Source organism: Terrapene carolina, unplaced genomic scaffold (genome assembly GCF_002925995.2).
Source record: "Terrapene carolina triunguis isolate 2854851 unplaced genomic scaffold, T_m_triunguis-2.0 Scaffold62, whole genome shotgun sequence".
Taxonomy (NCBI): domain Eukaryota; kingdom Metazoa; phylum Chordata; order Testudines; family Emydidae; genus Terrapene; species Terrapene triunguis.
The window spans coordinates 56,231,021-56,375,199 of NW_020664413.1; the positions used below are offsets into that span (position 1 = coordinate 56,231,021).

The 144,179-nt window shown below is 42.1% G+C and overlaps 3 protein-coding genes across 6 annotated transcripts in view; 1 reads left to right on the plus strand and 2 right to left on the minus strand.

Moving 5' to 3' along the window:
- The window catches only part of FLACC1 (flagellum associated containing coiled-coil domains 1), an 8,249-nt gene extending 834 nt beyond the window's left edge, over positions 1 to 7,415 (minus strand). Inside the window, exons 1-6 of the mRNA XM_026647676.1 lie at positions 7,294 to 7,415; positions 6,156 to 6,217; positions 3,712 to 3,809; positions 2,516 to 2,568; positions 1,678 to 1,777; positions 257 to 360 (exon numbers count right to left, since the gene is read on the minus strand). Coding sequence (XP_026503461.1) covers positions 257 to 360; positions 1,678 to 1,777; positions 2,516 to 2,568; positions 3,712 to 3,809; positions 6,156 to 6,217; positions 7,294 to 7,404 — 528 coding nt within the window. The 5' untranslated portion in view covers positions 7,405 to 7,415. The remainder of the gene's footprint in view (positions 1 to 256; positions 361 to 1,677; positions 1,778 to 2,515; positions 2,569 to 3,711; positions 3,810 to 6,155; positions 6,218 to 7,293) is intronic.
- An 11,213-nt stretch (positions 7,416 to 18,628) lies between these two features.
- Positions 18,629 to 85,062, minus strand: TRAK2 (trafficking kinesin protein 2). Of its 2 annotated transcripts, XM_024200387.2 has the most exons (17): positions 84,944 to 85,062; positions 65,007 to 65,322; positions 62,653 to 62,847; positions 42,587 to 42,640; positions 41,613 to 41,689; positions 40,672 to 40,788; positions 38,021 to 38,230; positions 33,516 to 33,594; positions 31,575 to 31,705; positions 31,339 to 31,413; positions 30,738 to 30,875; positions 29,332 to 29,411; positions 28,332 to 28,535; positions 27,286 to 27,584; positions 26,601 to 26,876; positions 25,106 to 25,205; positions 18,629 to 23,207 (listed from the first exon to the last, which is right to left on the minus strand). In XM_024200387.2, exons 2-17 carry the CDS (start codon positions 65,041 to 65,043, stop codon positions 22,529 to 22,531), a joined length of 2,751 nt encoding a protein of 916 aa, XP_024056155.2. In that variant the 5' UTR covers positions 65,044 to 65,322; positions 84,944 to 85,062; the 3' UTR covers positions 18,629 to 22,528. The 2 variants fall into 2 exon arrangements, with proteins under 2 accessions (XP_024056155.2, XP_024056156.2); XM_024200388.2 differs by lacking the exon at positions 42,587 to 42,640.
- A 234-nt stretch (positions 85,063 to 85,296) lies between these two features.
- On the plus strand, positions 85,297 to 120,001 carry STRADB (STE20 related adaptor beta). Of its 3 annotated transcripts, XM_026647675.2 has the most exons (13): positions 85,297 to 85,448; positions 87,707 to 87,712; positions 95,501 to 95,556; positions 96,482 to 96,562; positions 105,385 to 105,484; positions 106,342 to 106,463; positions 106,946 to 107,054; positions 107,550 to 107,673; positions 110,431 to 110,602; positions 111,157 to 111,261; positions 115,963 to 116,192; positions 116,825 to 116,867; positions 117,838 to 120,001. In XM_026647675.2, exons 3-13 carry the CDS (start codon positions 95,545 to 95,547, stop codon positions 118,015 to 118,017), a joined length of 1,278 nt encoding a protein of 425 aa, XP_026503460.1. In that variant the 5' UTR covers positions 85,297 to 85,448; positions 87,707 to 87,712; positions 95,501 to 95,544; the 3' UTR covers positions 118,018 to 120,001. The 3 variants fall into 3 exon arrangements, with proteins under 3 accessions (XP_026503460.1, XP_026503459.1, XP_024056162.2); XM_026647674.2 differs by lacking the exon at positions 87,707 to 87,712 and having other exon boundaries at positions 85,297 to 85,426; XM_024200394.3 differs by lacking the exons at positions 87,707 to 87,712; positions 117,838 to 120,001 and adding an exon at positions 117,379 to 117,643 and having other exon boundaries at positions 85,297 to 85,426.
- The last annotated feature ends 24,178 nt before the right edge of the window (positions 120,002 to 144,179 follow it).

A 144,179-nucleotide genomic window follows, 5' to 3' on the forward strand; every position in this document is an offset into this window, starting at 1 on the left:
TCAGACCAAAGGTCCATCTAACTCAGTATCCTGTCTTGTGACAGTGGCCAATGCCGGGTGTCCCAGAGGGAATGAACAGAACAGGTTATCATCAAGTGATCCATCCCATATTCCCAGCTTCTGGAAAACAGAGGCTAGTGACACCATAGACACATGGATTTTATAACAAACCTGCTACTATTTTACTGGCAATAAGAGTTGATGGGAACTGCAGCACCTCAACATGTAGCTTTATGCTTCCCTCAGGACTAGCTACCTCTCTTTCCTGCCGGGAGTGTTTATTCATCATGGAGTTACCACTCTGAGATGATTTCTTTAGCTGCTCTCTCTCCAGCTCAAATTTCTTCATCAATTCTTGCTCTGTGGAGAGAAAGACAGAGGTCAGAGGGCTTTTCCTAATCATCCATTTTAACTCTGTATAAGAGGCACACAAATGTACGTGGCAACAAGGATACGAGGTGTTTGACTCATTTCAGCTGCATTCAATATTTCTACAGCCCTAGCACTATGGTATCTAAGCACCAGATAACGAATGACAGCACTGGGTGTGCCCCGAAGGAGAACGTTCTATAGTCTCACCCCATACACATGCCCACACACTGGATCACTTTTCCAGTCATCGTCTTGCTCCCTTCTCCTCCTCTTGCAGTCTCTCTTCTTTGCATGGTAACTTTGTAACTGTCACAGGTGTTACTTTGCGAGGCTCTGGGATGTGGCACAATGTACAACATAGCCAGAAATATGTCCTTACCCAGGGGTACACTTCCTACAGAATGGGCTAGCAGGGAACAGATAAGCACATTGCTGAAGTGACAATATGGAGGAAAAAGAACAGGAGTACTTGTGGCACCTTCAAGACTGACAAATTTATTGGAGCATAAGCTTTCTTGGGCTAAAACCCACTTCATCGGATGCATGTAGTGGAAAATACAGTAGAAAGATACACACACACACACACACACACACACACACACACACACACACACACAGAACATGAAAAAATGGGTGTTGCCATACCAACTCTAATGAGACTAATCAATTAAGGTGGGCTATTATCAGCAGGAGAAAAAAAACTTTTGTAGTGATAATCAGGATGGCCCATTTCCAACAGTTGACAAGAAGGTGTGAGTAACAGTAGGTCGCTCTTCTATTCTAAGCCCTTATTTATAGTCACTTATAAAAGGTTCTTTTGTTGCTGTTTGTTTAAAATCCCAGGAAGCGTCATGCTTGGTCTCAGCCCAGAAGTGATTTTTTGTAACCAGGCGTGGGACCAAAGGCCTTGAATATATAAAATCTTCAGGAATACTCATTGCTATCACAGATAAGTTACAATAACCAGAGCAGAAGGTATTCCTGGGTTCTTCTCCATCCACTGAATAATGGAGAGCAAGCGGTTACTCTATTGCAGCCAGACCTAGAAGAATCAGTAAAACTGACTGGGATAATCTGGTATTTACATCCTAGCAGTTAATAAGGCAGATCTCAAACAATTAAATGACTCAGAGGCAAATGTAGTACCTAAAACTATTTCCAACTCATTGACTTTAATTCACTACATTGGAAGCTGATGGTGTCCCTCTGAACAGAACGGATTGCCTAAGCTTGGGGGCAGAGGAGTGGTAATCAGCTGCAGCTCTGCCTCCACAGATGTAAATACAAGTGTCCTTGTTTACTTACTTTGCTGTAACAGTGCCTTCTCCCGCTCAGTCCTCTCACTCTTCTTCCATTCAGCCTGCCTTCTCAGCCACTTCTCCTCCATTTCATCAGAAACACTGTCCTACAGACAATATGCATTTTCAGAAAATCTTCCAAAAACCCTGACGGCTCCTGAATCTCCCACATTGCCTCCAATTATGCTGTAAAAAGATAGTTAGCAACTAAATAGCCATTTCCATCCACAGATCCCAAAGTGCCGTACCATGGAGCTCTCCCCAGGCTAAAGGAGCAGAAGGAGGGAGATCCTTTGGGGGGACAGCCTCTGTGGCCACTGCACACCCCTCTTCCTCCACAGGGATGAGGGAGACACCCCCAGCTGCATCCATCATGCCTGCTCCTGCTAGCAGTCACCGACGTTATGTTCTGTGGTGCACAGGGTATGTGTCCCCACCCCTGGGTTTTGGATATCCTGCCCTCCTTACCCACAGTGGAACTGCAGTGAATCCAGCACATCGGGGACCCTGTGTGCCAATGGGGATGGCGGGGTGTGTGTGTGTGTGAATCTGATGAGTGCACTCACTGCAGTACCTTCCTATGAAACTAAGGGCTAGTCTACACTATAGTGCTACATCGGTGCAGCTGCACTATGCCGACAGGAGAGCATCTCCCACCGACAGAGCACCAGTTTGGTCAGCGCTTAGGTTGATGTAACTTGCGTTGCTTGGGAGGTGGCTTTTTCACAGCCCTGAGTGATGTAAGTTATGTCAACTTAAACGGTAGTTGTAGCCAAGCCCTACGCATTAGACTAACAGGACTTGATCCACTTTTGGAGATCACTGCAGGGTTGCTGAAATCTCACCTGGTACATTCGGAATGCATTCTTCAGATACTTGTATTCCTTCTGCATCCCCTCTGAGCAACAAGAGAAGGACAAGATGTGTAGTTAATACAGCAATTTTAACACGAATGTCTCAGCCATGGGGATTTGCACTAAAACCCTGAATAGGTAACATGAAAGTGGACTAGGCATCTCAGTCCAGACCCCACAAGACACGTCTATGTCACAGATTCCACCACATAGTATGGGACTAAGAATGAAGAAACTAATTCTGTTTTTTAAAGGCGGCTCAGAATTAGAAGGGGACTGAGGCTGGGTTGGGGCAGGTTGCGTGGAATATTTGCTGACCCTACAGCTGGCCTGAAGACACGGTCAGTGACTTTTCTGAGCACCAAAAGGCACCCAAAATAAAATAAATAAATAGCTGGGGAACACTCATTGATTTGAAAGATATTCTTCATTTCTGTTTACAAAAATACCGAGCAAATTGCAGAAGGTCTGGCTGGCCATCCAAGAAGTGTTCTGGGCAGCCTCCCCCTGAAATCAATATCTGTTTGGAAACCTGAGCATTATTCAAAGCAGCAGAAATCTGAGGAGCTCAGGTGATCTCCAATTCCCTCCTGCTATTTTGGACTGAAATCTCTCAAGACTGCATGAGACTTTGGCATAGGCTGACCAGATGAGAGGAAGAAAATATTGGGACACGGGGGGAAGGAGGTCCACCGGCGGAGCAAACAAAACAAAAACTGCCGGCGGAGCGAAATATCGGGACAAAGATCAGTCGGTACGCGGGACAAACACCTAAAAATCAGGACGGTCCCAATTTTATCGGGACGTCTGGTCACCCTACTTTGGCATAACTGAATCTCAACCATAAACCGTGATTCGGCCTCAGAACACAGACCCCAGTCTAAACCTAATCCAGATCTGGACATGACTCCCTACGTCAGTTTATAATTCCAGCACAACGCTAGCATTTAAAGGACTGGCACACTGCCAGCCGCAAGCCACCTTCCTTCACAACTATCCCTCTTCCCCAATCAGTACGGACAATCACGGCTCAGACCCCTCTTTGCTTTCAGTACCAAAACCTGGAGAGGCAAGGGGAGCTTCCAACGGGAGTCTGCTGCTGTGAATATGCTAGAGAGGGAAAGAACCTGACAGGAGTTTCCAGCTCAGAGTAACCATGAAAACAACAGGGATCAGACTGTCCATACCCATTTTCTCTTGTGCAGAGGCCCTCTCAGTCCTCAGTTCTTTCTTGTACTGCACTTGCAAGGCCTGGAGCTCAGCACAGTGAGCTTCTTGGAGTTCCCTGTGTGACCAACGCACAAGCACATCGATGCAGAGATCCACAGAGACACTTTCCTCTCCGCCACCCACTGGATCGTTTATAGTGATGGAATCATTACAGAAGGTGACTGGCCAGGTGACTGTAACTGTGTACGTTATTTTGTTTTCTGCGCACTGCACATTTACATTTCTAGGAATCTGCAGGAGGCAGCTGACAATTTGTGGTCAGTTCAGATGCAAATTACCAGAGGAGAGAGACACTGTGCATATCCCCGGAGACTTTACTTTTGTTCTTTCTTGTTTTTAAATAAAAGTCAACCAGGCTGAAAGTATAGGGTTGCTCTTTGTGTGTGGAGAAAATATAACCTGGGGTGTAATTTGATAAGCAGAGAGGCTTGCAGATGTGTCATGCAGATCTTCCTAAACAAGTAGCCATTAGAAGCTTTATGGCATCTCACACCATCATCTATTTTGTTTGTGCTGGGCATGTCCCAGCTAGTCATTTATCTTATTTTATTTGCTCTTGGTCCTATTTTTCTTCTTTCATTCTGCATTTTCTCTCTTTAAAGTGCATTAGTTTCTAATGAGCAGAATTTAGTGATGCTGTACAAGGATATGAGCAGAATTTAGTGATGCTGTACAAGGGGCCTCTAAAGTCAGTTTATATATTAGTTTCAAAGGTATATTTTCTGGTTTGTGAAGTCAGAGTTTACTGCACATGGGGTGGCTGGAGGAAGTCGGGTGTTGGCAGACTTAGCCCATCACCCCACCTTCTCAATAACCTTTCCCAAGCTGACGAGATCATTGCTGACAATTGATACCTCAGCGAGGAGGAACCTTATAAAAATGTAGATTTATCGTTTCCAACTCAGACTTCATAGCTGGGTATAGTAGGGAGATAGGACTGGGCCAAAAGGCTCCGTTAGCCATCTGAGAGTCCTGATGGGGCGGGAGGCACAATTGTGCCAAGCTGGCTCTATTCTTTCTTCTTCAAGAGCGCGCTGATGGATCCTGGGTGACAGTTAGCCATAGAGAGCAGCACAGCTCAGATTTGTCACCACTCATTCAGCAAGTATGCAAGGCCCCTACGGTAAGGTCCATCATGCTGTGGGCTCAGATGCCAACAATGTGCGGATGGCACCTAGCACCTCATCAGTTGAAGACAGCGTGGTGCCCTAAGTGTCTGGACAAAGTAGGGACATGAAAGAAACATTGATGTCCCCAACACAACGTGAAGTCAAGGGTAGGCTGGTCAGCAAAGGAAAACACTGAGACACTGGCAGACACACTTGCTATGCCCTCCCATTACTCCAAGAAAGCATCCAGCCTAAGATCTCACAAGAACAGCTGTTCACAGGGCCGGTGCAAGGAAGTTTCGTGCCCTAGGCAAAACTTCCACCTTGCGCCCCCCCCACCTAACACCGCCACCTGCCCCCCCGCGGCAGCTAACCACGCCCACCCACCAGAGGAGCCCATCCCGCGGCAGCTAACCCCGCCTGCCATCCCCCCTCCACCCGGGGAGCCCGCCGCCCGGGGAGCCCGCCGCCCGTAGCAACTACCCCCACTCTGCAGCTAACCCCGCCCAGGGAGCCCCCCTCCATGGCAGCTAACCCCGTCCGGGGAGCCCCCCTCCCCCCGCAGAAGCTAACTCTGCCCGGGGATCCCGCCCCAGCTCACCTCCGCTCTGCCTCCTCCACTGAGCACGTCGGCACCGCTCTAATTCTCCTCCCCTCCCAGGCTTGCGGTGCCGATTGGAGGAGACTTAGAGCGCGGGCTGTGTGCTCAGCGGAGGAGGCAGAATGGAGGTGATCTGGGGCGCGGAGCGGTTCCCCTGTGCGCGCCCCCGCCGTTACTGCGGGCGGCCCTCCCCGCGCCAGCTCACCTCCACTTCACCTCCTCGCCTGAACGGGCTTTTAGGTGCACTCAACCACGAGGCACCCTAGGCAGCCGCCTAGTTCGCCTAGTGGTTGCACCGGCCATGGCTGTTCATGTCACATTTTGGCCTATGGATGATGGAAATATCATGAGAGAATAAAATCTCACAATATCTTCACCAGCCACGGTACAAAATCTAAGTACAGATGGCCTCATGATACCGCTGCTCCCATGGTATCCAGGATTGGAAAGTGAGCCTGATTCTGGCCTGGATTCAAAGCCACTGGATCTGGATGCCCCAATAATAATTATGGTATAGAGATCACAGTGCGTCAATCCCAAGCTTGGCTCATTTTATAGAAGACATACTGCCATGTTGTCTCTTAGTCTGAACATCCAAAACCACACAAGATGTAAAATCTTGTAGAGAAAACTGGTATCCAACATTCAGTTCACACATGTGCTTTCTCCTTGCACAGCACAGCAGTTGTACCTGATCTTATTCTCATGCTCCTGTTGCATCTCATTGCATTTTTCTTCCATATCCTTCTCCAACTTGAAAGGAAAGGAGACAAGTCTTTATTAAGGTGTAAACCAGGGGTCGGCAACCTTTGCCACGCGGCTCACCAGCGTAAGCACCTTGGCGGGCCGGGCCGGTTTGTTTACCTGCCACATCCGCAGGTTTGGCCGATCGCGGCTCCCACTGGCCGCGGTTCACCACTCCGGGCCAATGGGGGCTGCGGGAAGAGGCGCGGGCCGAGGGATGTGCTGGCCGCCGTTTCCCGCCACCCCCATTGGCCCCGAGTGGCAAACTGCGGCCAGTGGGAGCCACAATCGGCTGAACCTGCAGATGCGGCAGGTAAACAAACCGGCCCAGCCCACCAAGGTGCTTACCCTGGCGAGCCGCGTGCCAAAGGTTGCCGACCCCTGGTGTAAACATACCTACCCTGCCATTTATTTGAGAGAAAATATCTGCTAATGACATAACTCCAGTTAGGTTACTAAAAATCCTGTCCATAGTGGGCTCAGAATTGTGATAGCTACAATTCCAATCCCAGTACAGAAAAAGCATTATTTTTATTCATTTTCCCCTTGAAAAACTTGCTGTTTAACTGTTTTCCATCCTAGGTTGGTTATGCAGAGATCTCTTCATTACCTAAGCCCCTTGCTCTTTTTTCAGTCACCAGTTGCAATCAGAGCAAATGCTTCTAAATTTCAAACAGCAGGGAAGTTGTTCAAGGTGGGCTTTCCAAAAGCGCTGAACTCACTTGGGAGCACAAGTCCCCATGACTTTCAAGTGACTTAGGTAGTTTTAAAAATGCTGCCCTCCATGAAGCAGCTGTTTGGCTGTAAAGGAATCCACATTTATGGCACATAAATAATTAGTCAAGTTCCCCGCCTGCCAGTTCTCTGCACTAACCGCTAGACAACACTGCCTCCTGCAGGCATGTGGACACCTAGCAATCTGGGTGCACTTTAGCCAGTTACTCACTAATAATGGTACTGAAAGGATCCAGGCAGTGCTGTGTGGTCTAGTCAGTCCTCTCCCTGTAGTCTTCCTCAGACACTGTGACTTCATGGAGCACTTGCTGAAAAGAAGGGATAGATGACAGACAACCAGGTGGACTCACCAGTTTGCGGGAGGCCTGGTGATCTCTGCGCAGTTGCTCCATCATGTCTGTCAGCTCAGCAATCTGTTCCTCTAAGTCAGTAATAACATCCTCCCTACAATGATACACCATCTTTCCGTCATGCACGGGGCCCATTGCTGGGACAATCTTGTTGTTTTAAAAGGAGCAGTGGTGGAAATAGAAATAATATCACTACTAGAATTCAGCATCTGGGGCTGGTGTCAGCTCCCTCACTCGAGGCGGCAGGGTTGCAGAATGGGTGTGTAATCTTCCCCCAGCCTGTCTTACCACCGGGGCTGAGGAAACATTTATCAGTGGTTCACCCACTCATTAGGGACGCCGTCCCCTTCCCTTTGGGCTCTTTTGGCCCAGCAACCTACTTTCCAGTGCAGCTCCTTTTCCTGCTCCCTTCAGCAGCAGCAAGGCCACCAGAGGAAAATAAGGTCACAGAGAAAAGCAAGCTTTGACGTCCTGCCCACATGGAGGCACAATGAGAAGGGAGGGTGTATAGATGCACAGAGGGAAGGAGGAGAGGGTGGGCGGTTGCAAACAGAGACTGACCATCACTGGTCAGAATGTGGGACATCTTTGTGGAGAGCTGGTGCATTTGGGTCTCTGATTTATTCCAGTGCTGTGTTCTGGTGAATTTTACAATCCTAATTCTGACAGTGACCACCCCAGACACTGAAAGGTTGGTAAACAGTGATCAAAGCAGCCTTTGTATATCCCCTGTCTCTAAGGTTGCCAATTCTGGTTGGACATATTCCTGGAGGTTTCATCACATGACAATCTTTCATTAAAGATTAATCTTTAATTCCTGGAGACTCCAGGTCAATCCTGGAGAGTTGGCAACACTACCTGTCTCTAAGGATTACTGCTCTCATCTGCGAAAGAAAGGGCATTTCTCAATATGGAAGCACGAGATTTAAAATTGAATGGATGGTATTCCCTCTCCAAAAGGCAGGTCTTTTAATCTGCTTACTGGTGCTCAGGACTTCTAGATAAGTTTCAGTTTAATTGGGGCAACTTTCTCCATCCACTACTTCCCTGTGACCCTCTTTGGTCATCCCCTCTCTTTTTCAGCATCCTGAAGACTTCATGCTTTGGCTACCACCTTTCTGTCCAAGGTGGAGCAGGCAGGACTCCTCTTGGAGACCATCAATGCTGCCACTTAGTCAGCTGGAAGGACCATTGTTGAGCAACATGTGATGTGCTCCTCTCAAGGGACTAAACAAGCTGCCTCTTAGCTTGTTAGAGCTAAGAGAATGAAAGCTGGGCCCCAGACCACAGAGGGGCTTTTACTGAACACTTCACTTCACTCTAGTATCCTCCCAATGGCAGCTAGATACCAGATTCAAGGTCACAAGAGCACTCCAAAGAGAGGAAGCAAATGGAGGGATGAGAACATTTAAAGGAAAAGACCAAACTTAATGATCAAATTATGTTAAACTTTAAAACAGAATAATTTGAAATGTTAACGGGCTGCAACATTTGCACAAGTATTGGCATCTGATAGGCCCAGAACACAACATTCAAATCCAAATCACACAAAGTTAAGGGGTATTTGGCTCCAGATTTTGGATCATCCCCACCTTCTCAGCAGAGTGTATTTCATGTCACAGTAGTTTACAAACTGAATTCAGTCACTATAAATGGCTTCTGACTGAACAAGATCTGAATATACACACTATTTTCTTACTTTAACATCTGCTTTCCTTACAGGAGATCTACATTTAGACTCAGTTTCCAGCCCTCAACACAAAACAAGCAGTGGGACAAGTGTGTTCCATCTCCAGGGTGGAAGGAGGTGAGGGAGACACTTTGTATATAACAGCACATCTTGCTGTCACTGGTTAACCAAGAAACAGCATTCAGGGTAAGGAATGAAACCAGATTCCCGCAGGTGGTGGTGAGAAGGAGGTTAAAAATGTACATAAAGTTCACAGTTTTTGATTTTGACCCAAAACAAACACAAAACAAGCAATACTCACGTCTCAAGTTTCACTGGGCTTCTGCAAAGAGAGTGAAAGATTAAATGTACATTATCAAACTTCTGAAGGTTGAGTTAGAGCGGATGACATGAGTTTGTTGCAAAGCAAAACCTGACTGCATCTAAGAGGCGGATCATTATTGAGTGTTCTCTGAAGTTTGTTCCATTAGCAACTCCTCTCATAATGCAGGATACTATACAACACCCAAAAACCTATAATGCTTCTACATTGACTTTTCAGCCTCAACACCCATACACACACACACTTCCCTTGGTGGTAGGTGCTAAAAAATAGACAGTGAAGTGGATGGGAGTGCTTGGTGAGAAGGCCAGGTACAGACATTTCAATGCAAGCCAGAAACAAAGCATTTATTTGTCCTATATTTTGCCTGAAAGCAGAGAGCTATGAACACACCCTGGGCAGATGCACCAAAGTTACACTTTCTTCAGCTAGCACTGTGCTCTAGAAATTGTCTCTTCTAAAAGCTGAGATCAGATCTCTTACTGGATCTTCAGTTTGGACCTGAATGATCCTCTCACACCAACCTGGGGCTCTCCCATTTTCTTACCGTTCTGTTTGCCTTAGAAACACTCCATCATTAAGAAAATGTTATTTTTTGTTACAGAAATAAAACTCCCCTCATTAAAATAAATGCTATTTTGGTAGCATCCCTCACTTTGGAAGGCAGAGCCCTATGGCTGAGACTGTACAACTGATTCTAAAATTGCAGCCGCACTATCAAATTACAGTGCACACCTCTCTCTTCTACCCTTGTGACAGCCCTGAGAGTGCCACGTGCAGAACAACAAACAGGACCCAAAACTCTCACAAACCAGAAATCCAGAGAGAAGCTTGATTCTGCTCACTTCTATGAAGTCAATGGAATCGCTCCCGAGTTACTTAAATTAGAGAAGAATCAGACTCTTCATCTCCCTCTTACCACACACGAGGTGTTTACCTTGGGGCAGATTCTGATCTCACATCAGCTTTACACTGGTATAACTCAGTTGGGCTAGACAAAGGCCCCTTGTCTATGCAGCATGTGCTTATGAGGGTCATCTCCCCTCTTGCAAGCTTTCACAGGTTCCTCACACACTGTTATTTTGGTGGGGGACCAGGACCATTTTAAGATTCAACCACTTTTCTTGCCATTTAACTGATTTTCTAAGATTACCTGGGAACAAAGAGCGGGGCCGGTTCTTCAGTAACTTTTTTTCTTTCAAAAAATTCCTCCCCTAGCGTGACGGAGAGATGTTCTTTACTTCGAGTCAAGGTATAACCAGGTGAGATTTCTATGAACTCCCCTGAGGCCTGGGGCCCAAAACAAAGAGAAGATATTTAGCTCAGGAAACCTAGTGTCTGGAACCCTAAACCCATTAAAGGGATCTCTCTCTCTCTCATTCTGAAACTGTCAGGAGTGTTTTCTAAAGTATTCCCTGTACCAGCAGAAGGGAAAAATGGGATTCCCCACCCAAGGACCCTTCCCCAAAACCAAGTAGAATCAGATCTGTGCCATTATATGGCTTTTGTGTTTTATGCTGGCCCATGGGTAAAGAGCAGCCCATACATTTCTGCAACAGGGCCTCCAGCTGCCTTCATAGCACCGGAGCAAGAAAGAACATCACATCCTGGGTCTGGCATTCGCCATGCACGGCATCTCTGAACCCAAGATCCAGGCAGCTACAATTTGCTTAATTTTGCTGCTGACCTGGTGTCCCCAGCAGGGTCCCAGTGTTGAGGGCAGGAAGTGAAGAATACCTTATCCAGATTAACTGCAGGGGGAAGTTGGGCAGAATTCTAATGAGCCAAGTTGAAGTTTGTTCAGGATTAGAGGGGTTGACACCCCGTTCTTGCAAGTACCATGGGATCTTTAAGAATTACAGGCAGGGAAGGTCTTTGTTTTCCCCTGAACATTGGCACAGCATGCCCTAACACCATGCCTGGTGGGGAAATACCTGCCAGATCACAAACATGAATGCAGGAAGTTATCCAAGATGAAATTCTTAGCAAAGAGACCAGGAGGACCCTTCATTCTGTCTGCTAAGGCCATGAATAGTTGGGTTAACCAACAAAACCATTTGGTTTTGGGTAACACACAGGTAAGTAAATTGAATGGTTATTATGAAAATCAGAGATACATTTTAGAGAGAAATCTCAGATGAGGGTGTAAGTACACCTTATCCTTAAGAAAAATTGCATGAGGTGGTTTGGATGTCAGAGCATGCAGTTCAGCCACCCTCCTGCCCACAGCGATAGCTACCAGTAAAGCCACCATTAGGAATAGGTGCAGCAAGAAGTATGTTGCTAGAGGCTCAAACAGTGGGTGGGTCCATGAGTCCATGTTGCTAGAGGCTCAAACAGTGGGTCAACAAAACTAGGTTCAAGTCCCTGGGGGGATAGGTTCCCTTATTTGAAGGGACAACTTTTCCAGGCCCTTCACAAACCTGATTCTCATATCATTAGGAAATATAGCACGGTTACCCATATAGGGATGGAAAATGGATCTTGATACTAGAAATCGCTAACCCTTGCTGTTTTAGGTGCAATAGATGGTCCAGGATATGCAGGATAGACGACTATATTGGCAAGTAGGGTGACCAGATGTCCCGATTTTATAGGGACAGTCCCGATTTTGGAGGCTTTTTCTTATATAGGCATCTATTACCCCCCCACTCCCGTCCCGATTTTTCACACTTGCTGTCTGGTCACCCTATTGGCAAGACCCTGGACTGACGAGCCCAGACAGAAAAACACCTCAATTTTGACAGGTAAGCAGTTCTGGCAGAGGGCTTTCTACTATTTAAGAAGACATGGCAAACTTACTGCAAGCAAGACTCTTTTCTAGCATTTAGCCATGGAGCCTCCTGGCTGTTAAATGAAGGGCCCACAGGCTTGGGTAGAGCAGCTGTCCATGATCTTGGGAGATCAAGTCTGGGTTCAACAGAAGTGAAATTGGAGCTGTCACTGACAGATACACTAGAGTGGAGAACCAGTGCCGTCGAGGCCATGCTGAGGCTATTAATATACCTTGGGTCTGGTCCCACTTATTCTTTAGCATCATTCTGTGTAGGAGTGGGATTGGGGGAAAAGTGTAATAGCCTGTTTGTCCAGGGTAGCATCTGTGATGGAAGCAGGACTGCAGCCTTGTAGGAAGCAAAACTGTTAGCACTTCATGTTCCAAATATGTCTGTTTGTGGTGACTCTTAAATGATCTGCTTAGGTGGGCCACCAGCTTGTTCTGCACCCCTGGAGGGTAAGAGGCTTTCAGTTTGATTGAACTGGCAATGCAAAAGTTCCATAGGTGAATTGTGTCCTGACAAAGCAGCGAAGTGTGAGCGCCCCGACTGTTAAAGTAAAACATCGCTGCACGTTGTCTGTGAAAACAAACAGGCTCTTCCCCTTGACATGAGGTAGAGGAAGGCCTGACAGGTGAGGTGGACAATCCTTGGCTCTCTGGCTTTGATATGAAGAGAGATTCTTTGAGGGCCACAAACTTTGAGTTCCGAGGGGGCCCAGATGAGCTGCCCACCCCAGGGCAGACAGGTCTGTCACCAGCCAGCGAAGGCTGAGGGTGGACAAAGGAAACACCTCCACAAACACTGAGTGGGTCTGTCCACTAATCTAACAAAGTTAGTATCCAGGAGGGCACAGAGTTCAGATCGTGGCGACTTAGTGAACAAACAGAGGCCAGCCAACTTTCAAGAGTCCGAATATGAGCCTTCCCTAAACATTTCAAGAAGCGTGAATTTGGGTTTTTCCTGGGCATTTGCCTAAGGCAAGAGATTCATGGTATGAAGCCCTATGACCAAGGTATCCCTCGGTACCAAGTAATGGAAAAAAACAAAAAACAAACAACTGGGGCCAAAATGAAAACTCACACTAACTCTAGAAAGCGATCTACAAATAATTTATAATGGACACGCCAAGAGTACTTTCAAACACCCGACAAACAATTCCAACGATCCTCACAGGTGCTAAGAAGGAACTGAGGGAGCTCAGGGGCGGCTGGGCCCTTTATATCGGTGCAAGTGGCGCGAGGCAGCAGAGGGTGCTCGAGTTGCCCTGATGGGTAGCACTGAGGGAAAATTTTCCAATGACTGTGTGAGGGGCCCGGGCACACCAAGAGTGGGAGGCACATGTACAATCACTTGAAGAAGAAATTCTTGTTAGCATTTTACTGCAAATGATCCCACCTGTTCTACTCACATCAGGTGGTTCTCTGCTTCGTAGTCGATATCCATATTTTCTGTTGGGCAATATCCCTCTGCAAATGAAAAGCACCTCCTCAGAGAGTTGCAGACAAGTAGAGTTGCTCAAGGACTAAAACTGCTCCACTTCAAAGATCAGAGCCAGGCGCACTCAGTTAAGCCCAGTTTTCGTGGGCGGCCAGGGTGGCGAGAACAAAGATATGCCCCTTTTCGTACTGATGTGTGAGTATAGCTATACTGAGTTTGCCAACCAGTTTCCCTGAGAGCTGCTTGTGATCTCTGTATGTTATTATTTATCTGAGGGACTCAGATTTTTTTTGTCACATACCATATATGAATGTACAATAACACCAGCCACATTCACAGAGGTTTTGGTGCTCTATACTAGGCAGTCACCACCACTCAGCTAGGGTTGCTACCTGTCCGGTTTTCACCCGGACAGCCCGGGTTTCAGCTTGTGTGTCCAGGTGCCATTTGACAAACCCTGATGTCCATTTTTTTTTTTTAAATCTTGTGACAAGCCTAAGCGGAAGGAAGGAGGCAGCGCAGCAAGAGTGCATGCATTCACTGGCGAGACTCCACGTCATTGAGGCTTTAGCGCTTCATGTGTAAATTACCATAACAGCAGTACTATTGGCCTGTTAGTCATGTGAAGTCTTGGGACTGCTAATAAGAGTTATCTGTTTTCTGCTGAACACAGCCGCTCGTTGGGGAGAGTTAGCACCTGTACACACTGGAAAGCCATTTCATGTCACATACCATCTTGAGCCCCCCACTCTTCTTCTTGAAAAAGACAAATACTTACTTGGATGTGCTGGGAGGTTTTAGAGCAAACAGGAAACTATTTTGGTTTTTCAAGATCATGCCTAGTGAGGAGGACCTGATTTAAAAATATAAACAGTATTCAGACATATTTATGGAACAGACACAAACCAGGTTTACATAATCATGGCAACTCAGCCTTCTGAGAGCAGCCAAGCATTATACTTCCCGGAGGCAGCAGTCCTTTAGCCAGCTTCTTTCATAGTGGGCACGGACTGTATCCTTGCCACACCCCAGGCACAATCACAGTAAGATTGCATAGGGTGTAATTTTGGACAGACTTTGGCCCTGAATCTATACTCAGATGTTACAGCAAGTCTCCAGTTACTTGGTTTGGGTTATGGCCTCTTGGAATTCTGCTAAGATAAGCTGTAGTGTATCTAAGCAGTAACCTCTCAGTGGTGCCCTCCCATAGTCCCATCTCTTCCCTCTGGGCTTGCGGGAAGCATGACAGAAATGACATACACAGCACCTGACACCAGCACTAAACTCATTACAATATAACTTGTGTAAAATACACGTGGAAAGGCATACATAACATAAAAGGGTAATACATTACTTGTATAAAAATCAGTATACACACGAGTTACCTGTAACTTTAAACACATTTCTCTATAGGTATATATAACTTGCAACCCCCCCCCCCAACTATTAATGGAGCCCAAATAAAAGATAAACACAAGAAGTGGTGTTAAGCATTAGAAAGAATGGCATTCCCTCTTCCTCCAATGGCTTCTGCTTACCTGGCTTTCTGATTCGGTAAGCCTGGCATGGTCTTTATTAGCCTTTTACCCCTCACATTCCAAGGATCCCAACAGGCACAGTATAAAAAGGGGGAATGAGACATGTTTGCATAGCAGGAACCCTGGCTCGGCAAAAGGCTGGAGATGAAATAAAGATATGAAGATTCAGAAGCATTTACTAGTCTTGGAATTTTTTTGTAAGTCAGATAAAATATCACCTTCTTCTTATGGGAGACGAACACAGCCAAGTATACACAGCAAATTCAGCCCTTGGATGCATACATGCAACTCCCATTGAGTTCTGTAAGAGTTACACACGTGTATCTGAGCACAGAATTCACTCTTAAGGATTCCCAAGTCTGATCTTTATCTTATACTCATATGCAAGCACAGTATCTTTCCATCTTATTTACACCAACTACCTAACTCATACAGTGATCCGCCCCAGACACACAGTGGACAGGGGAGGGATTTTGGAGATTTCACAGCTGGCTACTTTCAAATGGTCATGGAGATTCACTACTTTCATTTACAAGTAGGGCTGGGACAAATCCATCCTTTGGAGATCCAAAGAAAGATCAATGCAATTTTGGCCTGCACGGAGAGCTATAACATCACTGGGAAGGCAGGCAATCATCTTGCTGTATATGCCTGTGGTGCAACCACACCAGGATAACTGATCACTAGTGTAACCACAGGTACAAGGCTCTGGCTTGTCATGGTACCCAACCTAGTCTGACAGTTCCTAGTAGTATGCCAGGTGCATCATGAGTGAGGCTCTAAAGACCGTAACAACTGATGGGTTCCATTTTGCACTCTCCATTTGCCTTCAACTCTGTGCTCTTCCCAGACCCTTGGCATCCTGTTCCTGTGATCCACTCTTCAAAATTGCCATGGAATTCTCTCTTCCTGGCCACCTACCACGTTCCACAGAACATGGGAAAAAACAGTAACAAATTTACCAAATTACCCTCTGCTGACACCATCCCTACTCAGCTGTGGAATCATCACACTAGAAAGAATTTAGAGGCACTTTAGAGAAGAACAATTATCGGGGAATACAGGAAAGATTAAAGTAGCCTAGATTGAGCTAGGAGAGGACTAAGGGAAAGGTGGGGGGTGGATCATGGTAATAGCCTACAAGTATTGGAAGGGATTATTGTGTGTGCTAACAAGGGAGGTAGAACTAAGAGTAATGAGATCACATTTAAAAATGGAAAAAATTAGGCCAAGTATTCAGGCAAAACTTCCTGTTTCCCAGGTACATAAAGCTGAGAGATTGTCCCCCCCACACCCTAATCTGCTGAAAAACGCTTAGAAAACCCATAGATGAACAGAGCCCACAACAAAGATAAATCAATTAGATCTCTTGGGTCCACAGTTCCAGCTGAAAATCAATGGGAGCTTCAGGTACTGGCACCTCTACAAATCAGGCCCGCTCCACTTGTTAAAAAACAAAACAAAACAGCTTGAAATCTATTTGGGGCCTCCAGGGGGCCCAGCCCTCAAGCAGTTTGTCTGAATGCTGTATTGGATTTAACAGCTTTTTAAAAACATTTCTGGGTCTTAGCAGCAGTTTCAAGTTCTTTAGTTTCTAAAACACAAAACCCAAGAGTACTGGACTGTGTCCCCTTTGCCGATCTGAATCGCAAACAAAACAAGGGGGGGAAAACAAAAAACCTTTACATTTTGTGTTACTCTCATACAGCAGCTGGCTTTATCCTTTGGGTCCAGACGTTTCCAGAGACTGGAACCCGGGGAAGTTTATGAAAAAAAGCAGCCCTTGTAGGTCCTGTTTCTTATCAAGATCTTTGCTTCTCCCTAGACAAGGTTAGTTTCCCTTGTCACCATGGAAACAGGAGAGTGCCACTTCATTGGCTACTAATATTCATTCCATCTTAAAGAGAGAGTGCACAAAACTCTTTTGCCCAGAGAGTCGGTCTGAAATGATTTAAGGGTGTACAAGAAACTTGAGAGAGAGAAATAGGTGTACAGAGTGTAAGAAGCCCATTATTCCCAAGGAGGAAATAATGTTTTAAGGTTGTAATTCACACGAGAAGTTCTGGATTGACAACCCAGAGACTCTCGTCCTCTGTTTAGCAAATGAACCAGCAAAGCGCAGGCATCAGCTGTGCAAGTCTCCCCTGGTTGGCCTCCCAACACCTCCCTACCCCGAGCAGACAGGAACACCACAATGGAGGAGGTTACTCATCTTGTTAAAAGTTTCAGTCCTTGGCCTCTTTGTGAGGCTGGCAAAAGGGTGAAAAAATGGTTTGTGGTAGTGTATCTTTGTAATGTGACCACATCTCCTCTAGGAACCAGACAGTAACCACCAACTCATTTTTATTGATCAGTAAACAGCCTTCGGATGGTAATGACTTTTGGACAGCAATCCCAGATTTCTCCCTCCCCATATCTGTGATATATTTGCAATGTTTAGACATCTAGGGTTACGTTGCTTCAGTATCTTGGGACTGACACTACTGTGGTCCTGATCTTGAAAACAGGCAAACGTGTAACTTTTCAGCAGTGAGTAAACACCTGGAACATTCCAGGCACACTCCTGTAAGTAAAACTTCCGTGCATGCTGTATTTGCAGGACTGGAGGCTCAGCAAGGAAAACACAGCATGTCAGGTGGAATGCTGACTAGGTACACAAGTAGTTTGCTTTCATGTGACAATGTGCATGTTCTGATGATTGACTGGTGGATTAATTACGAAGACAGGTACTCAACTGAAGGACAAAGAGGGCCCAACTCAGGAAGCTTTAGAGGGACAGGTGTGCAGAGATGGCTTTAGGCTGACAAGGAAATAGGTTTCTTTTCCCAGCACCCAAGGGTGAAAGGGTAACACTTAAGGAAGGGAGAATTATCCATCATTAATTCAATTTGCTTTAGTCTCTCCTCCCATCCTATGACAGGTTTTGGGACACTTAGCATTATGATGGCAATGACCAGGAAGGAGGTAAAAGAACTGCATGATCATTTCCCTAATTATAAAAGGCCCGTTCAGTCCTCCCTTCCTTCCCTAGAAGCATGAGAGTCACAAGAAGATAGGTCAGTGGTAGTAGTATGGGGGAAGGATTCTTGTTTCCAAACAGGAGACAATAAAAAACTGGAGGGAAGGACTGAGGGATGCTGGTTGATTTTCCATAAATATATGGGAGGTTGCGCCATTCTTTCCCTCTTGGCTTCCTGCTAGAAGTCATCCTAATGCTAAGAGTCCTTAATAGCCATTGTGGGATGAAAGAAAAAGTATGCACAAGAGTTAATTATTGCATGTAATCTGACAAGGAGACATTCACATCTGGATATTCTTTTTTTAAGGCAGATGTGAAATTCTTCATTCTCAACAAAAAGGTTTTTCAAACAGCAAAGAAGATGTACAATAAACATTGTTATCTAGATTTAACCACCATTAAATATAGATCTACTGTATTTTAGCAACATTTCATTTTTTTAAAAGCCAAATCTCCTTTTATAAGAGTACCTACCACCACAATACTCATATTTTTATATCTATCTAAAAATAAAAATAAATACATGCATGGAACAAACCACAGTGCAACCAGTGTAATGTAAAAGGCATGTTTGTACATGTTTATTATCAAATTTACATTCCGCTATGAAAAATTAAGTGCCAAAAGCAGATGAACAAAAAAAGGTTCCCAGTTTCTCAAACAATGTTGTGCAACTATCCTATGCAGTGGCTAAATGGGTCTCAAACCCAAATCTTTGCTGTTTTCTATGCTGTTTGCTCTGATTAAGTAGATTTTCTTCTGCTTAAGTTAAAACATATTCCATCTCACTGCCCATGTGTGCTTTTAGTGCACAGGTTTGTATACATTTCACATCAAAGAAGTTCAGTTAGTGAAACTACAACCCTGTGGTTCTAAAGGCAGAAAATTAAATGTGTACTTTGCTTACTTGCCAAAAATATGCTCAAAACCTGAATAAGACAGACACTGAGGTTGGCAGACTGACATCGCAGGAAGCTCTCTCTGTTTCTAGGTCTTTCCTAAAAGGGATGGCTAAATTCCTTTGTCTTCTCTGGTGTTTGTTCCATGCTGCAGGTTTGTGGACACAGGACCTGTTTCAACTGCAGTTATTTGTTGCTGTTGCCACTAGCTCCACCTAGCTGTCTAAGCAACCTTGAATTATAACAAGAGACCCTTTGTAGAATCTTAGATAGATCATTCATGTAAATGCTTATCTCTACTGGGAGGCAGGAAACGCTAATCAATTCTTCCAACTCCACAGGAACTAAATGTGCTACGAACATCATCATAAAGGCCTATGACAAAATGTTGTCTTCTAGGTTTGGCACAAACCACTGCTACATCCTTCAGGTCTAATTTTCTTTGGCCATGGAATTTAGGCACAAGTATACAAAATACACCTGGCGTATCCATTGATATAAATGCAAGATAAAAAAAATCTTCAGCTTCAACTGAATGGATAAATATACAGCCACGATAGCGCACAAGTTCTGCTTTTATCACCTTCCTGTTTTGGACAGGTAGTTGATGAGACACTGCTCTATGGAAACGTTATTACACATTAGGCTGGGACAACTTGGTATCATTCAAATCAAAACATGTTTTTAAAAGGCTTCATTCCATATTTACATGCATTTAATTATTGTGCTTTTAAATGAACTTAAACAGCAATCTGGTCTGAAAAGAAGTCTGACTCAGTTGTTTTGATTCTTCTGCTGTTAATACACAGCTACAGCAATCATGACAAAGCTAGTTAAAATACATATATATATATATATAAATTCTAAATTATTTAATACATGTAAAAGTCTAGCTGTAGTTTACAAGTATTTATATAATAAATGTACCTAAATTGAACATTAATTTGACACAAATGCTGTTCTCTGTATACATCAGAGTGTCTAATTTTCTATTGCTTTGTCACCTGATGTTTCCCTGGGAACTGCAAAATACACAGATGATATACCAAATGCTCAGTTCACTGGAGAACAAATACTCACCTTGTCAAGCGAGGTAAGACCCTGTGCATGGTTAAGGAAGTACAACCCAAATGTTTTAAAATAAAAATTAGGAACATTTTTTGTTGTTTAAACAGAATTAACCCATATGCATTATTTTAAATTAATGGATTCATCTTTTACAACTATGTGAGCTAACTAAGCAAACTCCCAAAGGCCAACCAATGGAGCTTTGTGAAACCTTGTGAAGCAGTTAGCACTTGGAGTGGTTACTACTTTTCTTTTTTAGAAACAAGCTTTATATCAAAAAGCACCATTAAGACACCTAAAGGAGTGTAATAGTAGGAAATGTCATGTTATAAATGACATTAAAAATCCATTTATAAAGCTATCATATTTTCTATCTCTTCCATTTAAAGTTTTTACAGTGCCTGCAGTGCTGCAGCATCGAGAGCCCAAATGAGGATGGTTGTACCCAGTTATAACCAGTCCTATGACTGCTTCACTCCAGTGGACCCGAAGAGGATGTCACCTCGAGCCCCAACTACACAGGTCTTACAACCAAGTTTAGACATCCGAGTTAAGCATGGCTGTTAAAACATGGTTGTGGCCAAATCTGACCCTATCACTGTGTGACTGGTCAGAATGAATGGGCCCAAAGAGTATTAAAACATCTATAAAAATTGTTCCAGTGCAGGTAAAGACCATTCAGCCAAAACATATATAGTTTTGAACTCTGGTTTGATTTTCCATATGATTTGATCCCTTACACTGCTCATGCTGGCCTGGTCTCAGTAGGTCTACCGCAACTATATTTAACAACTAGGGTAAAGTATAATTGTTAATTCACTTGTAAAGAAATGTAGACTAAAAATCATAACAATGAAAGTTCCTTGTAACTAAAATTAGGTTACAAAAAAACTATTCTATTTCACAGAGGTTAAGGACTTGTTCACAATAGAATCACTTGCAGAGATCTAGCACTGATCAGTTTGGACAGGTTTTTCTTCCCTTGTAGCTACTTTATAAACCATGATATAGATTATTCAAAGGAACAACTTTTTATGCTTAGTTATAGCTAAAATGCTTCTGAATCCACTGGTGATAGGCACCCAAAGACACCAATATATTTTTTTCAAGAGACTTGATTTCTGTCCATTGAGTTTTCCAATGCAGTGAGTCTGCCTCCTAAGATCTTTATTACTTTCACTCAGAACAGTAAGGCTTTGACCTGCTCTCCATCAACAAAGAAGAGGCAGATTATCTTCTGACAATGACAAAACTCATTTCTATTTGATACAGTGGCCACAAAAAACACTCACTGCTGTCTTATTTGTGCTTCAGTGCCAGAGTCTTGAACGTTAGGTTATGTACTAACCACAGTTCCAGGACAACTTTCATGGACTGTTTCCTCAGTGAAATCTGTGTAACAGAATCCTGCCTAGAATCAGAAAGTATCTTAAATATCAAATCCATTATTTTTATATTCCGTTAAAAAGCTCCCTCAAATGTAGAGACTATCTAGCAGCAAAGAGCAGAGTCAGTCACAAAACTTCTAACAGTCTGTTAAGAATATGCTCCCCGTTTAGATCAAATAAAAGCAAACCTAGAAACAAGCATTTATGTTTTACTCCCTTTTATAACATTAAAATGTGCCTGAGATTTTGTGTGTGTGCAAGCAAACCTCCTTTTATTAAAAATATATGCATAGCATGCTTTGGAAAGGTTTCTTAGCTCAAAATAAACAATTTTTCCTAGAATATAAAATCTTCTTCTGCTTAGCTCCTACTGATTGCACTTTCCTCAGTGTGCTTTCAACAGCCTTCAGAAAGTTCAGAGAGAAATTCTGTTAATACTCCACTAGCACCATTGCACTCATCCAAAATACAAATCCTACCCCAACTCCTATTTGTACATGCAATGAGAAGTATAAAGCTTAACATACAAAATATTTTTTAAAAGAAGAGGTTCAGTTTAATTTCTAAATTGGAAATGCAAAAAACCAAAGGAATCCGAGTTGTTCCTGTGCTTGTTTTTCACTACAGAGATAGATTTGGACCAATTATTCTGGTGCAGTAAAGAACAGATTCCTTGTTCCTTTTACTAGTACCTTCAGTTGTATAATCTGACTGCTAACATTTGGCAAAATAATATGATCATGGTGGAAAGGGGGAGACAGAACGTTCTACAAGACATTTATTGCCCTAGACACATACATTTGAAAGCGGAAGATACTGACAAGCATTTGTTATTGTCTTCTTTTATTCAAGCCAGGAAGTCAGATGTCTAAAGGGTCTCAAGATTTAACTTTGGTTTCTTCTTTCCTGTGATCTCTTCCCAACTCTTTCTTCTTCCTTCCTCAACTCCATGCAAACTCTCTCTCTCATCCCATCTCCCTTTCTTTTTCCACTTTAACATGCACATTCCTTCTGCAACTCTCCATTCCACACCTGTATCAGATGTTCAGCCTTAATGTATTATTTGTTCTGCTAGAAGTCTGTTACTTGGAAACCACTTAGTCTTCCTTTAAGATATCCATTTTTGATGAGGATGTACAAAATGGAGCTCCAAGTGCCCCAATCATGACTGGAAGACTCTGATTTCTTCTTAGTCCACCCATCAGGTTGCTACCTGCATGTAAAAACACAGCTGAGTCCTGCCTCTGCAGGCCAATTTCTGGCCCTTGATTTTTTCCCTGGTCCCCTGTCTCAGGGGGTTTGACTGCTCTGGCAATACCCAACCTCTTCAGCCTGTCCACCAGGTTCATCTTCAATTGGTCTAGGTTAGGAGGGTTATGGGATAGTTTCAGGCCACACCTCTCCTGCAAGAATGTTTCAGCTGGTCGTGATGCCAGAAAGTTTTCAGAGAGATGCGCTCGAGTCTCAAAAGGCGGAGGGGAAGAACAAGGTGAGTGTGAGGGAGAATTTGGGGGAGTGGAGGGAATGGGAAGGATTCGTAGGGGCTGTAGTATAGGCAGCTTTTCTGGCATGGGGCTATCACAAACTTTGGCAGAGATGCCTTGTTCATGCAAGAGTTTAGCCAGACTGGTGGTGGTGCTCAAGGTGGTGGAAGAGTCGCTTCTGTTGGTGAGGAATTCTCCAATACTAAGCCTACAGGACATGGCTGGAGAGCTCACCGTTGTATTGTCAGTACTGTTGCCACTACTTCCAAATGATAATGGAGTGTACATGGAGCTGAAAAAAAACAAACACACACACAGGATATCATTATTACTGCACCTTGCTCTCTCTCTGGAAACTTTCATATAACACAGGGCAAGGTAATAACAATCATTTTTAAAATAAGGCTTGTGCTCAAATTAAAAAAAGGAGATTAACAATTCCGTATCTGCATAGAACAAGATTCACTGCAACTTTCACAACCTCAGCCTTTATAATATTCAGAAATACAAAACATTGCTTTGCAAATCCCACACTGTAGGGCACAAAACCATTAGAAAAAAAGTTAGAAGGTGCCATATTGACATATTTTGATAGGAAATGTTTTTTATAGAAAACGCAGCAAATTTTACAGGATCTTACACAACCAAATTACAGGAATAATTACAGTCCAGCACTTTTATGTGCATTAAAATCATCATGGAAGAAGAACCCTACTACTTTACAATTTTAACAAGAGTATATTTCAGTATGGGGTTGATTGCAAAGGTCATGGTATATGTTAAACTCATTTCTTTGTCAAGCCTTAATTTGGAAGAGTCTAACTTTTAAATGCCCTTGGCGCTGAAGCTAGAGATTAACACCGTAAGCTAGAACTTTCCAAAGCCAATTACTATTTAGGAGTACAGACGCTCCCCAGGTTACGCAAGACCCGACTTACGCAAATCCGCACTTACGGAATAAGTTCTATAAGCTAGAAATAGGAGTGTTGGGTTTTTTTTGTTTTTTTTTTGCATAATGGTCGGAGATATGTTTCCGACTTATGCAAAATTCGAGTTACGCAAGGCATTCCAGAATGGAACGCTTGCGTCAGTCGGGGAGTGTCTGTATCTGGATACATTTGACAGAAACTTTATTACAAAAGACAAAATGTTTGCTCTGCTGCAAAACACACACATTGGTGGAAGGAGGCGAAAGGTCTCTGCACTTGCAAACCTGATTCTTCACAGCTGCAAACTGGAGGATCTTGTAGAGCTGCCACTCCAACTGATGATTCATTTCACAAAGCTGAGGATTAACACTGTGCAGTACAAGTTTTTTCCTCTATCCCCCATGTATCCCGTTTTTAATCCTTATCTTCCATCCCCAATGCACAAACATTGTCATCATCACCTCCTACCTGTCTCTGCAACTATAACAACTCGGTGCTTCAGGAAGCAACATCTAGTTTTAATTGGGAAGGTGGGTGCTGGTTTCTGGTGCACCCGTTTATTGGAGGGAATAGGGAGAAAGCTTCAGACCAGACTTCTGGGTAAGAGGTCAATCTCAGAACCCTGAGCTCCTGTAAGATTTTACACCAGATCAGACCACTGATCCATCTAAACTCCTACCCTACCCCTCAGGAGAAAACCACCAACACACACAAGATCCAACACAAAACCAACTAATAATGCTCCTGGCAAATTACGTAAGGTCATACGTGATCCCAAATGCCACAGAGGGTCATCATACACCATCTATCCTGAAGTATAAAGTGTGATCACCTTCACTGTATGAATTTGGATAACTACACAGGCGGTAGGCAGCCGGATAACTACATGAAATTAGTTAGTTCTTTTTAAAAACCCAGTCATAGTATAGATCTAAATATCTCCTGCAAGAGTGAGTCCCATCAGTAGACTATATGCTGCATAAAGTTATATTTCCATTTACTGGTCTAAATTTACTTCCACAATAGGAACCAATGTGTGGTGAAATTAAAGGGGCCAGAGGTATATGTATGCAAGTGAGTGACAGAGAGACACAGATCCATTTTCACAATGTCTTCCATAATTAAAACCACTAGTAAGAACATCAATCCTGAGTGCACCTCTCTGGCCAGATACATCTATCATTCTTTTCTAGACCTGGTCCATACCTCAGGAGCAACTGATTCCATGCAATAACTCTCTGAACGTTAACAACCATCTTACCTGGGGGTAACCTGAGTGACATCAGAGGGGTGAAGGATCCTACAGGTAGTGAAGGTGAATGTGGAGTATGTGGAGGAGAGACACTTTCCTGGATTTGAGGCTGCAATGCAGACAAAACACAGCCAATGAGGACAGAAAGCGAGAGAAAAGGACTAATTAAGGTAAGGTACCATTATTCCAGGATTTTTCGGGGGGGTTTAAATAAAGACTAAAGAAGGGGAATCCCCCAAAGATAAATATGCTCAATTGAAAAAGACAGTTCTATTTTAAGAGACTTTCCATTTCTCACTTTAATTTTTTTCAGTGTAAGATGAAGTGAAATTGAGACTGCTCAATATTAGAGTTTCTGCTTCTTTAGATGTGTATCTTGGACACTAGCAAGAGTGTTATATCTAGTGTTTTCAGTGAAGGACTGATCCTGGAATTCATTCCACACACAGATGCAGACTCCTCCCACGACACATCAAGTCTCTCTGTGTCTTGGTTTTCCCATGAGTAAAATAGGGAAGAGAAATACTTCTATACCTCACAGGTGTGGCGAGGACTAGTTGCTGTTTGTCAAGTGCTCTGAAGATGGAGAGCACAATAAGTGATTATCTGATTTTTGCTGAAGGGTGCTTTAGTTAACATTGTTTGACTACTGTCTTCTGGTACTTGGATGAAAAGACTCCCAACAGGTTACCTCCCCAAACAAGTATAAAATGGAGCTCTGCAAAGAAGTTTGTCTTAAAATTTCCCAGAGACAAATCCAGACTTCTTAATTCAGAAATCTCATATTTCTCAGTCTGCCAGCAGGCTATTGTATAGAAATCACTGACCAAGACATCCTGCTGTAGGCAAGTGTATCTCCTCATACCAACATTGAGGGAGAAATCACAGAGTTGAAATCAGCAATTTTATTCCTTTACCACAACCTTATTTCTCAATGAATCATTATTTTGAAACTTTATTAAATTCAGTGTTCAAAATACAGTACTTTCCCCAACTAATTTTAGTGCAGATTAAATTTCTTCCTGTCTGAATTTCTCTTTCATGCCTTCTAGCAGGAAAATGCGAGTTGCCATGGTAAAATTTTAATTTTTTATCAGTATTTTTGTTATTATAAATAAGAAAATGTCAATTGTTTTTGATACAATATTTGTTAAGAACATAGGGCTTTTCCTTTGACGAATGTACTTGGTTAAGAATTCAGTTTTCGGTCACATCCAAAACCAGGTTTTCCAGCAGCCGTATGCTCCATAACAGCACAGGCTTAGAGGGAGAATGTCACCTTCTAAATTGCCAGTGTTATATCCTGCAAAACCTTGATGTTCCTGGAGATCCCCCATCCAAGAACTGACATGACCTACCTCTACTTAGCTTTAAAATCCGACAGGGGTAACGCACAACCTTATACAGCAATGAAAAAATAAGCATAAGGAAGCATCAAGAATGGAGTATACACCACAGTAAGAGATATATGAAAAGTGAAACCATAAACATCCAGGATTCTTACCAGCGAGTGGCACTGTTGCTGAAGTAATAGGTGGCAGGAAGATCCCTGCCTCCGGCTTTGGCACTGCATGTTTCCCTTCCTCCAGAAAGGATTGTTGCACTTGAAATGTTATACCTCCTTCCCCTTCTTCCTCATCTTCCTCCAAGTCAGAGATGTGATAGACGGCATCCTGAGGTAATGGTGTAAAGCCTTTTGTGACAACACCTGGCCGTGGGTCAAGGATGGTACCTAGGTTGGGTTGAGCAAGCTGCTGCCAGTGGAACAGAGTCTGAGATCCTGATGAAAGCAAAAAAAGGTGCAAGGAGATGTTTCTGTTCCACTCTACTGAATCATAAAGAGTGGCCAGAACAAAATACCAAAACAACCTGACCAACTGGGGCTGTCATCATGGTACATGAGAAGAATGTAGACCAAGAGATTCAGAGAATTAAACAGGAATGCCTAGTACTGAAACAAGTTTGCTCCTACATTTGGGTCTCTTACCCTGAAGTACACTGTGTTACTACCAAGCTAACAGATAATTGGCTTTGAAAAAAAAAAGTCTCTTTCTCCAAGGGCTTCTGATTCTTGAGTACCAACCCATTCCCAGAGCAACACTGATTTAATTACCAAATACACTGATTCCACCATAAGCAAAGCACAACATTTCCTTCTGCTAGAGAGAGAAGGCAGATTATTCTCTTACCTTCGAGAGGTTTAACAATTTGTAATTTCTCTGGCAGGAGTGCGCGGAGGCAGAGAGAGCCCACAGAGAAGTCAGTGAATTCTGACTTAGTACCCATGGACAGACAACTCTCTGTTGGTGTGCAACAGCCCCCAGCCTCTTCTTTCTGGTCAGCCAGCAAATGCATTTTACACTCCCATTCCTCCTCAAAGAACTGCTTTTCACTCAGGTAGTTTTGCTGACGGAGGCAAAGTGTGTGCAGAGCTGTAGCTAAATCATTGTCTCCAGGGGTTCCAGGCTGGCCCAGCTTTTGGTTGTCCCTTGGGGGAACATGAAATCAGAATAGGGAGTTAAGACTAAATGTTTAAAGACTAAACATTACTAAAGTAAACAGGAGCCCAGGTTGGATTTAGTTTTGGGATGAGGAAAAAAAGATGAAGTTGTTTTAAAGACTTCTATTTAATTGGTGTAGTCAGTATCACAATATCTTGCAAAGTCTCAGACTAAAAATCTGCAGGCAAATTTGTGTGGAGGCAGCATCTCACAGCTTCATTATTTAGGAACAAAGACAACCCATGCATAAGATAACCTGTTTGCTTGCTTTTTCTCTGCAGTCACTGAATTTACTACAGAAGGATGTTTATAATTCTTTGTATTGTTTGCTTGCTAACATTATCCTCTTCTGCCTTATATGCGCCATTTAATCTCTCCCCCTTCAACCCTGATGCACAAAGCCACAGACATATATGACTTGCCAGCACAATAGGTGCGGATAGCACTAGCAGGTTTAGTATTAAATCAGGTCATCAGTGGAGGAAGCCTGGGTCCAAAATATCCCATGAGGTGACATTCGGTTGGAACATTTAGCAGTTAAGAGAATAAGGGAAATAGTCTCAATCACACTGCAAAGGTGAAAAAGCTGGTGAGAGAATCTATCTCCTCGAGTTTTGATGAGAGCAACAGGATTATAGTTCAGCACCGAGAATGACAATTCCTATGCATGCATACAGACTGCCTACCATCAATACAAGTAATCTAAAACCACACTAATATGCTGAGTCTCCTACTTTGAGATTTCGTTGGAGCTGCTCCTCTGGTTCAGATGTGCCTTGCTCTCCACTTGTTGTAGGCCAGACTGAAAGGGCTTTGCGGTCATGATAACATTTGAACGATTAGATCCAGGGATTGGTAGTAGGGCAGGAAATGAAGAAGAGCGACCACGTGTAACATTAGCAACCTTGACAGTATCAAACACCCGTTTCTGCTGAACCCTGAGAAAGAGAGAGAGAATAAATATACACAATCCCCTTTTCATCTTTATAGCAAGGAACTGACCAATGACCAATAACGTTCTCAAAAGTGTTTTGGGTAGGATACAGAAAAAAACAGTTTCAGGCAATAACAAGACTTCTACCGGGCTATACAAGTCTAGTAAACAGTAAGGAATCAGAGCCCAGAAAGAGTGCAAATTGTCTGAGTGATGAAGTTGCTGAGGGGCACGCTCTCTCCTGCTGGAATAACCACCCTGTATGGGCTTGAAAGAACAAGAGGAGGTGGCATTAATACCACGCTGGAACTTTCAAGGTCAATAAAATGTTTTAGGGTCAGACCCTGCGGTCCTTACTCCTGAGTAAAGGCTCCAGGAAAAGGCCTTCAAGATACTGGGAACTGATACCATTTCTCTTCAGTTCTAGTTTCCCTTATAGAAAATTGCTAGAGAATTTAATAGGGATGAAACCAATGTGGTAATATAGAAATTAGTTTAAAAACCTACAGAATTTGGGAATAATATCCTTTCAGTAGATTTGTTAACCATCCCAGAGAACTCAATAGGAGGAGTATACATACTGTATTAAATACCGTACTAAATTCCATAAGATTGTTGAAAATAAACTCAACACTAGAAAGGTGATTTTCTATTCAATTATACTGAACCTTTGTATAAGGCACAGAATATCTAGATTCACCCACTTCCAGCAATTACCTGAACCTCATTGACATGGCATTGGCATGTCTAGCAAAATGTTAAAAGAGGATGTGTGTGGGGAAGGTGAAAGCTGAACTTACTTTTGTTTATCGAGAGCAGATTCTTCATCTAGAATCAGCTCCATCCGCACTGTCCCCTCAATCTCTGCTGCAAGGGAATCCTGTGGGGAACAAACCAATCAAATAAAACAAAACTGACATTCAAATGCTTTCCTCCATAAGTTTGGCAATAGACACCCAGTAAAACACATGTTCTGCTCCATTATTATTATTAATTAGTGTTAGTACATAGTGCCCTAAAAGGCACAGATAAAGGTCAGATGCACACTAGAAAATGTTTCCTGGCATAGCTCTACCAGCAAACTCTCCTAGTGTAGATGCTGTTTATACTAGCATAAAAGTGGTTTTGCACGTATAGCTTACATTGGTTCCCCAAGCGAAATAAGCTGCAATGGAAAAAACAGTTTTCGCAGTATAACTGCATCTATACCAGGGCTTTTGCCAATATAAAAATATCACCAGAGAAAAATAAAATCACCTCCCTGATATTACTATATTGACAAAAGTTTCTAATGTAAACCTGGCCAAAGACACAGTTCCCCAAAAAGATTAATCTAAAAGAAACCAAAATTTACAATCAAAAGTTTTCCACTGGTCATTTACAACCATGTCAAGGCTATGCATTTCTATTGGTGTTCAGCACCGCTTTCATAACAAGGAGAGGGCAGAGTAGTATATCATGAAGATAAAATCACAGCAACATAGTGCATTATAAAAGGGTGATTACTTTCAGGAACAGTTTTTTTTAAAAGAGAAGCTGTCAAGCTACTAAGGCCTCACCAGCACTGGGGAAATTTACCAACTGAACCGGGGACACTTATTTCTTGAATTTCCCTCAAGAAAACTTCTGAAATCTGCCATGCCCTGTTTGTAGCAGAACAGCCATTTAAAAGTTCAAACCATAGCATGTTTCTTTGGGGCTTCCACTGATGTAACGTGCTAGCAGTCTAATCTCTAAACTATTTAGGTGTGGAGAGACTGGGTTCATAAGATACTGGTCCAAAAAATTAAAAATCTTGAAAGGCATTTGGATTTTATAGTGCTCAGCATGATATAAAACTGGGATCAACTTCTGAGAAGAAAGAAGGTGATGTAAGTGTTTGTGATAGAAGGTAAGGAAAGGGAAGTGTGGAACACACATGCAGAGTACATTTTTAAAATCTCTTTATAGTGAATAAATGGCCCAAATGTGGAGAGGTTAGAAGATCACGTCTGATCTTAGAAATCAGAAATAGAAAAGATTAGCTCATCTAATCCATCCCTCTGACACCTGCAGGATTGTTTTCTTTGGCATTCTACTCATAAGAACAAGCAACTACAGTTTTGCCCTTGTAATTCCATGTTACTAAAGGCTGTCGATAGCATTACAGCCCTACAATGTAACAGTGTGGATACACCATGCTAAGAGAAAGCTCAAGATTCATTACCAAAGGAAATGCTCCACATGACGGGGGGCGGCAGAGATGTGCAGCAGGGCTGGCTCTGCTGCGCAGCTCCTTCACTTCTTCTTGTAATTCATGCAACAACCCGAGACATTCTGCATTCCGATCCTGTAACTCATGCAGCTGCAACAAGAAACAGTGGTCATTAACGTAGCCAGCAGTCTGCAACAGAAGCAAAGACTGTACTACAATAACCAACAGAATTTACCCCAGGATAAATCTATACAGATGAATATCATTGCAATGCAGTAATTATGTGTACAAAGAACAGAACAAAGAGCATTTCCCTAAAAATTTGCAAGCCGCAAACCAGCCTAGATAACCAGAACTGTGCACTTTCACTTGATATAGTCTTCATAACTGTCTGGAGCAGTAAGATCTCTCTCCATATACACCTTACCTGCTTTGAGACTCATGTGGATTGTAAACAGTCAGGATGAGTTATTAGAGGTACTCGGTTCTTTTCCTTCACCCTCTACCCACCATGAGGTTAAAAAAAAAAAAAAAATCCTTGTTCCCCTTCCCCTCCACCTTGCTTTTCTTTTTCTCACCCTATTTTAAATGGATAAATAGAAGCCCCCAATACCTCTCCTGTCAGCTGTCTCTGGGCATCTTTGGAAGCTTGTAGGTGAAGTTTCAGCTCCTCCTTTTCAATCACATGCTGTAGGTACAAAAAGCAAAGCAAAATAGGGTGTTCAGATTATTTCCTCCTTTTTTACTAAACAGAAAGTTGTTCCTCTCCAGAACATCCTCTGAAATAACCACACTCCTAAAACAGCAGCCTGTCCCTCAGCCTCTCCGTGCCCTACTGCATGCACACACCTCTTTGAGTTTATGCTGAAGATCAACAATCTGAGACAAGAGGGTTGAGATCTCTTCCTGATAGCGAATCAGCTCTTCACTCTTTCCTGATAAGTCTTCTGTCATTCTGGCAATTTGAGCATGTGTTTCCCCTAAAAACAGAGTAAAATATACATTCAGTACACAGCATTCCCTGATACACCCTTGGCAAAAGTGAACACTGTAATCTTCAAAGGACAGTGAAATTCCTAAAGAATCAATTCAGGATGTACAACAGTGGGGGCTTTGGATTGTCAATATGGTGAAAAGCACACAGGGGCCCTGAATGTCTATGGTTAACCTCATGCCATCTGTGGTTGACCTCACCCAGTTTACCTTGCAGTAAAACCAAAGTGCCTTGTCTCCATGATGTTTTTATAGTGGGACAGCTAATGCACGTTAAGTATGCCAAGGTAAAACACACCTTGTTTTTTATCACTGAAGAAATAGTTCATAACTTCTACCAACTCCTTCATTAAAGGGCATAGCTCACACCCTGCAAACACTCAAATGGGTCTTTAAAAAGGTGCAATAACCAATGGATGAGAAACCCAACCCTGCTCAGCCCAGGAGAGCTTGAAATAAAACATGGGGGTGATCTTAAATAACTAGAAACCAGAAAGGGGACAGAGATGCAGTTAGCCTTGTAACAGTGACATGAGGCAAGATACATTTAATTGTATATAACAATTTCTATAACCTTGGTTACATGATTCATCTTTATGGCAAATTACAACAGATAGTGGGATAACAGTAAATCTATGCTGTTAAGAGATAAGTTTATGTCTAAAATTAGGGGTAAAAATAATATACTAGAAAGAGATGAAAAGATGTAAAATAGGAAAAACTTCGTAGTGTGCTTCCCTCCTTCCTTTTCTGTGTGTCATCTACGTAGACTATAAACTCTTCGGGCGCAAGATCAATTTAATGAGTTTCTGAAGTGCCTAGCACACCTTTGGATTCTATAAAGTTAAACAATAGTTGAATCCCTCTTATTGGTGGTACAGTGAAGTGGTATGTAGGACAGAATCTAGCAACCTCCACTCACTGAGGTTACACAGCTTCCAGGAGGATACAATAAAGCAAGTAGACAATCAGATGGGCATTAATCCAGAACACTTGACTGTTATTCAAAATGAGAGCTGGCAACAGTGCAGAGTTCTTTTTAGGGATTACACAAAATAAAACTCTCACAAGATAAGCCTATCTTTCTAGTGAATATGGGAGGAGATCAAATGAATACAGGTAAAAGTTTAAACTACCAGATTACCCAATTACCAAAGAAAGGAAATATCACTCCCAACTGCATCAGAGTGTTTACTTGCATTTGTACAAGGATAGTGAAAGTTACATATCTGCAAGTAAGTGCAAAGGAACGCAAGCATTCGTGTCGAGATTTTACTGCAAATGCAGTTGATTTTAATACTCTATTATGCATTTATATCAGAGGGAGTTTGTGTGTGTTTATGGAGCTATGGGTATCCAGGAGGCTATATATTGATCAGTTTAATACTCCCAAGAACAGGTGTCATCTACTATTGAGAATCACAGATGTGTCCTTTACATTGATATCTGGGGAGACTGAAAATCTGTCGGGCAGCTCTCATGAGCACTTAGTTCTCTTTTTTAAGAGCTCAGGTCTGCAAGAGGCATTCAATTTTTCGCAAATATCTATTTTCTTCTTTTGCACAGCTATACTTTGGTCTCCAAACCAAAGCTCCGTGCCATAGTGACGCTGAAAGAAATAAGTGCTTGTAAACAGAATCGTCATTCTGAACTGGTCAAGTAGGTAGACTCAAAACACTGTTCATGGAGATTTCTGAAACTCATATCTGAACCTGGGGATAGCCAAAATATTCTAAGCACCAGGTGATCAAACACCTTTTCCCTGGTTCTACTATGAGATACAAACTTGATACTCACGGAGCTCTTTGACACAGTCACTGACCAACTCCCTCTCTTTCGCTTCATATGTAATAGTTTCTGTCTTTAGATGACAAGCCTTCAAGAAAATTAAAGAGACATTAACTTAAAAATTACACTTCCATCTGAAAACATTTCATCTGCAGAAATTATAAGTAATATGTAAGATTACTGTCAATGAAAGATTAGAGAACAAAATTTCCCCCGTTTTTTTCAATTTGTTTATGTTGTGCATTTGACTGTACTTTCTGCTAAGTTTATTTCACTACAGCTAGCTTCCCCTATTTGTGTGGGTTTTCAGCAACTTAAACAAAAACAAACAGAAAATGTGGGTGTGAGAACATAAAATTTGGTAGGGGAACTCAGAAGCAGATGCAGTACCTGGAACTAGACAACTTGAATTTACTGCAAATAGGTGTCCTCAAAACAGAGGAATCCTGTAGTCTGAAAACTAAATGATACGTTAGTCACACCCACAAAGGCCACAAAAGCATTGAAAAACTCTCAGAATAGGGACAATACTTTCCTTTCTCCCACCCTTCATCTATCTAGAATTGTAAGCTCTTTGGGCCAAAGACTGTCTTGCTCTGTAAGTATGTACAACAGCAAGCATACAGAGATCTCCATTTTGGTTGGAGTGTCTGGGTGCCACCGGAATAAAAACAAAATCATCAATAATTGCCTCTCTCCATCAGAGAATATTTGTTTGGGACAATTTGCTGATAATTAGTGCTGGCTTATCAGAAACCTCAGTGACTGGGTTTGAAGGTCTATTTCAGATAAAGGAACTGCAGATAAAATCATTTCCACATAACATAATCACAATGAACTATAAATAGATCTTGGCATTTCTCATGAAATCAGGCCAACCAACAAGGAGCTCAATATGCCTGAGGATATTTCCAAAAGACAAAGGAAATTATATAACAGAAAACAATAAAACAATAGAAAAGTTAAAAGGGCCCAGGCAAAATGGCAGGGCAAAAATTGAACCTATCTTTTAAGTGCCATATTTTTATTATAGGCTGGGCTAGTTGCACCACTTATTACTATAGTTGCCTGACACTTCCCCCATTATAAGACCATTTCTAGTTGCTTATAACTTGGCCAAATTTTAACTGTTTGGGCTGAAAATTTCAATGCCAGGTGTCTGCCTCAAGCCCATTTATTTATTTATTTATGTAATAGAAAAATTTAGCCAAAATAGTCCAGCCATTTCCGAGAAGGAGGTTAGGGGAAAATACATTGTTTTGTTCCAGTTAAAAATAGTTCTAGGGATCTTTTCTTTGAGAAGCTTTAGTGCCCCAATGCTTAGGACTAGTGGTTTGAAATGTGGCAGTGGGTGGTGGTCTGTGTGTCAGGGATGTGCCTTTTGCCATCCCTGTGAAAAGCAGCCCATATTTGACCAAGATACAAACCTTTGAAAAAAATCACAGTTCACACATTCTCAGCTGAGATAGAGCATCGCAGCTAGGGTTACCACATTTCAAGTTCCCAAAGAGAGGACACTGCCAGGGATGGGGATGGGGGAACTGGAGAGGGGGGGCATGTACTGAGAGGGAGTATTTGGGGGGTGCTGGAAGGGTGGGTATGTACTGGAATAGGGTACTTGGGGGGTGTTGGAAGGAGTACCTGTGGCCTTGCACTCAAGGTTGGGGACAGTGTTGCACTACCTGTCATGGTGGCAGATGCAGGCCAGGGACGCAGTGTCAGCCAGTGCCTCCCTGCGGGCCTCTGCCCCTCCCCAGGACAGGGAGCTAGGGCCTGGCCTTGTCACCCCTCCCAACGGGGCTCTGAGACCCCAGGGTGGGGCAGACAGAGAGACACTTAGTGGCTCTGCTTACCTGGTGAGCTGGGCTGGGCGGGATCCAGCAGCTGTGGATGAAGGGGAGGGACGCAGGGCGCAGAGACGGTTGTTCCAGACATTTCCTCTTATTTGAAAAATCTGCCCAGATGGAGGGCTTGTCTATACTTCCGCGGTTAGTCGACCTAAGTTACGCTACTCCAGTTACGTGAATACCAGTTACGTGAATAACGTAACTGGAGTTGACGTGGCTTAGGTTGACTTACCACAGTGTCTACACCACACTGCATCGATGGGAGACACTCTCCCGTCGACCTCCCTTACTCTTTTTGGAGTGGTGGATTACCAGAGTTGACCAGAGAGTGCTTTGCAATTGATTTAGCGGGTCGACACCCGCTGCATCAATTGCAGCAGCACTGATCTACTGGTAAGCGTAGACCGGGCCGGAGGATCAAAAAAGAGGTCATGTCCAGGAAAACCTGGATGTATTGTAACTCTAATCGCAACTAAAATCCCAGATGTTTCCGTCTACACTAGGCATGCTTCCACATAGATGAGAGCAGGACTTTTCCTTGCATTGCAGCTTCCCCCAGCCTAAGACTGTGACTCTCATTCATCTGCCCATGTCTGCTAGAATGGAACAGGGCTTGGGAATGCACCAAAACCCTACTCTTAAAAAAGAGAAATGTGGCAGATTCCAACACCCTGTTGGCTCACAGCACTGGCACACCCAGCAGGACCAAGGGGCAGGGTGAGAGGAGAGGACAGCATGACCAACAAGCCTGCAAACTGAACACGGCTTCCGCAGGACGACACCTGAAAGGCCAAACCTGCTGACCCATGAGAAGAAAGCCCCCCACAAGTCAAGCTGGAAAACCCTATGCCCTCAGAGTTGTACCGGTGATGTGGGCACCACTGCCTGGGCTGCTGCAACTCTCTGAGGTGCACACCTCGGGAGCAGCAAGCAGAGTGACAATCAGAAAGAGAATGTCCTAGCAGTGCTGGTAGAATACAAATCGCTCTCTCACAAACAACAAAAGGCTCTTCTTCTACTTCCTCCAATTGTTAGTCAAGCAAAGTAGTTTGGGGAAAGGAAGTGGCAAGAGACAGCGGACAAGGTGGCTAGAAGACAGGAGAAGACTTTTTTCCTCTCTTCCCTCCACCATGGTGCTTACAGCACGGAACCAAGATTTCAGTTCCAAAATACATGCAACTTCAGCCCCGTACTGACACAGGCTTCTTAAAAGGATCTAATATTTTAAATGGAGGGATTGGGGCAATTTGGAATTTTAAAAATCATGCTATGCAAAGAAATGATGTTGGTTTAAATCCTGTAAATGTTCTCTGTCTCCCTAAACTATTCAAAGAATCACAGGGTCTCCATCTGCCAAAGCCCAGGTGTTTGACAGGGACTTTTAAAATGGGAGACACTCCACAGGAAAGGGAATCCCAGACAGCAGAAGAGACTGCTTTAAAAGAGGTGGGATTGAGTTAATTTTGGTTTCATGATTCAACATTTCTAATGCTCTCCCGTAAATTAGACGCAATAGGTTTCTATGGCACAGAGCTAATTTTAAATCTGAAATTAATGACAACTTTCATAATGATGTTCAGTTGAGAGGTTTGTAGATAATATTGGTGATTGACAAGGGCTTAAGTACATGAAGGGGAAGTCAGATAAAGGAGAAAAATAAGGCCTGCAAGAAGACCCAGTTCCCACATGCCCCATGCCTTAAATTCTGCAACCTGACTAGGTTTTCTTGGGTGCAAAGGCCTAAGCCTGTTGGGAACTACAGCCCTGGGGTAAAACAAGATCCTCCGCTCATGCTAGTGATAATAGAGCACACCAAAACAGAAAGTATAAAACACTTAACTAAGCATCACAAACCTAAGCAACTGCATGATCCTATTCCTGTAGGATTCCCCCATCCTCTAGTTCTACTAACCCCATGTTAATTATATTTTGTCTTAAAAATTGGGCCTTGATCCTGCAAAAATTGAATACATGTGCAAAAAATTAAGGATAAGAGTATTCTCATTTAAGTCAATGGGATCACTCATGTACATAAAGTGAAACGTGCACAAATCTGTGCATGACTGGGGCTTTAAATTGTAATTTCCTGATCTAGAATACAGACGGACAAACAGTAACTACATAGTCAGATGTCAGCTCAACTGTATTACCAGAAGACTACACCATCACACAATATTGGATCATACAAATCAGCAAGTCCTGCAGGCCAATGTAATTTGGGTGGGTAGTTAAATGTGAACCTGTATTATATCACATACTATAGGGAATTTGGGAACAGTTGGATGTAGCAACCTTGCACGCTGGCAGAGATGACCCGTGCCGGCCAATAGTGTGGCGGGGGAAGTGAGGGCATCTGGCTTCTGCAGTGTTACTGAGCATGCTCAGTCCATGTGAGCATACTCAGTACAAGCCAAGCAGCATATCTGGAGGGGTACATGACCCCGCATGCCCCCCCGCCCATGCATTGCCGCTGCACACTGTATATTACAGAACTTTAAAGACAACTAAGAGTAAAGTGCCAAGTCTGAAGAATGCAGACCTGGGGTGGGATGGTGTATTTACAGTCCTTCTCAGGTAGAGAAGTCACTCCAGCGAGCATAGAAGCTGGTTTTTATAACACTGTCCTGCAACGTTACGTACGTGGCACAGACTAAAAATGAAGTGTACCTTTGATCGGAGAGCCAGGTTCTCCTCCTCCAGTTCCCTGAGTTTGTCCTGCAAGACATCCAGCTGCAAAAGATCATGCGACAGATTGAAGGAGTCATTGAACCGAAGTGGTGTAGAGCAGCTGGAGTCTGTCTCACTTTCCTCAGAAGCAATTGAAACAATACGAAGCAACGCATCTTTCTTCGATAGTTCATGCTGCAGCTGGTTAACCTATGTTTAAAAAGGTAATTTGTTTACAAAACATACCTAACATTGCAAAGTATTATAGTATATTATGTAGCTTTTGAATTCTTGGAACAAAACTTGGTCCAGTTTAAACTGAGGTAAAAACAACCCCAAATATTACGACAAGATTTTTATTTATTTTTATGCTGGAAATTCAGGTTTTGTCTAGCTTTGAAGACTATGTTGCTATAGAGGAAGTGAAATTATGATGTCATAAGAGACTGGAACTAAGAACTTATGTAAGAAAAGCCAAGGGAACATAATTACAATGATCTCCAATATGATGAAAGCCAGAAGCTGGAGCCTAGCTGGGGAGCCCGGGATGGGCTCCAGCTTCCAGCCTGGCCTGTGGGCCTCGGGGGGAAGAGGAGAGGCAGGAGGCCAGGCCCGTCCACTTTCAAAAAAGTGGGAGGGCCATGGACCCTTTGCCCCCCGGCCTCCCCTGTTCCAGCCTCCCTGGGTCATATCTTCAAAGTTAGGTGTGTGCAACCTCGCACTTCCAAGTTCTGGCACAAATATCTGATGTGAATACACAAACTACGTCTTTGAACATACATGTGGCCAGTTGTGAGCACACATTTGGTATCTGTATGCTGATCTGTGCTTGCAGTTGTGCTCATTTCACTGAAAAATCTGGCCATGGGATGCACTGTTCACGTCAACAAGGGGAAAATGTTTTTGATAAGTTTATAATCCTTTGCATGACCCAACAACCTCTTGGTGCCAACTATCAGTGGACACAGGGGGTGCATAGGAATTTACAGGGATCCCATGGTGAGGTATATGCATAATAGCTCACCAAAAGATGGCATGTGAGATCTCTACAGAGACCCAGTAGCCCATTGGTGATCATAATAATTAAAATATTATATATATATTTATATTTTAATTATTATGATTTATATATGTTTAAGAATAATTAAGGAGTTATGTATCTATTCTGAAAATTATGTTCTTAAGGTTTTAGAGTTAAGGCATGTTACCAGGAGGTGACACACTTCAGACATGTTCCCTTCAGGTTGGAGCTTATCTCCACTTATCTCCCTGTCTGGTCACATGTGCCTCACAATGCAGGTCTATTTTCATACTGAGCCACAGGCAGGAGAAAAGATTGCAAAAATCTATGAGAGGAAATTCACAGGAGAAAACAAGACAGCAGGGGGTGTCCTGTTTACGACTAAAGACAAAAAATTGTTAGGCTTGAATCTGCGGGTACAAAGAAACACACAGAATCCATCACCAAGGATGCAAGCAGTGTCTTTGTCTTGTGAAAGGAGGGTCACAATCAGCCTGTCTGTAAATGCTGCAAGGATTCTGGGTGAGCAATATTCCACAAGATATGTGAGTATCTTGTTAATTAAGTCAAGGCTCTAGAATGTGAGTAATGATTTTGTTTTATAAGTGGGCTTGGCGGGATCAATTTTTATTTGTAACTTAAGTGTTGACTGATGATTTCAGCGCACACACATGAACCGACAAATATATTTCCATTGATGATGATCAAAAGATACAGACAGGCAAAGAAAGAAAATGCTGCTTCAGAACTTATTAGAGTTTGATTTAAGGCTATTTGCCTTGTATATTTTGACATATGCTATCAAACGATGAACTGTAGAGCGACACGGGGGCCTGCCAGGCCTAGAGGGGAGTGCCGGTGCTGCCGATGGCCAGTGGAGTTGGGGAGCTGACCGCAGGGAGGCACAAACAAGGCCTCTTCACACTAAGGGCTGGTGGCAGCAAGGTGCCTCTCAGCCCTGGGTATCCTGGCAAGTGTCATACTTTGGTAACAATTTCATCCTTCATTAGTTCCTCTGTTGAGATGGCAGCATGTGAGATGGATTTGAGCAACAGTGAAAAAAAATGTTACACGAGACTGAATAAAGACGGAAAGATGGATGTGCTTGTGTTTAAAGCATAAGATGGAGGCAGAATTTGGAAGAGATTCCAGGTCTCATGCTACTGACTTCTGTGATCCTGAGCAAGTCACTTCATCTTTTTGGCTGTTTCGTCATCTGTAAAATGGGAATAATACCTCCTACTTCACAAGGGTGGGGGAAACTGAATTCATTGTTTATAAAAATACACTGAGTTCCTTGGATTCAGAGATAATAAGGTCAGAGGGGACCATTATGATCAGCTCAACTTCCTTGAAAACTATTCTAAGTGTGTATTATATTTACAAAACAACATATCACATTCCCCTTAATGACCACTGTACTGAATTTTCATAGTTGGATATTGGAATGATGCACTTGACTGGAATACTTCAGTTTAGATAAATAAGTTTTTTGTTTGTTTGTTTTTTTTTAAGGATCCCCCTGTGGCTGTAGAGTAAATGCAATTACCTGCCTCTACACAGTAAACAAAAAAAACAAAAACCCTTTACCCTACATATCCCTCATCTCTCTGTTTTAAAAATCACTCACTTGGTCAAAGGCTTGTCCCAGTTGTTCTTCTAGTACTTCATTCTGTTCTGTCAGGGCATGGTTCCGCTTAAGAAGGGCTTGTCCAATTCGAGCTGCTAGCTCCAGGTCCCGATCCCGCTGCTCACAAATACCAGGAAAAAAATCTTTATTTTTGATCAGACTACATTTAAATTCAACCTAAATTTAAATTCAGCCTAATTAATTTAAGATACTTCTGCCTCACTCACAAAGGCCAGATAATATAAGATGTGCCCCCAACTCATTTTAAACTGCACTGACAGGGAACTACTGCAGCAATACATGCCAGTGCAGTGTTTCCCAAACTTTAACGATTTGGGATCTAGAATACACACTGATTTCCTGACATGACTCATCCATTCCCACAATCCTTTGCAACATCACAGAACTGGGGTCACATTAAAAAAAAAATAATTTTGGGTGCTGGAATTTTTTATTGTGGTCCTGGGTGGTTTGATGTGGGGACTTTAGAGTTGCTAAAGAGGCATCATTTTAAAGAGCTGTAGACACCAGCTCCACCGTCTTTGAAGCACAGCTTCCCTCGGAGTAGAGCATAGGTCTGGGAATGGGAGAGGTATGAAGGGGACAGAGTAGAGGTAGCAGAAAGAGGAGAAGGGAAGGAGCAAGTTGCTACCTTCCTCCTCCTTGTCATGGGTTCCCACTAGGTTTGCAGGATTTCGCTAAGTTATTTTGTTTCTCAGCTGGTGCAGTTCACTGGGCGCTCTCATGCCCCGCTGTTTGAGGAGTCCTGTGCTATCGTGTCTAACGACTGAAAGGCAAGAGGCATTTCCTTTTCTCCCTTTAAGTGACAACAGCTGCTCATTGGAGAAACAATGCAGACAGGTGGGTAAAGGAAAGCTTGTATCCAAATGTATGGTTAGCTCACTACAAATTAATACAACAGTAAGTGGAGATGACTGTACCTCAGCTAACAGATGTGTGACCATGTCAACGTCATTGTAGGTTTTTGTCATCTGCTCCACTCTGTCTGTGCCGAGAACTGAAAACCAAACCCAGAAACATTCACTGCAGTAGTTTATATAAAAGTAGAATACAAGCAGGGGTAGATGTAAAACTCGCATACATTACCTAACCAGTATGCAACACAGGGATCTTTGAGAGGATTAACAAGCAGGCTAAGAATATTTAGCTTAGGAAGCACTGGAAAGTTTGAGGAAACCCATTTGAGGCAACACACAAAGCTTGATCCAGGGAGGTGCAACTCCCAGTTAAGTCAGCTGAAGTTGAGGGAGTTCTGCCAGAACCCCTCAGAATTTGGTCCTTACTGAGGTAAGTGGGGGGAAATCAATTATCTGGATGAAGCCCAACTACTGAACGATCTGGTTTGCACTGCAGTTGATTGCAGGAGGGGGCAGTCTTGCATACCCCATGTGGCTGAGGATGTCTGTGGGCTTTACCCTTGAAACACAATGAAATCAAGGTGACTGTGTGGTAGTTACAAGCAGGAAGACAGAAAAACCTTAGGGCACTAAGATCACTGGGACTAATTCATGCAAGTCCTGTAATGCGTGTGTTTACAGGATCAAGCCTAAGGTTACATGGGATAAGAGGAAAACATGCATCATTTAAACCTCCAGATAGCCTACTAGCGCAAACTCGTTGGAATGGTAACCATGTCTTCTTTGGAAAGCTAATGTCTTAACGAGCTTTTACATGCTGTTGAAAACTATTAAAAATAAGAAGTATTACTGAGAAGTGAAACTGCACTTTCAAAATACTTTAAACACAGGGTTGAGTCAGGAAGAACTTCTAAAGACTAAGGAGGAATCAATGATTACGAGGATCAAAACTGAACATCAAAAACATGAAGTACCAGCGTCTGCCATCTCCTGTCCTTACAAGAAAAAGATGAAAATGGAAAAGAAACCTTAATTACCTTGTGCAAATTTCTGAGATCCAGCCAAAGAGGAGGGGGGAAGTTCAACAAGAGCTAGGATAGCGGAAAATGAAAAACAGAAAAAAGGGTGAGAGGAGAGGAGAGAAAGAATTAGAAGTTAAGAAAATAGATGAGTGTGAATTTGTTTTTCAGTGACTATTGTTGATGCATGCATTTTATATATAAAATCATAATTTCACACTTCTAAAAACCTTCCAAAGAATCCTACAGCTCTTTACAAACAGTAATGAATTATGTTTTTAAAGTATCAGCTTATTATGTGATACAACCACCAACAGGGGAACTATGCCCTGCACTTGGAGGGGATGGGTATAGGTGGTGGCCTCCACTCACCAGAGCTTTTCCATTTATAGCTTTCATGATCCGAAGCCATAAAGCAAGCCGCAACACAATTAAAGTAGCAGTAAAAGTTTAACAGAGCCATGAAACTTTTCCATCAGACAAATGTCTCTGTGAACCTGTGCTGAAACTACTCCTTGCAAATGGTATTTTTTTCTATCAGCAGTCATACCCCCTTTCCTCAAGAAAGTTGGCCATTGCTTGATTTGCATTATGTAAGTGGCTTTAAACTAATTTTTTTTTATAAATCAAAATACACACATACAGAATATAGACTATGTCCATTCTGGGCCTCATACTTAACTGTGAGACTCAGGGTTGGAGTAAAGCAGATTTGGTATTCAGTCTGGAAGGAGTAATTATGCAGTGAGTTGCAAAAGAGAGGAGAAAAGGAAAGAATAGCAAAGGAGAAGAACAAAGTTGCACTGAATTGTTTTCTAAAACAGTTTCCTAAAAAGTGAAACAAACCAACCCCCTAAATCAAACATTTTTCACCCAAGTAGCTCAGCAGGCATTCTCCCCCACTCCCCCCAGCTCTTTCAGTTTCCATTACACATATGTATGTACGTACGTACGTATGTATGTATGTGTTCTAGTCTCAGTTCGCACAATACTGGATATATAGCATGTATCTTCCTGTGATCTTATCATGTGCTTTATTCCTCCTTGCTTGTCTCTTTATACCTCCATGACTTCTAGTTCAAATATAACTAGGCTTCCATAAGCATGTGTCAGCTTGCATGAGTTATGTTTTCGAAGTAATACATTTCTTTATTTACATACAGTAAATACTTATGGATTGAACAACATATATATCATTGTTTCTAAATGATCCTATGACCATGTGAAATACACAAGTGCTCCTATGCCTCTGATGTATGTACACACACACACACACATCTAGTCTGTAACCCACCATGTACATTACACACGACAAATCACTAGGAATCATTAAGATACAATAATGTCTGTAGCACATCCCTGTACACGGGACCCCCTACAAAAAACACTCCCAAACAGGAAAACAAGGATTCCCTTGTGCAGCCCAAAGACATTTTTCTTTTCCCTGACACACTATACCTGCTTAGGACATATCATGCCAGGCATATTTTCAAAGGCAAGTTCAGAGAAAAGCAGAGCTCTCATTTAACCTCTCTTGTTTAAAAGCCTTTAAAATACCTTTGACAAAAATATTAACTAATTATTCACCTTCCTGACAGAAATTATTAACAATTCACTGCAGTCGGTACTTTTATTCTGTTTTGTATTGTTTTTTTGGGAACTCTGAACTTATTGCAATGTAAATTACAAATTGTGTTTCTGAGCAAGACAGAATCAGAAAAGCTTCTTTATCACATGCCAAATATTCACCATCTTATTAGCAAGATGTGCACTCAACAGGTGGGATTTGTTCTACCACTTTAACAAGAGTTGCCTGTACTTACTGAAAGGAGAAGAGACTCCAAAGCAGGGGTAAGTCAGTAGGCAGACTGCGGGCCAAATCCAGACCGCCAGATGCTTTTGAAGGGACCCCAAAATCTTTTTAATTATTTATTATTATTTTCTCTGGAGTCTGGACCTTGACTATCTATACCTTGACCAATAAATTTGGAACTTACCAAAAAATAATTGACTACCCCTGCTCCAAAGCTTCATTTTACTCACTAGTCTTGATGATTCAGGTGCCCACTCGCACACAAGCTTCAGCCATTGCAGGTGAAAGAGCATAAACAGCTCTGTTTTGGTAGATGTTCCTACCATGCCTCATTTTAACCAGATCTGGTCGGTGTCCTAATCAGTATTCACCCTTCTTAGTGAAGGTTTACATTCAGTACATGGCTGCTATATCCAGCCAGCTTGGGATTTCCATTCTGCACAAATACATATTACCCTGGTAACTGATCATTTATGGAGAGAGAATGGCTTTGGTGCTTTGCTCCATAGTCTCAATATTTCCAGAAAGCTTAGGACCGTGATCACACACAGTTTGTTACACTTTCCTCTCTCTCACACACTCACCTTGCATAGCGAATGCTGTAAGCAACTCTTCATTTTGATTAGTGTCCTTGTTATCTAGTGCCATGTTGCTGTCTCCATTCACAGCTACAAAGTAGATGTGAAGAAAGATGCTTTGTAGCAGAGGATTACTAAGCTAGTATCTCCTGTTGCAGCACAGAGTCCTCCTGCAGCTCACTGAAAGGCACTCCTCACAGTGTGTACTCAGTGGTTTATTAGAGAAACATGCCTTCGGGCAGCAGTGGCCATAAAAAGGAGGAGCTTAACAGCAATAATCTAGGGTTTTCCCTAGATTAGGGTGTAACGCTATACAGACATTGGGAATTGGCCTGCACTACGTGCTTCAGACGATTTATCAATCACATTTTCTTTCCTACAAGCACAAGACAAAACTTTAACCCCAAATTTATCAGAAATAAGCTGGTATAGAATTGTGGAAATCAAACCTAGCAAATGCTTAGATATTATGTAGCAGATTACACTTCAAAGATGTACTCATACTTTGCTTTCATAATGTACATGTAACACAAAACTCCCCTAAAGGATAGGATGATTGTAATCTAGTTCCACAGTTTTGGACCAATCTCTTGCCCCCCAATTGCTCTAACATACAGAAGAGACAAGGTGGGTGAGGTAATATCTTTTATTGGACCAACATCCAAAAAGCAATGTACGTTTGCATTTCAGTGTGCTTGATTCTTTCCCACTGATATGTGACTAGACAAGGTATAGTTGGTTTCTACTAGGAATCACTTTGCACTGGATCAGTTGATTAAAGTAGATGGAATAATCCAAAGGGATATGTTCAATGTAAAGACCATCATTTCTCCTCTAATCACCTCCTTCAGACTCATTATCTCTTCCGGTTTATGTCCAGACACACATACTTATGTCCTAATGATAATCAGTCTGAGCTCTGGTATTCCCCAATGCATTTAAAGTTTTAGAATTCCATCCAGTAAACAATATCTTGTCTCAGATTTATCTGTGATGTTCACAGCGGACAAGGTATTACATTTACAGAGGGCTTGTCTTCACTGTAATGAGTTCTATGAGGGTGTGATTTCTAATGCATACTAATGTGTTGTGATTCGGGGAGGAGATCCTTGTCAAGGGGGAGAAGGCAATTTAGTAGGATCTGGGCAAGGATCTTCCCTGCGATGGAGGGGAGGGCAATACCTCTGTAGTTCCTGCACAAAGATTCGTACGCTTTCTTGAATATTGAAACAAAGTTGGCGTTCTTAAAGTCAGGTGGAATTTCTTCACAGGTCCAGATTTTGTCGAGGAGTTGGCAAAGTTTGTGCTGGAGCATTGTTCCACCAGCTTTAAAAACCTCAGCTAGGATGCCATCTGGGCCTGCTGCCTTATGATTTTTTGTCTGGGTGATGGCATGCTGGACTTCCTCAGAAGATGGGGGATCAGCAAAGTGTTCCATTGCCGAATGTTGTGGAATAGACTTGATGGTGTCTTCAGAGACCGTGGATTCGCTGTTTAGTAGGCTCTCAACGCGTTGTTTAATGGCCGCATTTTCCTTGAGGAGGATGGAGCCATTCTGGGAAAGTAAAGGGGTTGAGCATTTGGCCCATATATAGCTTCTCATGTTGTCCTAGTCTCTACGAAACCCTGAATCTCAGAGGCCTTCTTTTGCCACCACTTAGTTTGGATGTCACTTAGCCTCCTTTGGAGTTTGGCTTTGCGCAGGTAATAAGCCTCATGTTTTCATTGGTTAGAAGAATCATTTTGCCAGTTACAGAATGCAGTTCTTTTCTGTTGAATTAATGCTAGGATTTCCTTGTTGTTTTCGTCAAACCCGTCTTGGTACAGATGAGTGGACTATCCTATAGTTTCAACACATGCACTGTGAATGGTGTTTTTAAGTTGATCCCAGTGCTCTTGAATGTCAATGATGTTATCAGGCATATTAGAGAGTTTCTCAGACAGGTGTTGCTGGAACATCTCGCAGCTGGCTTGGTCCTGAAGTGCTTTGACGTTGTACCGCTTTCACTTAATCTTTGGGTGTTTGTGCTGTGGTGGAGCTGCAGGTACATGACTGATCTTACTAATCGATGGTCTGTCCAACAGTGATCTGTACCTCTCATGGCTCGTGTTATACAGACATCGGCGTAATCTTGAGCTCTGACTAGAACAGTCAAGGAGGTGGCCAGTGTTTGGACCAAGGATATTTCCAGGTGGTTTTAAATTTGTTACTCTGCCTAAAGATGGTATTTGTGATGAGCAGATTATGCTCCACAGATTTGGTGAGGAAGAGAATACCAATGGGGTTTACATTTCCTACTCCTTCTTTGCCTATTGTGCTGCTCCAGAGTTGGGAGTCCCGTCTGACTCTGGCATTGAAATCTCCCAGGAGGACAAGATTGTCTGCCTTACATGTGGCTGTGATGTTATGCTTATAAGAAGCACATGGGATCTTTTTTAGGGGAAAAGGAAATACACCGTGTTTATTGAAGATACAACAATTAGCATATGCATTTAATTACACTACACACACACGTGATCACGGGTAGGGAGGAGCTGGGTTCCATCGGTCACGACATGATGCACCGGGGAAGTCTTGGCATGTAGTAGTAGTATTTTATGTTTGTATTTTGTAGAATTTAAAAGAATAAAAAATAATAATAATGTAGCATGTATTAAATGTACTGGTGTATAATTTTATTATACTTTGCCAGCCACCCTTTTTTTTTTGGTTTGATTTTTTTGTACTGCCATTTATGAGCAGATTTGTTTGTTTTATTAGTTTGGTAATTTGCATTAACACAGATGCTTTTTGGCTTGCCTTTGGATTTAAAGCCATTAGCAGCTCAGAGACTCTGTTTTAAAAGGGACACAATTAACTTTTACCAGAGTTTTAATTGTTTTTTATTTTTAACTTTTGCTTTTAAAACACAGCGATTTGAAAAAGAAAACACAACCTATTGTGGCTCCCTTTGGAGCCCTAACAGGATTTTAATTAAGTAGTATGGTATGTTTTATTTTATTTTATTTTTTTAATAATATATATTGTACATGTTTTGGGGAGAAAGCAATATTTTTTATAGTTGAACTTTTATAACATGAGCCATATTAATTTTTATATAAGGTGTAACTGGGTTTTTTTGTGCTTAGAGTTTTTATGTACCCTTATTAAAGTGACAGTTTAATTACACAGAGCCACCTTAAGGCTCAGTGTGGGGCATTGTGTGTTTTTTTTAACTATAGCTTTTATTTGCTATTTTGTTACTAAAAAACAAATCCAGATTTTTTTTTTGGTTTTGACTGCCCTGCTGCAGCCATGACTTTGGTCTTTTTTAAAAAAATATTGAACTTATAAAGCATTACCTTAAGGGTTAAATGCTAAATACCAAAGCCAAACAACACTAGTTACCTGTGTTTGGCAAAAAGTGGGTTTTTTTGGTTTTGCAACTTTGAATCAAAGATTCAAATGGATTTTAGTGGTATTATTTAAAAACAAAACCAATTTATTTTAAACCTACAAAACAAGAGTTTTACAAACCAGGAACGCTGGTTTAGGTTTTAAACACTCCACATATCTACACAATATATTTATACACACTTTTTTTTTTTTAAACATTTTTTATATTGTTTTAATTTTTATACAGCTGTACATAGATGATATTTGTATACATTTGGAAGCAGTTAAGTTTTAATAGAAACCCCTTATTTTTTTTTGCGAATTTGACTAAGTTGTTTATAGTTAAATGATTTAAATTTGATTGTATTTTTGCCTGCCTTATTTACAGACATTCCTTTGGAAAAGGGCCCATTTTCTCTTTAGAATGGCTGCAAAGAAACGAAGAATTTTTCTTAACACTTTTTTGAAACATTTTTATAATGTTTAATTGCTTAATTTTTTTTGCCTTTGCAGAGTTAACTTGTTTTTTTTAAATTACTTGCTTATTTTTTAAAATGACACCTTTATTAACTTAGATTTTACTATTTTGAGTATTGTTTTAGGGATTTGAATTTTTTATGCTTATACTTACTTTATTTTACTTTTGCCATTATGCCCTTAGGGCTTTTAAAGTATTTTTAAATATTTTTATTTGTTGCTTGCCTGCTTGTTTGGGCCCGATTTTGCTTTTTTTTGCTGAACTGTCCCTTTTTATGGACACAGGCTTTGTTTTACTACTAAGTTAGCAAGGAGGGTGAGATCCTTAACTAGCCCCCACCCCTCCTGGTCCCTTTTTTTAAAAACATATTTTTTTTAAATTGTGAAATTACCACAATATTACTTACAAAAATTACTACACTTCCCAAATTCCTACGTTCTTCAGAGTTTGGTTTAACAGAGCAACATCTGTTTAAAAGGAGTAATCTCTTGAACAAAGTATTATCTTTGGATTGCTTCCTTTTAAACATTTTTACACAGGTGCTACCACTATAGGCCCACACACCTATATTTTTTAGAGTTGGGTTTTACATAGAAAATACCACTTAAAAAAAATTTCATTAAAAAATATGTTCACCTTTATAACTCTTCCGTGCCCACGCTTGTGCTGGGACTTACAAAACACAAAAGTTTATACCCACTAAAAAGAACTTTGCCTGACAGAGCAGGAGGGGGAAACGCTAAGCCCCCTACCTTTTGGGCTTGATTTTGCTATGACCGAGAGTATATATACCTATGCAATTTCCCCCTGACAGACAGGTAGGAGTGAGGACTTTAACCCTTTTTTATGGCCCGGCACTTTTATGACTGGGGGTGTATATACCTAGACAGTTTGTATATATTTTATTTGTATATTTTTTTCCGACAGACAGGTCGGAGCGAGTACTTTTTTTTTTTTATTGCTCAGCACTTTTACGACCGGGGGTGTGCACATCTGAATGATTGATTACTTTATATGTATGGTATACCTTTTAGCAATATTTAGCAGTATTTTTAATAATTACAGTGCATGTTTTCCCCCTTTCGCAATTCTCCACCAAAAAATTATGCTTATAAGAAGCACACAGGATCTTTTTTAGGGGAAAAGGCAATATGCCGCATTTATTAAAGACACAACAATTAGCATATGCATTTAATTACACCACACACAGTTCCACCAGTTGATGTTATAGTTACCAGCTTAGAGTCCGGATCAGTCTAGTGGCCAGCTAGATTGATCAAGGTACGGAGGAGCCGGGTGCCGTTAGTCGCGACACGATGCTCCGGGGAAGTCTTGACAGGATGAACCCAAAGTTTTATGGCAAGGCACCCTGTTTATATAGTGATTTTTCTTCATTGGGACCAAAGAGTTTTGCACCATCATGCTGTAATTAATTGTTGTTTGATGAGCGCTTGTTTTTTAAATTGTCCTTCTCGTTCTTTATCACAGCTATCTTGTTCCTATTGATAGGCGCCGGTCTTATTTTTAGAGTTGTTAATTTGACATTTTTATTGGGGCGTGTTGCAGCCTCCTGGCGCCCTTGTGTTTGTCTTTGGTTCCTCCCTCATACATCTGGCTCAGTGATGGCTTTCATACTTCTCTCTTTACACATACATTCCTTATTTACACACAAAACAGAATTAATTTACACAGAACATTTTGAACAGGAACATTAAATTGCAATGTAAAAAAAACAATCATGGCATTCTTTTACTTATTTTAAAATGCTAAACCTACAACAAATTAGTGACCCTCAAAGGTCTGTTACTGCCTTGAAATCAGTTCAGACACAGATTCTGGCTGATTTATTTTTACTTATTGGCCCATTAGGCCATTCCTTTTGTTATTCAAAAAGGGTGGCTGGCAGGATATGATCAAATTATACACCAATACATTTAATACATGCTACATTATTATTTTATTATTTTTTATTCTTTATTTTAAATTACACAAAATACAAACAAAATCCTACTACTAAAATGACGACTGCATCAAGAACACTATAAAACTGCTCCTTGTTGTCTTCCTCATCAAGCGTTGGGGTGTATGCACTGATGATCGTGGCATATTGGTTGTTGCTGAGCTTCAGCCGAAGAGTCATGAGACGCTCGCTGATCCCCATGGGAAGCCCCAAAAGCTGACTGGCGATCTCATTTTTGATGGCAAAGCCAATCCCGTGAATGCATCTCTCTTCGGGTGGCTTTCCTTTCCAAAAGAAGGTGTAGCCACCTCCTTTAATTGGCTATCATTGGCCTGGCAAGTCTCACTAAGAGCTGCAATGTCAATGTTGAGTCTTGCCAGTTCTTCTTTCTGGACATTCACTGCGCTGAGAGTCCAAAAGGGTGCAGACATTCCAGGTGGTGAAATTCATCATCTTTTGTTTTGGCTACGGAGTTGAGTGACCCCACTTAATGTGGCCATCCAGTCGGAAGAGTGAGACAACCTATGTTTGGGGCACCTTTTCTAGTCCCCTCCCCATTTGGGGTCAGCAGAGGGGATCTTAAAAAAAAGTCTGCTCATTCACAGCCACTGCTACCAAAATGCACTTCTATCTCCCCAAGCACAAGATGACTGTCACACAGTTGCCGCCTGCGTACAGATTTGTGACTAAAGACTCCCAGAGATCACTGTTCCTATCCTCAGCTCAGGGCTTTGTGCAGGTGACAGTCCTTTGGCAGAGGCCTGCACATGAAATCTTTTAGCGTAGGGAAACCGGTGCACAGGCGGTGTGTGACCACCCGAGACTTGGCAGGAGGAAAACCCTGGCTCAGTGGCAAGGAGATCCAAGACAACAAGGGGCCTCCCTCTTGCTGCAGCCCTCATCTGCCTTTATAGCCGCAGAGTATTAAAAGGTCCTCTATATGTGCCTGATCCACCGCTGGGGGTCTTGTGAAGTTTGGACCGCGATTAGTCAGGAGCCTGGCCTCAGATCTCCTCGCCAAGGGGGACCCTTCCAGGAGTACAAAAGCTCCAGACTATGTCGCTCTGAGGGTCTTAAGCCAGCGTGGCTTCGGGCCATCCCGATGCACAACTGACATGATCTTCGTGGCACAACAGATTCAGGAGAAGTACAGAGAGCAACACTGGGAACTGTTCATGGCATTCATCAACCTAACCAAGACCTTTGACTCTATCAATTGTGATGCCCTATGGAAGGTGTTGTGTACATTTGGCTGTACACAGAAATACATTTCCATCATCAGACTACTTCATGCCGGGATGACCACCACTATTCTGTGCAATGGCTCAGAGACTGAACCATTCATCATTCGCACTGGTGTCAAGCAGCGCTGTCATTGCTCCAAACACTCTTCTTCGTTTACCTTGCTGTGATCCCAATTCTCATCCGTGATTGCCTTTCTGATGGAATCAGAATTGAGTATCGTATGGTCGATCAACTCCTCAATCTCTGACATCTCCAAACAAAAATCTAAGATCACGAGAATTGCCATCACTGACCTTCAGTATGCAGATGACTGTGTCATTCAGACACACACACATGGCAACCTGCAAAGTACCCTAAATCTTTTTGCAGATGCCTATCGCAGCCTGGGTCTCTCTCTCAACATTGGGAAAACCAAAGTACTCTACCAGCCCACACCTGCACAAACTACTCTTCGTACTCCACAAATTACCATCAGCGGAGAACCCCCGGAAAATGGGGACCATTTTTCATACCTTGGCAGCCACCTCTCCCAAACAGCCAGCATTGGCACAGAAATTGAATACAGGATCCGCTGTGCCAGCACATCCTTTGGAAGACTACTCAACTGAGTCTTCAATGATAGGGATCTGCAAACAGGCACCAAGATCTTGGCTTACAAGGCAGTGGTCATCCCCACCCTTCTCTATGGGTGAGAGACCTGGGTAACCTACAGATGACATCTCAAGTGGCTGGAGTGGCTCCAGCAGCGCTGCCTCAGGAGGATTCTCAGGATCAGCTGGGAAGACCGATGCACTAACATCAGCGTTCTCTCTGCAGCCAACATGAGCAGTATAGAGGCACAGCTCATGAAACACCAACTCTGCTGGACTGGCCACTGTGTACAGTGGCACCGCACCATACACCAAGCCACAGGCTCACTTTGAAGAGAACAGAAGTACTCATGAGACAGAGAAGCTACAAAGGAGGAAAGAAAGGGCACAACAGTCCAGCCAACAACTATGTCTCCTCCAAGATTACACCTGTCAATTCTGTGGGAAAACCTGCAGGGCACATATTGGGCTCCTCTGCCACTTAAAAATCCACCAATGAACCTCCATGGCAGACAACACCCTCGCATCGAGGGATAGCTGAAGAAGAATATGTTGCACATTAATTTGTCCATGTAGACCCAGCTGGTGCACACTAAAGATTCCTTAGTGTGCTCTAACATAGTTTAAAGCATTAACATGTATTTAGTGCGCATCAGCTGGGTCTACACAGACTAATTCAAGTGCCACACATTAGTGTGCTTTAGACAACACATCCATGTAGAATCATTACCCCCTATGTAGACAAGCCCATAGTGTGAAATTTCCAGTGTTTAAATCAGTATTTATACAATGATACTAGGATCTAAGCTACTGTTAGTGTATTGGGTCCAATATACTTTAGAACGGTTATTTTTACAGGAACAAAAGTAATACTGATTTGAAGCTGGTCTCAGAAGAACCATCTCAGCTAGCATATGGAAGCTCTTTTGAAGAGGTCTAGAAAAAGCTGAAAGCATATTGCAAAGATTGGCTTGTACTTTTCCTACACTGAGTAGGTCAGATTCTGCTCCCGGTACACTGGTATAAATCTGGAATAATTTCATTAAGGTCAATTCAGTTACTCAGGGTTTACACAAGTGTAACAGATTAGAATATAACGTTCGGCTTTATTAATGGCTGCACTTTTCCTGCTTTTTTCTTTTCAGAAACCTATCTAAAATGTGCATTTGACTCTTTGATGTAACACTCATTAGTAGTTCCTTCTGTGACAGATATGACAATATCCTGCAACATTCTGGACAAATCTTAAGGAATTATGATGAACATTACTGTATTAAGTTTAATACCTTTGGGGTCCATTGTATTAAAAATGCAGTTGTGTATGTGTTACTGTGGAATTGTATGTAACTCCTCTAGGAGACTGACTAATGCAATTTCTGGGAAGGATTAGGAACTTCAAAGCACCAAAAAGACAATACGTATGAAGTGGATTTCCTAGGAAATACTTGGGATAAGGAGAATGCAAATAATCCACCTCAGAGTCTATCGTTTTAAAGCTGGCCTTGAGAAAAACCCATTCTCTACTAATTACCAGCTTCTGGAAACTCCAGATCAAAGACCCCTGAACTATATAAAGGATGGACTAAACTCTTCATGAGTGTGCTAGTTCTGAGATGAGGCTGTAATGCAGTGGTCTCCAACCTTTTTACACCCAAGATCACTTTTTGAATTTAAGAGCAACCCAGGATCTACCCCGCCCCTTCCCCAAAGCCTTGCCCTGCTCATTCCACCCCCCCGCCCCGTCACTCGCTCTCCCACACCCTCACTCACTTTCACTGGGCTGGGGTAGGGGTTTGGGAGGGGGTGCTGGGGCCAAGGGGTTTGCAGTGTGGGAGGGGGCTCTGGGCTGAGCCTGAGGCAGGGGGTTGAGGTGCAGGAGGGGGTGACGGGTGCAAGCTCTGGGAGGGAGTTTGGGTGCAGGAGAGGGCTCCGGGCTGGGGCAGAGTGTTGAGGTGCAGGAGGGGGTTTGGAGTGCTTGCTCTGGGAAGGGGCTCAGGGCTGGGGAAAGGGCTTGGGATGCAGGAGGGGGTTCGGGGTGCGAGAGGGGGTATGGGGTGCTGGGTCCGGGAGGGGGCTCAGGGCTGGGGTGCAGCCTTTCGCCGGGCGGCATTTACCTTGGGCTGCTCCCAGGAGGCGGCACAGCGAGGCTCAGGCAGGCTCCCTGTGCACCCCGGTCCCACGCCACTTCTGGAAGGGGCCAATGCGCTGCTGCAGCCTCTGGGGGGCGGGCAGGTGGCACATGGATCTGCGTACTGTCTCTATGTGCAAGCACCGCCCCCGCAGCTCCCATTGGCCACAGCTCCCTGTTTCTGGCCAATGGGAGCTATGGGGGCGGTGCTCGCAGGCAGGAGCAACGCGTGGAGGGAGACCCCTGCCCTCCCGCCCCCGGAGCCGCGCTGGCAGCCCCACTGTGCCGCCGGAGATCACGATCGACTGGGAGATTCTCTAGGATGGACCAGTCGATCGCGATCGACTGGTTAGTGACCACTGCTGTAATGGAATTTGTGACGAAGAAGAGAGCCCTCTGTGGGGTTTGAAGGACTAATTTCCTGACAGACCCCCGATGGAGTTGAGGTGATGATCTCCATTTTCTCTGTAATGCTTTTATCTTAACAATAAATAAGTTTGGATAGAAAGAACTATGTGGTATCTTAACGGTGGCCAATTACACTGTTGTTAGTCTCTGAAGAGAAAGCAAAGAGGGCTGCTCATGCAGTCTCACTTTGCTGGTGAATTTACAATATAATCAGGGAGCTGTGCAGCCTCGAAATACCCTGGTCAGAAAGGAGAGACGCATCTCCACCCAAGAGAGGCAACAGCTGGGGAGCCAGAAGCCTAGACTGGGTGCCCTTCCCGGACCATCAAGGGGGAATACAGGTGCAAGTGCCCTGAACTATGACATCTTCTATTATTTTATTCCCAATTATTATCACTTCTAGTGTGGAAACCCATTTTGCCTAACAATTGTTTAAACTTATGCAGTACCCAAGTTTTTTTAAATTGAATGAATGTACATGGATCAATTCTATCCATATCCTCTGATACAGTTGCTATTGGCTGTGGCCCTTCTGTTTGTCTGTAGGATTGCACTTGTGGGGGTTGGTATCATATGTCTCAGAATCCACAGCCTGTTACTCTGAGCCAGTGTCTGTAAATAAATACAATTTGCAACTCTCCTTGAAAGTGTCCAGAGTCCAATAGGTGTGCCAGTCATTAATGACAGGATTAGTTATTGTGTGTAATGGTTTTTTTTTTTGGGTTCCTATAGGGTGCCTAGTGACCACTTAGGGACAAATCCTAACAATAATAAAAATATACAAAAACATCCAGACTACATGGAACTCTAAATCCTAAAATGGAGTAGCTCTTCTTAATAACAAGAATTCATCTTACTTGGATGGAGTTTCACTATATTTGTTAAGGAATGCATTATTTTGAAAACTACAAGAGTATTTCTACAGTAACTCCAAGAATCTCTCTCCTGATCAGGTTACATTTTTCCTTCTAGAAGGGATATTTTTCTTTGAATTTCCTTTTTTTAAGATTTCAGAAAAAATAAATTCCACTGGATGAACTGGAAAGTCATGTTTAGTCCCATTTTAGAGATTTTTGTGAAAGGAAGGAATCCCAATGAATAACTAAGTAAAATCACTGTCTCTTTATTTGCAAAAATACCACCCACTCTACTGCCTTGATTACAATCAGTTAATAGAACAATTAACTTTCTGAGGGTTTTTTGTTTGTTTCAAAAGCCTTGCATCTTACTCTGAAGGCTACGAATTCAGTCTCTGATGGACTGCTCAAAGGGCCTCTTGTGTGAGAACAGTTTGATACTGAAAAATTGCGCTTTGAGACACTGACAACAAAAGTACCTCAGTAAAGCTTGTAAAGTTGTTTTCAAATCTAAGTGAACTGTGGTCTCAATTTTTCTGGGCTCAGAGGCAAGAACACACCCTATTGATACACAGCAATGTGCTTTAAGGCAATAGTAAAGCTTTCACTTTACTTGTTTTTAAAATTTTCTTATCAGAAAACTAGGGCAATAAAACACAGTCTAGTCAATATTTAAACATCTGACACATTTAGATAGAATTCTGAACTGAACCTTTGAGCCATAGAACAAAATTCTATTTAGATTGTGGGACATCATGTCAAGCCAAATTCAGATGATAATTTCTTTTTATTACTATACTCCCTAGGAGGAAGCCCACAGACTAATGACAAAATCTTCTTAGTGAGGCATGTACAAGGAAAATTTGTTTCACAGTGAATATTATATTATGTCCAAATATAATATTAACCTCTACTAAAAGCTATTTTCTTCCAGTTGCTGTATGAAAAGTCATTTCATTTCCCTATTTTCCTGTGGAAAATATGTACCTAGTGCCCCTACCAATTCCTCAAAATACTCAGATTCTCCCACCCCCACATTCAATCCTTTTGGGAGCCTACTATGACATTTCATGTTAACAAATTCAAATTCAAACTCTTCAAAAATGCTCTATGACTGGGCCATTTTCTCCCTGAAAAGCTGCCAGCTTTACTATCAGGACTACAGCTGTCGATTAATTGCAGTTAACTCACACAATTAACTCAAAAAATTAATCGCGATTAAAAAAATTAACAGCGATTAATCGCACTGTTAAACAATAGAATACCAATTGAAATTTATTAAATATTTTTGGATGTTTTTCTACATTTTCAAATATATTGATTTCTATTACAACACAAATACAAAGTGTACAGTGCTCACTTTATATTATTTTTATTACAAATATTTGCACTGTAAAATGATAAACAAAAATAGTATTTTTCAATTCACCTCATACAAGTACTGTAGTGCAGTCTCTTTATTGTGAAAGTGTAACTTACAAATGTAGATTTTTTTTGTTACATAACTGCACTCAAAAACAAAACAATGTAAAACTTTACAGCCTACAAGTCCACTCAGTCCTACTTCTTGTTCAGCCAATCACTAAGACAAACAAGTTTGGTTACATTTACGGGAGATAATGCTGCCTGCTTCTTATTTACAATATCACCTGAAAGTGAGAACAGGCATTCGCATGACACTTTTATAGCCGAAATTGCAAGGTATTTACGTGCCAGATATGCTAAACATTCGTATGCCCCTTCATGCTTCGGCCACCATTCCAGAGAACACGCTTCCATGCTGATGATGCTCGTTAAAAAGAAAAATGCATTAATTAAATTTGTGACTGAACTCCTTGGGGGAGAACTGTACGTCTCCTGCTCTGTTTTACCCGCATTCTGCCATATATTTCATGTTATAGCAGTCTCGGATGAGGACCCAGCACATGTTCGTTTTAAGAACACTTTCACAGCAGATTTGACAAAACACAAAGAAGGTACCAATGTGAGATTTCTAAAAATAGCTACAGAACTCGACTCAAGGTTTAAGAATCTGAACTGCCTTCCAAAATCTGAGAGGGACGAGGTGTGGAGCATACTTTCGGAAGTCTTAAAAGAGCAACGCTCTGATGCGGAAACTACAGAACCCAAACCACCAAAAAAGAAAATCAACCTTCTGCGGGGGGCATCTGACTCAGATGATGAAAATGAACATGCGTCGGTCCACTCTGCTTCGGATCGTTATCGAGCAGAACCCGTCATCAGCCTGGATGCATGTCCTCTGGAATGGTGGTTGAAGCCTGAAGGGACATATGAATCTTTAGCGCATCTGGCACGTAAATATCTTGCAACGCCGGCTACAAGAGTGCCATGCGAACGTCTTTTCAGGTGACATGGTAAACAAGAAGCGGGCAGCATTATCTCCTGCAAATAGAAACCAAACTTGTTTGTCTGAACAATGAGGAGTCCTTGTGGCACCTTAGAGAATAACAAATGTATTTGGGCATAAGCTTTCGTGGGCTAAAACCCACTTCATCAGATGCAGATACAGACTAACACGGCTACCGCTCTGAAACTTGTTTGTCTGAGTAATTGGCTGAAATAGGACTGAGTGGCCATGTAGGCGCTAAGGTTTTACATTGTTTTGTTTTTGAATGCAGTTATTTTTCATACATAATTCTACATTTGTAAGTTCAACTTTCATGATAAAGAGATTGCACTACAGTATTTGTATTAGGTGAATTGAAAAATACTATTTCTTTTGTTTTTTTACAGTGCAAATATTTGTAATCAAAAACAAAGTGAGCACTGTACACTTTGTATTCTGTGTTGTAATTAAAATCAACATATTTGAAAATGTAGAAAACATCCAAAATATTTAAATAAATGGTATTCTATTATTGTTTAATCGCACGATTAATCACGATTAATTTTTTTTTTAAATCGTGATTAATTTTTTTAATTGCATGACAGCCCTAATGGGAAGATAACCAATTGATAGTCACTGAATTTGTCTGCCTTTCCAGCATGTGATATGATCAATGCTGATTGGATTCCTACTGCAGTTAAAAAATATTTGCCATTCGCAGGAAATCTTCTACCACACAAAGAATCCAAAAGTACTTCACATGTGAGTCCAGTCCTGCAAGATACTAAGCACCCTTACTTCTGAACAACAAATACGAAAAGAGGTTGTTCCGTATCTCATATCATCAGGCCCTACACAAACAAAGCAGCAATGAAATGCAGCCACCTCTGAGGTGGAGGGTGGCAATGAACTGTCATTCAATAAACTACTACACAGCATGACAAGAATGGACATTTTTGCAAAAGGCAACGGGGAACATCCTTACTCTTACCGAAATGGCCAGAGGATCACTAAGGTTCATGTCGAGTAGATAACAACTTTGTTTTCATTTGAAAGACTTTAACCCCGGCAACTCCCTGGTAGCCAGTTTTTCCTATTTCAGAGGTGTAAAGCTCCAGGACAATGCTGTGATTTACACCTGTGGGTTTAAGGAGTCTTTGCCTACCTACAGTGCTTAGACGCTGTTACCCCGCAGAAGAAATATCAGTTTTTTCAACTCTAGCTGAAGTGGGGGCGGGGGGGGAGGGAGAATGGTACACAGCAGTATAACTTCACCCAAAGCATGAACTATCATTCTCATGGCTTCAGCATTTTGGAATCTCATTAAGGATATTTCAGGTTAATACCTTCATCAACTGACTGCTGAGCATTTGTGACTTAAAGGTTCAGTAAAACCTCAGTTTCTCTCCCTATAATAACCAGGAGTTATGGGGTAGTAGCCACTGTCAACAGTGAATTTAATTTTTATGTTCCAACTACTTTGCTGCTTACTTGAAAACCTATTAAGTCTAAATGTAAAGTGCTTCCATTTCAGTTTATCTAGTAATTTATTTATAAAATACGGTATTATGATATCAAACCTTGACTTTTAAATGTTCTCAATTAAGGTTAAATTGTTAAAGCTAAGAATGCACTCAACTGAAATTAGTTTTCAGGTGCAAGCCTCTAGGTAGATTAGAGACAATTTAACTTAGAGGACACTTTGAATGATAGAACCAAACTTTATTTAAGGGGAAAATGATCAGTTAAGCAAAACAGGCATACAATTACCATTTATACTGATGCAACAATTATACTCACATTAAAAGATGGAATGGTGCATCATTGGGTGATCAGACCACTGAGAACAGAATGAAGTATAATCCTGTAATCTAACGGTACCTTTTGGTGTTAATTTGCGCTCTCCACAATTTAGCAAGGCTACTCCTGTTATATTCCATTTTAATACTAATTAACACTAAACCTACTATAAAACCCTATATTTAGTGCCCTACCAAATTCATGGTCCATTTTGGTCAATTTCACAGTCACAGGATTTTTAAAATCATAAATTTCATGATTTCAACTATTTAAATCTGAAATTTCACGGTACTGTAATTGTAAGGGTCTTGACCCACAAAGGAGTTGTGTGGGTGGATGGGGTTTTGCCAGGTTATTGTAGGAGGGTTGTGATACTGCTACCCTTACTTCTGCACTGTTGCTGGCGGCGGCGCCGCCTTCAGTGCTGGGTGCCCGGCCAACAGTCACTGCTCTCCAGCCGCCCAGCTCTGAAGGCAGTGCAGAAGTAAGGGTAGCAATATCGCGACCCCCCCAAAAAAATTAACCTTGTGACCCCCCTGCAACTCCCTTTTGGGTCGGGACCCCCATTTGAGAAACACTGGTCTCCCCTGTGAAATCTATATAGTATAGGGTAAAAGCACACAAAAGACCAGATTTCACAGGGGGAGACCAGATTTCATGGTTGTGAATTTGGTAGGGCCCTAACTATATTCTAATTTCCACCACCTTTTCATTGGCTCTTTACATTACACATAATTTAAATTAACATCTGCACCAATATCCTTCCATGCTATCAGTTCAGATAGCATTTTAATAAAATATTCAAAATTCTCTAAACCCTTGTTAAAAACTCTGCTAGAACCAGTTATAACAAGAAACACAGCCACAACATAACCTTGAGTCATTTCCTCACTAAATTAAAATTTCCCATCTTCCTGTCTCCAACTTATCTCTAACTTTTACTCAAACTAACAAACTCAATTTCCCATACTCTATACAGTACTTAACCTAACTTAACCAAAACCTAATTTCTACTTATTTCTCAACCTAACATCCTATAGGCTACAAATGTTTTATGTAATAAAAGTTTTCTAAAAATGTTTTTCCTGACAGTGAACATGACAATATATTTATATAGTGAACATTAAAGTGTACATTAATTTGAAAAGGACACCACATCAAGATGATTTAGGCTAAAAATTAGCTTTGGTAAGAACAAGGTTTTACAAACTAAAGCAGAAATATTGTAACTACAGTTTTGTTTCAAATTTCAATGGAAACAGTGATTTGGATTTAAATGTTGCCTTACAGTGATTCCAACCCAAAATATCTTAGGTCAGAGCTATTACACAAGAATCAAAGTCAAACTGCCCACAGGCAAAAGTAAAACTGACTAATCAGTTTTCATTAACCAATCTGAGAGAAATGCTCAGAGCAAATAAGCATTATTGTTTTTTGGCTTTTTAATAAATTAGGTTTCCCTAATCTTAAGATGTTACTGATAACAGGTAAAGATTTTCTTAAATATGAGTTTTAATTGGACAGCATCTCTTTAGTTATATTGGCTGATCCAATTGCTTTATAACAACAGTTCGCATTTGTTTTGTTTTTTAAAAATAAGTAAAATTTCTTTATTAAGAAGAAACAGTGTGTTTTAGGTTGTTCTTATCTCATCTCTTCCCACTTGTGTTTACATAGCCATATATTTTAAAACAAAAGTGGTATTTTAAAACAAGTTATAACTGGGACAAATTATGCATGACACTGAGCAATACCTGGTATATTCCAGGTTCGCTTCATCATACTTAGGGAACCACATGCACTAATACCGTTTCTGCTCCCAATTTCCCCATGAAGCCCAAATGACTTCAATTGCAATAAAACAGGACTATATCTATGACTTGCAGAGCATTACAGCAAGACCCTTTACTGCAGTGATCCCCAACGCGGCGCCCGCCGGGGCATTTATGTGCGCCCGCCTAGTGCCCAGCAGGGGAGAGAAGCCGCGGCCCCGCGCCTGCCGGGGACAGAGAACTCAGGCTGCGGGTGCGGTGTTCTCTGTTCCCGGCAGGCGCGGGGCCCACCTAGTGCCCAGCAGGGGAGAGAAGCTGCGGCCCCGTGCCTGCTGGGGACAGAGTACTCCGGGGCTGCGGGCGCCAGTGTTCTCTGTCCTTGCGGCTTCTCTCTTCTCTCTGGATTCATATATTATGAATATGATGTTTTTATATTATTTAATGTACAAATACAAAATAAGCCTTGAAAAATTGTTGGCGCCCGCCACACTCCTCTGAAAACATGAATGTGCTACTGACCACAAAAAGGTTGGGGACCACTGCTTTACTGCTTATGCACAGACTCTAGCTTCTTGGAACAGTGAATTACAAACGTTTCCCTGTGAACAGAGCTTTTTGTTTTGCCTGTGTTCACAATGCTCTGAATCTTTCAGTAAGAGAGTACTTTTTAATCACTTTAATGACTTCATTTCACATGATGCAAAGATCTCCACGATAACCAGAAATACTCACTCATGTAACGGAGGGTCTCCTCAGCAAGGACAGGAGAGATGGTTTGGGGGACATGGCTATAGCGGGAGGGGGCCTGGAGCCAGTCTTGGTTGTCATATGGATACAGAGTGTCCGCTCGCAGCTTATACTGTGGTAGCTGTTCTTCCAGCATGTTCACCAGTTCTACTTCAGGAAGGTCCCCATTGGAGCAGACATCTAAAGATGAACATGTGCCATGAAACCAAAGCAGGCACATTACTATTAAATCTGCTATTTTAAAAACCCACAGATTTGAAAAGAATTGTTCTACATAGGAGGGATTACACAAGGATATTTCACTTTGACCAGCAAATGAATTTGCACTAGTAGCATGATTTTTTAATATTAGTATTTGCAATATCCTTATTCTCCTTAATTGATCCCTTTACTTCTAGTGAATCTAGCAGACTCACTGATTCTCATAGGCTTCCTGGCTCTGACATATTTAAGTTTTATTATTTGTTTTTATGTCTGGCTATTAGCTCTCAAAGTCCATCACAGCTCTCCTAACTTCCATGTTTCATTTTACCTGCTATAGGTTGTACTACCTTCTGTAGGCTTTACTCTGGCTGCATTTCCCTTTTCGGAAGGAAATCTGTTTGTCTTGAATATCCTCTTGCACCTTTCAATTTAACCACACTTTTTTCTTGCCTTTCTGTTTCTCTCTCAGTTTAGTGATGCATATCCCTTCTGTGACACCCTAATGGTAGAATACATTTCATTTATTTAAAAACTTAGCTTTTTTTTTTTTTTTAAAAACCATGAGAAATGTTATGGATTGGAGTGAACATGTGGAGTGACTCCTCCTCACCCCCCAAAATGGAGGGCAGTTTCTAATTCTATCTTTGTATTCCACCAATAGAAAAATGAAAGGAAAGCACCTAGTAGTATATTACACTTAGATACCATCATTTAAAGCACAAGTACACCTAGTTCAGAGGTGTCAGAGCTTTTCAGCCTGAGTGCCAAATGTATTTCAAAAGGGACACAATCAAGACATAGGGACAGATTCTCTGTCTTGTTCTGGTCCCTTTGCACTGTTCAAGGGAGGGGAAACGCAAGAAGCCTGCTGAAGAGTCTCCCTGCCCAGAGGTCAGACCCAATTAAGCTGACACCTGCTCTCCTGGGCATAAGGGATGGGAAGTGGCTGGGGCATGCTGTGCTCTGCCTATACCTAGCTAGCGTAAGGTCCTTTGGGGACCATACCCAGCTGATGCAGAGAATCAAGGAGCTGTAACTGGTTGCTGGTTTTCAGTTTTTCTTTTTCACCTCTCCTGGGTTGCCCTGTGTGCAGGAGGGCAGCCATCCTTTGCCAGGTACTGGCCTAGACTGAGATACAGCCAACCAAGTTCCTATCCTGCTCCTCCTAGGGCTCCCACAGCCAGCAGGGAAGCAGGCAATGGAGCACCTAGTACTACACTCTCCTCCCTTCCCTCCAATGCAGCAGGCAGCCAGCAGCAGCAGCAGCTCAGAGTACTCCCAGATCTTAACAGGACTTCTCCTGGAGTTACAGTGGTGGACCTGGGAGGCAGTGCCCGTGAACTCCCTCCTTCCTGGTGACAGGCCTGATTCAAACATGTCAGTTTATAGGTCACAGGGCATACATAACTGAGGGTACATATTTTCAATCCATAATCAAATACAAGTTTTCTTCTCAGGGACAGTCTTCCTTAAGGGACACATATTGGACACCACTCCACAGGCTGTTAGCTGAAGAGTTGTGTTTATATTCCAACGTGCATTCTTTAGAAATCTCAAAGTTATATCAATGATCTCTGACATTTTTGAGGCACAACCTCCTCTGGGTTACAAATATGAAAAAAAAGGCACAGAATTCAGGGGAGTCTGAATAAGTTACAGCAAAGAGATCCAAGAGGAAGGAAGGAACTTGGCCACAATTCTCCACTCACCATGAATGGGAAGGGAGAGGCAGCAGTGGCCTGGATTACGGTCAGGCTTTTTACCTGAAAATATAAAGTATTCTTACAGCTTCAACTATCACATTTGAAGCCACATCTTTCTTTTTCTGTCAATTCCCACCACTCCTTCAAAAACCACTTGGGGTCTCCAACACTCATTCATTCCATCCCTGATAAGAACAAACATTTATCTACTGGGGAAAAGTTTTATGTGGTGAGAAAAATATAATAATGGATGGTTTGGAAGGGTGGAGAATGAATTAATTTAGTTTATGAAGGATCTACTATTCTTGTTCATGTGCACTACTGGATAACTGCTTCACACAATTTCAAGCTGAGATCAGGGGTTTCAGGCTAGTTGTACTCAAAATACTCCATGAATTTGCAGTTGAGACTGGAGCTGCCCTTCCAACTTACCAGTGATGCTCTCCGGATCTCCGTGGTTGATATTCATGAGGGTTTCTTCACGCTTCAGTTATTTAGGAATGGCATTCTGTGTTCAAGTTGTGCATAATCCCTTTCTTGCTTTGGTTGAAGGATAACTTTGGTTTGAAGTGAGATCCATCAAGCTACCTAGGCATTAATTACTCTGGTTTTCTTAACTCACTTCTACTGGCTGGGTTATATTCTTGGTTTGACACTTGATACTTCATCTGAGGTACAGATCAGTAAAAGTTTTATCTGACATACTGTGCAAGCTTCATGTGATGGTTTCTCTTAGATCAGCCATCATCTAGAAATCAAAGACATGGAATATGTTGGATTGTAATTTATATATTACATGCAAAGAGCAGCATGAAATGAACCAAAACAAAAACAAAATTCTCTATAAAGATAGTAAATCTCAGTTTTGGTAACTCACAATTCTCATCTGTTGCTGTCTACTCATTTCCCCTTCCAATAAAATATTTAATGTATGACCGGGTTGTTCGCTGCTGTAGGACATTCTCTTTTGCCCTAAGACATGGCTGCTTCAGCTAAGTAGATTCCCTGCAGCCTCATAGACAAAGGGGTTTAAATTATTTTTCAAGTACAGTAATGGTTTCTAAAGGACAGGACTTAGTCATCTCTTTAGATACATCAAAACAACACTCTAACAAACACAAAGCTGTATGACTCTGCTCTTTAGTAAAATTATTTTAAAGGGAAAAAAATCAAGTGTGTGCCCTAACAGGAAAATCGCATAATGGTTCACTGTAAAAATCTCACACAACTGGTTGTGCCTGCTTAGCAGCCCAGGTCTAAAATAGAAGTGATGTTACAGTTTAAGATTGAGGTGAACTGCCAGAACAGTTTAAGGAAGCCAAGCTTTTGCTGTCCTCTAGCCAGGATTGCTAGTTTATCATGTAAACTTACAAAAATAGCGATAGATGATACAGTCTAACTCAAAAAGCGAGGTCTCTGCATCCAAGCTCTTTTGCTAACTTCAGCAATCTGAAATTTTCTTGAAGTTGTAGATAAGTTTCAAGAATGCTTTTTAGATTTCCTCAAAGTCTCCCATTATCTACCACAGCTAGCACAGATTTGACTTGCTGTCAACAGTAACATCTCACTTGGCAGGATCAGAATAGACAATGCAGAAACTTCCTAAAGGGAGTCTGCCATTTCCTCTAGCTGTAGAATTTGGCTGCAGACCAAGAAAGGACCTTCATCCATTAAGGTTGATTCAGACTTGCCAGCAGCAATATCTACCTGCCTTGTGGTCCCTCCTGTTTTTAGGAAAAGAGACACAGCTATTAGCTGCTTTAAAATAAAATAATAATATAATCCCAGTTGTTATCTATTACTGCAGATATTTACTTAATAAAATCATCAGTAGTTAATTTTCTAGGTAGATTTCAGAAGTGCCCATCACTTTTCAGTATTTCCATAGCTGGGATTAGTGCTGGTATCTTATTTCATGGAGGCTGTCATTTAAATAGGTTGCAGAAGGAAGCCTAGTATCATTATATATAAAACATGATTTATAGAACATTCTGAAATGCCAGGGGATGGACTAGACCAGCGGTTCTCAAACTGTGGCTCGGGACCCCAAAGTGGGTCATGACCCCATTTTAATGGGGTCATCAGGCCTGGCTTAGACTTGCTGGGGCCCAGGGATGAAGCCTGAGCCACACCACCCCGGGCCAAAGCCCAAGCCCGAGGGCTTCCACCCTGGGTGGTGGGGCTCAAGTTACAGGCCCCCTGCCTGGGGCTGAAGCCCTTGGGTTTAGTCTTTGGACCCCCTGTCCAGGCCAGTGAAGTTTGGGCTTTGGCTTTGACCCCCCCTACACACCTGGGGCGGCAGAGTTTGGGCAGGCTTAGGCTTCGGTCCCCCCGCTCCTAAGGTCATGTCGTAATTTTTGATGTCAGAAGGGGGTTGCAGTGCAATGAAGTTTGAGAACCCCTGGACTAGATGATATCCATAATAGGTCTTTTGCAGCACTGATTTGATTGCTTAGTGAGCTGACTGCATTAAGGGTTTGAGAATTTAAAACATTTTGAAAAGGTATATTTTTAAAAACACGGCTGTTACATTAACTCAACAGAAATGCCACTTAAAAAATGTTGAAAGTCTCAGATTTCCTGTGTACTCAAGTTATGAGGCAATTCCTTAATTTATTTACATTAGACCATCAAGATGGCCATTTCTTTTCTGATTGCAAATGAGCTAAGAGTCGAGATCTCTTAAAAAAGCTGTACTCTAGAGACCATAACACTTATCAATTGCTATTATACAATAGAGCAAAAAGATGCATCAAGCAAAACTGATGTAATATAAAATACATCTATTTATAATGCAAATAGGTCAAAAGTTTAGTCTCATATGTAATCTAAAAAATTAGCAAAGTGATATCCCAAGGCTTGCTCGATTAATGCAGTTTGATCCTCTTTACTTTACTTGTTTCCATAAATCATCATCATGAATTTTGTTGGGTCGCCCCATCTCAAAAAAGATATATTGGAACTGGAAAAGGTTCAAAAAAGGGAAACACAAATGATTAGAGGTATGGAGCAGCTTCCATATGAGGAGAGATTAATAAGATTGGGACTCTTCAGCTTGGTAAAGAGATGACTAAGGGGGCGGGGGATATGACTGAGGTCTATAAAATCATGACCGGTGTGGACAAAGTAAATAAGGAAGTGTGTTTTACTCCTTCTCATAACACAAGAACTAGGGGTCACCAAATGAAATTATAGGCAGCAGGTTTAACACAAACAAAAGGAAGTATTTCTTCACACAACGCACAGTCAACCTGTGGAACTCTTTTCCAGAGAATGTTGTGAACTGAGAGTAGGCTCAACACTGCTAGAAGTGTCACCTGAATTGCACATTCAGTACCACAAAAAGCCAAGCTGACCTCCTACAATACTTATAACCTAATGGAAGAGACTAAGATAACAAAATGTTTTTTCACTGACTGAGCAACGTTATTCATCAAATGTTTCAAAACGGTCCACTACATTTCCTCTGCTGTACGAAGTTTGGCATTTTTTATCTAAAACATGCACACCAACTTCAAACTCTCAATGGATCTTAACTCAGCTATGAGCCTGAAATACCCAAATACACACAGATTTCGCATCAAGCAGTTTACCTGCACCTAAAAAATTCCCCAAACTTTGGCCAGATCTTGTAACCTTCACTTATGAGTAGTCTCATTCAGCTCATTGGCACTACTCACATCACCAAGGTCCGCAAGACTGGGCCTTTTATGTGTAGATGTCAGCAGAGCGATACTGCTCTAAGAGAAACTGCCAACACTTCTCCCCTTGGCCCCAACTATCAACTCCCAAGGAGCGCTCATAGGTTCAAGATAATTAATAGAGGCCTAAACACTGTTAGAGTTAAGGTATGGCTACACTTGCAGCTGTACAGCGCTGCGAGTTAAACCCGCCTTCGTACAGCTGAGTAGGGAAAGCGCTGCAGTCTGTCCACACTGACAGCTGCCAGCGCACTGGCGTGGCCACATTTGCAGCTGCACTGGGAGCAGTGCATTATGGGCAGCTATCCTAGCATTCATGTGGCTGCAACATGCTTTTCAAAAGGGAGGGGTGGGGTGGAGTGTGACAGGGAATGTGGGGGGGAGAGAGTGGGTTTTGGGGTGCTGAGAGTATGTCAGCACCCTGCCTAGCAAGTTCCGACCCCTCTGCCCTCCCTGCTTCTCATTCACTCACTCAAAGCAAACAGCAAAATGTTTGCTTTTTCTCTCTGGTACCGAGCTTTGAACCTGCACTTCCGCATTCCTGGAGCCATCACAACAAGGAGAAGAGTGGCCACTTGATAAGGGGATTATCACAACGCAGCAAGTTAACTCCTCGTTCACACTGACACTGGGAGTTGTAGCCACTACGCTGCACCTCTTATTCCTCTCGGGGAGGTGGAGTACCTGCAGCACTGTAGCCAGGGAGATACAGCGCTGTACGTGCCTTGCCAGTGTGGACGGGGAGTGAGGTACAGCGCTCTGGGCAGTTTTATTGTGCTGTAACTCGCAAGTATAGCCAAGGCTTTAGTTTGTTCTTGCCATTAATTACTTTTTTGTGTCCAATTAAAAGTCTTCATTTTGACTTTGAAACAAAAATTAATTATATTAGGCTGAACACATGTTGGCTACTACAGCAATTTGTGACACTTCTTTCAAAAAGTATTGATTTTTAGCTGAACATTATTGATATCTATTTCAAAACTGCTGCCATGGTTAAAGCAGTGACTTCAGCTTTGGATAACAAAGCATTAACACAAGTTTATTGAAACATCAGGGGCCTGCTTTGCTCCTATTGGGTAAAAGTGGCTAGGGTGAAACAGGGAGCAAACTCATTTATTTTGCACCTGTTTGCTAATCAGAAGTGCTTTAAGGAGGAGAGGGAGTTGCTGGAGAGAACTGTCCAAGTTGGTATGACTGTGACTTCTGCTCTCCAGCTTCTTGGAATGCACTTGTATGTTTAATAAAAAGTTAAAGCAATTGTTGAAGGTACATTGCAAAGAAAGGGAGGGGGGAAGGGATTTGTGCTCCTTTATGGCTTCTTTATTATTTAAGCCAGCCTGAAAGATTTTTCCCCTCACAAGATTTTCCATTTTAGGACTATCAAGTCTAGTCTTCCCTGTGTAGGAAGTTCTTTTGAATGACTCAGATGGGTAGTATCAAACCTTAAATAAAAGAAGGGTGTTTTGAATCCTTAAAGATTCCCCCCCCCGCCACACACACAAATAGATAAATAGGTGTTAAAAAAAGAAAATGAATATAACATGCTTGGTATCAGCAATACTAATGCTTGGTATCAGCAGTACTAATTCTTTAGTCACCCATCAGGCTACACAAGATCTAATTGTTCCAACTTAAAAATAATAAAAAGGAGAAAACCTTTCAAGCCTTCTTTATATAAACCAATTGTAAAAACAGTAAGGAGGACATAAATCTGTTTTCCCCATTTGCAAGTGATCTTACAGAAAATCCACAGGGTTTGAGTTAGTTTTATTCTCAGTACACAGTGACAGTTTGTAGTTAAAACTAAATACTTGATTTCTCCATTTTTTTGCCACCACCTTTTAGTGTTCGTTTTCCCCAATCCTACATAGCCACCATCTGCCACTACCTCTTGTAAAACAACTCCTCCCTACGGCCTTTCCCATTACGGAGAATGCAGACATGTCAAGAAATACAGGCAGCAAGAGCACCAAGGCTGCACTTATGCTTTAACAATGGGTGCATATCCCTTTCATATACACTACTCTACCCTCCTCCAGGTAATATACACCACTACAAGCACCCTCTAGTCAGCTGGGCTGAACGCAGCTTCTTTACTGCCATATTACGGGTAAATATACATCTAAAAGCCTTGAAATCTCTAAGCAGAGTTTCCTTACACCAAAGAGTTAGTAAAAGAGGGGAGACGTCAAACTGCGGAAACTTTTAAAAGCCAAACAAGCAAACAACACAGCTTTCACTGGCTTTCACAGCTCTGACCCATGACCCCTTCCCAGTCATGCCCCAATCGCTTCAGAAATGCTGCCAAAGGAACAAATTTAGTCTCATGATGGAGACTAAAAAGCCCTGGTTAGTTATAAGAACAGACCAATTCAACTACTAGTTTTGAATACTGATAAACCCTGAGGCTAGTAACAAATCCATTTAGAATGATAAGCCCATATATAATGTAACCCTGCCATGTGACTGCATAAACCAAAGTCTGTACTCCTACCTCCTCTCCACAGTAATCATGCATAGTGCATGCTGTTTATTACACTGCAATAATGAGACAAGTTAATAGGAGCATAAACATGTGACTGTTAGATTGTTCCCCACAAAGTATCACCCCAGGAAGGAAAAAGCACAGAAAACTGATTTGTATATGGAAGCAAATGAGCCACTGTGTTTAATACCCATTTTTGTGAGAACAGCTTATAAAACAGATTGTTATGCTTTTGTTTTTAGTCTTGATTACACATGCAGTTGTCATTTACAGAGCCAGCATTAGGTAAATGTATGGGACAGTGCCATCTAGAGGTCATCACTGTGTCTCATTTATCTTAAACGAATGAGCTCCAAACTTTGGAAACAGTCTCCGAAACCAAGCATTTATGATGTCCCTTTATCAATATCTACAACATGTGAGCTTTTTAAGGACCTTCATGTTGTTTGTGAGAGTCTATTTCTTACAAAAGTCTCACTCACTGAGTTGTCAAAATAGGCTCTGAAAAGTATTATGGAGAGGTGCTAGTCATAACGTTTGAAACAAACTTCAGTAACACTGCTCTACAGCCAAAATGCTTCTGAAATAAATGTAGTCAAACTTTACTAATTCTGGGTCACTGAGAACGAAAATGATGCTTAAAATTGTTGATTGGCTCTAGTTTTCAAGATATGCTATTGGGTCAGTATTTACGACCCTTGACTTGGGAATGACGGAGGATAAGTGAGTTATAAAGGGAAGGGATCTCAATTTAAACCAGAAATGTCTAAAATACATCTTTGACTGGATCTATGAATAAATCTATGACTGGGTTTGGACAGTACTTGCTTTTTAGGCAAAACAATGAATGATGGAATCTGAAGCTGGTATTGCGTCATACATGATATGAATTGCATCATGTTATTCCTAGAAGTCATGGATGATGCAATCATAACGAAGCTTACATCACTCTGCTGAACAAATTGCCCTATATCAGCTCTAGAAATCATACGGTGTCGTGCTCTCTTATTTGTCAGTGTTTGATTTTGCGAAGGGACACATTTCTGTTTAGCCAAAGTGAGCAGAGATGCCTCGTACTTGTGTGAACAGTGCAGATAACTTCTGCTATGTTTGTGGTGAAGTGACTTTTGCATCACAAAAGCACAGTATAACCACTATGGTTAAGAAAGCCTATCACTTTTATTTTGGCTGCAAAATTGGAGATCAGGACAAGAGGTGGGCCCCACACATATGCTGCAACACTTGTGCAACAAATCTTCGCCAGTGGTTGAACAGGAAAAGGAAATCTATGCCTTTTGCAGTGCCAATGATTTGGAGACAGCCAACAGATCATACCAGCAATTGTTACTTCTGCATGGTGCCTCCAGTTGGGAAAGGTGTGTCAAAGAAGAAAAAGTGGACTGTGCATTATCCAAACATTCCATCAGCTATACGCCCAGTACCCCACAGAGAAGGACTGCCGGTTCCTGATGCACCAGAATCATTCTCACTTGAGTCAGACGAGGAAGAGGATGAAACTTCTGGTCCTGAACCATCAATGTCACAGGACCCACATTTTCTCCCATCCTCCTCCTCTGAACCACACCTCTTAACACAAGGTGAACTGAATGACCTTGTCAGGGATTTGGAACTACCCAAGAGTAAGGCAGAGCTGTTGGGCTCCAGACTACAGCAGTGGAATCTCCTGGCAGGTGATGTTAGGTTTTCCATGTTCCGTGACCGTCAAAAGGATCTTGTCCCATTCTTCTTCATGGAAGGTGATCTTGTAGCCTGCAACAACATCGATGGTGTGATGGCAGCCCTCAACATCGTTCACAATCCAGATGAGTGGAGACTGTTCATTGATTCATCGAAGACGAGTCTTAAAGCTGTTTTACTGCATAATGGCAATGTTTTGCCATCAATTCCAGTTGGTCATGCAGTCCATATGAAGGAAACCTATAACAACAGGAAACAACTTTGGAGGTGCACTAACTATGACCAACATCAGTGGCAGCTTTGTGGCGATTTGAAGGTTGTTGCTCTCTTGCTTGGTCTGCAGACTGGATACCAAAAGTACTGCTGTTTTCTCTGCGAATGGGATAGTCGTGCAAGAGATTCCCACTACACCAAGAAAGATTGGCCACTCCGACAGTCATTGGAGCCTAGGAGGAAAAGTGTTCAGCATCCACCACTTGTTGAATCAAGGAAGATTTTGTTACCACCCTTACACATCAAGTTGGGTCTGATGAAGAACTTTGTCAAGGCCATTGACAAAACACAAGCAGCTTTCAAGTACCTCTGTGGAAAATTTCCAAGGTTAAGTGAAGCTAAGATAAAGGAAGGTGTCTTTGTTGGTCCTCAGATTCGTGAACTTCTTTGAGATGATGCATTTGACCATGCACTGCGTGGCAAGGAAAAGACGGCACGGAAAGCCTTCCAGTTAGTGGCAATAAATTTTCTCGGAAACAACAAGGCAGACAACTACAGGTTGTTGGTGGAAAACCTCCTCAAGGCATACAAAAGCCTTGGTTGCAACATGTCACTAAAGATACCTTTTTTGCACTCATCTAGATTTTTTTCCACCGAACTGCGAAGCAGTGAGCGACGAGCACGGCGAGCGATTTCACCAGGACATTGCAACAATGGAGAAACACTATCAGGACAAATGGAGCCCATCAATGCTTGCAGACTATTGCTGGACAGTGACAAGAGATGCTCCATTTAATGAATACAAGAGACAAGCCAAGAAGCGCCGAGTAGACACTAATAGGACTAAACTATGTACAGAATAGTTTTTTGCCTTTTGTTTCATAATAAATTTTATTTATATAACCCTTTTGCTGATTTTTAAAGTGTTACATAAACAGGACAGGTGAAATATGATCATGTAAAGCAACCATAAACACATGAAAAGACCTAGGTTTACAATTTATGATTAAAACTCTACTATCTACACAATATACATAGACATAAAATGTAAAAACTTAAATATCTTAGAAACAGTAGCCAATCAGTTGTTTTAATTGTCATATTTGAAATCAAAATACATAATAAATAGCACATTTTATCTCTGAAGCAGACGACTTCTCAAAAATTGTAGACCAGTGTAATTGTTTCCACATTCCCTCATGTCCTCAAGAAAATCTTGTTCATAGGTCAAATTCCACATGTGATCTGTGGTGTGAGGAGATTTTTTTTGTCAAAATTTGAGGGGAAACTGGGAAGTTGTTTCAGCTATGAACTTAAAAAAAAAAAAAAAAAAAGACTGAGGGCAAATGAAACATTTACCAAGCAGCCTATAAAACGTCAGGACAATCAGAACCAAGTACTTCCCAAAGTACCCAGCCAGGTCCAAGACAATGATTAGCAAAACTGTATGGCTGTCATGTGTGAAAGTTTGAGCAATTTAAAATGACATTCAACTTTTTTTTTGGTTGGGTGTGTGTGTGTGAAACCTGTTTGGTGATGTGTAATGTAATTTAAATGAGAATCCAGGATTATAACTGGAATGCAGATTATTAGTTACCAAGTGTTTGTAATTTAACTTTCATGTGTTTAGGAAATGCTAAATACTTATTGTGACTTTTTTCTGTATTGTACTTTAAATAAATTACCAAAACAATTGAAACTGGTGTGATTATATTGCATTATTTTGACACATAAAATATGGAGAATTTTGAATTTTTTGGCACAGAACCCCCCCGGAGTAATAACCAATTAAACAACTGCAAACAAAGAGTAACTATTATGGAATGATGTCAGATTAGAGGGAGGTCTCAAGTGGGGTTCCACAGGGATCTGTTCGGGTCCAATGTCGTTTAACATCTTTATTAACAACCTGGATGTAGGAATAGAGAGCATACTGATCAAATTTGCACATGACAAAAAGTTAGGCGGGGTAGGGGTTGCCAACACTTTTGAATTTTAGCTCTATCAGCCAATCTTGATAAATTGGAGAACTGGGCTACAGACAACAAAATGAAATTCAACAAAGACAAATGTAAAGTGCTAAATTTACGGAAGAAAAACCAAATGCACAAATACAGAATGGGGGATAACTGGCTTGGCAACAGCACTGCTGAGAAGGATCTGGGAGCTCAACATGAGTCAGCAACATGATGCTGTTGCAAAAAAAAAAAAAAAAAAAAAAAAAAAAAAAAAAAAAAAAAAAAAAAAGCAGCAATTTTAGGTTGCATTAACAGAGGCATAACATGCAAGTCACAGGAGGTGACAGTACTGCTCTACTCGGCACTGGTTAGATGCTGAAGATTCATCACAACACCTTACAATAAACCACTTTTTTTCCCTTTGCATTTTTATTATTGATAGCATCAAAAATGTTTTTTTTCTCCCCATCTGTGCAGGATGGCACTTTAAATCTCTTCTAAATAAAGTAAGAGCAGAGCTACTACAGATTGTAGTCAACAGCATCAAAAGCACAGTGTTGCTCAAACAGCAGTCTAGTCAACACAAAGAAAATTACTTCCCATTCCAGAAACTCTCTGCAGCTTCTAGGACATCATGCAAATATTAAGCTACTGCATTGTCCAGACAGAAAAAGGCAAATCCATAAGCAGAACCCTGAGACATTTACTGAAATGTACCAGTACCACAGCATTTCATCTTATTGACATTTGTGGGGTTTCTTATTGCTTTAAAATAGCTTGCCATGACTTGGCACTTCCAGGGATTAGAACAGACAGTTCACTGTACAGTACAACCCATCAAGAGTAATCACGCTCTATTTGTTTGTTGAGTGCAACTTGCTTTTCCAAGTTACAAATTTAGTTAGATTTATCCACCTAGAAATCACAGGAATACCCTATTTCCAACCTGGCTTTATAATACTTAACTTTGGCACAAACAGTTACCAGTTCTGGAATTTATATAAAGATGTCTCTTTTTGCACAATTTAACATGTATAATTTTTTTTAAAAGGACTATTAAAGTTAATATCTGATGCAAGGGCCAGACAAGGTTGCTCATCTTCTCCATGATTATTTTATTCATGATATTGTTTCTATCCTCTTGTCTTCTTTTTCAGAAGCAGCATGGCACAAAAAAGTGATATATGACAAAAGGTAATTGAAATCTGTGACTAATACAGTTTAAAGAGAATGTCACAATTTAAATCCAACATTTGGGGATGGTTAAAAATAAATGGGTTAGGTTTTTAAGACATACAATAAAAAAAAATTACATACTTGAATTTTAACATTCACCTGGCAGTGATTGTCTCCTAGACATTATGCTAAGCGATGAAAACCCCGGGAGCAGCACGCGATGCAAAAGCCGTTCTCCCGCACGGCCCCCTTTCCTTGACACCCTGTCCCCACACTACCCCTTACCCACTGTCCCCGCCCTCACGCTGCTTCTTCCCTGCAAGAACACGCGCCCCTCCACTCCCTTCCCCCTGCAAACCACCCCTCCCCCCCCATCGCTAGCCCTTGTGAGATGGCTTGCTGCTGCGGGTGCGGATATACATAAAAGACGGTTAGCGGATCACGGGTCGGATCATGGGTTGATTCTGGCGGACGATGAGCCACATTTTGGTATCCGCGCAGGGCTCTACTAATTATCAGACACATAAGTCATGCAGGATACTATTTTTCCAGCACTGTCTGGCTCTCTTGCAATTCTACTCCTAAAACAGCTGTTGTGACAGATCTGGAGTTGCCCCTGGCTCTGTCACTTTGTCATATTGTGAAGAGCTGTCCTAAATGTGTGTACAGCACTTTCCTTTAAATGACTAAAGAATTTTTTATCTGATTGTGAAGAATAAGTTTATTTGCATATTCCCTCTCCCTTATTAATGCCAGTGTCATGATTATATAAAGAAAGGGACTAGCTCCTTTTGCTTAGTCAGTGTTACTCTGTCATTAAGCAACTGGGTTTTAGAGCCAACTGTGAATCCCACACTATTTTTCTTTATACATAAGGAACAAAATCTTCAGTCTCTTTGCTGCTAATGAAACAACATATGTTCTGAAGGAGAGATAAGCTATTAAAATGTGAGGTCTCTATGTTCTTCCTTGGTTTTCTGATGCATACAGGTGCCTTATGGACTTTTCTCCCTACTGCTGATTCTTTCACTTCAGAAAAGTCAAATGTCAAATCTGGTTTCACTGGAAGACTGATGTCTCAGATACGGATTGTAAGCTCTCGCTTGCTTGCTCTCTCTGCCCTTACAAGGGCACCATCAGTTTAACATGTCCACACACAAACAGAAGTGTTGGAAAAAAAATTTTAAACTACTATTGTACCACATAAAGTTACCATAACTAAAAGATATTGAAGAAAAAGTCTCTATATGTCCAATTTATTTTGTGCATTTAACATAACTGTGTCTAGTCAGTTGCGTTGTTTCCCCTTTATAGCCATTTTCTCTCATTGATGTAGGTCTTTCACATAAATAGGTTTGTTTTTGACTTATTAACAACATTTCTTTCTGGGAATATATGAGTATTTCCTAATATTTGAGTTGGGGGTTTTGAAGTTTCATGTCCCAGAGGAGTAGAAGGAACAGAAGGTACAATTAGGCAGCAGTAACCTTAAATCCTTCTTAAAAGTTTTTAGTAACAAAATGTTGTTTTAAAAGGTAAAATGTGATTATAAAGCAATCAAAATCGGCGGGGGTGTCTGGAGAAGGTTTCGTGTGTGAATCTATTTTTGACTTGGTTTTGTTTTTTAATTTGACATATGCCTGTAATTGAAGGACTAGAGATTCTGACTATATAAACAAAGATGTTTTCGCAAGTGTTATCACCTATTCAACCACAAGTAAAAGAAAGAATTTTAAGGGACAATCCTGTGAACACTCATACACATGCAATAACTTTACTCATATGAGTACTTCAAATGAAGTCCCAGAGCCTATGAGATCAATGGGACTATGCAAGTGCATGAAGTTAAGCAGGCATGTAAATATTTGCAGGATCATGAAAGGAAATGCAGGCAGTGAGAAACAACTCAGGCTGTTCACTTGTCCCAGCTGAATAACTGCAAGACTACATCTAACTACATTTAATTGCAGAAAATTTCAAAGACTTAAAACCATTAGACATGACTAGGGTCTTGTCTACACAGGAAAGCTGACCAGAATAGCTATTTCAGAATAAACTATTCCACAACAGCTGCCTGTGTGAATACTTTACTCAGGAATAAAAGTGATTTTATTCCAAAATAATTCTCCTACCTCAGATGCGACCACAATAAAAGTCACGTTTATTCTAGAATAGAGTCTTCATACGGGAGCTAGTGCAGAATACCTTATTCTGCAATGGTTAATCTAATCATTCTCCCAGTGTAGACAAGCCCTTACACACTGAATGCAAGACCATCAGTTTTCTGGATTTAAAGTGTAAAGCAACTGGGAACGAAACATAACCATATGTATATGTCTCCCAAGTGCCACCATTTCAAGAATAATTAGTTTAATGACAGTCATTAATACCCACTGTGACACTGGCAGGCCAGATGCTAGCTCTTGCCCAGGCTGCAGGCATTAGCTAAGAACTCAGAGCTGGAGACCAGAACAGGTCACTTGTATGTTATTTTGAGCAAAACTAAATATTAGTCTTATACGAATGTATGAATGTATTAAGAAAATATGTAAGTTATGCTTTATACCTTTGAAAATGTTTGCTCTAAACTTGTGAACTCAGGCACAGAAATCATTCCTACTGCCCATCCAGAAGGACTATCAAAATCAAATGGGCCACAAAGGACCATTGCAATACGAAGGATTGGTTAATGGCTCTATCACACCCCTGGAGGAGTATGTGCAGAAGGCCTCATCCCATTGCTCTGAATGCTGGAAGAGGGAAATAAAAATAGCTGATGTGAAAATTTTCCATCTTTTTGGCTGTTTGAACTCTGAAGGGACAGAGATTCTAAATTGGAGCCAGAGATCCCTACAGGCTGCCTCCTGAGTTTGCCTGGAAAGACACTTTGAATTGAGAGATCACTACAACTCTGTCACTCCTAGGATTTAGATGGCAACAATTTCTGTCTAGATGTTTGCTTGCTTTAACCTGTAAATAACTCTTATTCCTTTTTCCTAGTTAATAAACCTTTAGATGGTTTGTTACAGGATTAGCTGCAGGCGTTGTCTTTGGTGTAAAATCTAGGGCATCAATTGATCTGGGGTAAGTGACTGGCGTCTTGAGATTAGAAGCAACCTGAATGTGGGGTGATTTTTGGTTTATGTGAGCATTTATCATGAAGTCCAGTTTGTCTGGGTGGCAAGATAGGCTGGAGAGTCTAAGGGGACTCTCTGGACCTCCATGTTAAGACTGTTATAGTGATCTACAAAAACAACAATGAAGGCGCCACTCCAGGGGGCAACACAGCCGACCCACCAGGTGTTGCTGGGGTAGAAAATTCTCCGACGATCGTGCACGCGGCGCGCGCACACCTAATTGGAATCGATATGAGCAAGCACTCGAAGAAGAACCCACTTCTTCAGATGGTTTTTACCCACAAAAGCTTATGCCCAAATAAATCTGTTAGTCTTTAAGGTGCCACTGGACTCTTTGTTGTTTTTGTGGATACAGACTAACACGGCTACCTCCTAATACTTATAGTGATCTAGGACAGTGGGGACTGCGGGAAGCGGCGCGGGCCAAGGAATGTGCTGGTCGCCCTTCCCGCAGCCCCCATTGGCCTGGAGCGGCGAACCGCGACCAGTGAGAGCCACAATAGGCCGAACCTGCGGACGCGGCAGGTAAACAAACCGGCCCGGCCCACCAGGGGCTTTCCCTGAACAAGCGGCGGACCGGCTTTGAGAACCACTGATCTAGCAGTTCTCATTTGTTACTGACTTGATGAAAACTAATTATAGAACAGATCACCAGTTTGGGGTGTCCACCCGGTTTTTGACAGTCTGCCCTCAAGTAGGCTCTCACAGTCGTGAGCCACTCCAGACAGCATGACACCCATGACAGCTTGAAAGTTTTGTAATGAAAACAGATTTAGTAAATTAAATTGGTAGATTCTAGGCAAATTAATTTAGCTAACTTTTATCTAAGAATTTTTACTTAAAGCAAAGACTCATTTCAGATATTTAAATCAAATAATTTGATGCTCTTCACACACTACAATGACAGTACAGCAAAAATACAGGGCAAACACACTGAAAAAAGGAACATGCTCAGGTAACTGAATAACAGTATTTAAAACAGGAGAAAGCGGAGTTTCTGTACAAAATCATGGCAAAACAAACAGTTCTTATTTTAAGTCCATCTACAACAACTTCTGCAAAGTAACCATGTCATGATTATTAGTTCCCAAATCTTTTCTGCACATACACAACATTAATAACAGATATATTACCATTTTGGCAGTGTGGGTTTTCTTTTCCTTCTACTTTCACCAAAAGCATCCAGTGAGGCCTGGACCTTTATTTCAGAGTACAAGAAAATGTCATGAAACCAATACTTTGGTCAGGGAGCATAGCAGGGAAAGACTGCAATGAAATTCTGATGACTCCGTTCTAAATTCCTGACTCTTTGGGAAACAAAAGGCCCTTAGGTACATGTCTGAGTTAGGACTGGGTGGCTCCAGGGAAAGTCAGCAAGTGGTGTCTTCATGTCTCTTTGCTACAAACAGGGTATGTCATTTCTTAGAAATGGACTGAGTACTCTGAGTGAATTAGTGGCAGAAAATAAATATTTTAGCAATGACTAGTGGGGAATCATGGAATAATATAAGCAGCTGTTTCCTTTTATTCTTGGAGGACACAAGCAAGAGATTGGATTTCCCAAAATAGTAACCTAAATGCTGTGTATTATTATCAGTTTTCATCAATATGTTATATCACTGTCTTTACATAAAGATCTTTAGGATAAAATATTCTTACAATATTAAGAGTCTTACTGTACAAGTTTGTTTCACTGGGCAAAACTTAAAATGATCATGTTGTATTCAGTTTTGCTGAGCATTTAGGGTCACTGACACATAGCTAGTAAAACACACAATCTGGAAATACTTATCAGTCAAGAGATTGGTTTCTTAATATACTTAAAACAGTGCATTACTTCAAGATTATAAACAAAGCAAGTAACATTTCTTTCTTCAAATCAGAAGCAGTAGCTAAGTTACTTTCATCTGATGCCATTATTGGTTTTTTTAAATATTTGTTTGAAAATCTATAGAGTTGTATTAATCACTATATTTTTAGAGGTCTTCAGAAATTCCACAATGTGATTTTTTTTTAAACGGTTTGAGAATTTTAGTTCAACGCTCAAAAACAAATTCTGCACGACTGTATTTTAAAACAAATTTTGCACTATTAAAATGCTCCAATAAATAATAACCTTGCTCACTGTCTATTATTGAACCACCAGCCTCAAAATGAGCATAGCCACCATTTTAAGTGATAGAAAGGTTTTGCTGTCAGTTCTGTAATCATCTCTGTGGAAATGCTGTTTTGTAATTTCTTAGAACAATACTTGTCAGTGAATCACATATCCCTATGTTTCCTACAGAGTCAGGACACAGCAGAAAGGCTATTCCTCCCCCAAAGATCCTCTCTTATGGAAGCAAATCACTGTTACAAAAAGCTGTGCTGCATAAGAACTTTAGTCATATAAAACCAAGGCCTTAGAAATACCTAATAGAGATTAGATAAACTAGGCTACACAGATATAAAAATATTATGGCAGCGTCACCTCATACAGGGGAATCAATACGTCAAGCAATGGGAACTAGATTATTTCATATTTACTTCAACAATTTATTATTATATTTATATGAACAACAGGCATCTATTCAACGCTCTAGCACCCCTGCCATAAATTACAAGAACAAATTACATTGATCTGTGACCAATATAAATGAACTACTCACATGTCACTATATCTCTATTGAAGGAAACAAAGAAATCCAAGAGACAAGACAGTGTTGAAGTGTGTATAAAAAGAAGGGGGGAGGAGGGAGGAGAGAAGCTAATTATAAATGATGTGTTTCAGAAAAAACAGTAACACAACTATTCACTAGCTTTACTGCTCACTCCTAAATCACAGAGTATATTTTCCAACAAACAATTTTTGTTTCTTTTGTAATGTTATTCGGAGGCCTGAATAGTATTAACAGTATTGCATTTGTAACTGGGTGACATCAGCTACTGGTAGCAACAGGACTGGAGAAAAAGAAAAAAAATCAAGTAGCCTTGAATTGTATTATCTGGTTCATTCTATGTAGAGCCAGTGGTAATGATCCTTAATAAAGAGTTACTGACACTCAAATGGTTCAATTTAACCAAAGCACAGAAAGTTGAGGGCTTTATGTAGAAACAAAAGTTTAAGAATTTTGTTTCTAGAACAGGATCTGTAGATGTGAAACCATAAATAAAATACAAATTGTTCTTTATATAGCACCTTTCATCTGAGGCTTTCAAAATGGGTTACAATCATTGACCAATATTGACAACATGCCTAAGAGATGGGTATATTTAAAATACCTCTTTATAGAATACTGCAACAAGAGTAGCTACTTCAAATACACATTTTTTTTTAGATTCAACTTTAAAAAAATTATGCCCATATAAAAGCATCATGACAATAATTAGATTTACAACACTAAATATACAAGTAAGTTAACTCTGCCAGCCAGCAGCCTTAGATAAATAAAGATAAATAATAATCTACTAGCTGAGATAAATTATTATTTGTATTACTGTGGTGCCTAGGATAAAAGTGGGAAAAAATCCAAAAAAGTCATTCAACCCTAATTTATAGCCAGTAACATACCCTTAACTTTACCCCACAAATGGTTTTGCAGCATTTCTGAAGGTAATCAAATTCAGGGTATTTTCAAAGGGTGTTTTTTTTCCATCCAAAGTCCAATGAGTCACTCAGTAACACAGGTTTTCTATGAAAAATCCTCTTATCAGAATTTATCAAAAATACCTCCGAAACCAAGACAAAGAACGATGTGTATTTGACTCCATATAACTGAGGACTGATTTCAAGAAAAGATTAAAAGTTGCATTCAAAGTGTAATTTTAACAAAGTATAATTTGAAACAGACCAGGTAATTCATGAAAAACAGGGTTTCTAATAGAAATTCTTACAGTATCACTATTAATGCCATAATATAACTTTGCAGTGAAGAAGACTGTTGCAAAACTTGGTGAAGTCTGAATCTCTTTTGCACCAGATCTGCACATGAGCAGAGCCACAACAGAATTTAAAACAGCTTTATTTTCTATCAGTAAATATATAATCTCTAATCATAATATGATTGAAAGGTACTTTGAATGAATGAATGAATGAATGAACTCATTGATTAGGAGCTTAAAGTCATGCCATCTGGCATGTTTGCAGCTACCACTAAAATTTACAATGAAGTATAACATTTGACTGAAAGTATTACAGTAATTTGAGCATTCTTAATATACATATTATATATGATGGCAGAGAATACTTCCATGGGTTCTTATAGAATTTTCTTTTCTTAAAGAGAAACTCACACTTCAGAGGCTGAAATGCTTGTAATAACTAATAGCTGAATGTTCAAGCTCCTGCATGGGTGCAATTTGTAAAGTTGCATGTAAAAAAGCCAAAAATGGCCAAGAACTTAAAAAATTGATGGTAGCAGACCACGAAACCTAGAGATGATTCAACCTGGTGATATTCTGAATAAAAACTGGGTAATTATCCCAGTGATAACCTAACCTGGTGATAATCTAAACAAAAGGCGCTCTCAAGCATACTTGAAGCTGTTTTCATTGCTTCCCACTGACCTAACATAATTTAAAGCCTTGACCCACATTAAACTTTTCTAGGGAATCTCCCAAGAAGCAGTAGCAACAGTGGGAGCCCTAGTGTAGATAGGACACTTGCATTCTTACACTGCATTATCTAGTACTATCCTGAGCAGGATTATATGATATAGTGATAAAAATGTAGGTACCTTGCCTACATACAAAACACAACATTGTAATTACACCAATGGTAGTGGAAAATTCCCCCCCCCCAAAAGGATGGCAATAGAGTAGACACCGCATCAGAGGGTAAACAATTTCCCCCAAGTCATGTAGCAAGTCAACAGCAAAAACAGAAACAAAATGCAGACCTTCTGATTCAGTCTCATGCTCTAGGCTACTCAGTTGTATTCCCTCTGAAAGAAAGTGTAAAATAAAGCAAACCTCCCCTAATTAACTTCTTTCAGCAAGTGCCAAGAATAAAACATTCTATTGAGAAAAATCTACCAAGAATCTGTAAACGGAATCAGCTTTGACAGTATAGCCACAGTAAGAGGCCACATTACTGCATTAGCTAGTTTCTAAATAATAACTAATCTGCATTACTTAGTTTCTAATTAATTAATGCACCTTAGCCATACTTATCTGTTAATACATTAGCAATCTGCATTTTGAATCATCAACAGAGGAAAGGAAAGGGTGTTAAAAAACTCAAAGAGTAACTACTCCTTCCACGCACACACCTCTTGGAAGCCCTACTTGAGACCATTATAAGAGAACAGGTTTATGAAATGCTCCTTCCAATTTAGAACAACTCTCCCGCCCCCCTCCACAAATGGGAAGGAAGTCCCATTGCTCCCTGTTCCATGTCTCTCCCAGCAATCATCACTTCCATAGCAGGGCTGGAGAAAACTCATCCTTGAGCCTGCAGGGATTTATCCCAGTCACACAACTGGGGATTCCATGGGTGTCACTCAGAAAAGAAACAGGCCCATTGTTTTCAGTTAACAAGGATGTGGTGGTGAATAAAGGGGGACCAGGAGGATGAAAGTGACTGGGTGGGGGTGGTGACGGGGGGGTGGGGTTTGAAAGACCAGGGAGAGGGAGGTGACTGGGGTAGAGGTGGGGGGGGGGGGGGGGGGGGGGGGGGGGACTAAGGGGGGGGGGAGGACGAGGGGGCGAGATAGAGGAGACGGGGAGAGCTGAAGAACTGAGGACCAAGGGGCTGAAAGAGGAGGGCAGGAGCGGGCTGAAGGACCGGGCAGCGGTGGAGGGCGGGGTCAGGAGACCGTTGGTTGGAGGACAGGCGGGGGAGATGGAGGGGGCTGAAGGACCGGGGGAAGTGGAGGGCGGGGTCAAGAGACCATTGGGTGGAGGACGGGCGGGGGAGATGGAGAGGACCGAGGACGGGGGTCAGGACGGGGCTGAAGGACCAGGGGGTCAGGACGGGGCGGGGATCACGGTGAACGGGGGAATCACCCCGGGCCCCTCTTACCCGCTCCGGGGCGGGGTTCCCTCCTTGCCGGCGCTTCCGGCCGCCTCCGCGAGCTAAACAAAAGCCTCCGCAGCGCCCCGGGAGCAGGGTCGCGACCCGCGGGCAAGCAGAGAGGCAGGAAGAAGGTGGTGACCGCTGCTCTGCGTCATAACATAGCGACCGAACGCTCCGTCAGGCCAAGCCGGGGCCTACAAATCCCGGCATGCAACGGGCGAGGCTCGCGATAGAGACTACGACTCCCAGCGCGCACTTGAGGCTGAGTGGCAGCCTGGGGCTCGTAGTCTCGCCCGGGAGCCTCCGCTCGGCGCTGGACTCGGCTGGGGCGGGGCTCAAAGTTTGAGGCTGTCGCCGAGCGGAGGGAGTAGAGGGGCTGTGGCTGCGGGCTGGCCCGGGAGGCCGTTACACTGGCAGCGGGGGAGGGGCTGGTGGGCCCTCTCCCTGGTTTTCACTCCCGCAGCCCCGCCCGGCCCCGGCCGCGCTGAGGTGAGTGGAGAAGGAGAAGGAGGTGAGCGGGGGCAGTAGGGAGCTGTACTCCGGGCGGGGCCTGCCTGTGGCGGTCCTGAGGCTAGTACCGACTACGCTATAGCCGGCGAGGGAGTGGGTGGTGCTGGGTCCGCGCGGGGGGCGTAGCAGGACGGGCGGTGCTGGGTCTGCTGGGTGGGTGGCGGGTAGAGTGACCAGATGGCCCGATATTTAACCCTTTGTCCCAATCGATGTACGATCGGGACCCCATTTGTCCTGATATTCAGGTAAGGAGGCAAGCGGGAGGGAGGCTCCGACTCTGTGGGTGATCCGGGGCAGCCAAGCTCCCCTCCCCCCACCCTCCCCCAGTGCACTGTGTCCCCGCTCCTCGCCCTCCCAGTGGTTCTGCCGCCTAACAGCTGTTTGGTGGCATGTGGGACTTTCTGAGAGGGGGGAGGAGGGAGCGGGGACTCAGCACGCTCAGGGGAGGAGGTGGCGAAGAGTCAGGGCAGGGACTTGGGGGAAAGGAGGGGAATGGGGGTGGGGCAAGGGCAGTATAGGGGCAGGAGGCAGGTGAGCACCTACCAGGCAGAGGGGAAGTCAGCGCCGTAGGGCAAGCGGCGAGCCAGTGATGGGCGGGGGATGTGAGGAGGCAAGCAGAGGGCGAGCGGTGGGTGGGAGACTGCGGAGGGATGCAGCAAGCCGGCCGGGGGCTGAGGAAGGGCATGGTGGCTGAGGAAGGGCATGGTGGTGGGGGGGCCAAGCAGGGAGGATGTGGGACCTGGGACAGAGTGGGGGTGGAGCCTGGGAGGAGTGGGGTTGGACTGTTGGCAGGGCTGATGGCACCCCAATGTGTCCTGATATTTTACTGTTGTGATCTGGTCACTGGGGGGTGGGGGTAGTAGCAGGAAGGGCTGTGCCAGGTCCGGTGGGTGGGTGGGTGGGGGAGTAGTGGGAGGGGCAGTGCTGGGTCCGCTGGTGCGTGGGAGTGGCCAGATGGGGTGGGGCGGTGCCAGGTCTGTTAGGGGGAGGGCGGGGAAATGGTTAGCGGGCAGTGCCTAGTAAGTAGGGCTTTAAACTAGATTCACCAGGGGATGGTGACTTAAGCCCGGAGGTAAGTGGGGAAGTGGGATACCGGAAGGAAACACAAGGAGGAGGGTGCAAATGGGGAGGCCTCCTGATTCATACTGAGAAAGTAGGGCAATCTTAGGTGCCTGTATATGAACACAAGAAGCCTAGGATACAAGCAGGAAGAATTGGAAGTTCTGGCACAGTCAAGGAACTATGATGTGATTGGAATAACAGAGACTTGGTGGGGTAACACACATGACTACAGCACTGTCATGCCTGGGTATAAACTGTTCAGGAAGGACAGGTGGGGGAGAAAAGGTGGAGGAGTTGCACTGTATGTAAGGGAGTAGTATGACTGCTCAGAGCTCCAGTATGAAACTGGAGAAAAGCCTGTTGAGAGTCTCTGGGTTAAGGTTAGAGGCAAGAGCAAAAAGGGTGATGTCATGGTGGGCGTCTGCTATAGACAACCAGACCAGGAGGATGAGGTAGACAAGGCTTTCTTCGGACAACTAACAGAAGTTTCCAGATCACAGGCCCTGGTTCTCACGGGGGACTACAATCACCCTGATCTGCTGGGAGAGTAATACAGCAGTGCACAGACAATCCAGGAAATTTTTGGAGAGTGTTGGGAACAACTTCCTGGTGCAAGTGCTGGAGGAACCAACTAGATGCCATGCTCCTCTTAACCTGCTGCTCACAAACAAGGAAGAATTGGTAGGGGAAGTAGAAGTGGGTGGCAACCTGGGCAGCAGTTTGGTCAAGGATGGGAAGCACTGGATGGTCAAGATCAGGATCCTGACAAAAGGAAGAAAGGAGAGCAGCAGAATACAGACCCTGGACTTCAGAAAAGCAGACTTTGACTCCCTCAGGGAATTGATGGGCAGGATCTCCTGGGAGGCTAATATGAGGGGGAAAGGAGACTAGGAGAGCTGGCTGTATTTTAAAGAAGCCTTATTGAGGGCGCAGGGACAAACCATCCCAATGTGCAGAAAGAATAGCGCATATGGCAGGTGACCAGCTTGGCTTAACAGAGAAATCTTCAGTGAGCTTAAACACAAAAAGGAAGCTTACAAGAAGTGGAAACTTGGACAGATGACTAGGGAAGAGTATAAAAATATTGCTCAAATATGCAGGGGTGTAATCAAGAAGGCCAAAGCACAATTGGAATTGCAGCTAGCAAGGGATGTGAAGGGTAACAAGAAGGGTTTCTACAGGTATGTTAGCAACAAGAAGGAGGTCAGGCAAAGTGTGACCCTTACCTAGTGACAGATGATTTGGAAAAAGCTGAAGTATTCAATGGTTTTTTTTCGCCTCGGTCTTTACAGACAAGGTCAGCTCCCAGACTGCTGCACTGGCCAGCACAGTATGGGGAGGAGGTGAGCAGCCCTCAGTGGTGAAAGAACAGGTTAAGGACTATTTAGAAAAGCTGGACATGCACAAGTCCATTGGTCTGGATCTAATGCATCCAAGGGTGCTGAGGGAGTTGGCTGATGTGATTGCAGAGCCATTGGCCATTATCTTTGAAAACTCGTGGTGATCGGGGAGGTCCCGTACAATTGGAAAAAGGCAAACATAGTGCCCATCTTTTGAAAAGGGGAAGAAGGAAACTCTGGGAAAGTACAGAGCGGTCAGCCTCATCTCAGTCCCTGGAAAAATCATGGAGCAGGTCCTCAAGGAATCCATTTAGAAGCAGTTGGAGAAGAGGAAGGTGATCAGGAACAGTCAAAATGGATTCATCAAGGGCAAGTCATGCCTGACCAACCAGATTGCCTTCTATGATGAGATAACTGGCTCTGTGGATATGGGGAAAGCAGTGGACGTGATATATATTGACTTTAGCAAAGCTTTTGATAGGGTCTCCCACAGTATTCTTGACAGCAAGTTAAAAAAGTATGGATTGGATGAATGGACTGTCAGGTGGCTAGAAAGCTGGCTAGATTGTCAGGCTCAACAGGTAGTGATCAACGGCTCGATGTCTAGTTGGCAGCTGGTATCAAGAGGAGTGCCCCAGGGGTCTGTCCTGGGGCCAGTTTTGTTCAACATTTTCATTAATGATCTGGGTGATGGGATGGAAAGCACCCTCAGCAAGTTTGCGGATGACGCTAAGACGGGAGGAGAGGTAGATATGCTGTAGAGTAGCGATAGGGCCCAGGGTGACCTAGGCAAATTGAAGGATTGGGCTAAAAGAAATCTGATGAGGTTCAACAAGAACAAGTGCAGAGTCCTGCACTTAGGATGGAAGAATCCCATGCACTGCTACAGGCTGGGGACCGACTGACTAAGCGGCTGTTCTGCAGAAAAGGACCTGGGGATTACAGTGGACGAGAAGCTGGATATGAGTCAACAGTGTGCCCTTGTTGCCAAGAAGTCTAACGGCATATTGGGCTGCATTAGTAGGAGCACTGGCACCAGCTCGAGGGAAGTGATTATTCCCCTTTATTCAGCACTGGTGAGGCCACATCTGGAGTATTGTGTCCAGTTTTGGGCCCCCCACTACAGAAAGGATGTGGACAAATTGGAGAGAGTCCAGCGGAAGGCAATTAAAATGATTAGGGGACTGGGGCACATGACTTATGAGGAGAGGCTGAAGGAACTGGGTTTATTTAGTCTGGAGAAGAGAGTAGTGAGGGGGGATTTGATAGCAACCTTCAATTACCTGAAACGGGGTTCCAGAGAGAATGGAGAGAGGCTGTTCTCAGTGGTGGCAGATGACAGAACAAGGAGCAATGGTCTCAAGCTGCAGTGGTGGAGGTCTAGGTTGGATATTAGGAAAAACTATTTCACTGGGAGGGTGGTGAAGCACTGGAATGGGTTATCTAGGGAGGTGGTGGAATCTCCATCCTTAGAGGTTTTTAAGGCCCGTCTTGACAAAGCCCTGGCTGGGATGATTTAGTTGGGGATTGGTCCTACTTTGAGCAGAGGGTTGGACTAGATGACCTCCTGAGGTCTCTTCCAACCCTAATCTTCTATGATTAATTTCTCTCTAAGTGGTCTCGGTGCCAGTAGATGGGACAGAGCACCACACCCAGGAGCTGTGTGGGTTACACAAGCGCTGCCACCTCTCCCAGCGTATAGTCAGAGAGATTAGGGGCCTACTTTTCAGAGGTGCCAAGCACCCACAACATGAGATGGAGTTGTGTGTGGTGGGTCAGCATCTTTGAGAATCAGGCCCCAGGTGACTTGCCTAAAGTCCCAAAGGAAATCTGTGACAGAACACTAAAACTCAGATTTCCCACGCAGGATTTTATGGTTAAGGCAATCCTTCTTCCAGATTTCAGCTACATCTGTCACAGTTTAATTAGCTGAGTCCAAGAGAAAATGAGAGTCTATCAGATGTGCTTATAAAAAACCTCCTGGCTATTTGGGTTTGGAGGGGTTTCTGTAAGCGTGTTGGCAGTGCTGTCTTTCACAAATTGTCCCACCATTTGGCCAGGCTAAATTTAATAAAGTTTCTTGAAGTAATAAATTCATGGACTTCTAAATGTTTGTTTATTTATTGTTGTTCACATCTGAGTTAAATCCTATGTCTATTTTTTATTATACTTAACTATGCATTGCAGGCACTTGTGTACACTCAATCTGTAAATGGTAACTTCAGGAGTTTGCCTGGAGGAAAGCCAGAAGTTTGTGACATAAACAGAAAGATCAATGCTTTCCCTTCTAGCAGCAAACAGACATAGCCAGGTAGAAGGGTGGGGGTAGACAGCAAAACAATTTTATGTTTCTCATTAATCATCTGATGTCAAAATATCTTGCCAGGTGAATTTAAATAGACAAAGATAACAGAAACAAAGCAGCAATCAGTCTGAAATCCCCTGGCTTGCTTGGCCAAAGGAAAGTTTTGGGGTTTCCCCCTCACTGTTGCCTATAAAATCATCCTACGCTCAGTATCACTGCTGCTTTAAAGTTTGGAATTAAGATGCAGTAGCAAAAATAAAAGTGGCTTATGTTTTAAAATTTGGGAGTATGGTATAGTCTCTAATTATATCCTCTCACTGAATTTCAGTTTAGGTTGCCCTGCCAGAAAGTGCATCTCTAACTCAGTGGGGGTGTAATTTTATTCAAGTCAGTGGAGTTTCATTGGGTATAAACTTGGCCCAGTGTGCTTTGAAAAGAAAATGTGAATCACAGGGATGACTAAGTACAGCCCTCTGTCAATGATACTGTTGCTGAGGAAACTGATAAATGGGGTTTAACAATGGCAACTGGAAGATGATCCTCCTTTAAGATGCTTCATGGGAGTAGATCTTACATGTGCTCTGATACACCTCTACCTCGATATAACGCTGTCCTCGGGAGCCAAAAAATCTTACCGCGTTATAGGTGAAACCGCGTTATATTGAACTTGCTTTGATCCACCGGAGTGTGCAGCCCCGCCCCCCCGGAGCGCTGCTTTACTGCTTTATATCCGAATTCGTGTTATATCGGGTCACGTTATATCGAGGTAGCAGTGTACTTCAGATCACAGAGGTTTGGTTCTTATTTAAAAAACAAAACAACCCCCCTCAAAATAACTGAGGACTGTTGATGTCATCCTAAATGTCAAAATAATCAATGAGCTATAGCCCACTGTTGTTGGTGGTAATGGGTTACAATAGGCTGTGCACATTCAGAGCCTTTACAGGTACTGGGTTTCCCAAAGGCATCCTCTTAGATGGAGATGTCACTTCATCACTCCCTTGACATGTGAAACCTGGGAGAAGTGTGTTAATCCATTTGCTTACCACTCCTGTACAATCCACAGGTTTAGAACAACAAATGCTAGATAGCAAAACAAAAATAAAATGAGAGATTTGGAAATGGGGTGCTGGAATAGGGGAGCAAGGCCCCTATCACTTTTAGAAGTGGGAGGGCTATGCCATGGTTTGGGTGCCAGTGGCCCCCCACTTTTAGGAAGCTTCTGTTACTCTTGTTTGGAAATATAGACTATAGTGACATGATCCACAAAGTATTCCTGAACAGAGGAAAATGCTGAGAATTATAAAAGTGCAAAAAGAATTAATAGGAAGATATTCCTTACATAGCTTTACCTGCTTGGCAAACTTGCATTATAGGTAGATGTATTAACTTTGTACTTTTATTGTACCTCTGTAATAAACTTACTTTAACAATTAAGATAGGTCCTAATGACTATATTTCACAAATACATTCTCCTATTGTGGTTTCATGTTGTAAACCACAGAGTTTATTTCTGATAGAATAGAATAGCATATATTTTTCCCAACTAGGAGAGGAAGGATGATCCAGGGGTTAGTATGCTGGTCTGGGACTTGGGAGATATGGATTCAACTCCCTGCTCTGCCACAGATTTCTTGTGTGACCTTGGGTACATCACTTAGTTTCTCTCTCTACTTCCATTCCTCATTTATAAAATGGGATAATAGCACTTAGCTACCTCCACAAGGATGTTGAGGATGAAGATATTAAAGATAGTGAGGTGCTCAGATACTATGGTAATGGGGGCCATATAAGTACCTTAAAAAAGTTTGACCAAATTAAATATCATATATATAATAAAAACAAAGACCCTGATAAACTGAGTAGTTAGCTGATATATTTTGTGTTTCTCCAACACTTTTACTAATGGTGGGTTGCTTTGCTAAGGGTTATTCCTGCATATGATTAAAACATAATCATGTCGGTAATATTTTATTTCAAGCCTGACAACCAAGGAGAACAAAACAAACTGCGAAGAGTTACAAAGGGATCTCACAAAACTGGATGACTAGGCAACAAAATGGCAGAAGAAATTCAGTGTTGATAAGTGCAAAGTAATGCATATTGGAAAACATAATCTCAACTAGACATACAAATGATGGGTCTAAACTAGCTGTTACCACTTAAAAAAGAAATCTTGGAGTCACTGGATAGTTCTCTGAAAACATCTGCTCAGTGTGCAGCGGGAGTAAAAAAAAACCTAACACAATGTTAGGAACCAATAGGAAAGGGATAGATAAGACAGAAAATATCATAATACCACTAAATAAATCTATAGTACACCCACACCTTGAATATGGTGTGCAGTTCTGGTTGCCCCATCTCAGAAAAGATATATTAGAATTGAAAAAAGTATAGAGAAGAGCAACAAAAATGATTAAAGGTATGGAACAGCTTCCACGTGAGGAGAGATTAAAAAGATGAGGACTGTTCAGCTTGGAAAAGAGACAACAAAGGGGATATGAGAGAGGTCTATAAAATCATGAATGGTGTGGTGAAAGTGAATAGGGAAGTGTTATTTACCCCTTCATATAACAAAAGAACCTGGGGTCAGCCAATGAAATTAACAGGCAGCAGGTTTACAACAAACATAAGGAAGTACTTCTTCACACAACACACAGTTGATCAGTGGAACTTGTTGCTGGGGAATGTTGCGAAGGCCAAAAGTATAACTGGGTTCAAAAGAAGTTAGATAAGTTCATGGAGGATAGGTCTATCAATCAAAGGACCGACTCCTTAGATGCTCCAGGGCTGGAGCACCCACATAAAAAAGTTAGCAGGTACTTACCACCTACTGGCAGGCAGCTCTGCTCCCTCCCCCCCACTCCTGCCGGTTGGCAGCCCCGCTGATCAACTCCTCCTCCTCCCTCCCAGCACCTCCTGCATACCGCGATCAGCTGTTTCACAGCATGCAAGAGGCGCCGGAAGAGGGAGGAGCAAGGACAGGGCACGCTCAGGGGAGGGAACAGAACTGGGTGGGAAGGAGTGGGGCAGCGCAGCGCCTGGAGTGGAGGCGGGAAGGGATGGGGTGGGGGCAGGGCCTGGGGGGTTGAGCACCCCCCAGGCCCATAGGAAGCCAGCTCCTATGCCATCAATGGCTATTAGCCAAGATGGTCAGGGATGCAACCCCATGTTCTGGGTGTCCCTAAACCTCTGACTGCCAGAAGCTGGGACTGGATGACATGGGATGGATCATTTCATAATTGCCCTGTTCTGTTCATTCTCTCTGAAGCATCTGGCACTGGCCCTTGTCGCAAGACAGGATACTGGGCTAGAAGGACCATTGGTCTGACTCAGTATGGCCATTAATTTGTTCTTAAGGTCAAGGAGAAAATGTATAAATCTCTATTAGAGCAAAGGGTTGATCAAAGGAAAACAAACCACAGCAGATGATCCATTCTAAAAAAACTGGAGTGGGAGGAGGAGCAGCTCTTGAGCTTGGAGTAGGGAACAAAATTAGGATCACAGTAGTGAGAATGGGGATATGTCAAAGATGCACTCCATCATGCATGATTCCAAATGTTCTTTATTAGATCAATTTCAACTTGGCCGGGAGGGATCTGTAGAAATAATTAGCATGTAGATGATAAAATAGTGGCATCTCACTGTAAGTGTTTCTGGAAAAATTAGAGGATTTACCAAAAAATCCTCATCTGTTTCAAGGATACTCACGATTATTTCTTTGGTGCCGTTTTGAAAATCTCTCATTGGATCTGATCTAATGCTATAAATTCAAGAGCCAATGTTTGGTGGTTAGTGATAATTTTGGAGGGAAAATGAGCCGGTAACTAGAAATTAGATTATGATCTTTCAAGCAATCTCCACCTGATTTTTTAAAAAAATATTTGTTTAGGACATTTTAACAGGTTTACAAATCCTTGCCAAGTATGTATCAGGGACAAACACAATAATTATAACAGTGAGCTTTTGTTTAGAGAAACATACAGTAATAGATAATCAACAGCTCTCGCTATGCAATGGGGTGTTACCACACTACAGAATGAGCATCTTTATACTACATGACATGCTGTTTCTCTGTACCCAATTACACATCAGAATGGAACTACATATTCTAGTAGGCCAATGGTCAGCAACTTGGCTAAGGATAACAGAAGGGTAGAAAAATAACATTTGCTAAAGTCATTCTACTACTCCCACTGTGCAATTCATCAACTTGAATAGGTTTCAGATGGAGATGGTATAATTGTACTTCTGTTTTTTCATGTTTTCAGATTTTTCAAAGAACTCCAATAGCCTAATTTTTTTTCTGGGCACGAGAGTTGGTGGTGAATGCTGAATTTCCTTTTAAATTATGATGTCTTTTAGCCTAAAGTAGTAGGGGTACAGTGACGTGATTGTATACCTGCCTGGGATGCCCTTTTTTCTAACGGGGTCTAACAGCAGTTTTATCCTTTCCGTTAACTTCTGAAATGCAATTTTGCTTGCTTTTCTTGAGTGCAAGCTCCACTGTCTGTAGCTGGAACTTGATTAGCACAGCTATGCTCCTTTCTATTGGAATAACAGTGTGGTTTTCTTCCCTACACACTGTCAATAATCCATGAATCCATTCCTTCTATTTCAGTGCCTCTGTTCTTGTAGTTGATTTGTAGGTAACCAATCTACCTGTTCAAAGAGTGACTCCAAATACATGAGTTAGAAGGGGGGGAACTGCTTATAGGATGAGGTTGCCTATATGATACAAATTAATATGTCTGACCAGTGCCACCCACTATAAACTGTTTAAGACTAGTGTCCAGAAACTTCGGTGAGAGTAGGCAAGTCACTCGCAGCCATGCTATAAGCTTTCACCATTATGTACTTACTGACAGAATTAGTAGCAGAGGAGGATGCTTTGGTGACACTTATGTAAAATGTTGGACTTTCCATAGTTTGTGACTAAGAGGAGAGACTGATATTTAGATTGGGATTTTGTTGCAATATTGGGTCATGGGTTGACATAAGAACAGCTATACTAGGTCAGACCAATGGTCCATCTAGTCCAGTATCCTGTCTTCTGACAGTGGCCAATGCCAGGTGCTTCAGAGGGAATGAACAGAACAGGTCATCATCAAGGGATCCATCCCCTGTTGCCCATTCCCAGCATCTGGCAAACAGAGGATAGGAACACTTCTAATAGCCATTGATGGACCTATCTTCCATTAACTTATCTAGTTATTTTTTTTTGAACCCTGTTATAGTCTTGGCCTTCACAACATCCTCTGGCAAAGAGTTCCACAGGTTGACTGTGCGTTTTGTGAAGAAATACTTCTTTTTTCCATTGATATTACTGTAATATTTTATTTTTAGGATAAATGGGTGTGCATGACCTTTACCTGAAGTAAAGCAGTTCCATGTCTTGTTTGGTAAGTCTACATTTAATATGGTTTATTTTATGTCATAGTTTTTGACAGTTGCACCTTGCAATTCAATCACGTATCATGAAATAAAACTTCTGGTGAAATTTCTTGCTATTTGCTGAGGGAAAACTCCATTCAAGGGATTCTAACAGTAAACAATAACAAATTCCTAATGTAGATGCTAGCAAAGGGTTCAGGAGAGTGTGAGTTTCTCTTCTAGCACCACAGAATAGTTCAGAGAGCTGATTAGCCTGTTGGTGCTCACTCTTATTAGAGTGGGACTCATTAATATTAAAATTAAATTAAGAAAAACCTTAAACAGCTTTGGAATTTTATACAGTGTATTCCTCCACTATGAAAGGAAGGTCCTAGTAGAAGAGAAAAATGGCATGGAAGAGGGCAAGTGCATTGGGCCCTTAAGTGCTACTGTTCTCAGGGGGACTCTTCCACCCTCTCTGTTCCTGGTTTACTTATGTCAAGAGACTATCTGACACAGTGGTTCCAAACTGTGGGGCATGGAAGAACGTTGGGGGGTTGTGGCGGGGCCCAGGCCAGTCCTCCCGGGGAGTGGGGAAGGAGTGCCACCCAGCCTCACTCTGCCCCCAGCTCCGCTCCCGGCCCGAACCGCAGCCCCAGCTGCAGCTCTGGCTCCAAGTGGGGCCCTGCCTTGGCTCTCCACCGTGGCTGTAGCCCCTCTCCTAGCCCCGGCTCCTGGGGCAGGGAAAACCAGGTAAGAGGGGGAGCATCAGCAAAAAAGTTTGGGGACCACTGCACTAAAATGATGTGCACAAGGATTCTTTTTGATGAGGCCCTGGATAACTGGAACATAGCTTTGGGTAACGTCTCCTCTCCCCCCTCCCCCGGTAATACTCTATTGATTACAGTACGTCCATTGCAGTTCATTTACTGATACAGTACTATGTATTTCAAGGATTGTTCCTGTATTCTGCGGACAACAGTTGAATCAATCAGACAAGAAAAGCAATCAGAAAATAGCATCCATCAATACTTGGTAAGAAGAAATCCAAATTGATTTAAGAGTTAACCTGCAAAATTAAATGGAAAAATGTAAGGCTGAGAAATATCAAGCACTGTACATCAGGAATTTCCAAAGATTAAGCTTACTATGGCAATGTTAACTTGGCAAGGTTGTGGGTAGAATATGTAGTATTTTCTATTCAAATTTTTCTTACATCTAAACCCAAATGCATTACTCTTCAATCTGTACTAGAAAAATTCTGAATGGACAATGTCGCCAAGTCTCATACTGTGATAGAAAAAAATGGTTACTCACCTTCTCATAACTGTTGTTCATGTCCATTCCAATCAGGTGTGTACGCACGTATGTGCATGGTAGCCAGAAGATTTTCCAATATCAGCATCTGTCAGGTCAGTCTGGGCACCCCTTGGAGTCGCGCCTTTATGGCACTCAATATAGAGCCCTTCCGACCCGCCACCCCCTCAGTTCCTTCTTGCCGGCTACTCCGACAGAGGGGTAGAAGGGTGGGTATTGGAATGGACATGAACAACACATCTCGAAGAACAACAGTTACGACAAAGTGAGTAACCATTTTTCTTCTTCGAGTGCTTGTTCGTTCCAATCAGGTGACTCACAAGCCCAGATTCAGGAGGTGGGGTCAGAGTCATCCACTGATTGGAGCACCGCTCTTCCAAAGGCTGCATCGTCGCTGGCCTGCTGGGTGATAGCGTAGTGTGCGGTGAAAGTGTGTATGGAGGACCACGTCATTGCTCTGCAGGTTTTCTGAGTGGGATCCTGCTCCAGGAACGCCGTTGAAGAGGCCTGAGCCCTGGTGGAGTGATCGAAGGAGCAGGCACCCCTGCCAGGTTGTAGCACTCCCGGATGCAGGATGTGATCCACAACAAAATTCGTTGGGAAGAGGCAGGAAGACCTTTCATTCTGTCTGCCACTGCCACGAATAACTGCACCGAGTTTTGGAATAGTTTCGTTCTCTCGATGTAGAAGGCTAGCACTCTGCAGACATCCAATGAGTGAAGTCTTTGCTCCCTGCCGCTTGAGTGCGACTTAGGATAGATGGAAGATTGAGTTCACGATGTCCAGGTGAAGGAACCACTCATGGCCGTGGGACAACCTGCTGAGATGGTCCGCCAACTTGTTCTGTACTCCAGGGAGGTATGATGCTTGCAGGTGTATTGAGTGGTCTACACAAAAGTCCCACAGCGTGATAGCTTCCTGGTACAGGGGAGAGGACATGCACTCCCATTTGTTGATATAAAACATTGCTGTGGTGTTGTCTGTCATCACTGATACACATCTCCCTGCTGGGTGTGCTTGGAAAGTCTGGCATGCCAGGCGCACCGCTCTCAGCTCTCTGACATTGATGAGGAGAGCGAGATCCGCCTGAGACCAGAGGCTGTGTGTTCTGACGTCTCCCAAATGTGCCCCCAAGCCCAAGTCTGACACATCCGTCGCTAGCGAGAGGGATGGCTGAGGGCTGGTGAAAGGGACCCCTGCACATACTACCTGCGGGTTGAGCCACCACAGGAGGGAGTTGAGTATCGGGCAAGGCAGGGTTACAATCCTGTCCAAACTGTCCCGGCCTGGCTGATACACTGACACCAGCCATGACTGAAGAGGTCGAAGTCTGAGTTTGGCATGCTATACTGTGTAGGTACAGGCTGCCATGTGTCCTAGAAGTTTCAGGCAGTACCATGCTGTGGTGGTGGGGAACTGTCTGAGACCTCGAATAATGTCACCCATGGCTCGAAATCTCACTTCTGTAAGGAATGCCCTGGCATATGTTGAGTCCAGTACCACCTCTACAAATTCTATCCTCTGAACCAGGGACAGCGTTGATTTACCCTCATTCAGTAGCAGGCTCAGTTTGTCAAAAGAAGCTCTTATGAAGGCGACTTGTGTCTCTACTTGAGTTCTGGATCGGCCCTTGATCAGCCAGTCGTCGAGGTATGGGAACACCTGTACCTGTCGCCTGCGCAGGAATGCAGCCACGACTGCCATGCACTTGGTGAATACCCGAGGTGCCGCTGACAGGCCGAACAGGAGGACTGTGAACTGGTAGCAGGTGTTGTTCACCACACACCTGTGGGACTGAGTTATTGTTATGTGAAAGTACGCGTTCTTCAAATCAAGGGCGGCATACCAGTCTCCTGGATCCAGTGAAGGGATGATGGAGGCCAAAAAGACCATGTGGAACTTGGGCTTCTTCATGAACTTGTTGAGTTCTCGCAAGTCTAGGATGGGCCTGAGCCCACCTTTGGCTTTCGGTACAAGGACATACCGAGAATAGAAACCATTGCCCTTCTGCTCGAGGGATCTCTTCCACTGCCCCTAGCGAAAGGAGCGAGTGCACCTCCTGTATAAGGAGTTGCTCATGAGAGGGATCCCTGAAGAGGGACGGGGTAGGAGGGTGGGAGAGCTCAGAATTGGATGGAGTATCCCCTCTCTACTGTGTGGAGCACCCAGTGGTCTGAAGTGATACGGGATGAAGCACGGTAGAAAGGGGACAATCGGGACGAAAGATAAGGTGGGGTAAATCCAGTTTTTGTTCTGCTGTGCTGTCCTTGGCCGCACCTTCAAAAGGCCTGTTTTAGGCCGGAAGATGGCTTGGATTGGCTAGAGCCCTGGCCTGATGACAGGTGTGGCCTTTTCCTGCCACTCCTGTTCTTCCTCCGGGAACTGTCCTGATGGTTCTGTTGGTAGAAGTATGGGGGAGGTTGTGGTCTAAAATACGTCTGCTGCATAGCAGATGTATGAAGGTCCTATGATTTGAGAGTGGCTCTCGAGTCCTTTAGGCTATGCAGCCTTATGTCTGTTTTCTCGGAAAAGAGAGCCAAACCCTCAATTGGGAGGTCCTGAATAGTCTGTTAGACCTCATACAGCAGGCCCGAGACCTGGAACCAGGAGCCCCTTCTCAGGGCTATGCCCGTAGCCATCACGCGGGTAGCTGCAATCCGCCCATGGAATAGACCTTTCTCCTGTAAAGTTTGAGTCCTTTTTGCCTCCTGATTCTTCAGGGAGGATCCCTAGAAGCCCTGGTGTTCACGTTGGTTGACAGCATCAACAACGAGAGAATCAGGTTGGGGATGGGTATACAAATACTTGTAGCCCCTGGACGGCACAAAGTAGCGTCTGTCGTTGCACTTAGCCGTAGGGGGCAATGCGGCTGGGGTCTGCCACAAAGTTTTTGTGGTGTCAGAGATGGTTTTTGTAAGAGGCAGGGCAATATGTGCAGGTCCAGGGGGGTAAGGATGTCTACCATTGGATCTGTGTACTCCACTACCTCCTCCATCAGAATGCCCAGGCCCTGGGCAACCCGCCGCAGCAATTGCTGTAGGACCCTCCTGTCTTCCAGGGCTCGGGCTGTAGCCATGCCCACCAGCGCCTCATCTGGTGAGGATGAGGAAGAGACCCCCGTAAGGGGTGGCTGCTCCCTTCCTCCCACACACAAGGGGTCCCGCGGCACCTGGATTTCTTGGGCCAGTGCCGACCCGGATGGTATCGCGCCCCTCAGTGTCGGGACTGCATACGGTGACACCGCTGCCGAAAGTGTCATCGGTGCCGAGGCCATCATTGACACCAGAATTGCAGACTGTGCCAGGGCCGTCATCAGTGTTGGAGACGTCAGAGCCAAAACAACTGGGGCCAGTGCAGGCCATGCTGGAGGCGTCGGGATGGTGGTGCTGGGTGGCAATGGGGCTACCCCTGATCCTGCCAATGATGCTGGGGTTGGAGATCGACAGGGCACCATGGCGGGCTTTCCGCTTGAAAGTGCATGGAGAGCGACCAGTGCTGGCGACCTGTCCTATCTAGGAGGGGAGAACAGTGCCGTGAAATGGAGCAGTTCTTGGGCTGCCTCGAATGCCTCCGGAGTTGAAGGGAGGTGCAGCTCCCAGCTTGGCCTCGGCGAATGAGGAGGGTCCAGACTCAACCGCCCTTCCACGCTGGCAGAAGTCGACACGACTGTCACCAGTGGTAGAGCAGAAGTAGTGTGGCCCAACTTGGGTCTCACAACGGCTGGCTCCTTAGGCCTAGCTGGGGAAGCACGACCTCTCTCCGGCCTCCTCTTCTTCTTCTGCGGCACCAGCGATTGAGAACGGTGCCTGCGTGCTGCATTTGAGCCACGAGTGGAGCCGGGACGGTGCCATGAGTCCTTGTCCTTACTCGGCCCCGGTGCTCTTGCTGACGGTGCCGGAGCGCTCCGCGCTGAAGAAGAGGAACTCGGCAGGGTCCGTTGACCTGGGGTCGGACGGGTGGCGGAGTGCAGCCAGGCCCTCTCAGAGATCCAGAGAGGCCCAGGCCACTTCCAGCTTTTGAGTCCCCTAGCCATAATAAAATAAAAAATAATGACACATGAAAACAAAATAAGGCACCAAAATAGAGTGAGACATAATTTGAATATTATTTTATTTAACAAATGCTTTTCTAGCCTTTTTCTGTGCAAATGCACTAATTATTGAGGGAAAATCTAGCTTTTGTGCAATGTCACAGTTGATATTAAGCATGGCAAGCCCATTCAAACGCTCTTGTCCCATAGTTGAACGGTGATAGTTCTTTACCTGCTTCAACACATTGAAGGTGCGTTCACCTGAAGCCACTGATGCAGGCAAACTGACAAAAATACACAATGCAATTGTGATATTAGGAAACAACCCAGAGAGTCCAAGTTCAAGTATTTCTTGAAGCAATTCCTTTGGCTTGCAATCCAATTTAAAGTTTGTGGAATACATTCGTTTGAGGAAGATGACCTCGTCACTGAGCTCTTTTGAGATTTCTTTGTTGTACTGTTGCTCAAATTGTTCAGCTGCAGAAAGTAGATCTTCATTACTCAGGCTATTGAACTGCCAGAGAAACCCAAAAAGGGTACAAATTAATCACAGTGACTCAAATCGACGTGTAAGACCTGATTGAATAGACTCAATGGTGACAAGGAAGACATTGACCCTATAATTCTGCTGGGCATCGGATTCAGTAGGTAAGTTGCGATTGGTGGAGAACTCAGATGAAATGCCAATATTCTGTGCTACTAATTTGGACTTAGTCAGCATCGCATCCCGTTGTTAATGAATCCGTTGAATGTCATTGATAAGACTTTTGATGTTATCCCTCTCAACATCAAGTGTAGCATTGCATGCTTCAATTACCAGATTAGTTTGCTGGATCATTGTAAGTAGCTTCATCCACAAAGATGACATCAGAATGCATTCAAATTTGGACATGTGCTTCTGAATAGCCTGAAGTTCAGTTTGAGCCTGTGCAGTGAGATTGAGAGATTCAAGCTCCTTTAAAACCTTTCTGACTGAATTCAAATGCTGCGCAACTGGTTGAACACCATCGATCTGTGCAGACAATCTAATTTTGTACATCCCATGCAGTGGAACAGGAAGATATTGCTTCAGAATTTCCCACCTTTGTGGACTACTACTGAAGAGATTGTACATTTGCTGAACAGTTCCAAAGTAAGTAATTGCCTCCTTCCATGATTCAGCACAGTCAACACCTACAAGGTTTAGGTGTGATTTCCACAGCTGGAGAAAAAACAGTTTGAATTATGCTCAAGCAGAACTGCTTCTACACCTTTGTACTTCCCAGCCATATTAGATCCATTGTCATAGGCTTGACCAATGCAGACTTGAAAATCTAACTTAAAACCTTCTAGAATTGCTAGTACTTGAGCAGCAATTTCTTTTCCAGTTTTGCTCATGAAATTATCAAACAAAATAAACCTTTCTTCAATTGAAAATTTTGAGCTGTCTATAATCTTAACATATCGAATAACCATAGTAGTCTGTTCCTTGTGAGAACAATCTGGAGTAGCATCAACAATGATTGAAAAATACTTGGCATTTCAAATCTCATCAAGAATTGTTGTTTGTACGAATGACCCACATAGCTCAATAAACTCGTTTTGTATGCGCGTGGAGAGATAATGGACTTGCATGCGCTTTTGACTCTCTTGCAATTCTCGAACACGTTTAACATGCTCTGATAAAAGTGGGTTATATTTGCTGAGGAGCTCAACTATGCCTAGAAAGTTTCCATTTGCACGATCACCAATACATTGACTGGAACCAAAAAAGCCAATCCCCACTCAGAAAGAAAAAGGATGACATTCAGGATGCACTCAAGAAGTTTTTTCCAGTTATTAGTTTCTGTAGAGAGTTCAGTCAAGAGTAAATTCTCAACTGAACTTTCAGCTGATGCTGCCCTACTGGCTGATTTCCATGCAACATAGTTTTCTTTGTGTGACGTTGAACTCTCATGTAAAGGTATTCGGTCTTTCAACTTCCTCCAACCTCTGTTGATGCTCCATCCTGATTGAACAGAGAGAACTGATGCATTTGCAGCGCTTTTGTTCAAAATGAAGCAGGGTGAACAGTACAGAGATTGTTTCTCCGTACTCCAACATAACCAGTCTCTTGTGCAGGTCTCACCATTTGGAAGAGTTTTTGTCAGCAGACGAGTAGGGAAAGCATGATTATCAGCATCTCGTGGAATGTTACTTGGAATTTCAAAACAACTAATTTGAAGAAAAGATTGCATTTGAGCAGCATTGCTCGTCACTAATTCCAATGTCAGTTACAGTCAAACCTGTAGTACTCATGAATTGCTCTTGCTGCGTAAGATCTACATCTTCCTGTTGCTGTTGAGTTTCTTGATCGTACACAGGATCTTCTGCTGCATCTGGTACTGTTGGCACATCTCCTTCTTGACTACTATCCTCATGTTCAGGTATTGGCATTGAAATATCACCTGATGCAGTTGCGGAGTTTTCATTATCTGTGCTATTATTTGTTGGGTAAGGTGTTTTCTCCAGTGGTTTGAGAAATGAAGTTATTGGTTTTGAGCTCTTAGCTGCTGCTTCACTCAGTTGTTTTCGCCTCTCTTGCTTGCACCACTTTCAAAGCTCCTCTTCATAGTGATCTATCTGATCGATTTACACCTGAAATGTTCTAAAGTAAATATGTAGCCTATCCACACTTGAAATAGTCTGCTGTAAATAAATAGCCTATCTACACTTGAAATCTTCTACTGTAAACATGTACACAAATGCTGAATGGTACACAAATGCTGAAAATACTTAAAATGAAGGAATACTAATTAAGAGCATAAAATGAAACAGTCAGGTTATTATCCTTATCACTGAATCAAAACTCAAGCATGCAAGGTATAATATAACAGGCTGAGCTGAAGACAAAGGGATGACATATATATAGTAAACACAGACACGGATACAGACAGAGGGATAATGTCCAAAAATTTCAAATGTATGCAGGGCCGGCTCCAGGGTTTTGGCCGCCCCAAGCAGCCAAAACAAAAAAAAACAAAAAAAAAGCCGCGATCGCGATCTGCGGCGGCAATTCGGCGGGAGGTCCTTCACTCCCAGGCGGAGTGAGGGACCGTCCGCCGAATTGCCGCCGAATACCTGGAACTGCCGCCCCTGTCCGGAACGGCTGCCCCAAGCACCTGCTTGAGAAGCTGGTGCCTGGAGCCGGCCCTGAATGTATGTCCTCACAAATTTTCACCTTGAATCTGGGCCTATAGACTATAAAAGCCTATGATGATGGCCAAGCTACCAAGCTAGGGCTCAACCAACCAACCAGTCACCTCTTTTAGCTACCATATGAAGATAATAATGAGGAATTCTCACACAAATAATTCCTTAGTCAACTAGACGTAAAACTATAAAGACACTGAAATGTAACAATTCTCTGCCTTTCAACACAAACTTGATGCAGCACCAGCCACAAGTAGTGGTTTGTTTATATAATCAGCTGATCTGAGAGGACATGTTCATCACGGTCTAATCTTGTGCCATCAGAACAGATATATTTTTATTAATATTTATGAACATTTTTAACTCTTTAATATGAAAAAATCTTTATCAGTTAACAAAAAAATTGTCTTTTACCAAATCACATCTCTTATTTGCTTAAATTTGCAGCTCTAAGCTGAGAGAGTGCATCACATTTTGGTCCTATACGGATGCATATAAAAACAAGTTGCGAAACTTATCAAATGCCAAAAAATTAACAAGTGTCTAAATTTGAGACCCCCTTTGAGCTTGAGGCCCAGGCCAAATGGCCCTCCTGGCCCTCCCACTGATTGTCCCTGAGTGCAGCCTTCATTAACAGGACCTTCAGGCGCTGGTCTCTATCCTTTTAATGTCCTGGGCCGAAAGGTCTTGCAGATGGCACAACGATCCTTCTGATGACTCTCTCCTAAACACTTCAAACATGAAGTGTGAGGATCGCTTCTGGGCATACACTTGCTGCAGGCTTCGCAGGCCTTTGAGGCCTGGAGATCCCGGCATGCCCTGGCATCGAGAGAGCTTAGGAGGGGAAACCCATGCCCCAAAGGAAACTTAATCTAACACTGAGGGCTACTAACTAGTTAATTAACCTACAGAGCTAATGAAAACTATGTATATAGACTGCTAAATGTACTTGCCGAGACAAGAGCACAGGGAAGTTCCAGCTAACCATCACTGGAGGCAAGAAGTAACTAAGGGGATGGCGGGTCGGCAGGGCTCTATATTGAGCACCATAAAGGCGCAATTCCAGGGGGCACCCAGATCGACCCGACGTATGCTGCTATGGGAAAATCTTCCGGCTACTGTGCACGTGCACACTCCTGATTGGAATGGACATGAACAAGCACTCAAAGAAGAACCTTAATTTCTTGAATCTCAAAAATTGAGTGCTTGATTTTTTCTCCCCACACATTTGCACTAGTGCGTATTTATTTATTTTTACATATACTCACACACACACACACAGACACACACACACACAAATGTGTGTACCAATATTAAACACTAATCCTTTTACTACTAGGCAGATGAACCCGAGTTATCCTGGATTCATCCATATGGAAGAGATGAAACGGTACTTTGTTCTTCTGACATCTCCCATTATGAACTCCAGGTGGAAATAGGTATTCTAATTCTATGCTGAAATATGCTTTGTCCATACAAGATTTTTCCTGCAAATGGCCATGCTTTATATATATTTAAAAAAAAAATCCCATGAGGGGAAAAACTAGAAGCTGAGAAAACATGTATTCTCCTTGTTATAGAGCCACCCAAAACTATTTTAGGATCTCTCTAAATGTTTGCACCCTTCTTGACCTCTAATCTTAGCTGATTATTTTTCTAGTGTTGTGAATTTCACTTAATGTTTAAAAAAATACAGTAGAAATTCACAAAGATACACAAAAACCTGCCTGAATTTGAAATCTCTATTCCAACTAGGAGAAGAGATTTTCTGCTCATCTTGCTGCTAATATTTTTTTTAATAAGTGACCACTCTACATTGGTTACATTGATTGTAAATATAGTAGAGAGCAAATCAGCATTGCGGTTCTGGTGGCTGTGGCACTTGACAGTTTTTTATCAGTCAACAGGTGTGGTAGATGGTCCTAAATATGGCTGTACTGCATCACTATGTTTAGAATGAGTGCCAGTGGTGGTAGTTCTTTAAGTTGGACATCAGCAAAGTAGTCAGCATTTGTAAGACACTTTATTGGTCCTGAGAAGTAAGACTTGTTTAAACAATTTTGATTAGACTAAACAGAAGCAACAACCATGACTTGACTAGTTTTCTGGCTGATGTTACATGTAAGCATGCACTGTTAACTGCACCCTTAAAGCCATAGATTCACTGCAGTCAGCAGCAGTCTGTTAGAATTCTAGGACTGTTTGACTACTTAGTGATGAAGCAATGTTGTGGGTTCTTTTTAAAACTACCTTTTATAATGTTAATGAAAGACAGTTGGCTTGCTTCTGGTTACAGGAAGAGGATTCAACAATTTAACTTCGATCTACCTTGCCCGACACACGCCTACAGGAATGCTTGTGGCTGTAAGGATCACAGACTTAGAAAGCTGCTCTGAAGAACATTTGAAAGCTTTACAGGTAAAACAGTGGGACTTATATAGATGTCTGACACAGAAACTATAATGTATGTGAGTATATGCAGTTAACCAGTACCAGAGACAGCCGTGTTATATGAACTTGTGCAAACTAAATTAAGTGGCTTCTTGATAAGGTACTAGAGAATAAACTGAAGTCTTCTGCCATACAACAATTTCTAGTCATGCAGGAATCCCAGTTTGAAACACAAACTCTATACTCTTCACTAGAATAAGGGGCTCGGAATTAATAATAAACAAACAGCAGTTCAGATAGACATTGAAAGCTTCAACAATTTGTTTGAATTTCCATTGCAGGATGTGCAAAGCATCTGCAATTTACATAGTGGGACTCCAAACTTGTTAGCTAGTAGAACTGCATTTACAAAATTGACTTTTTTAAAGTTACTGAGGACCTGTGTAGTTAAGGTTTTTGTCAAGATAATTATCTTCCAATAACTTACTCACTTTTGTTTAATTCTCTAGAATGAGGTGGTGCTATCCCACTTTTTCCAGCACCCCAACATACTGACACTTTGGACAGTGTTTACTACTGGCAGCTGGCTTTGGGTCATCTCTCCGTTCATGGCCTACAGTAAGAATTGTAACTACAACTTGGGAAAAAGCTTACTGAATTAACTCTGGATTAGATAGCTCAGTCCCTAACACCAGGCTTGTGGCTATGGAAGAGCACGAGACAGAGCAATTCTATATTTCCTTTCAGCATCTCTTCTCTTGTAGAGCTTGGATGTGTCCTAGTTCCTCTGTGCCAGACTTAAGAATTTTGCTTCTCCTAGAAGGCAGTGTGGATTAGCTATAGGGGTGAAACAGCCGGTTTCCAGTTCATGGAAACATGACTTAGGATGTGGTAGGCTTCATTATGATCTTTTAATCACTTGCTTTCAGTGATATACTCTGAGGTGACTTTCTTCCTCAGCAGTTGCCTCCCTGTATAAGTCATTGTAAAGAGAGAACAATGTTTCTTTTAGGGGGTACATGAACAGTGGAGAGAGTGCTGTGTTTTAGTAGGAATAAAGATTTATCACTAACAAGACCTGAATGCTTATCGTGATTTTTTTTTTCTTTTCAGATTCAGCTAGTCACCTACTGAGGACTTACTTCCCTGAAGGAATGAGTGAAGCTTTGATAGGAAACATTCTGTTTGGTGCAGTTAGAGGGTTAAATTATATGCACCAAAATGGCTACATTCACAGGTATGAGACAATTAATACCATAGATAAGAAGTTATAGCAACACACAAGCTTCCAAACTGAAGCTACTCATTAGTCTATTCAGTTTACCAGAAGCCTATGCCTGATTGCTTTAGAGGAAAGTGAGCTCCCTTTCAACACCCATTTCTCTTGTTACTCACAAATTGTTCAGCGCTGTGGAGTAGACACACGTCCTTCTCTGAGCATTTTCTTGGTTTGATACCCTCCAGGCTCTCTGGCATAGCTAGTTTAGCTGAAGATACTACTTTTGTTCCTATAAAATGTCTAATCACTTTTGAGCCTTCCTGCCACAATGACTTTCTGCAGCAGTACATTGCAGAGGTTGAACTATAATGCTTTGTAAATAACTTCCCTTTATCCATTCTAAATGTGTTGCTATTCAATTTAATTGTTCTTTTACAGGGGGCTGGATGAATGGGAGCACTTGCTTGGTCATCTTTTAATGTTTATACAGTGCTTTGGAGATGTAAAGCACTCTAAGTTTTCAGTAGTGTTATGGAGTTTGTTGCTAAATTGTATAATCAGTTGCTTGACCACACTTTTGTTTGTTATGAAATATAATCAAGAGTCCAAATAACCATTGTCAGGTTTATTAATATAGTACAGGAAAATATGTTCTATACAATGCTAGTCTCCAAAGGACAGTCCTGTGCAGCAATATTACACATTCACCTTACACAGAAGGTGTGCTCCCCAAAGTTACATCCCTGAAGTCATCTTTTTATAACTTACTTGTCTACCAGAAAAAGGAACTGTATACTTCACCTGCAACTGTATTGAATTAATCAGCTTTTTATCTTGTTTGTTTCTGGTACCATGGTGTATCCTGTTATCTCTTGTTCTGAACCCATGCATTCCAGGTATTAAAGAGTGTAAAGACACCTCCTAGGCTTGTAGCAGGATAAATAGGTCTCTGAGGGTAACTCCCTTTCTGTTGCTATGACAAAACAATTAAATGTCCGGATACTGACAGTTTTCCTATCTTTGTAAGCCAAAGTTTACTTCAGCTAATGCAAGCTATTATGGAATACTTAGCATAAGTGAACAGAATTATAATAAAGGTACAGGCCAATTTGGGCTATATAACTGCTATATTAATGCTTAATATTATGTATACTGAAATGCTTGGAACATATATTGTGGGTAGTATTATCAACATAATATATATGTATGCTAGCTAGTGTATATTAGTCAACAGGTTGCAGCATTGACTTCCTAGTTATGGTTATAACAGCTTTCTAATCTTAAAAAAAAAGACACTTGAAACCTAACTCCAAAGTTTCCTAAAAAACTTCATTTGTTCAAAATTTTCGTATGGCTTCTAATAAGAGGAGGATTCATAGTGAAAGCATTTTTGAGCTATGGAACTCCAAAAAGATTGTTCACTTTTCCCAAAGACTTCTAAAAAGCCTGAACTTCTCTTAACATCTTATTTTTAAAAGTAACAGCTTTGTCCAGAAGCTCCACATTTGTTTTATACTAGTCCTGACTATTTAATATCAGACTTCATGGTTTATAGTGGAAGTCAAGTTTCCAACACAAATTCTTACTTCCAAGAACAGTCTGGTCTTAAGCAAACTTCTTGTTGGTTCTTTAACTTGAAGCTTCTATCAAATTGTGAATTTACCAGAAATTTGAAGTGGCACAATGATGCTGCTTCAAAACTGGAAATATGTTTACCATAAACCAAAAATAGGGCCTTATTAGGAAGTTACAGATTTAAAAATAAGGCAAGTCTTGAGATGCATAGGAATAATTCAAAAACAAACCTTAATTTGGACTTCATCTCCTTTTTCACCTCAGCCTGTAGACCAGAAACTTTATATTTCTGCCAACCCTTTACATATCCAACATCCATTCTTCTGTATCTATTCTCTTATACAGTGTTCACTGTATCTGACATGCAAATCACTGAACACTAGCTAAAGACCCAACCCTGCTCTAGAGATAACAGCATCTTGTATCTTAACTCTGGAATAGAGTTCAGAGAATGTCTCCTTCCCCATCCCCCCAAATCCATTATAAACCAATTATTCCACATTGACCTCCTCTCTATGCAGATGCCCCAATATATGTACCTCATTTTTTCTTGTATAACTCTGTGGATGCACCTTTACCCCCATTCACTGTACTCGTTGACTGCAGGTGCCAGAGTACCATATTCACTGACACAGACAGAGGACCTATGTATACTTTACATACATTCTGGCTTGACTATCTCCTCCATTAGGGAGTATTTGACTACAAATAAAACTGACTATTGGGGAGAATTTAATTTGTTGTATTAGAATACCTGTATGCCAGTGTATGTGAATGCTAATGGAGACATAGTTATGGTGGCAGGCAGAACCTTAGCTTTGATATCTACCTTTTCAAATAGTGTTTCAAAACTCTTTCAGTGAGGCACCGTGGGTGTGTGTGTACTCAAAAAAAAATTTTGTTTGGGGGCGGGGATTTTATATACAGGAAAAACTCCAATTTTTAGAATGAACACCATATAAAGGCTTCAGATTGCAAAGTCAGGGTTTTTTAACCATGCATTTTGGATAAGAGATTGTGTTTATACAGTTTCTCTTCACCCATCTTTAACATGCGTCTCAGTCGGCTATAGCATGATGACGTGGTCAGGCTATCTCAGAAATATTTTATAAATATATGGCAGGCTTTCTACTGTAGTAATAAGTAACATTCATTTGAGTGATTTTTTTTTTTTTACTACATTTTATCACTTTGTTTCAGGAATATGAAAGCTAGCCACATTCTGATTTCAGGGGATGGTCTGGTTTCTCTGTCTGGCTTAAATCATCTCTACAGTTTAGTTAACAATGGACAGAGGTCAAAGGTTGTGTATGATTTTCCCCATTTTAGTACTTCAGTACTTCCTTGGCTGAGTCCTGAGCTACTAAGACAGGTCAGTATAAACCAGTTAATTTTGCCTTGAGTCTCTGGATATGGCTGTTTCCTTTTTTTAAAGTTTGTACTTAGTAGTTTCCTTTTTTTAAAGTTTGTGAAAGAGCCATAAAGGCGATATATTTGCAACTTCCAAACTAGATTGTGTACAACTTGTTTAGGAACCTTAAAATAAATTGTGGCTTTATGGTGGACCCACGTAGCTTAATGTCTTTACCTCTTGCCTGTTTGGTACAAAGGTTCTAAAGGACGTGATCTTAATGGACACATTTTTTTCCCATGGAAACCTGCAAATAATTGCATTGACTTAACTCTCTCTTCTGTACAAATATCAACTATGAAATCTATTAACAAGAGCTGTGTGCATTAAATCATTCTTACACTCAGAGGGCCCAATCTTATATAAGCAGCTCACCCACAACTTGTTGGCTATGGAATATTAGGATTGGGTCCTGAAACTGTATTATATCTACAGTATATTTGCATATGCATATTTTTGCAGTACATATTCAGTAGTTCCCAGTGTGTTGATATAATGCTTTTTCTCTCCCACAGGATTTGTATGGGTATAATGTGAAGTCTGACATTTACAGTGTGGGGATAACAGCATGTGAATTAGCCAATGGATATGTACCATTTCAGGATATACCTCGTGCAAAGGTAAAACATTAAATACTCCTAAATCCTTCTCAAAACTTCATTCACAGGACTATTTTTCTCTTACAGATACTGCCTAATAATAAAGTTACTACGAAATATATTAAAGGGTGGCACTTTTTCTTTTTTTTTTAAATTTAAAACATACATGCTGCTTCCTAGGGCAAAGGAGCTTCCAACTCCTGTTTTTTCTGAAAGGTCCTATTACAAAAACTCTGTCCCTGGATCCTGACCAGAGTACAGCCACTACCACAATTTTATGGGCCCTAGGCCAGTGTTTCTCAAATGCGACCACCATGGCTGCATGTGGCCACCAGGGGCTTTTCTTGCGGCTACAGCCTCCTGAGCTGTTATGTGGAGGGGAAGGGGGAACAAAGTCACGAGTGGCCCCTCCCTGTTGCTTCTGGATGCACCGTCTTGGTGTTGATTACTGGGGTGCCAGCAGGGGTTGAGCCCTGTCCCCCCTTTGGAAACACCTGGGGCACAGTGCTGGAGAACCAGGCAGCTGGTGAGTTCCCCACCTTCCCAGGGGCTGCTGGGCTCAGGCTTGGGGCTTCAGTCCTGGAGTGGCAGGGCAGTGGGGTAGCAGGTTCTGGCCACAGGGCTTCGTGCTCCAGCTCCCCACTGCCTCCCACCCACCCCCATTGTTCCTGGCCCCTGCTGTCTTCCCCGCCCACCCATCCAGAGCTTTATTTGTTCCGAGGCTTGACAGGTCTGAGTAAGTCTGTTGTGAAAAGCAATACTTGTATGTTTGTTAATATCACTTTTCACAACAGACTATCTAGGGAAAAAAATTATAATGATTTGGACATATATATGTGCATATTTATTTGTTTTTCCTAAAGCTAATTAAGTATTTTAGGAAAAAGTGTGAGAGTGGCCAACAGCAAGAGTTGGTGGCCGCACTCTGCGGACCCTTGCCCGAGGCACACACCTGTGTGACACACTTCTGAAAGAAGGAACCACCTGTCCAACTGCCTAGCCCCTCTGAGCACAATGATGACTCTTTGGATTCCCCCATACTTACACGCCCTTTTCCAGAAGCAGTTCACACACACTCACACATTTGCTCTTTTTCAATACTAAATCATACAAAGCCAAGATGAGTAGATCATACAAAACAAACATCTTAACTACAATGCCACTTTCTAGCTCACCCTTCCCCTGGGAGTCCTTAGGGACCATTGATATCCAGGAAGGCACGGTACAGGTTGAACCTCTCTAGTTTGGCACCCTCGGAACCTGACCAGTGCCGAACCAGAGAATTTGCCAAACCATGGGAGGTCAATATTGTAGTGAGCGAGTCTCTTTTTATTTTTATCTCGCTGAGGCAAATAAATGGAACGCTTGCAACACCACCTAGCCAAGGCTTACCGACTCTCTTCATAACAAAAGTGTTAGAGTAGTTACACAATTTTACTCTATCGACACAAGGAAATATGTAGATAAAGCATAAAAACATAAAATAATATGAAAAAGAAAGATGATAATACAGGTAAATCTATAATTTACTCACCTAAAATGCTGCCTGAATTCCGCTTCCAAAGTGATGTGACAAGAACTGCTAACTCAAATTACATTCGAGTTACATCTGGGGTCTCTGCTGTAGGTATATCTGGGGTAGATTAAGTGGAGATAACAGGATTTTCGACTGTAGAGTGCTGCTCCCCGCTGCGCGCCTTTAACCAATCTTCCAGCTTGTCTTGTCTTATGTATTTTGGTTTTTCTTTAATGAGTTTTTCTCATATCATGTAGAGCGACATGATCTCTTGCTCAGAAATGAAATGTCTTTGCTCCAGTCCTCCTATTAAATTTGTTGCCAACTGAATCCATTTATCTATAGCATTTTTTTCTGAACATCCTCATCATCTTCATCACCATCACCGGCTTCTTCGTTATCTTTGTTTTTTCCCTGCTGTACTATTTGCACAATTTCTTCATCCGTCATTTGAGTAGCAATTGGTGCATCTTTGTTGACTTCCATCCAGTCTAGTAAATTTTCCTCTCCCAAATCCCTGGCCAGCTCAACCACTACAGGGTGGGACATACCGCTGGCATAGTCCATTAACTCACTAACAATTTTTTGGTTTTCAGACACTTGAAATCCAGTGAACTCGGATTCGTCATTGACGTCAGGACTGTCCTCTAACATTAGGGTTGGCAACAATTTGTGCCATCCATTCTTCTGAGTAGATGGAGTTACTCTTTCCCAGGCTCTAGCTAGTGTCCAAATCATATCCTTGAGGTTAAATTCTTTCCTAAATGTTGTCAAACTCGTCCTATCATTAAGCGATACTAGCAATTGGTGCATAAACTCGGACCTGTACATATACTTCAGGGATCGTAAGGTACCCTGATCACAAGGCTGAATCAGTGAGGTACAGTTTGGGGGTAAATACAGTCCCACCACATTATCTTTGACAAGCAGCTCTGCGTTAGGGTGGTCAGAGCAATTGTTGAGAATCAGCACAATTTGGCACGTCGGATCCAGACCTACCGAGGTGCAATGGGCTCTTGCCTCCAGTACAAAATATTTCTCAAACCACTCGAGACATAGATTAGTCGTTATCCATCCCTTTTGTTGCCATGATATATCACTGGGAATTTTTTCACCCCTTTGAATGCCCTTGGGTTCATACTTTTCCCAATAACCATGAGCTTGCATTTGTGTGTGCCTGCTGCGTTGCTATAACCAAAGACAGTTATCCTGTTCTTTGACTCCTTCGTACCAGATGGTGGCCCCTTTGCATCAGTAGCCAATGGGTTTTTTTAGGCATACAGTGCCAATAAAGAGCAGTTTAATCGGCATTGTATACCCCCCCCCCCCCGCAGCGGATAACTTCTCATTTGCAACTAACTGTGCAAATTCGTCAACGTACTTAGCGGTAGCTTCCGTATCTGCACTTCTTTTTTCACCGCACACATGACATAGACTAATGCCATGCCAGTTTTTAAATTTCTGAAGCCATCCTTGCAAATAGTCACACTCATGCTGCTGGTTAAGTTCTTTGTGGAATATTTTTGCTTGTGCCATCATCATCTCACCTGAAATGCTAACACCTTTGTTCCTATGAAGCTTGAACCAATGTATAAGCGCACTAAATCACTGCTTTTCCCCTCCTTCAATGTCATACTTTTTTTTACTGTCACTTTCAGCAAAAAAATTAAGGATTTGTGTTACAGGGTGGGACTCACCCTTGTGGTGCCTCCCGCTGGTCGTCCAGGGAATTAGCATTTCCAGCCTCCGGAGCGCCCACTTGAGGCCAGTGACCTGCTTGCCACTGGGCCCGAGTCCCTCCTGGACCCCGGTGCCCCTTTCAGGCCGGGGTGCTGCCCCCTGGCAATACCCCCACAGATCTGGGTCTCCCTTCCCCGGGGAACCCCCACCCTCTATCCCCACCTCACCTCAGACTATGGCTACTGCCAGTCTCGATCTAGCCCCCGTTCACTGGGGCAGACTGCAGTGTAAATGCCTCTCATCACCGGCAAAGGGGGTTTGAACCTGCTGCCTCTGCCTACCCCCGGGCTGCACCCCTGTAACCCCAGTACCTATTTGGCCTTAGACAAGGCCTGCAGCCTGGGGGTTTTCCAGGCAGGAGCTCCCCGGCTCCCTTGCCCTATTCCCCAGCACTGCTCTACTCCGGTACCTGCCAAGTCCTCCCCTCTCTACTGCTAGAAAGGGACTCTCTGTGTGCTCCTGGCTCACTGCCCTCTTATAAGGGCCAGCTGGGCCCTGATTGGGGCGTGGCCACATCTGTAGCTGGTTCCCCAATCGGTCAAGGCTTGCTGCTTTTCCTAGCAGCAGCTGTCTCCCAGGGCTGATTTCAAGCCCTTCAGGGCAGGAGCAGGTGACCACCCCGCTACAATTTGATTCTTTTGTTTCTTCAAATCATACACTGTAGATGGCCTTATATTGTAAAACTCACACAAGGCACATACCAATGTGCCCTTTTACAATTTCTGCAGCAATTCCACCTTTTGCTGTATGGATATTGGCACATGCTTACGCTTAGCAGCATTACCAACACTTCCACTGCTTGCTGGTCTCTTAGAAGATATATTTAGGGGTCAATGAGAGCTAAATAACAGCACAGAACATTGAGAGCCAGGACTGGCAGGACTTTGCTGGATCGCAGGAAACTTGGCCCCACCCACGATAAGCAGACATCTGGCTAACTAAAATCATGCCAGACCCCAGATGTTGCCGGACCAGAGAGTGCAGGACTAGAGATGTTCAACCTGTATCCCTTGCCTCGTACAGGGGGTTACATGGTGGGTGATCTCTCCCACAGCTTCTGTGACCTTGCTCTCTCCTGTCCAAGGCTTCCTTTTCTTGTCTGGTTTGATTTTAAACACCACACCCTGCTCCTTGGTTCTGTCTTTTGGGTAAGTTTCCACTACTCCTATCTACCCCCTCTCTTCAGGGAGTTAGGCTCAAACTGGTTTTCTTAAGGATGCAGCTGCTTTGCATCATAATCTTTGTTGGGTTTAAGTACTGTGGTTAACCTCAGGTATTTCCCACTGTCCTGTTTGCTGTGAAGTTGCTATAGAACCTGTCAGAAGTGGTAGATCCACATAGAGGAACTCAGTTTTTCATAATATCAATCAGATTTCATAAGTTGTACAAACATACTGCCAATTCATCACAGCCTCTAGAGGCTAATACAGCCACTGGACTCTTATACTGTCTTTCCCTTCTACCAGATGCTGCTGCATAAGCTGAAAGGTCCCACTTATTGTCCCTGGGATATAAATACCTTCCCATGTGGGGAATCCAGAATGAAGAATTCACAGTCAGGTGTGGATTCTGGAATTGGTGAAAGCATGACGCACACAATGACTAGTGAGAGATTGCAAACTCCCTCCTCAAAAACATTTTCCCCTGCTTTTCACAACTTGGTAGAACTCTGTTTGCAACAGGACCCCGAGAAAAGGTAACTTACTTCTGAACACTAATATTCACTGTCACTTTAACATAAGATATAGCATAATCTAAGGTGAACTTGGAATCTACTAAGTCGTATACAACTGACAAATTCAATGTTAAATTGAAGTGCGTCTGGGTTTCTTTTCACAACACTAAATTATCAAAGTGCCAGGCCAACATTGTCTTGGTCTGAAGAATGATCTTCGACATGCTTTTAAAATCCTATTTCATCACTGATTTTGAAGCTTTCTTGGATAATGGATTGCTTGTTTGTAAAAACATGTTTGAAAAACCACAGTTTGGCAAGGAGACTCAGGAAGGGCTAGTTCCAGAAACTAGTTTAAACTGTTCAATTCTGCTAGATTTCAACAGGATGATTTATCCCTCTAACACTTTATGGCTACTATGGAGGCTGAGAATTGAATGTACTGGATCAATGAACTCACTGCCTCTAGTAATGCCCTCACAGTAAAGTTGAGGCACAGAATGAAGGAAGCTTGTGCTGCCTCTGTTCAGGCTGCACTTGTTCAGTGGACAAATAACCCTAGGGCCTAGAGTGCATGGTCAATCTGGCATCTTCCACAAACACCAACGCTTACTTTCAAAACATAATCTTGTGTTTTCCATTTTATGATCCAGGCCATCAGCAAGCAGTTTGCTGTCACACACTTTCTTCAAACAGGTGAGTCTACTAAATTCTTACTGTTGAGATGAGTTAACTGCAGCCTAAGTAAATGGCAAAATATTAAAAAGTTGGGTAAAGTAAAAGCAGTTGTAAAGTAAAATCACCCTCTAACAGCCAGGATGCTGCAGACAGCTCTTTTACAAAATGTCATATCATCTAGAATCTTGTGCAATGCGTAACACAGCAATTGTGTCCTCTGTTAAATGAAATTTGAAAGCTTATTTAAAGGATTAAAATTTATTGAAGTGAGCTTAACCATTGAGATATTTTGGTTGAAAAACCACATTTTAAGTCAAGCTAATCATTTAACTTGACTACAAATTTACAGACATTTGTGGTCAATCTACTCTGGAGTGACAAAGCTAGTCTCAAACTCTGCCTTCTCCAGCATTATAGCACACAAGGCTGCTGCTATACCCCTTCATGCACTTTTAGTAAAGATGTACACAGTGTTTCAGTGGACTTGTACGTACAGCACTATTTTATCCTGTTTGGTTTATTCCCGCAGGTAAAAGAACAAACAAGGAGTTCCTTACTTTCACTGTTGCCACCTCCTATCCAACACAATAGACCACAATTCTTGCCACTGCCCTCAAGAGCAAGCAGGCCTGAGTTTGGGTGTTTTTACCCAAATGAAAGAGACATAGAGTGGGACTTTTAAAACAATGACAAACCATCATACCTCCCCCATGCTTCAAAGAAGGAAAATGTGATTTCTACTTGCTGCTTTTCTCTGTATTAGTTTAAATACAAATACAAGAGCTATACTTGAACATCTGTGGTGTGTACATGATTTAAAGCTGGCACTGTAAAAATGCAGTAGGCCTCACTTTCCTAACCCCAGGGAAAAAGTTAATCTTAAGAATATTGATGCTTTTTATCCTTCTCTTCTTCCTACCCCTTTGGACTTAATCCCTTGGCAGAAGGCTCCTTCTATAGCCTTATCTGGTATTGTACTTATTCATAGAACTTCTACTTGAAGACTACTGCAATCAAATGCCATCCTGAATTTCCAAGTACTGCGTCACTACGTTCAGGTTCATATCGAGCCTCTCTGTGGCCTTCAACTGGACTGTTAACCCCAGTATCGTGGTACCAGCTCTTTTACTGCATTGCCCTCAAAGGCATTTTTGGCCTTTATAAATGATTTTATTAAATCTATTTCTATATGTGCAAATGCCAGAGCTCATGCCTCTCCTCACCTGAACTGCTTTTTGTTCCACTGACACATGATAGATATCTTACGTTTTAAGACTCTATCCTCTAGGTTTTATATAACCAGCCAGAGTCATTTGGGCAGCTTAATACTGTTGTCTAGAGAAGTCTATACATTTTGCAACTAACATTCACTCTTCGAGAGTAGCAATAGTCTTTAATAGCATCTGCCTAAATACAGAATTGTACTTTGGATACCTCACTCTCTGCTTTATTGCATCACACTTCCAATTACCAAAGGAGTTACCGTAATGCAGAGTTGGTGCTTCTGAAATATCCCTTTAGTGTATGTTAATAACTAAAGAATATATAACTAGGTAAAAGTAAGTTACTTATAATGTAGTATTAAGGGCTTATAAATCGTTTCACCCGAACTGTGCAAATTTTCTTTAAAGAACTTGCCATTCTACCACATTGCAGAAGCACAAGCTAATGCGTGCCGGGGCCATTGTTGTGTACCACTATTATTGCTGGCTATGACCTAGTAACCCTGAGCCTCTTTCAAATTTGGGTCTTCCAGTTTAACACACAGGACAGATTCAGTCCTGGCAGAAGAGAAGATACAACATCCATTTGCCAGCGTCTGAAGAAGATCTCAGTGTTTTGGATTATTTTAAGACATGGTAGGGTGGGAGAGACAATTTTTGAAGTCTACATCACCCATTAGTATGCACATTCAAAATAGACCACTGTATGCAGAACAGAAATAAGCAAGACTATTTTAAAAAAAACCCCACCAACTTACCTTTAAGTCATGGTTTAGCCAAGTTTTTAATCCCAGAAATACAAGACTATTAAACCTGCTTCCTGACTAAAATAAAAAAGTATATAATTTTAATTTATAATCTTAGCCATCAAGTGAACATGTTGAAGTGTAATAAGAGAATGGGCTTATCCTGCTATTAGTCAAAAATCTCTCTCTCTGGTTTTGAGGGCTTTATTTTTAATTGTGGTATATCATTTACATAGATCATTTGTAAATACTAGTACAATACTTGTAAAATATAGGTCAAACCTAACTAAATTGTAACATTTCAAAATAGGTGCACAGATTTATGTATTAAAAACATCTGTACTTCAATTACATACCTCTTAAAGAAGTAACTGACTGATAGTGTTATTTTAGAAAACAAGGAACAACTGAAATTACTGCAGCTATTTAAATATTTGACAAACTATACTATGCTAACCTGTGTAAGTCTTCCATTGGAGAAAGAGTACCATGCATCATTAACTGGAATCAAATGTTGTCCATAATTACAGGCCTAAACTGAGTTATGCATCCTAATTGCTACAAAGGTGTTACTTGCTATTTCAGTTTCTGTACGTGGAAAATGAGTAATTAAAATATCTAAGAAAGTTACTGAATAAAATAACTTCTATAACCTTCAAAATGAAAAATCTTTATTCAAAAAATGTTAAAATTGAGTACCAATAATTTATTTGCTTCGTATTTCTAAAACCAAAGCCATGAAAAAACATGAGTCTGTCCATCTAATTATTCTTATAAAGTATTAGAAGTACTATTTCATCACAACACCGTGACCTGGAGGGAGGAAGTACTGAATGCATTTTGGTTATCTAAATTTTGGTATCTAAATGATAATGTTAAGTGGGAAATATCACTTAAATACATTGACAGACTATTTTGGTTAAGTACTATGATAGCAAAAGTGTATAATCATATCATTTTCCATGTTCCAACTACCAGACTTTGGTAACAGAGATCAAGGAAGTAAAACTTTGGTATATTCTGGCAGCCTGAGCCCACTCCTGTTGTTCTGATTGAACAAGCCTTCCTATACAACTGGTGTTTAAAGAAATCCTAGATACATCTTGACTATATATTTGAAATTACTGGCTGCCGAATTGTATCCTTTCCCTATTCCAAACTGTCATGAATGCTTAAAAGCAGAATAAAGCCCACTCAATACTTGCCTGCAGACCATTTGTTTGTTTAGTTTGCCTACATCAATTATTTAGGTAGTAAATGAAGGGACTAGAGGCAAACAAGTGAAAGTTCCAGACATTTGATGAGTTCTTTTAATTCCACATTTTTGGGCCTAAATTTTCAAGGTTGAATAGTGATTTTGGGTGTCTAACTGGAGACACCTCACAAGGACCCTTTTGGGCAGATAAAAGTTCTATACGCTCACAAAGTCCTTACAAGTGTTTGTAATATTGGACACAAGGGCTTCCTGGATAAATACATTAACTAGATTAAGGTGATTCGGTACTACTCCACTCTGCAGGAAGAAACAGTTTGTACTCCCACTTAATTTACACAGAGGAACAAGACAAAGCTGCTATTGCAACCCCTTTTTGTACTAGCAATCAACACTCAAACAGAAAATGTCAGGAACTAAAATAGCAAGGTATCACAGTAGGAACCGTCTCAGACAAATATACTATAGAAAAACAGAGGTTTTTATGCACAAAGCTGTTAAACAATTATTACAGAGGACAGATCACAGGAATGAATAACAATTTACAACAAAAAATAATTTGGAGTATTAAAGTTAATCTGAGGTCACAAGTTCTATTTATTTAATTGTAGCCAATTAAATTGAGGGCACTACCATCGATAAGCACTTCCACCCAGAAGGAAGACTACTTCCAAAGAGTAATTAAATAAAAACAACACAACACTCTTGATGGTGGGGAGAAAGCATTCAGAAGCCTTTGAATGGCTTCTACCACTGTTCTTGGGTATTATCATTCTCCACTCCAAAATACACAGCTTTACAAACTATAAAATTCTCAGTATAACACCACCCCCAAAAGATGGCATACTCTTCCATCTGATGCTACTGGAGAGGGGTGGAAACAAAAAATCTATCTAGTACTAAGGCTGCTCTTCCTCTTCCAATAGCTGCTTTTAAGCTATCAAGTGGCCTTTTTGAAGATCTCAATTAAGGTGACTCCATATTTCTCTGGAATATCAAAAATCCTTGAACAATTACAAATCCAGCAATAAAAGAAATCAAATAAGGTTTATACCTCCTCATACACATTTTCTAAACTACTACAGTACTAAACAGCACTACTACAATACAATACATTAGATTGGCTAACTAACCTTCCAAAAAACAGCTGAAGTCTAGCTCTGTAAACTCTCTGGTTGACAGATACCCAACTACTTCTGATCCTTTGTGAATAAGAATGAGAACAAATGCAAATTCAAACAAAACGCACACACTACGCCTATCCATAGTGAGACAGATCTCAGATGGACACACAATAACAGCTGTATTGTGAAACTAAGTTATTTGAAGTGACGGATTTCAGCTCAGGATTTAGAAAAGGATGGATAAATGGATAAATATAGTTGCAACATAGAACATCCTGTTTGTATAATCACCACTCACATATTTCACTCAGCTGACACCATAATTCAATCTATCCAGAATATTGGGGTGAGAGAGGAAAGGGTACTCATCAGTAGATCTACAGGGAACCTCCCACCTCCATTCCCAAATTACAAAAATTGATCCTACTATACATATTGCCTGCCACAAAATAAAAATGTGATTCCTATGTGATGTCACATAACCTTGAAAACCAAAATGTTTTCAATACTTGAGTAACTCACTTGAAGTCTTAGGGATAGGGTTCTACAGGGTTTTCATGTGTCTCTAATAATTTTCCAAGTTTTGATCCAATTTACCAATAAACCAACTGAATTAATGATGGCTTGACCACATTCAAGAGCTAAATGCTCAGAAAGCTAATATAGTTAAATGAACAGGTATTCAACAACATAATTCTGTTTGCAACCTGTTCTTTTTAACAATTTGAAAGGCACATTTGGGTACCAAAATCATTACCTATGTTTGTTTGTTTGTTTGTTCATTCATACATAGTTCTGATGCTAAAACATATATTACCTATCCACATTTCACTGGAGGTTCCTGAATAAATGCCATATTGGTACATCCAAATTTTAGTTGTGACATTTTATTTTTAATGGGATGCTGGAGACCACTAGTACAACTAAAGCATCTGGAAAAAAGTCCTGGCCCCACTGACTTCAATAGAGCCAGAATTTCATACCCAAAGTTTTAGGTGGTTGGGCAAAAGCAGAGTTGCTAATAATAAAGAAATAGGAGAAGGCAAAATAACTGAGGAAGGAGGAAAAGGTTGTCAAAGACCAGAGAGCAGCAAATCTCTAGGAAATAACTTTGACAAAGCTGTGAAAATACTCCCTGCCTCCACTCCCCTCGTGGTTATCACTACAGTAAAACATTCATTTGAAAATACAGACATAAAATCTTTAAAATTAAAAGTTCTCAAGGTTTTTCTTTTCTATATGTACATATTTCTGAAATGTAATACAGACACTTGGTATTCTGTACACCTGACTGATACTAGGAATACAGAGGGGAACAGTGGAGCACCCATAGGGATAAAACATCTCAAAGAACTCAAGTTACTGTACAGGTAAGTAACCTCTCCTCCTTTTATGAGTATATGTCCCTATGGGTGCACCACTGTAGAAGACTATGGAGCAGTAACTCAAATGGAGGTGGGTGCTGAGGAGGAAAATCCAAGACAGATTGGAGGACTGTGTCACCAAATGCATCAGCTCTGGAAGCAGGTACGATAGAGTACTGCTTGTCAAATGTATGGAGGAAGGACCAAGTTGCAGTCCTGCAGATTTCTGCTATGGAACATCTTTCAGAAGGTCTAGAGATGTTGACCAAGCCCTTGTGGACTGTACTCTCACTCTGTGAGGAGGCTGTATTCCTACAGGCTCATACCATGTTAAGATGCAACCTAAGACCCACTTCGATAATCTTTTCATGGAAATGAGCTGCCCTTTCATCCTTTCAGCAAAGGATAGAAAGAATATGGGAGAGGTCCTAAAGGCCTTGGTTCTAAGTAGAAGTTGAGAGCCCTTCTGACCTGAGGCTTTGGATAGAACTCTGGTAGATGGATTTCCTGATTAATACAGTATTATGAAGAAACCTTAAGGAGGAAACAAGGATAGGGACATAATGTGACCTTGTCTCTGTAGAATGTAGTGAATGGTGGGTCTGTCATGAGCACACTGAGTTCGCCCACCCATCTAGTGAAGTGATAGTTATAAGGAATGAGAGAAAGGTGGCAGAGAGAACAGGTAGCCAATTGTTCAAAGAGAGGTTTCCTTAAGGAACTGAGAATTGAATTAAGGTCCCATGGGGGAGCAAGGAATCTGGTAGTGGTAGGATGGGCTAAAACTCAGAAGTTCTCAATAGGCGAGAGGAAGGCTTTAACAGCTGCTATGTGTACTCTGCTGAGCTCATTGACAGACCCTGTGTCTTTAAGTCCAACTGGTAGTCTAGGATCTTGGACATCAGAACTTCTGAGGCTGGAAAAGAGTGGCAAGAACATCAGGAATGACAATGTTTCCTCTTCTACAAGTCAGTTTTGCAAGTAGTAGGTTTCCTGATAGATAAGAGGACTGACTGGACATCATCCTGTGATGCTACACCCCATATTCTTCAGAGAAATATTGTTATAATATAAATAAGGCATAACTAAGATATGTTTTATGCAAGATGGGTCTGTTTGGGGACTACACAGCCCATAGCCACATCTGAAGGCATCTGAGGCGTGGTCTTCTGTGAGGTGTCACAAACATGGACACCACATGGAGCGTAGGAGTTGTAGGCAGGTCCTTGCAGTTGTTTGAGGGCTGTGCTGTAGTGTAGAGATTAGACTGGACATAGTGGAGATTCTCTTCTTGGGCAGGTAGGCTCTGGTCATTAGGAAGTCTAGAGTGACTATGATCAAGTTTGTTCTCTTGAGTGGAGTCAGTGTAGGCTTCTTCAGACTGATACAAAGACCCAGGGACTGAAATAGGGCTAGTGCCTTGGAGGTTGCTGACTGATTGAACCTTGAGGAGCCAGTTGTCTAAGTATGGGAATACTGTGATGCCTCACTGACGTAGGTGGGATGCTACTGCTTTGTGAAGATCCTCAGGGCCATGGAGAGCCTGAAGGAGAGGACTAAATACTGGTATTGATCTGAGCCCATTATGAAATGTAAGAGGGGTGGAGAGCTACATGAAAGTAGGCATCCTGGAGGTCAAGGCTGATGAACCAGTCCCCTGGATCTAGAGATGGAATTATGGTGGTTGGCATCACCATCCTTAAGTGCTGTGAAAAGACATAGACATCTAAGATCGAGGATTGGTCTCTATCCTCCACCCCTTTTAGAGACTAGGAAATAGTTGGAATAGACCCCTTTTCTGACAAACTCAGTGGGAACCAGCTTGATCACCCCCAAGAGCAGGAGAGATTGGACCTCCTGCTTTAAGAGCTTGTCGTGAGAGAGGTTCCTGCAGAGGAACAGGAAGGGAGGGATAGAATGTTAAGTGGATGGAATAGCCCATGTTGACCACCTCTAGCATCCATTTGTCTGAGATGATGTGCTTCCAGGCAGGCAAGAAGTGGGATAGTCCATCTCAAAAAGCGGGATGGATAGTAGAACTGTACAGCAGATGATCCAGGGGAAAAGGTTGCTCAATGCTCTTGACCAAGCTGTCAAAACTCTTACAAGAAGGTGCATAATGAGTCATTGTAAATGGGACAGTTCATCCAAATCAGACTCTGGAAAGTGAAAGAAGTCTAGAATAGTCTATGGTCATAGCCTGAGTCCGTGCCAGAACCAGGAATGTGGATTGATGCCAAAGAGTTGACGCGTGTAGTACTAGAGAGGCCCAGTGGGCAGCTTCTCTGACCTTGGAGCTGTAGAAAGGTGACTGTATCAGAGTGTCATATGTGCTGAGAGATGGCATATGGTACTGAGGCAGGAGCCACCCTGTGAATGGAAGACTTTTCTGCACACAATTTATGTGGTACTGGTGCCTGGGTACCAATTTCAGTCAGACCCTCTGTGGTACCCCTTAAGGGACACAAGGTCTACCGGCAATGAGATTTATGGGGTGACCTACCCCTCTTTGTTTCCCTAGTAGGGGAGAGAAGTTTCTTTTTCTTAGAAGTGTTAGCCCCCAAAGCTGCAGGCAGGGCTCCAGCTGTCACCAGGGCAGCTTGAAATGTTGAGGTCAATGTATGGGGAAGGGTGGTGTAGGATTGGGGGAGAGGAAACAGACTCTGCTGGATCTAGGGAGCATTCCATTAAGAGGAACTTCAACTTAGCTCCTCTCTGTCTTTGCTAGAGCTGCCTTTAAACCCTGAGCAGACCTTGTCTTCTAGACACCAGAGACAGTTAGAATGCCTATCACTACAGGGAGAAGACCTTTGGCAGATCTGGCAGGGTTTAAACCCCAGGGTCTTCAGTATAATCCAGCGTGCTGAAGTATTAAACCAAAAGTCCTGAAGGGGGATCCCCTTTGAAAGCACAACTATGCTGATATTAAATATAAATAAATAAATAATATTGGGAAGAAAAATTCATAGCCAGTGAGAAAAGGCAGGAAGCTGTAGAACAGCAGACACCAAGCGCTCCATATCAAACCACAGACGGTTGAGAAGGAACTGAGTGGTGGTAGGTCCATGCCTCCCTATATGCTCTCGTATGTGTAGGTGCAGGCCTATGGACACTGCTTTACAGTCTTCAGTCAAGAGTGCACAGGCACATGCACATCTTATGGTGGAGCACGCAGAGGGACAGATATTTGAAGAAGCAGCACCTTTAATACTGGTTAATAACAGAATATACACAATCAAATAATATGCAGCGAGAACATTTATTTATCGTTACAATGGGAAAAAAGTTAGAAGATGATGATGAAACATCACCCTCCCCATGACATTCGTCTTAGCCATATCAATAGTCTGTGGTTGAGTTCATTAGCCATCCTTTTGGGGTCTCAAGTTCTGATGTAATATTCCTTGGACAATCTTACAAACAGCTGCCCACTTTTCAGAAGTCATTTCCACCTGCTGCTCTTGACTGTCTAGAATATCAAATTTTGAACTGGTAGCATTTCCTGGATCATCAACAACAGAAGGATCAAGTAAAGTTGTGTAAGAACTTGCAGGCTGTACTCTGCAGGTCTCTTTAGTTCGACTACAAATACTTGGAGCAGTGTGTGGTCTTGCAGAATGTAGTGGCTGGTACATGCTGACTTCTGGAACCTCTCCTAAATCACACACAGCCCTTTCAACTGCTTTTTCAAGATGCCTAAACATTTCCATGTCTAATTCTTTTTTATCTGCATAATTCTGAATATTAAGATAAAAACAGATCTCATTAACAAATTGATTCAGGCCTTTAAAACTTAAATAGTATAGACATCAGCCAACATTAAAGGGATATAACTTAATAAAAATGATCTCATATTGCCAATAAAAAGCAAGGGTGTTTATACACAAATAAAAGCATTCTGAACCATCAACACAGTAACTGGATCATCACTTATCCATAAACCATGTCCCTCTTTGTCCCTTTTCTAGAGTATTTTATCCTCAAAGCTCATCCAATTATTATTATTATTATTCATAATAATCATTTGTATTGCAGTAGTGCCTCAATCAGAATTTGGGTTACAATGTGCATTTTATGAGTTTCCTGTGAAGAACTTAGAATAATGATGGCCACTGTGTGTGTATATTTATATATGGACGGGGTGGTGGCGTGTAGAGCAGGAGTGCACTTTTTTATTCATAGATCTCAAACTGCTGTGCCAATTACCTCAGTAGTCCCTTCACCCGCCACTTCAGTGTAGCCACCTCTGGGGTGAAAAAGAAAAACTGTTTAAAAGAGCTCAGCAACACTTACACAGTAGTTTAAAACAGGATGTGTTGTCTATCATAATCCATTAAAACTACAGGGAAATCTAGGAGTGTGGGATGCAGTTATACAAACTAGAATTTGGCCAGAACAATATGAGTAACAACCCATCTCTCACAAAAAGTGACACTGGATTTTTATAATGACGAGAAATAAAAGTGAAACACACGAGAAATGTAAAATTATTTTTCTGGGCAACACTGCAAAACACCCTGATAAACAGATAAATAAGCTCAGCTTCAAAATCCAAACAGAGATAAAACCAACACAAAAAGTGTAAATCAAGCTCTCAAAATGTAAGTGATATGAAATGGCCCCAAAATCCACAGCATGCTTCTTCTTTGAGTAGTGTCACTATGGGCGCTCCACTGTAAATATGCTTGTGAATGTATATATGACATAACTGGAATATGTTTTATGCTACATATGCCATGTAACATATCTCTGTAAAGGTTATGATCTACTGAATCTATTCATCCTATTTGTATGCATGTATCATTTTTGTATTCGAAGTTATGAATGTTGGCTGTGTACTTGCTTGATTTTTAAGTACCCTTAGTAAAGCATTTGGTCAGCTTCTTGAGAAAGGATGTGCAAATTAAGTGCCCAATCAAGAAACACTTAATGAACAATGGATCTTGGAAGGCTCCAATCCACATAAGAAGTCTTTCTGGAGACATTCAAGATAGCATGTGGGCAATGGCTTCTGCCAGTAAAAACTGACTCATGCATGGACATGTGACTTGCCCATATGACTCCAAAACTCCATCTTGGAGCTGGACTTTGCATAGGAGAGAGGAGGGTGTCTCCACCCACAAGAGAAAGTCTATTTATAACCCTGGGAGACCCCTCCATTTTGTCTACAGCTGGCTCAAGAGATAGCCTCTCCACCCCAAAGGATACCTGAAAGAAACTGGAACAAAGGACAGTAACCACAGGGGGGTGTGAGTGATTGCTGGACCCAGACTAGGAGACTAGTCTGTAAAAGGAAGCTTACTGGAACACCTCTGAAGGTGAAGTTTTATCTGTATTCAGTTTTCTTACTGTATTAGGCATAGACTTGCATGTTTTATTTTATTTTGCTTAGTAATTCACTTTGTTCTGTCTGCTATTACTTGGAACCACTTAAATCCTACTTTCTGTATTTAATAAAATCACTTTTTACTTATTAATTAACCTAGAGTATGTATTAATACTGGGGGGGGGGGCACAAACAGCTGTGCTTTATAAGCTTTATACAGGGTAAAACGGATTTATTTGGGGTTTGGACCCCATTGGGAGTTGGGCATCTGAGTATTAGAGACAGGAACACTTCTTAAGCTGCTTTAAATTAAGCCTACAGATGTTAGGGGACGTGGTTCAGACCTGGGTCTGGGTTTGCAGCAGGCTAGCTGGTCTGGCTCAAACCAGGCAGGGCACTGAAGTCCCAAGCTGCAAGGGCAGGAAAGCAGGGACAGTAGTAGTCTTGGCACATTAGTTGGCAGCCCCAAGGGGGTTTCTGTGATCCAACCCATCACACTCACCTTCTTGTTGTTGTTCTTTGACATGTGTTGTTCATGTCCATTCCAATCAAGTGTGTGCGCGTGTGCGTGGCAGCTGGAAACATTTTTCCCTAGCAGCATCTGTCAGGTTGGCCTGGGTGCCCCCTGGAGTTGCACCTTCATGGCGTTCAATACAGAGCCCTGCTGACCTGCCACCCCCTCAGTTCCTTCTTGCCGGCTACTCTGACAGGGTAGGAGGGTGGGTATTGGAATGGATGTGAACAACACATCTCAAAGAACAACAGTTATGAGCAGGTGAGTAACCGTTTTTTCTTCTTCGAGTGCTTGTTCGTGTTCATTCCAATCAGGTGACTCACAAGCCCAAGTTCAGGAGGGGGATCAGAGTCGTCCACTGATGGGAGCACTGCTCTTCCAAAGGCCGCATCATCGCTGGCCTGCAGGGTGATCGCGTAGTGCGTCGTGAAAGTTTGGATGGAGGACCACGTCACTGCTCTGCAGATTTCCTGGGTGGGAACCTGTGCCAGGAAGGACGTTGAAGAGGCCTGAGCTCTGGTGGAGTGCGCAGTGATTAGGGGAGCAGGCACACCTGCCAGGTTGTAGCACTCACAGATGCAGGATGTGATCCATGACGAGATACATTGAGAGGAGACAGGAAGACCTTTCATTCTGTCCACCACTGCCACGAATAACTGGACGGACTTTTGGAACGGCTTTATTCTCTCGATGTAGAAGGCCAGGGCCAGCCTTAGGGAAAATGGCACCCTGGGCAAACTTGTATTTTAGCGTCCCCATCAATCCTGGCCCCTACGGGCTCCCAGGGCTTCTCCCACCCCATCACCTCTGGGCCCTGTTGAAAGGGATGTCAGAGCTCAGCCGTGGCTCAAATTAAGCACTGGCAGGATGGCCTGATACTGGCGGGTGCTGGCCGGGCACCCAGCTCTGAAGGCAATGCCACTGCCAGCAGCAGTGCAGAAGTAAGGGTGGCCTGGCATATGGTGTATTGCCACCTTCTGTGCTCCTGCTGTGACTTGTGGTGCCCGATGCTCGCATGTGGCTCAAAGCGGGCTTCGCACTGTCACACATGGGCTGCATCTTGCCAGAGCCCATGGCCTTCCTGGCTCACCTGGGGCACCATTTCAGATGCGGGGGAGGGGTAGAAGAAACTTTAACCATGATTCCAGAGACTACTTAGGCACCTGAAAACTCTAGGGTTTTTGCAGATACAACTTAGGAATTAGCTGACAGTATCTAATTGTTATATAAAGAAAGAAAAAATATATACAAACGCCAATTAAAGCCACGTTTAAAGTTTATATGTAAATTTAGAACAATCAGGAGATAATACAGCAAGACATTCCCAATCCCCAGCCTTGAGGTATCAGTTCTGGAGCTTTAACGCAGATATCAGAAACACAAATTTGATACTTTGTACAATATCTTTAGTAGAGATAAATAAAAATAAATAAAATCTGCTTACTTTCTCTAACAGACGCACTGTGCTACTGCCATTATCTCCTCTATTTTAGTGAATTGTTTTTCACGTAAAACATAATTTTAACATAAGTTATTAAGGTTTTTTCCCCTCTTTTATTAAGAAAGGGAATTAATTTTTCTAAATTATTTTGGCATTTATGTTTACCGATCACAATCATGTATGTGACTCACTAACATTTGACTCCATCATTGCTATTGGTATCATAGCTAAAATTGCATTTATTTTCATGCAAATTTTAAGTTATTTTACAGATATAACTAAAAATACAATCTGAAAATAAGAAACCTTCATCTGCACAATGTCTATAGTTATGTGTTTAGCTAATGTTTTTTAAACTGTCATTACTAAAGTGAGTACAAGCTAAAGTTACATTCTAGGAGGAGACTATTATTTGATTGTCATTCATTATTTAAAGTGGTACAAAGCACAATATGATAACAACAGTAATAATGATAATTACTCCAGCCAGGACAGGTTAGGCATTTTAGAACTCACTCCTCAAAGAAATCAATGTAACCATAAGAGAGAAATAAAATTATGAAATGCATAGACAGTCAAAAAACTAAAACAGCAGCACTTTGAAAGAATAAAATTACAGAGACTATGTGTGTATTGCAGGAAGTACCAACAAGTAACAACAACAATATAAGTACTCCAGGGAGGTACGGTGTTTGCAGATGTATCGAGTGCTCTACTCAGAAGTCCGAAAACATGAGGGCTTCCTGTCACAGGGGAGAGGAACGTGCACCCGTTTGTTGACACAGAACATCGCTGTGGTGTTGTCTGTCATAACCGATACACATCTCCCTATCAAGTGGTCTCGGAAAGTTATGACCTAACTACTAATACTAAACTAACACTAATAAACTACTGAGAACTAACTATAAACACAGTGACAGTTCAGTCACAGAGACCCCTTTGAGGCTGTCACCTGATGTGCTGGAATTACCTCTGAGCCTGTTTTTCACTGCCAGCTTGGGACTCCAGAGCCCTGCCTTGTTGAGCTAGACATGATAGTCTGCTGCAACACAGATCTAGGTCTGGTCCACCAGGGCCGGCTCCAGGCACCAGCCCACCAAGCGTGTGCTTGGGGCGGCGCCTGGAGGGGGGCGGCGTGGCGGGGCGCTCCGGCCCGAGAGCGGGGCCACGACTGGGCTCGCCGCCCTCCCCGCGGCGCTCCGGCCATCGGGGAGAGCGGGGGCCCCGGCCGGGCTTGCCGTCCTCCCCCCGGCGCTCCGGCCAGTTGGGGAGAGCGGAGAGCCGCGTCCGGGCTCACCGCCGGGGAGAGCGGAGAGCCGCGGCTGGGCTCGCCGCCCTCCCCCTGGCGCTCTGGCCGCCGGGGAGAGTGGAGAGCCCCGGCTGGGCTCTCCGCCCTCCCCCCGGCGCTCCGGCCGGTCGGGGACTGCGGGCCCGCGGCCGGGCTCGGCGCCCTCCCCTGCTGCAATGGGGGGGAGGGCGGGCGGCCGGTGGCTTTTTTGCCTAGGGCGGCAAAAAAGCCAGAGCCGGCCCTGTGGTCCACGCCCCCAAAGCTGCAGACTTTAACCAAAACCTGCTCAGCAAGTTACCTATTTCCAGTACCCAGACACCCAACTCCCAATGGGATCCAAACCCCAAATAAATCTGTTTTACTCTGTATAAAGCTTATACAGGGTGAACTCATAAATTCTCCGTCCTCTATATCACTGATAGAGAGATATGCACAGCTGTTTGCTCCCCCAGGTATTAATCACTTACTCTGGGTTTGTTAATAAACAAAAGTGATTTTATTAAGTATAAAAAGTAGGATTTAAGTGGTTTCAAGTAATAACAGACAGAACAAAGTAAGTTACCAAGCAAAATAAAACAAAATACGCAAGTCTAAGCTTAAGAAACTGAATACAGGTAAATCTCACCCTCAGAGATGTTCCAATAAGCTTCTTTCACAGACTAGACTCCTTCTTAGTCTGGGCCCAATCTTTTCCCCTGGTACAATTCTTGTTAGTTCCAGCGCAGGTGGTAACTAGGGGTTTTCTCATGAGTGCAGCCACCTTTGTTCTGTTCCACCCCCTTTTATATCTTTGGCACAAGGTGGGAATCCTTTGTCTCTCTCTGGGTTCCCACCCTTCCTTCTAAATGGAAAAGCACCAGGTTTAAGATGGATTCCAGTATCATGTGACATGTTCACATATCCTATGAGACTTCATTACTCGCTGGCTGGCACCCAGGTATACAGGAAGGCTTATAAGTAAACAGAGCTATTTACCACCAATTGCCCTAGTTAATGGGAGCCATCAAGATTCTAAGCCACCATTAATGGCCCACACTTTGCATAGTTACAATAGGACTTCAGAGTAATACTTCATATTTCTAGCTTCAGATACAAGAATGATACTTCATACAAATAGGATGAACACACTTAGTAGATTATAAGCTTTGTAATGATACCTTACAAGAGACCTTTTGCAGAAAACATATTCCAGTTACATTATATTTACATTCATAAGCGTATTTCCATAAACATATGGAGTGCAACATCACAAACACTAAGAGTGGACATTGTCCAAACACGCTTGCAAAGCAAGAGCAACAGGTTCTTCCAGGTAGCCGTCACCAGCAGTAAGAAGGAACTGAGGGGGTGGTGGGTCGGCAGGGCTCTATATTGAATGCCATGAAGGCGCGGCTCCAGGGGATGCACAGGCCGACCCAATGGATGCTGCTAGGGGAAAAAGTTTCCAGCTGCCTTGCACGCACGTGTGCACACCTGATTGGAATGGACATGAACAAGCACTCAAAGAAGAAGTGTGGTTTGTGTCAACAACTGAAGCCCAGATCCAGAAAGTACAGAGCACTGAGGCTCAAATTCCTACACAAGGAGTCAGCCCTTCAACCACCTCAGCCGTGGCAGGGAGACCTCACCACAACTCTCTACTTCCAAGGGAGGTGAGCCCAAGAAGACGCTCGCAAGCCACTCACAAAAGGTCCTTGAGTCCCCATAGCGAGTCCCCATTGAGTTGAAAACTACCTCCAGCTCGATCAGTATCATTGGTACCCATGGCACCGAAGCCATCTAAATCCAGTACTCAGAGCATGTCAGGTTGCCCAAGGACCCAATGGGCATTGGCAAGGAATCACCAGTACCATCAGGGTATGAGAAAGACAGAAAATCTGCCCCGGGGAAGGCTCCACCAGTTCGGACATCATTACCACCTGTGGTACATCAGGCACCAACAGACCATACTATGAGGTCCACATCACCGTCCCCGTCGGTACAGGCCTCTCAGCACCGACAACCACTACTAGTACCAACACCTTCGGCACAGCCGGACTTCCAGTGCGTAACAGATCTTTCGGTGTCTCTTGCATTGGCTCTCCTCTGCTCAGTACCAGGGCCCTTGTACTAAGTTCACCCAGAGCCTTTGACTCGCCGATGACTTCTTGCTGTGCACCGCCCTTTTCGTCTTCCAAGTCAGAAAGTGAACAAGAGGATGTGGTCTCCCAATGCTCTTCTCACCTGCCATATGGTGCCCAATTTCACTATGGACCTCAGTGATATCGTCCTTTTGATCCACAGCCTCCCTGGTTTGGACATCCATGGTGCCAACCACAGGGTTCCTTCCCACCCTCGCAATGGCTATACTGAGATCCCTTGCAGGCTCAAAGACAACAGGCCTCCCGTAGTTCTAGTGTGGCCTACCAGAAACCAAGGAGAAACACTCCTCCAGCTGCTGCAAGTGCTTCTGAATCCCCTAAAAAGGCAAGGGAGGAACAGGAGGAGTTGAGGAGGAAGTTACCCCTCAAGTCCATTTCTCATCATTATCGCCAGATGAGACAGTGATGCCCCCTCCACCATCTATCGCAGATGACTTCAAACTGTTCCAGGACTGAAGCTTTACAGATACCACTACAAGAGGTGACTGAGTCACACCACAAGCTAGTGGATATTTTACATATCTACAGTGGAGCACCCATAGGGACACATATCTCAAAGAACCATCATTACTGCATAAGATGAGTAACAACTTCTTTCAATCACTTCTTCAGTAGTGAGTACCCTGATAGATATAATAAATGTAACAAAATAGTAATAAAAAAAGACATGTTAAAAATGACACAAATGAATAGAAACAGAAAGAGAGAGTAGGCCCTAATGTCTGAAATAGGCTTGGTGGTAATAACCTAGTACATTTCATACAAACATCCAAATATTTGTTTTAATACAGTGGATTACATTCTGTTCTCAGCCAGACGTTTCATTGTCTATTGATCTAGACAGAAGGTAACTAACCGATACAATGGCCAAGTTCTCCTCTTACTTATACCAGGCAAGCTCCAGTTTTACCTTTCACAAAGCCATACTAACTTTCACCTATTCACTTATGTTTTTAAAATGTAACCTTAAGCAACCCATAAATATCTCAAGTTTTTCCTAATTTAGAGCAAATTTCACCAAGTCAGTTGGAGTTTTGACTGAATCAGTATTGAGGGCTGTTCTAATAACTGGGCCTACAAATTTACTTTAATTGTAAGCTTAACTGGAAAAAGTATATAAAAGTTCATAAACTGTTACAATAACCTATTACAACAAATGTTAATAAAAAGTAAGTTAAATTGCTTTTAATAATTAATGTTACAAACAGGTGCAAAAAAAATCCATCAAAAAAACTAAGTCCAAACAAAAAGGCCACATCGATATAACTCAAGGACTGCGTTAAAATCATGCTTAGTAAAAAAAACAGAAAATGTGGAACCAAAAATTAATGAACCAAAATTCGTGTGTCAAATATTAGGCCTAATTTGTGGACATAATAAGGAGGGAATTGGCTATTCCACCCATCATTCCCTTTTTGGGTCCTTAAAGAAAGAGGCTTTTGAAGGGGAAGACAGAAAAACAGACAGAGCCTAGTGAAATGAGTTTCACCATCATGCCTGCCCCGCCACCACCTCTTGGGACCACAGGCTTTCATCGTCCTAATCCTGAGAGATGTCCTGATCAGATCAGGCCAGAGAGAAGGACCCAGGAAACATCCACCCCTATTAGCTCCAGGTAAATCCCAGACACCACCTGGAATAAAATGAGATTGGACTTTAACAACAGCAGCTCCAGCCCAACTAACTTCTTCTTTTACCCAAAAGAACAGTTATTCCATCCTTAATACCATCTAAAAGACTGTCAAACAAGGGGGGAAGGAGGGTCCTTTTAAAACTCTCTCCAGCTAAAAGGAAAGGGAACAAAGAAATGTTGTTAAAATAAAAGTCTTACTTAATACTTTATATTTCAAATGCTTTACCTGTTTTTCCTTCTTTTCCATATTGTTAATAAAAGGTTTAAAAGGATTTTAATGGTTTGTTTGCTATGGTACCAAGCAGGCTAAGGTGTCTGCATACCAAAACCTGAACCTTGTTTAACATTCTTTAATATTGGACAGTGATTGGGGTTATGTTAACACGTAGCTCATATATTCCATCTAACTTAATACAACAGGGCCCAAACCTTCAGACCTTACTCACCTGGGCAGTTCCACTAAAGTCAATCCCAGCAAACAAATCAAAGAGACGGTTCCTCACCTTTGGGAGGAGACAGCTCCCTTTCAGCCTGGAGGTCTGACTCAGGCCTTGGCACTGAGGGAGGCTTACCAGCCACACTACACATGCCTGAGAGACCTTTTTAGGAAAAAGTCATCCATACTCTCACCTCCAAAGCCTCTGCAGGTAGAGATTCTGGATTAGAGTGTCTTTTGGTGCTTCTGGGCTTTATCTGAGAAGGACTTGTGGGTATTACAGTCCTTGGTCATGGACCCTTCAATGGGGCATAATCCTTTATCATGTCCACTGGAAGCAGGGAACATAGGGTGGGTAAAAGGAACATCTCAAATTCCAAATTCTTAGATGTCTCTAAGTGCCTGAGGCAAACCAAAAACTATAAAAAACTGCCAAATTCCCCCTTTGCGAATGTAGACTAGAGGCTACATTTACTCTCTAGTAACCTTACTACATTATTTATAGTTATTCACTATTATTTCACTAACATGCCAGAGGAATTGAAATGCTGGTTTTCTTTGAATTCCCTGGCAGGGAGAAAGTGAGGAACAGCTAGAAGAGTGAGGTATTCAGTTTTGATTTTTCTTCCCTATTTGGATGACATTACAAACACTTTGGGGGGGGGAGGGGGAAGAGGACTAGGGCGGAAGGGTAACAATGATTTCAGTGTCGGGCCTGCCTACTTGGAAGCTATCAGTTTATGAAGAGACACTGTACTAATAATTCTGCCTCCAGATATTTAGAAAGTCATGTATTTAGTTTTCTGTTTCAGACATTCATGAGGTGGAAATTTGAGAGAAAATTATTATTCTTACAGGTCTATTTCCTTCTGCACACCAGTCAAATGGAAACTACTCACGTATGATGTTTCTTGCAATGCTTTTTCAGAGTGCTGTAGCTGTGGTTCAGACACTGTGGCTGTTGGTATCTTAACAGACTTGCTAAGTGATTTCTTTGGTCTCCCATCATTCTCTCTTTCTTGCTCAGCTTTCTGCTTCAGGCTTTCCTTTTTCAAAATGTTTGAGACTGTTGAGTCTTTTGAATCCTTCTTGGCTTCTGAAACACATGATCTTGGAGGTGGTGGTTCAGAATGTTTTCTATGTTTTTCCTTTAAGATCTCCTTACAGTTATTCAAACCATGTTTTTCCTTTTTAAACTGTGTGCACATTAATACTTGTCCCTGGGGTGGGTAGCATGATGCAACATGCTTCTTAGAACGCTTAGCATGCTTTTTTTTGCCTTTTGACTTCTCATGAGACTTGTTTGGTGACTTAGTTTCTTCCTCAGACCCTGAATGTACAAAGATAAATGTTTGAGGGTTTACGGGAAAGGACAGTGTTGGTTTGCAGAGATATTCCTTAAGTTCTGTTTGGATAGCAATATCATGGGCACGTAAGGAAGGTGAGTCTATTGTTTCATGTGTTCCCTTCAAAGTCTCATTCGGGGGCTTTGGTTTTAAAGATTTGTCAAAATCTGTGTTTGAATATGCTACTTCTGCTTTACCAAAACAACTTTGTGGGTCTTGACTCTCTTTTTCTAAAGTATTTTTTTGAGGAAGGTGTATTACACTATTGATTTTGGTTTCATTGATTAGATTTGCCATCACACATGTTACTTGTCCTGGAACATTCTCTACAGGAAGTTCTAACTTCTCTTTTCTTAAAATAGGCTTTTCATTTATTATAGTGAGTTTATCAAGACTCTGCTTAGAATGACATTGCCCTATCTCAAGTATATCTGTATCAGTAACTATCAGTGGTTTTCCTTTAGCATTCTGGCATACTCCCTCTAATTCTATCTCATTGATTAACCCAGTTTCTGAAGCACTTTCTATAGGAAGGTTTTGCAAGTTGTTGCTTAAAACAGATTTTAGACTTTTTATTTCTGTTTCAGAAAGTTTGTCTCTATGATCTTCCTTCAGTATTTTGCTTAAAAGAGAGTTTAGATGTACTAGTTTTGTTTCTGAAAGTCTATCTTTAAGGTTTTTGGTTAAAAGAGATTTTAGACTTAGATTTTGCTCTTCCCCGGGTAAATCTGATTCCACATCCCATGACAGTCTTTTGTTAGCTCTCAGCACAAACAAATTGTGGTATATCTTTCTTAACTCTTCCTCTGTGATCAACCCTATTTCAGAGAGTCGTTCTACAAGATGGTCTTGGATCTTTTTGCTTAAAAATGACTTTAGATTCATTATTTCTGTTTCCGAGAGTACCTCAAGAAGGAAGTCCTGTATATGTCCACTTAAAACAGGTTCTCCTTTTATTATATGTGGTTTAGCAAGACTCTCACCAGAATGAACTTGGCTTATATTGTGTAATTCTGTCTCCAGTGTCATTGGTTGTCCTTCCAGAATGTTCAGCAAGGAATGGTTCTGATGTACTGTCTCTAATTCCTCTTTTGTGATGAATCCTGTTTCTGAGAGTTTTTCTAGGAGATGATCCTGGAGACATTTGTTTAAAAAATCCTTTAGACTCATTATTTCTGTTTCCAAAAGTCTTTCTATGAGAGAATCTTGGAGAGTTTTGTCTGAAGCAGATTTTAGATTTATTTGTTGTTCTGAAAGCCTCTGCTTGTGACAATCTTGTCCTATCCTAGGTGAATTTGTCTCCATAACCATTGGCAATTTGACTTTGATGATCTGCATTGAGTGGTTTGGGTGCTCTTTTCCTAACTCCATCTCTGTGTTTATCCCTGTTTGTGAATGACTCTCTGCGGCACAGTTTTGTATGTTTTGACTTAGATATTTTATTATTATTTCAGGTTCTGAACATTTTCCCCTGGATTGACCATTCCTCTTCTTAGATAAATCTGCCTCAGGGTTTGGTTGTCTCTCATCAATCCTTGACAAAGAAAAGTTTTTGTGTTCCTTTCCTAACTTCACCTCTTCAATTGGCCTTGTTTCGAAAAGCCTCTCTATGGGAAGATATTGTAGATTTTGGTTTACAACAGATTTAAGACTTATTTCCATTTCTGAAGGTCTCTTCTCACAACTATCATGCATTTTCTCAGCTAAATCCATCTCCAAAACCACTGGTGATCTATCTTTAATTCCCTGCAATGATAGGTTCTGGTGCTGCTTTCCTAACTCCAAATCTGTGATTATCCCTGTTTCAGAAAATCTCTCTATGAGACGATCTTGCAGGTTTTTACTCAAAACAGATTTTAAATTTATTATTTCTGCTTCTGAAAGCCTTTCCCTGGAAATATCTTTTCCTTTTTCAAGTAACTCTTTCTCTAAAACAACTGGTGATCCATCTATAATACTCTGTAGGTTCTGGTATTCTTCTCCTAATTCTATCTTTGTGACTATCCCTATTTCTGAAAGTCTCTCTGCGACAAACCCATCAAGATTTTTGCTTAAAACAGATTTTAGCATTATTACTTTTATAAGTCTATCTATAAGAAAGTCTTCAAGAGTTTTACTTAAAAAAGAGTTTAGACGTACTATTTCTGTTTCTGAAAGTCTTTCCTCTTTGCATTTCTCTGGCAAATCTGTTCTTATAGCCTGTGTTGGGGACTCTTCTTTAACGCTAATCCCATCCTCCTCTAATTCCATTTTTGATTCTATAAGTTTTAATATGGACAGGTGCTGACCGTTCTTGCTTAAAATAATATCTGCACTTCTTGCTGCAAATGTTGAAGATGCCTTGACAGGTGGATCTTGGTCTTCTTTAATCTCTGCACATGAAAGTTTGTTTTTCAGAAGAGTGAAAATAGGCACTTCTTGATCTTCTTTCTTTTCATTCTGTGCACTTGATTGTGTTCTACCTACATGTCTCAAAAAAGGTTCAAACTTGTCTCCACTAAGAATAGGTTGCTGGTACTGTAACATAAAACACAAATCAACTAAGAAAATATTTTCCAGGGGGGATTAATTAACAATTTCTTATATTACAACAGTGCACCAGTTATTTAATTTTCTCAGAACAGTTATTCAAGACTGATTAAATAAAAACATAAGCAAGAAAAAATGTTCTATGAGAAATTTCAATATGAATAATACCCAAAATGTGTACAAACATTAAATTAATCCAAATAAAAATTCTGTGAGATTGTAAAATGGAAATAAATGCCTAACAGTGAAACAAACACAGATTAAGGCGAACATTTTCAAACTTTAGTGCCTAAAGTTGAGCACCTAAATCCTTATATTTATTCACCTAATAAAGAGGCTTGATCTTCAGAGGTGCTGAGCATCAGCAGCTACTATTGCTTCCAATGGAAGCTGTGGGTCCTAAGCCCCTCTGAAAATCAAAGCACTTTTTTTTATGTCTACATAGATATTTAGCAGCCTGACTTTGGGCACTGAAGCTTGAATATTTTGGCCTAAATGATTTACCCAAAGCCACACAGGGAGTCAGTGACAGAGCTAAGATTAAAATTGTGGATTGCCTGGCTCCCTTTCCTGTGCTTTTATCACTAGACTTAACCATGCTGCCTGCCTAGTGCTACTTCTTTGGGAACATGTACCGGACAACCAAAAATCATAATCTTCAACCCTATAAATCAAGAAATCTTCAAAATTCTCTGTTAATGTTAAGACTCTAACATAGACTAACAAAGATAAAATTAAGATGCTACTGCATCTCACCTAAAAAGCTTTGTTAAGCAAAAGACACTGATGATCATATTTTACAAGTAGCCACCTCTAATTTTCCATGCACAAAACTTCATGCAAGCAAGTTTCTGCACATACAGATCTGTTATTTGGAAGACTAACTTGTATTTTACATATTCTAATGCCTGTTTATTTGCACAGATGTAGTAACAGTGCACACACTATTATTATTACTATAACTGAAAGAGTAGGTGAAAATTTGGCTCAGAGTAGCTACAGCAGTTCCCCTTCAGAAAAAGCAAGCATGCCTCTCCACGGTACCTAGTTATTAAATAAGGAACTTAGAACTTGTCTACAAGGGAAAGTTTTACCAGTTATACCTGTATCACTATATCAGTATAACTGCCTATTCGGACACACTTGTTCTGGTAGAAAAGTAGATTTTTTCGATTTAGCTTAAATCGTTTCCCAAGTGACATAAGCTAACCTGAAAAAAGGCACACATACTGGAGTGTCTACATGGGTGTGTGTGTGTTATACTGGTATAAATATATTGGTTTAAATTCACACTTGGAATCATATAGATAAGACCATGTTTTAGACCCAAATTTACTTTCAACCCCCACAGAGAATTACTTATATCTGCAGCGCTGTCGCCAGCAGCAGAGCAGAAGTAAGGGCAGCAGTACCACAACTCCCCCTACAATAACCTTGCGACCCCCAACTCCCACAACTCCTTTTTGGGTCAGGATCCCTACAATTATAACACCATGAAATTTCAGATTTAAATAGCTGAAATAATGAAATTTACAATTTTTAAAATCCTGTGACCGTGAAACTGACCAAAATGGACCATGAATTTGACAGGGCCCTACTTATATCATATAGCTATTCTCTAAAGATATGAGACACTCAGCATTCTTGGATACATGCTACTGAGCAAAACCAAGGAGGGAATTCTCAAAGCTTGAAGCCACTGACTCCAGGAGCATGAATCCTGCGTCAGCCCCTGAAATGAAACTTAGGTGTCCCCTTATAGCCTTAGCCTTGAGTGTCAATTTCTTTTCAAAGGGAGATGGAAACTACTTAAGTAAAAAGTGATTAAAAAAATTAAATATGACAAAAAAGTTACAGAGTCCTCAACACTGTGGAGAGGAGGGTGGATGAGTTATCATCAGGCATCACAATGTATATCTCAGAACAGCCATCACAGGAAATTCACTTAAATTTTAAAAAGAATAGTCACTTAGGGTATGTCTTCACTACCGGCCGGATCGGCGGGCAGTGATCGATCCAACGGGGATCGATTTATCGTGTCTAGTCTAGACGCGATAAGTCGATCCCTGAGCGCTCTCCCGTCGACTCTTGTACTCCAGCTCGGCGAGAGATGCAGGCAGAGTCGACAGGGGAGTGGCAGCAGTCGACTCACCGTAGTGAAGACACCGCAGTAAGTGGATCTAAGTATGTCGACTTCAGCTATGTTATTCACGTAGCTGAAGTTGTGTAACTTAGATCGAGCCCCCCCCAGTGTAGACCAGACCTCAGGGTGTAATGTTTGAGAGAAATAGTTAGACCTAGGTTTGGAGCACTTTAAATAAACTCACTATTGACACTGATGTATTGAAACAGTCTGTATATTGCAAGTAGATACCTGTATTTCTATTACTGGATAATTTTCTAAACCTGACAGGTCAGGCCTCTTTGATGATATGCCTGCTGGTTCCAGATGTTTTACTACTTCTTTGCCATGATTGTTTCCCAATTTTGTTTCCCTCTCTACAGCTATAGCAATAATACTTTTTGAGTCCACAATTTTGCCTTGATCTTCTGAAGATTTCCTCTTCCGATTTTCAGATACTTTCTTAGTTGGCAGTTTTTGAGAAATAGTAGATGCAGATATTCCAGTCTCTCTGGTAACAGAAAGAGGATTTTCTTCAGATTCTGCATGTTCCTGGGCATCACTTAAATCTGTTTTCACACTTCTCAGTATGGTCTCTGCAATTCTCAAGGGCAGGTCAAGATCCTTGCTGGGTTCAGTCTGTAATTAAAGAAAAAATAAAATTATTTTTTCTCGAATAATTACTAATATTTTTTTAAAGGTCAAAGTCCAAAACGCAGCCTAGAATGAGTAGAGGCAACTCTCATGGAAGTCTCTGTGTCAATTTCAGCAATGAGCTAAATGGTGGTATATAGTTAATCATCAGATTTAAGTTGGTACAGTGGGAAAGCAGTTAAATTGCACTGATTTGGCATTCAGCAGTTTGCAAAACAATCACACTTTACACATTAACTTTTATGAATTTACAACAGTGTAGCAGAACAAAACTTGGTCCACTGAGTAGGGAAACTAACAAAAGGGTGCAAGGTAAAGTAAGCTCCCCTACTTTAACTTAAGCCCACGCTGTTCCCAACACCACAGGCTAAATGCACCTCCGGCGAAAGCAGGTGCACAATTCACACTGATTTCAAAAGGAGATGCACCCACTCAGACCAGGACTAAACTACTACCCAGAGAATCCTACACTGTTATAAATTACACTCATTCTGCAGACCCATTAAATGCCAAATCTGTGCAGTACTTTACCATTCCCATCTGTTTTATAATCAACTTTCACCACCATTTATGTAATTGGTAATTTTGGCCCAGTCTGGATTTTTTGCTTATAATAAAAAAATCCAATATTATTTAAACATTTGAAAGTAAAAATAAAAAAAACCCTTTAATAATAACTCGTGTAAATAGCTTTTAAATATCCAGCATTATGCCAATCAATAAAACAGAAGCTACAGAAAGGAGGATAAAAGTAAATGAAATGAGAAAATGTTACATTAAAATAAAATGTATCAGCATTACAGTACTTCTATTAAGGGCCTCAGCCAGCTCCCACCGAAGTTAATGGCTAAACTCCCATTGACTCCAGTGGGGAGCAAGATCAGGCCCCTAGAAAAGGTAAACAACATGATCAAAGTTAGCATTCTTTTGATTTTTTAAAAATTCCTATATATTGCAGGCATTGCTGGACGATAGGTTCCCAGATAAGGGCTTTTCCTACAGAATCTGTCATAATGAGTGCTACTGTCTCTGAGTGTACATTGTCTTGATAACCTGAATAGATTAAATGTTTTTTCTCTTGCTTGAAGCACTTGCTAGTCACTCCTGTCAGTCTGCTCTCACAGATGCACAGCATTTCAAGTCCACAGTTATCCACCTCCCTCCCTTTGATAGGTGAAAGATTGTTCTCATGTTCCAGTAACTGACTCTGAAGTGTTTTCTTGCTGCCAGCCTCAAATTTTGGGGGTTCTGCTTTCACCAGGAGACTTCATGAAACACGAAGGGTCAGAAAGTGTTCTCTATTAAACAGTCATTTTTATCATATCTATAACCAATGAGGTGTGTGCTTGGTTTGTTTGTTTTAAATAAGCTAGTTGGTTAGCCTTGCTCTCAAGCATCTCCACTTTATCTGGGCTTGGAACCGGCAGCATCCACATCAAAGTGCAGAAAGTGGGGTATCAAAAGATAGGAGAAAAGGCATCCACTAAACTCAACAATGTATAGAAATAAAAAATATACAGTACCAAAACAAAACAGAGTTTTCAACTCAAGTGTCACCTGAATGCTAGTGTTTAGCTGTCAGAGCTGGAGAGCTATTAAAAATGTTAGATAGAAAACTAATGCCTTCCAAAATAAATGCCTATGAAAGATTCTGGACATTGGATGGAGAGACTTTATCAGCAACCAGCAGCTCATCTCCACTAGAAGGAAGCATTGGATATATTTGGGCCATCTACTCTGCATGCTAACATACAGACTCCCACATGAAGCTGTCAAGTGGAAACCAACTAGTGTGAAGAAATGAGGGCACCCAAGAGAAACCCTTAAGAATTCTTAGAAGGGAGGGTAGACCAGTCTATCTCAACACCATAGAACGGATGGAAGCAGCTGCAAATGACAGAGAGGGATGGAAGAGACTAGTTTCTGCTCTGTGCACCAACATTGGTGCGAGAAGGATGTAATCATAATAATTGTTGGACAGACATTCCCTTTTCTAGAAATAGGATTATTTTCTTGTTTGTCTGTGGAAACAAAAATCTAAATCTCTGAAAATTCTTCGCATCATAGGTGACTCACAGAAAAGAAAATTATTTAAAACTATGCTTGGTACTTGGAGTGCCTTTGTGCTTTCTGCTTATGAGATAACAAGTATATCTTGGGCTGTATAACCTACAAGGCCAAGGTGTTTATAGGAAATGTATTCTCAGGCCAAAGAGTTTACTGATCCAGT

Bases quoted from the DNA above. Each gene is read 5' to 3' on its own strand.
- TRAK2 (XM_024200387.2), bottom strand. From the start codon at position 65,043: ATGAATATCAACCACGGAGATCCGGAGAGCATCACTG. The intron at 27,585-28,331 runs GTAGGAGACTCA...TGTTCCCCCAAG, and splicing joins AGCTCCAACGAAATCTCAAA to GGACAACCAAAAGCTGGGCC. The intron at 23,208-25,105 runs GTAAGATGGTTG...GTTTTTTTTCAG, and splicing joins GTCACTCAGGTTACCCCCAG to CTCCATGTACACTCCATTAT.
- STRADB (XM_026647675.2), top strand. The intron at 107,055-107,549 runs GTAAGAATTGTA...TTTTCTTTTCAG, and splicing joins CTCTCCGTTCATGGCCTACA to ATTCAGCTAGTCACCTACTG. The intron at 116,193-116,824 runs GTAACTTACTTC...TTTATGATCCAG, and splicing joins CAACAGGACCCCGAGAAAAG to GCCATCAGCAAGCAGTTTGC.